A 139390-nucleotide genomic window follows, 5' to 3' on the forward strand; every position below is an offset into this window, starting at 1 on the left:
TTTATGTTGTTTCAGCAACAATACAACATATTAGGCTTGATACAGACTTTTATGACTAAATAAGGAATACTCATGCCCGAGTCCTTCCAGCTACTGTTATTTATTTATTTATTTTCTTTCCTTTTTTAAATAACGTTTGAGCTCCAGGCCTGGGTGGGCACCACCTACACGTTGGACAGAGGCATTTCCGTATTTTTACCAGCAGATGGCGACATTGGTTTGTTAGCTGTTCAACTTGGCAGCATTTGCAGCCAGTTCAGATAATTTAAGGCTACATAAACTCCATCTCGGGAATTATAAAATCTTTGGTCTTATACAGATTTGCTGGGATAAAACGTTTCTTGCCTTCCATCATCAAGACAACAAATGTGTACAAATGTGTACATTTTTCTGCAGCAGGCTCAGTCCATTACACCTCTGTGTGACAACTACAGCTCCATTTTCACATTGTGCTCTCTGTTTGAGTAAAGTCGTCCAACATATTGCTGTCCTCGCAGCCTGTGTGGGGATCTTGAGATAATCTCCAGGAGGAGGGCAGAGAGGGGGGCGCGCAAGGCAAAAGCGCCCCTCTCTATTTAATCAGCCACACATAAATTAGCACCCACCCAATTGATTCTCTGAAGCCATCCTTTGTAAGCCGCGCCATTCTAATGACCTGACCCTCATAAATGTAATTGCCAGGGTTACAATTTGTTATGTCCTTTCACAAGCCTGTCACTGGTTTGCATACATATTCCATGAGTGGAAGTGAAGAAACCTTAATCAAAAAAACCAAAAAACAAAAAAAAACCCCCAACATTCTGTTTGTTTACCACCTTTTTGGTGTATCTCATACTGAAAGAAATCACCCAGTCATGCATTCCAGATGTTAAGACGTGGGAACACCTCTGACTTTCACCAGACACTGGCCTGTCAAAAACAGGCGGTCCTTTGTTGCGTTTACTTGCTCCTCGTAAAGTAGAAATTCTTCAGACGAGTGGCCATATCAAAAACAAGCTTTTTCAAAAACTGTAAATACGACCTTAATATTAATCTCCTTACTTCGAAGTACCTGTTCATGTGTTTTGTTGGGAAGTAACAATCCTGAAAGAGACAACAAAACGCACCCGAAAAGTACAACAATTATTTTTTAACCAATATTATTAATTCACACAGAAGGTCAAGCGATATAGCGGGCAATAAAAATCATATTTTTCTCACCATCTCCAGTCGGCGTTGTCCAAAACCAGTAGAGGTTCACATTCTCCTTGTTGTGTTCACTTGCGCTCACTATCGCTGTGGGAAGTTCCTACATTGCGGACAGATGATGAACGCAGCATTGGTTCTTCGCAGTTCTTCAAAGATGCGGGAGTGTTTGGTGGGGGACGCAGTGCGAGCTGATGAGCTTGGGATGTGTGTGTTTGAGCGGCTTGTACCATGTGAAAAGAAAAAAGGAACGGAGTAACGTACAGGTTTACACCGAGAGACTACGGGGGAAAGTTTTGTTGAGGACAAGAGTCGTTGGAAGGGAAGAAGTTGACGAATTCAGTAAGTGGACTGCTTTTGACAACTTTAGCAAATCTTAGCTAACTTAACGTTAGCTGTGAGTCGAGCTGCATGTCAGAGGGGTCTCTCTTCTGTGCTTATTCTCCGGTTATAGATAGTGTTATTTTCTCTGTTAAGATTGGCCGGGCATTTTATTAGCTTTGTCAGCCGCGTATTGAGCCGCCGATCAAAAAATAACAAACAAGCAACGCATTAAATTTACCTGCGTTCAGTTGCCCCATCACAGTCCAACAAACTAATTCAACCACCTCAGTGTGTGTATTTTGCTCACGATCTCAACCAACAGCCCGCACTGGAGCCCTGTACTTATGTGAAACACTTCATCACATTCCTCATTATGACCCCCATCAACTTACATTATGCGAAGATTTTAGTTGCATTTTTGCTTCATATAATTTCACAACATCCAGGCTGTACGATCTGGAGAGGGCAGGAGTTTCAGTCAGATAAGTAATGTTTGTCTTAGACACGAAACACTCAGTTGAGTGAACTTTGATCAGCTGCTGGAGTCTGTTTTTTTTTTTTTTCTATTCCTTTTCCATTTTAGGGAATGAGATTTTTCCACTTAAGCTTTAATGTCAGAGTTAACTTGTGAGGAAAAAATAACCTCCATGCTGCAGCTGAATCATTTGCCATTTCCTCTTTAACTACATCCAATTCCTCCCCCCTATGGTGCCCATACTTGGCCGTAATTGTTTTTTCTAATGAGCACCCCAGTGAGACACAGTGAGGTTTTAAATGCAGGCTGTTCATAGGTCAATGACTTTCCCCACCAGCTGCTGAAGAAGAATGGGACAAAATCAATCAGTTACCAGTGAAAAGTTCCATCTTTTACTCATTTGACCTCACTTGACCTGTCAGACAATAACCTCTCAACTTCATTTCAGATAAATGTTGCTTCAATGCAATGAACAGCGTTCTCTTCCAGGTGGTCCCGACAGGAAACTGCCCAAGTGTGTCTTGGATCTCAGAGTTGGCACTTGATTCCTTCTTCCCAAGTCTTGGTACGCTGCAGCTGTGATAAAATAACCAGAGCTGCAGAATGCAGGGATGGTTTCAGCTGTGGACACCATGTAACTTTCATAATCTGCATCTGAGCTTTTCATAAGTCACCTACTTTGTTATTTAGTGGTTTAACGCTTATTCGATGGTGCTTAGGATATACCTTTATCTCATGAGACCATGAAGTTCCAGCTTTTGCAAGTTACAGCTAGGATTACACGGTGAGAGTTAGAGGTCGACTTTAAACCTGACGTGACAACACTGTGTGTTTGTTTGAAAGTGGAGAGCGGATGCCAAAAGTGATTGAGCATTCCAGACTCTCTGTTATGTTGTTGTTATGATGTTGACAAGCCCTCACGAAGGCATGGGGGAGCTGTTTGTCTGCAGATGTGGTGTAATGCACCTTTTAAATGGGCACACTGCAATTCTATTTCAAGACTTGGTGTCTAATTTCCCCTCCAAACACTGTAGGACACTATGGAGGACTACTTACCCTGAAAGTCTTTGCATGTCGTTTCCCAAAAAAGATGGCATTTGCCAACTTCACTTGCCAGGTATGCATTCTGTGGTTATAGGTCATTGGTGGGGAGGTGAAAATTGCTATTTCTCCTTTCTCAGCACAGCAGGGAATGATTATTCTCCCATTAAGAGCTATTTTGGCCGCGGTGTACGTGGACCATATGGGCAAAACCCTCACAGTGCCCTGTGGGTGTTCACTTGTCGCCATATTTAAGCAGCAAGCTAAAAAATGCAGTGGACTAAAATAAGAGGCTCATATGTGGTGTGTCTGTGGGAAGTCATGGGTTAGGGCAGCACCTTTGTAGAAGCTGTGGATTTAATTTGACTGTCAGGGTTTATTGTTTTCCCCAGTGAATGAAAAGCTGTTAGTCTTTTAAGGCCTGTGTGTCAGGGGACAAACTGCGGGAGTAATGTGGGAAAGAGGGCGCTCACAGAAAGGCTGTTTGTCAGGGGTATTTTTTGTCAGGGAAGACAGGGTAAGAGGGTAAGAGAGAGGTCATGCAAGATAAACATGGCACCAGTGCTGAAATAATAAAGACTCTGTCTCAGTTAGCCCCTAGGACCCTAGACCTCTGCCTGCCATGCCAGGTTGGATTTTTATTTGTCCTGAACGTAAACATCCGTCGTGACCGATGGTGTCCTAAAGATATCTGCCCCACTGTGTCTGACTAGAGACATCTCAGGGGACTTATGTCCTACTTCCAGATTCCCATGGGTCTTGTTCGGACAGACGGTGACTGCAGCTTGATGCGGGAGGTCTGTGACTGTTACACAGCAGTTTTTCTTTGGATTATTTTTTAGCTTCTCCTCCCACAACATTGTTTTGCACTAGAAAAATCAATTTGTGTTGTTAATTATTGCAAAAGGTCTGATTAAATTCCTTTTTGGATTCAGATGGTGGATCCAATCTGCACGTCATCAGCTGTGTGAATAAATCACTTGGTTGTCGGACAGCTTGTTGATGGCTGTCTCCTTTGGAGACTGTTTGAACAACACATCAGGATTTAGATGTAAATACAGTCCATTAATTGGCAGCAGTCTTGCTATCCAGTAAAGCTGTACTTTGGTTAAATATGATGTCACATCCTAACTGACTTGTCTGTGTCCCTAAAACCCTTCCTGAAGAGACAGAGAAATTGACATGTCTACCTGATAGCAGAAGTCTTGTTTTCCTCTTGCTTCCTCTGTAGACATGTTCAGTGGTTTCACTTCCCTAGTAACCTTGACATGCTGTCAGTGGTGAGAAATACTCCAGATAGTCATCACCCCTGGAGGACCATTTTCATTTAGCATGTCATGCAAGAGGTCTTGGTTCAAGGTATATTTTTGTCTGCGCATATTTTTTCAGAGTGAGTCTTTTAACACATTTGTGGTGATGACTCAGTATAAATTTTCTATTTATTTGCAGCAGCGCTGTATCTTGGCCAGCATCAGTCCCCCTTAATCATCTGTTTGTTGTATTTTAAAGAAAGGAATTCAGGCTTTGACTGCCTGGATCAGTGTAAATCCTGGCGATTAGAGGAACAAGGAAGTTTATCAGCCCATCTGGAGAAGTGATCCATTGCAGGTCTTTCTTTTAATAATCATCAGATTCACTCTTGCAGCATCTGTCTTCAATTAAGGGGCAAGCTGCGGATTCCCATGCGGGAGGGTCATGCTGCGGGTAATGCAGTCATCAGCTGTGGGAACCAAATGCTCTCCATTTGTGTGAAATGGCAGCTAGTTCAAGCACAGGTGGCAAGTTTGGTATGAATGTTAGCCTGTACGTAGTGTTTTCTTTAGGATTTGAAATTTGTCCGTGCCCCCTCCCTAGGAAAACAAAGATTTGGAATTGCCATATGGCAGCAAACAGGACGTGAAAGTTAATGAGTTACGATTGTTGAATTCTGTCCAGATTGTGGGTTACACTGCTTTACCGTGTTCTCTTACACATTTTGAAGCATTTCACTCTCTCCACCTAAACCATTTTCCTACACCTACAGCCTTTGACAACATTTTTAAAACCAAAACATCCACAGTATATTTAGGTTTGAGCCCATTATTCCTAGTCTAGTTTCTCATTGACCAAAGGAAGATTAGCATAGCTTTGGTCTGGTCAGTAAGCGGGGTTAGCTCAGAGGTCGTAATGGGCAGGATTATCAGAGGATTTTATTAGTTCACTGTTCACTGACGCAAGTTCAAAGCCCGCTCCTCAACATGAATACTGCTTCTGCAGGTTACAAAAACTAACCAACTACTTGAAAATCAATTGGCCAAGCTTGGTTAAAAGCTGTTTGAGGAGGCTTCATTCTTAAAAAATGTCATTGTATCAGTGCTGCATTGACTGAGTATTCTGGTTACACACTCTCAACAGTGTGTAGATAATATTTTCCTACTTTGTCGCAGTACATACATCACACAGTAACAGTTGAAAGACACCATGCAATGAGTAGAAAGTATTCTGACTTGTGCAAATTTGTGATGTTTTTTAAATTGCAGTATTTTCTGGACATGTTTTCTAACGTTTTTCATTGCCAAGTAAATAGGTCAAAAATAGATTGTGTATGAGTCCAAAAAAAGAATATATTTTTATTTTGATAGGATGGAAAGATTTTTCCTTCACTAATTTGTTTTGCTTTACCCTAAGATGAAAAAAATAGTTTTGAAAATAAAAATAGTTTTACTTCAGTGCAGACTGGAGCTACGGGGACCCTACAGTGAGGCAGTGATCTTAATGTACAGAACCAGCTCTGTGACTTTTCTCCTTGCATTCCTGCACATCTTAATTGGCAAACCTCCTGGCAGTGGGCTCAGTTTGGCCTCGGCTGGCCTGGCTGTCAGTTCGGCACAGTGGCCAGCAAATGCACTAGGAACAATGCCCATCCTAATCCCTGAAGAATTCCTGCTCCTCTGATCTAGCTGGCCCAAGAATGTGATGTTTAAAAGGCCAGAGGCACACCAGGAATCACAGGGAGACAAGTTCTCATGCACAGTCTTCCATGATAATTAGCTATAAGCGGCCAGAAAGGCAGTGATGTGAGAAAGTGGCAGAAGAGTGGTTCAGAGGGGATACAGCTCATCCCTAACAGTTTCGCAGCCTGGCAAGAGGGATTAGAAAAAAACTTGCCACCAGGGGTGAACCTGTAATCTCACTGGACAGTTACACTGATAATGATAGACTTGTTTTGATGTGGTATGGATTTATTTGTAGCACTTACTGAACAAATTTATACAAACAAGGCAGGTTTATCTAAAATATATTTGTTTGTGTCGAGCTCATCTGTCACGTATATCACCACATATTTATATTAGTGAATTTTTTTTTGTAAAGTACTTGAGCACTATGCCGTTTTTTGAGGTATTTTTCTATTAAAGATTTTAATTAGTATTTATATAGCTCAAATAGCATTCATAGAGGTTCCCAAATCCTTTAACATATATTTTGTAGCTGCTTCATCTCTTGACTGTCCAATCATGGCAAATTGGATTCAATCCTGCCCTCTTTCTACTGATTAGCATGAGCTCATATCACAGTCAACCCTACATAACTCAGCCCTGGTTAGACTATACATTATCAAGTGGCTGGCATGAGCTAATGCAGAGAAACAAGCAGGGGAATGGGAAGAATTCCCCTTCTATATAAGACCTGATTAGACTGGCTAGTTTCGGTGGAGCCAGCCCAGTCAAGAAAACATGAGTGACTTACAGTAAAGAAACCAAAGGTGTTTTTAATACGAACCCACCAAAAATGATAAACATTGCCATGCTCTCTGTACTGTAAGTCTTGACATAAAATGCCTGGGTTCTGATTATACCTTTGTTTTGTTTTTTCAGCTCCAGAGGCCTCAGTGCCATGCCAGAGGGTTCCCATTCTGCTCTCCACCAGGGTGCAATGGGGGAAGGTAAGATCAGTGCAATTACATTCAGTGTAACTCAGGCTTCAGTAATTGCTATCAGTAAACTGGCCAGTCTTATAATATGGAGTTTTAATAAATTGGATTATACCTAACAGTATATCTGGTTACCCAGGACAGGCTACTAACACAACACAGAAGTACAGCAGAGGTGAATGGAAAAGTGCTGGAAATGGAAGAATAGCGGAAATGTAGAGGCTTTGAGAGGCAGAGCTGAGAGAGCAATGAACTCCCCTCCTACAGTCCCAGCTGGCAGAGTGGCTCTTTGTGTGGCTGTGGAGGTCAGCCAACCCCCTTCATACAACTGAAACCCCTGAACACTCGCCCATCAAACCAGAATGTGTCACAATCACCGACAGCCAAGATAGCTAGTCTAGCCAGCAGTGCTGACCTTGTATGCTGGGGGCCACTCAAATTACATATTATTTTAGTGTTTATTATCTTCAGTCGTGGAGCCACTGCATTGACACAGAACGTCTTTGTATCTGTTTGCCTGCTCTGTCCCTCAACCCCCAACCGCCCCCAAGCCTCCTCTCCTCTCTACATAACACATTTGGCACTTGGCTTCGACTTTGGCTGAAGAAAACCAATGTGTCAATGGTTCCCTTTTTCCTCTACGCCTGTCCCTTTGGTTCAGCTTTGGCCAGAAAAGGTTTTTGGCTGAGGGAGACGTGTGCCACCCTCATGAAAATTTGTGTGTCTGTTTCCTCAAAAAGCCACTCTCCAATGACAACAAATTCTCACAGCTCATTTTGCAGCTCAGGTGTCTAGTATAAAATCACCTTGGCATGACAGAACACCCACTTGCAGCTGAAGTATTTTCAGATTCGTTTGTTTGTGAAACAGTTGGAGTTAAAGTGTGACTGACCTGACTCCCCTTCTGTGGATAGATGAATTGTAATTAAGGGGCAGGGCTGCTTGCAATGCCTTATCTGTGTGAGGTGATGATTGGATGTGGTAAACAGGCAGGAGGAATTCACATGGTGAAAGGAAGCCCCCTGTCTGGTCAAGGTAAATAATGGGAAGGTTGTGGTTACCATCCAGCTCCAATTTCTCTAAAGGGTCAAACGAGTTTGAAGTTAAAAGAATCTATGTTGATTATTTTACCACCAGCTTTGAACGGCACCATGCATTATCAGACGAAACCAGCATAAAGGAAGATATTTGGGCTGTGCTCCAAGATCTACCGAGATGTTCTTTTCAGCTGTTGAAAGTATTTTTTCATTGTTCTGCACTGTGAATACTTTTCCAGGACAATCCGGATGACGGGAAAAGCATATAAGACCCCTGATAATTTCCAACAAAATTAAACTTTCATCACCATGGTGGACCGTGAACCAGCATGATTATAATCCTTCTGTCCCACTTGTGATTATATAGAAATATGTTAAAAAAACACGAATGTACGTTTAGGCTGTCAATCCTGTGACAGTGACATAACCAGGCATCAACAGACCTGAGGCAGCATGAAGCAGCTCTCTCAAAGATCAGGGTTCCCTCTGACCTACTTAACCCTGGGCAGGAATGTAGCTGTGTGTGCAGAATGTACAGCTTTAAAGGGGTTCTGGGGGGACGGACGGATCATCTCCATTCACTGCAGCTTTTCCAGGCCAATGGGCATAGGGTTGTGGACATAGAGAGATGACGGCAGGGATGGCTGCGTCTCTGAGTGGGCTTGTTGATGGAGCTTCTGGACTGGAACTCTTTCTCAGCTTAATTGCCCTTAGAGTTAATCATGGGCAGCCTCAGGTGAGCCCGAAGCAACTCCTGTTCAGCCACGTTTTGAAGTCATGCACTGACACTCGCTGAAACTATCGAAAGTCCCATGTCCTTTATGTCTGCAACATCTTGCTAGTGCTGCATAGGTTTATGTAAGTCATTATATAACATAACTGCTATTGTAACAGAATTTATACAGCTCTACATTCACTCTGTTTCATTTCATTGTTTGGCTCAGGCTCACACACACCCCACAAAATAAGTTATTTCAGTGTAAATTGTTTTACAGCTCCTGCAATGGCATTCCTCCTTATAGAGCTCTTCTGGTGGATTACCCACATTAGTTACAGGCTCTTTACTTTGTGTGTCCCTGTTAGATGGCCTCTTAGAAACTCATTTGAATCTATAAATCTCTTCATCAGCTTCCTCCATAACCCTTTACATTCGGTTGATGTTTTGCAAGCAAGCAAGCTGTGCATTAGAATATTTTAGTGTCACTGCAGACATGACACTAAACACAATAATGGCTTAGTAATGTTAATTATATATTTTTGTAAAAGCTGGTTGATGTAATTACTGCTCTTGCTTGTAATTCATTGTTGCATTACAAAATCATATCTGTTCTGTTCTTTGTTTAGTAATGTATATAAAAGACGGACAAAAGTAAGTGCCAAAGAAAGCAAGCAAATTCCTCATTTGACTGCTGTATACACTAAGTGTTAATTAGGCCTAAACTACAGGGAAAAAAGCATCACACCCTTTATAATGCTGCATGTGATAAACAGCTTGATGCGAGGTACATGAAGTGTTCCTCCCTGACCTCCTTTTCTCCACTCTTCACACAGCTGTCCTGCCACCAGCCTGTGAGGACTCCGCAGAGAGGCACTAACAGGACAGCAGTTTGGTTGTAGACTGTCAGGCTGGTGGTAAATTTTACAAAAGACTAACACCTCAGAGCCCAGATGGTGTGTGTTGTCTAGAGGAAATGTGAGTTTTGAATAGATCCAGGGCAGGCTGTGTTGCTAGTGCCTGAAGGGTTCGTAGAGGGTGCCTTTTGACAGAGGAGTTTCCTAAGTGGATCATCACATGCCTATGCACTGAGGTCATTTGGCACGGCTGGATCCTTTAAGAGCCAGGGTCAAGCACAGGGGAGGTTTACAGGATTAAATTTTAGCTTTTTGAGGAGTTTTGTACTTTTGATACATTAAGAATCCTGCCTCTCTAAATAATGTCACTCTTTAATGCTCAAGAAGGGATTTTGTCCTTAGCTGTCACTGTTGGGGTGTATATCAAAAGGTCGAATTTACATACATGTAAACATTGATTGTCTCATTGTGCTTTTCTGAGAAACTGAATTGTGATAAGTGAGTATTTTGCAAGAGTTACTCAACATTTTGCTGTCATGGTTTGTCAGACATCCTTAGGTACATTTGTTTTACACAAGCATTTCAGAAATCAAAAAAAATCTAAACATTTACAAAAGTATCTTGATGTTTAACTACACTCAAATGAGTGAAATTTGTAAACACACAAAGTTAATTTCTCTTTTACACAGCAGAATTCCCCAAAAACTTCCCAGCACAACATTTTGACCTTGATTATCAGCGTGGTATGCAGGTTCAATTCATGTGTGTGCTCAGCCTCTGGTATCCACTGCAGTATATTTACCGACTTTCAGGCTAATTATTAACACCGTATTAAAAGCTCGTTGTGAGGCCAAACGCAAGTGTAAATCAAACCATCTTCTACATATAAAGGATAGTTCAAAGTAGAAAAAACCCTGAAGTGACCTAAATTCTTCCCTTCGTCAGTGGAAAAGAAATCAATCCAGGCCATCGGTCTTAGTGTCTGATCACCAGTATTCTGACTCATGCTGTTTGATAATGGTCTGTGAAGACTTAGGACTTAATCCTCAGAGGCACCGTTTATGCTTGTGCCTCCTGCCCTCCTGAGGGACAGCCATTCACCGTTGCCAGGTGGGGAGGAGTTTTTCCCATGGGGATCAGTATAAGACTACCTCCCTGTCTCCCATCAGCCAGCGCAGGAGGAGATGAGCCAGAGGTTGTGGAGGGGTGCTGAAGAAGGAAGTTCAGAGTGGATGTTGAGGGGTGGAAGGGCTTTATTAAGATGTAGTGCAAAACATGATTCACTCTTTATCCGCCAAGGAAAGCAGGGTCACACACTGTGCCCTTGGCACTGAAAGATAGGTTAGCAGATTAGCAGTCGCCTCAAGAGCCAGTTTGAAGTTGTTTTCTTTTCTTTTTTTTTCTTGCTTTTGAGTGAACATACTAATCAGCCCATTAAGAACTAATATTTTCCACCTTGTTACATGCGTTAATGCGGGGGGTGAAAGTCCTCATAATGTTCAGTGGGAATCTCCACACAAAAGTAACTCTGTTCAAGTACAGTAAAGAAAAACAGGTGGAAAATACAGCAAGAATGTGCTTAGAACTATTAATTCTGTCGAGGGCGATAAGATAATGCAGCAAGAAAAGTTGTGAAATTTACCACGGAGACTTCAGTTGATGTAGTAACATCCTAAATTACTAGCACATGTAAAAAAAAAAAACTAAAAAAAAAAAACCCCTTTTTGGCCCAAGGGGATAGAATTAATGTATGAAGCTGCCAAGACAGTGCCAGGCACCCAGGAAACAATGACTCATCGTGATTGACTGAGCCCTGAAAGTATCAATATTTTACAGTTTTATCATCACTGATTGTGCATGTGTGATCAAGCTAGTGTCTGGAGCAATATCACAAGGTGACTCTAGATGTGATTCATTGTCCGCTTAGCTCAGATTCATCACCATTTGATACATGAATCAGTATGAGTCAAGTAGGAGTGGCTGTGTGATGGTTACTAACTGAGCAGGCAGCGGCTTGTTTTTTCTGTTGGATGTTCTGTCCACAGTGCTGTCACTCATACTCTTGTTGTTTGTTTTCTCATAAAACGCTCAGAAAATTACCAATGATTAATCACTCATTACTACTGATGCTAATGACAAAGAGACTTGCTGGAGACAGCAAATAGTTAGAGGAGCCAAGGTGCTTCAGATTGGCTGCTGAGAAAGTAAGTTTCCAGTACTAAGTGCCTCTGCAGTTTTAGGATAAGTATTTGCATGCTGAACATCAATATTAGGCAGTGTTGTTCCTGTTTCTTTGCCCCTGATTTGGTTAGAATTCAAAAGGCTACAAGCCAGACAGTATAGCACAGCATTAACACAAACATTGGGTTATTTTTGTAGTCTCATAGGCAAATCTAGAGTTCCTAGTAAGTTCAGCTTTAATAGTCATACAGGTGTGTCTTCCTGGGAGAGTCTTTTTAACTGTGTAGGGCACACTCATCATTCATCATATTAAAACTCTGGTCACATTGGAGAGGAGCTAGGAAGAAGGTGATTTAGAAATCATCCTGGACTTTCAGGCCTCTTGCTTTGGTGAATGAATCTCATCAGTGCCATCTTCAAGGTATGCGAGGACCGACACATTAGAATATGTATGAATTCCAATAATCAGTGCATTTTTATGTAGTCTTGTGTTTTAGAAATATTGTAAACATAATTATGTCAACTTGGTAATTGTTATCTGTTTCTTGATGATTGAAACATTTTCCATCACTCTGTCAGGAACTTGCACTTCCACAACTTATACAATCTTTATGACTGGTGTTGTTATTACCCTTGATGTGTCTAGTTCGTTTGCTAATACCTTATGTCAGGTAGACATTGTGCTATGCAATACACTGTATACAAAGAACTATTTGCTTCCATCCTGTTGAGTGTAAAACACAAGTTGGATAAGCCAGGTAAGAGAAAGGAAAACTATAGCTTGTCCTGGGTAGAATTTGCATGGTTATCTGCATAGAGGCCGGTTTGCATGAACTGATGAGAAAATGTGAGTGATCATCACAGGGTTTTGCAACCAACAACTGACGTAACAGCTGCATGCCGTGGCTTATCATGTTCTCAGGGACGGTAGTAATATTTGGCTGGAAAAAGCTGATGTATTGATATATGCCAGATCATATCTGTGGAGCTTATTGCAAGAACAAATTAGAGACTGTTGCTTAGATGTGTTTGTCATCGGCCAAGCATGCAAAAATTGTATTTACGCAAGCAAGAGAATTTTGTATATAAAGGAATGCTCTGTGTGTCATACACCAACAACTTCAGACAGAGAGAGATCCCCTATGTCATACGTGTGACTGTAGCCTTTTAGAAAAGTAAATAACCAGGTGCTGGGGTATTCATTTCAGAGTTTCTGTTCACTTGTTGCTCCACCTTATTAGGCACTGTATGTCATTTATATAACCATGATGTCAGAGGCAGAGTTTAGACCTGTTTAAGTTTATGAACTGTCTGCATTGTTAACTGTCTCATACGTTCACACTGAAATAGAAACAAGAGCAGACTTTACATTATTAGCCCTGGATTGATCAGTCATTGAGCCCCTTAGTGAGTGAATATCCTGGCTGCTTTCAGTAATGACACAGACTGAAGCATTTTCCCAAAATCACCTGTCATACCCCTCACACTCACTTGTTTCTAATCAAATGGGGAGTCCTGCACTCTGACCTGGGTTGACAGTATTTTATTTGGCCATTTTCTTCATTTAAAATCACTTAACATTAACTTTATGTTGCAATTTGGTTACAAGTTGTATTAACGTACAGCGGCACTGCGTTAAAGTGAGCCTCTGTCCAGGGGATTTAAATTCAGGGAGGCAACAAAAGAGAAGGGAAAGTCATGCTTGTAGCATTAAAACACCTTTGTCTGTAAATGTTAACCTCAGCTTAACAGCCAGGAAACTGGAATTCAAAGAATTACAATAAGGGGTTGGGAGGTTTTTTTTTTTTTTTTCTACCATTCCAACCATAAGTATCTGACCTAATGTAACCCATTAAGGATCACACAGTTTCTACACTCTTAGTTAACAGTCTAGCTGATGATTTTGTTGAGACAAAATGGACTTTGAAAAACTGCTGTGAGTTATTGAGGTTCAAAAGCTGTCTGAAATGTAATACTATACTGTCTCTCTAGCCTTGACTTGGTTAATGGTTATGTCTGTGAGTTAACTGTATTGACATAGGTCTGAAACAAAGGAGAGTGTCATTTTTGTTGATGTTGTAGACTTGTGATGTGAAATTGTGGAGAGTGAACGTCAAGATCCGTGACTAGGATGATATGGAAATTTTGTTCTGGGACATATATTTAACTGTACAAAACCATCTCCGCAACTATCATGTGTAAGGTATGATTTAACAGGTCAGTCCACTGAGCTGCTTGGAAGGAAGGGCCACGAGAAGTAGTTCATAAGTTAATGTAGATATGCTCAAAAATCATACTTCAACAAGGTTTTGAAATATATAGATATAAGTGAATGCTTCCCTTACATGTGACAAGTATGAACATTTTATATCCTCCTTCTTTCTGTCAACATGGCAGATGTATTGAATACATGATGGTAGCTGTGCAGAAAACAGATGGTTTAAACTAGTGTGCGCTGTTCACTGGCCTTGTTACAGTGGTTTCATTTTATAGACCTTTCCGTGCAGTTATTGCCAAAACATCACTGGTATTTGGGCTTAAGGGATAAATTCCAAGAACTATTTTTCCTACCAATAAAGTTAATGTTAACAAATTGTTGTTGTTGTTGTTGTTACGTTAAAGCAGCTGTTATCTTTGGTCAGTCTCTTTTGCTGAAATGATATTGCTTGAATGTGATATGACATTTAGTTTAGTATGCGTATTCATTTTCCCATTACTGACCATCAAGGCAATGGCTGTTAACACTGCAAAGGCACCAACAGCAAACCATGATAGCTGAAACACAGAAATGCCCCCTATAGATAAGCCGATCAGCCACAACATTAAAACCAGTTGCCAGTTTTTAAATTTTATACCAGACACTCAATGGTCCTCCACAGCTGACAACTGGGTGGCACAGTATTGGGCATGGCCTTGCCACAGTGGCAACAGATCCCTCAGAGATTAGTGATAAATGTTTGCAGATGGTGAAGAGACTCTGTGGCACCATGCAAGACCAGACACTCTGCTTTTACATGGTCTGTATGATAAGGGTTGCTTATTCAGATCACAAGTCGTTTTTGTCCAAGGCAACTGGAAGAATTGAAAAACTTGGCACAGAATGACACAGGACCATGTACTCAGCTTATCTTAGACCTGTATGTTGAACAGGTCATTTGCATTCCTCTGCAATGGCCTGTTTCAACAAAGTCAGTGAGTGGTCCACCATGGTTGTTTTTCCCCAAAACATGTGGTGTGTGTGTGGTATCAGCCACAGATAATGTCTGCCTGTAGAGCCTGTAACTGAAGTGGTCGATCAAAGCTGTGGTAGGAGTTGAGCTCGTGCTGGAGTCAAGTGCATGCTCAAGTCTTAAGATGTTCACTCCTTAGTGCAGCTTAACTGTACCTGTCTTGTTCCACCACTTTGAATGTGCATAAGGAGATATAAAGTAGATAATAATTCTAAGCAATCGTATATTACCTAGGAGAGTGCTGAAACTGTACGTGCATGGTGTTGACATTGGGCTGTCCTTAGTCCACATTGTGCTGTTCTTCCCACTCCCTTTTACTGGCATTGTCGACAACTGTACACTCTGCAGCACAACAGCTTTACTTTAGAGGGATATTGGGTGGGAGGAAGAGAAGGAAGGAGGAAGGGAGTTTCATATGCCAGACACGGGAAAGCTCAAAACAAAAAGTAAAGACAGAAGCATCAAAGGAAGTGAAACCCTCATTCTAATTCATAGTGGTGTAGAGAGTGTAATAGCCTCCCATTGCGCTCCCTTTACACCATCAACCCTGTGATTTGTCATGGAGCGTAAACAGAGTTTTCTCTAGTGGTCAGCTCTTGCTTGCCAGCTCATCCGTTTCTCCCAGTGAGCTTTTGCATGGGAACTGTGTTGTTGGTGCAGCCCAGTTTGGATTGTGGAGCAAGTAGTGCAGCATGAACAAGACTCTCATGAGCTTAATACTGACTCATGGAAAGTTTGAGGATGCCAAGAGGTGTATGTGTGTGTGGTTCTGAATAAACTAAAAGGCAGTTTGATTCTTCACGTGAAGCCCTGCATCCAGCTGCATGTCACACTTTTCTCAAGACTTTATCAATCTAACTAACTCGCTAACTCTAGGCATTTCCCATGTTCTCCTGTGAAATATTTTGCTTGTTTAATATATGTAATTCCAAGGAGAGCTGTAAAAACTTGTATGTTCTCTATAGAAGTTTATATATTTAGATACTGTACGTCAAGTGGACACGCTTGTTAAAAGTGAATCAATTTGATTATAGTCTCTTGAGTGATAAAATACCCTTTTTCTACAGCATCAGGTTTGTGTTACCAGCTTTGGGCTGCTGACCATCAATGCACATCTAATGATGAACATATTTAGTTTAAAGCTTGTCAAACACTACATCTTTTGGCTATCAACACCAAATAATGCTCTTCATCCCCACTTGGCAATAGCACTTACTTGAACGATTTCACTTAATATTGAGCGTAATGATGGTTTGTGCCTCGTTGCTTTCAATTTATTAGTCTGAAGTTAAATTACATGACAAAGCTCCATTTCTTTAGCTGAGCAAAATGGTTTTGACCCCTTTGCCCTGCAAATATTTAAGGAAATGGAGCTCTCTGCACAGTGGCCACTCAGTGCCCAATTCTCACAACACCATGACTTCATATATTTAGGAAACGTTTGTGAGGAAAATTCCCCATCTGGCCAGGAAGGATGTGAAACTGAATATGGATTCCATTTCTCTTGAATTCAGACGTAGCTCAATAAAGACATATAAACAAAGCTCCCTTTCCCTGATTTTTTTTTTCTTTTTTTTTTCTTCTCATCAATTTTCCCTCTCTCTGTTTTTCCAAGGCTCAGCCTTCAGCAGTCAGGAGAACAAGAGGAAATGGCTGGGTTTTCCATAGAATATGCAGTGTTGCAATTAGGCCATGTCAGTAATGATTTGACCAAAACCTTTTACTGTAAACCACCCCTCAGTGTCTCAGCCTGGGAGTAGAAACACAAAGCTCAGAGCTGTCTTTTATTGATTCTTGGATAGTAGTCTGTTCAATGTAGCTTGAACGTTTACGGAATTCTATTTATCTGAAGTTGTCCCTAGGCAGCATCTTAATTCAGTCATGCAGTATTGCTGTTATGTGCCCACTTGGTAAGAGAAGACAACCATTAAGACATTTCAAAAGCGCGTCTGGTCAGTAACAGCATTGTAGAAAAGGGTGCATAATGTTAACAGTCGATTTTTTTAAAAACAAAGTCCTTGTAAACTTTGATAACTAGGATAAAATACAAAAAGTAAACTGAGGCAGCTTTGTAGGAGAACCCCAATACTCTGAACGTCACACTTTTTGGAGTTTTATGGCTCAGGTAATTTCAAGGTTGAAGAATTAACAAAACAATGAGCTCTGTGAAGGGGTAGTCAAACTGTTTACTATTGGCATTTCCATCTCAGCTATGTCAAGGTAACTTAAACCCCTTTCGTGCAGCTGCATAGTAGACATCAGCAAAAGACAAGTTACAGGCATAAATTACAGGGCAGATATGCAGATGTATAAATAAGATTGATGACATTGCTTGAAAAGAGCAGGCATAGAAAGTTTCCTCCAATAAATAAAGTAAAAAACTAAAATTTAACCAAAGCAATTGCTAGTGTTTCAAAGGGATATTTGATCCAAAACGTATTCTTTGGAGTAAGAAGCACTCACCCTCTTCAGGTAGCCATAAGTTTTATAATTTGGAGTGTCTCAGGATGTCAAGTGTGCTGCCTTTAAATACACCGTTTTACTCTCTGCATTGTCTTTCAAATTCTGACTCTTCTACCTGTGTTCTTCTCACCTGTCCCAGAATCTCCTCAGTTGTCCTTGCCCCTCTTCACCAGTGAACATGACCAGGCAAACATTGACTTGGGCCCAGACTGTTACAGCCGGCTATGTGTGGAGCCACTGGATGGAGAGGGTGAACGTCCAATGAGCCTGGTGTCCACCCTGTCCTCTGGCTCATCCCGTGATAGTCATAGCCTTTTTGGGAGCACCATTGCTCTTCCTTCCTCTACCACCCCGCCCATACCGTGCGGGGAGGACATAGACTTGGAGCTGAGCCCAGCTGAATGTACCGGAGATCAGGCTGGAGACCAGAGTCTCACCCTCACAAGCTCCAGGGGCCACTGGCAGGAACGGCTGGAGCCCAGGGTGACCAGCAACCAGTGGAACAACAACAACGCCACCTCCAACATAAAAGCAAGAGGTGAAATACCTCACATCTCTTCCTCGCCTGTCGTCAAGGACACCATGGCGCCCAACCCGAAGCTGACCTATGTGGACCGTGTTGTCATGGAGATCATTGAGACAGAGCGTATGTATGTCAAGGACCTGCGCAGCATTGTGGAGGTGAGTGGATATCAGGGTTAAGCTGACTGTACTCAGATTGAATTTTCCGTTTACAGTTGGTGTTTTTCACTTTCAGCCAAGTATTCACTGTGAGCCAATCGTTGATATTATAGTGAGTAAATCATCAGTATTCTGTGTATTTAAAGCACATGTTTGACTTGGATTAATGTGCTGCTATGACTTAATGTCTGCAGCACTCTCTGGAGGTGATTTACTGAATTTGGCCAGCCAGGAGCCAAAATAGTGGAAATGGGCTCCACGGCCATTGAGAGCAAATAATGCCTACTGTGCTCCAAGCAACTCTTTGTGGCCACAAATGAGTCTGGTACTTTAAAACATCCAAAGGATTTTTCTTTTCTTTTCATTACCAGGGTCCATTCGGATTTCCTGCTTTCTAAACAAATCAGTCAATTGACAAAAATGCATGCTTGACATCTGGCAATTGTGTTCTTTGTTTATAAATTTCTAGTTCATCGAGATGAAGGCTGTGGAGTTTATGATCTGGTCCTAATGTTTTGTATAAACCATTCTGTGTATTTACAGTGCAGTAAAAGTTTACAGCCTGTAGCCTAGGATTATGGGACCGTGCTCATATCTGGAGTTCAAACAAAACTGGGACACAGTACAGGTCTTTCATGGCAGGAAACTTTGGCTCTATGATCTTAGCCAAAGATAGTAGAAAGTCATCTCAGAGATGTGAAGCATGGAAAATGGGCCAGGGATGATTTTACCACTCAACAGACCACTTATCTCTTATCACCTTTTCTACCTTTGTAGTCTGGAAACAACTTCCAGACTGAGAAACCTCCCTGGCCTTCAGTCTTCCATTGCCTTGCATAGAACAGGAGCACTGCGCTATCAACCAATCTCCACTGCACTGCTGGTAATGTCTTTAACACGTGAGACATTTCTGAGACTGACTGGCAGTAAACCAGCTAGCACCTCTCCTCACCTTGTCTCCGACTGCGCTGGCGTCTAGCCGTTGCTGTGGAAGGGAGTGCTGCTCTCGTTGCAACTTGAATAACGACTTGCTCCAGACAAACACTTCCAGGACTTAAAACTATTTCAGTTGACAGGAGCAGCAGCCCTGCCTTGTCTGGCCTCAGTCACACAGGCCCTGCAGCGGGCTACAGCCTGAGCTCTCAGGCCCTCCCAGCCAACACAAACACCTCCATCTTTGCACCAACTGGAGAATAACATAAATGAAAGGAGAGCAATTGGTTTTTCCTTAGACTACAGTTTGGGAACACAGTCCAGTACAGATGTGTCCTTTTGTGATTACAGTATGGCTTCAATCAATAGATTCCACGCAGCTCATTTTAATTTCATACCAAGCCTTGAATCTGACAGAGATATTTGAAACCCTTCCTTCATTTTGGCATTGTTATTTCAGCAAACTAATTCAGAGCTTCCCCTTGATATTTACACTGAACTCTCGAACAGCTGTTGAAGCTATGTCCACTTTGCCTTTAGATCTAGTTTATCACTCACCCTCAGATCTGTTACGCTTAACTGTCTACGCATGGAATAAAGTTTTGAGAACAGCTGTTTGACCCAGCTGGTCTCACATGTCTAAATACAACCTCAACACCTGGCATGAACACACCTAGAAGAATTGTTAAACAAGAATGTGGATAGTGCTTATGGGATTCAGAAAAAAAGCCGGTCCAACACATCACGCTTCTTATTAAATTCTTGATAAGAGTTTTTGATTTGACCAATCGGTCCCATAAAAGTCCTACAAAGGCAAACCAGCCTTGCTTATTCTTAAATAAAGCTTGTAGCACTGGAAGCTGGGAGACTCCATACATAGCATTTAATCTCTCACGCTATGCTAAAGGTCACGGGTATATGATGTAACAATAGTGGCGAGTTTTTCCATAGGACACTATGAGACGCCCTGCTGACTTCAAATCAGCATTTCTCTCACTGCATTGGAATTCTCCATCCATGACCGACTGCAGTTCATTCAGTTGTGCGATGTGATGACTCTACCCTTAATCTGGGCTGCCAGGCAGGCTTGCTGTGTGTGAGTGTGTGTGAGTGTGTGTGTGTGTATTTGCACCACATCATCTGGGAGGCAGGGTGTGTGTACAAGCTGTTTACTGGTAGACTCATCATACAGTCACTGCGTGTATGCATGTTTGTCTCTTGTCAGCTTACTCCTCTATTTGTTTGGAGTTGTTTGTATGCCGCACGAATGTGCAGTTGACCAAGAGAGAGGGCAGTCATCCAGATGTTGGCATATTTAGCTTCTGTGTTTTTAGATATTTTTATCTCCTTCTGAATACTCCTGAGGTCCAGGGGGAATTGGGTCCTGGGAGGGGAACAGGCTGTTCTGATGTTTATGGTCTGGGTACAATAGAACCTCCTCCAGACAGTCACCCTGGCCCCTGGTCTATGGAACAAATCCTTTTAAGGATCCTTTAAAACTTACTTGTGAATTAATAATCTTGCTTTTTCTAAGACAGAAAAAACCTGAAATCCTGATTGTCTCTTTATGAACATTAAAAGACATGTCATAGCCCTAGAACTGTAACAATCAGTTGGAGAAATCAAATGTCATGAGAAAATAGATCACTCATCACAGTGGATATAAGAAGGATACAAGGAGAAAGTTGTTTCTCTCTGTGCATGCTCCCTCTGCAGGTAGGAATGCAAGTGCCTGAATACTAGTCAACCCTTACGATGTCAACAGATATTGAAATGAGCTGTATTTACTGTTTTTTCCAGGACTATTTGGCTCACATCATCGATATGAACCACCTTCCCATACAGCCAGAGCAAGTGTGTGCCCTGTTTGGTAACATAGAGGACATCTATGAGTTCAACAGGTACGGCATCACCTCCAAATGTACACACACCAATCAGCGTAATTTCTTCTCTAGTTATTTTTATTTTGTAGTTTTGCTTACAGGTCTAAGAGAGTACAGTCAACCTACTGTATAATCATTGAAAAGACAATGTACAGTGGACTCATGGCATAGCAGCAGAGGCTGTGATCAGTCATTGGTGTAATTACTTCCCTGTACAATTCCTTTGAGCAAGGAATATTTTCATGTACTTTGATGTGTATGTATTTATTATTCTGTTGTTCAATAACGGGGAATATGAAGAATGCTAAGAATTCATGACGCCCAACTGCTTTTCTTTTACTTGCTGCTATTATTTCATTCAGTGACTCAAAGCTCATGCAGGGAGGGACAATGAAGCAACACACTCTCCAGTAAACCCACTTGCAAGCCAGGGAAACGGTGGTGCAGCTGGTTTTACATTTAATCATCTTATGTCATCAAGTGCTCATTGCTGACCACGCTTGCTTGAAAAAACACACATTAATGTTCGTCTTTCCTCTTAAAGTGAGGAGCCTCCCTGGTAATGTCAAGGCTATCATACAGCTGTGAACCACAAATGGAGATGATTTTAATCTTATAAGTTTTTAGTAAAATTCTACCCAGCTGTACAAGAGAGTTTGACAGATTTTGGATTCAAAGGGCCATGTATTGCCCTATTCAGAGAGCCGTGCCAATACTGACTTTTATTGCAGTATAGTTTCGGTAGAGAAATGTTTGTGTAGGCTTTTGAATAGGTACCACATGTTTATTTAATATTACAACAGAGTTGTGCCAATTTGGAGGAGGCTGCCCGGACCAGATTTTTGGTTTAAGAGAGATTAGTATTTCTTTAGTGTTTCTTTGGGGACATTTAAACAAATAACAAGCCCAGTCACCTTATTTACTCACTATTTCAGGATCATGTCAACCATCTCATGTACAGTAGATGTCTTGCTAACGGAGACTCTGGGCATGTCCATTAAACTCACGTTTAATATAAACCTTAATTTTTATTTATTTTTTTTTTTTCTTTCAATTGTACCATGAACATGTTGACATATTTACTTACAGTCGGTTTCAGTCAAGCCACATAGTCTTTGATCTAAGTTATGGAATGCAGTGTGATGAATTGTGTTTGATTCTCATATTTTGATTGCTGTGTCAGCTACACAGCTGACGTGCAGAGTATTTGCCATGTTTAGGCTTTTTGTATAGTTGCATTTTTTTTTTCACAGATTGGACTGTTAATGGATCATTTCAAGTCAAACGCATTTTCTCACGCTCTGTACGAACATGAAACAAGGTTCTTGTTTAACAGTGTATGCTGCCCTCTAGTGGCAATGTTTCTTAACAAACGTCAAATCTCACTCAAAGCAAAAATAGATGTTAGTACCACAGAAAAAAATTATAGCATTGATTTATTGACGGCAGCATTGATCATTATTCCTTCCTTCTTTTCTTCCTTCCTTTGTGGTTTACTTCTGCTTTTGTATTCCTTCCTTGACATAGATATTAGGTTAGCATGTCCATTAACACTGAACTTTTTCTCTGTTGCATTTCAGTGAACTGTTGCAGTCTTTGGACATGTGTGAGAATGACCCTGTGGCCATTGCTAGATGCTTTGTAGATAAGGTGAGTATAACTGTCTTCCTCAAAGCAATATCAGCTCCTCAAGGAAACAATCGTTATTGATGTGTTTGTCTGTCTTTGTCTCCTCAGAGTGAATACTTTGAAATCTACACTCAGTATTGCACCAACTATCCCAAGTAAGTTGCTAGAAAATTTTCTTTTTAAATAACCTTATGCTGGTGATGATACATGTAACATGCTTTAATGAGCTAATAAATGTCATTGTCTGCTGTCCTCTAGCTCAGTGGCAGCACTGACCGACTGCATGAGGAGTAAAACTTTAGCCAAGTTCTTCAGGGATCGGCAGGCTGCTCTGAAGCGCTCCCTCCCTTTAGGCTCCTACCTGCTCAAGCCAGTTCAGAGGATCCTGAAATATCACTTGCTGCTGCAGGTACAGAATTTCCTCAGTGGTCCCATTGCCTCAACACAACTTTACTTCAAGGATATTTTGTAACTGCTTGTTACACGTTGTATAAACCCTATGAGTGGTAAATGGTAAAAAATTCAACCAAAGGGTGATTGTCCCTTTTCCAGTCCTTTAATTTGATAAATGATAAAGGAAGGGCCCAGAACCTAAAAGCTATTTAGTATCTTACAAGGTAAAAGCGACAACAGAACAATCACAAAAAGACTGATATGGGTGCACATCTTTAACTAGTTCATCAGAAGTCGGAACTGTCCCTGATTTCTTTTAAAGGAAATTGCTAAGCACTTTGATCCAGACGAGGAGGGCTATGAGGTTGTTCAGGAAGCCATAGACACCATGACAGGAGTGGCCTGGTACATCAACGACATGAAGAGGAAACATGAACATGCTGTCAGAGTGCAGGTCAGATGGAATTACCATGCATACATGTCAACATCCTTTTTAAAAAGGCGCATTTATATCATTGAAATGTAGAGCTTACATACGCTACAGTACACACTCAGTCAAGCTGAATTCAGAGGACTTCAGAGACCTTCTGATTTTCTCATGTACCTCCATTTGTCCAGTGATGCTGTAACCCCGTCTGCTCTTCTGTGGCTCTGAAGGGCCCAAAGTAATTTCTTTCATTGGTTTAACTCCATATATTTGCTTTTCTCAACAGGGCAGTCCTCTGTGACTTTTATCTCTTGCATAAATATGTATTAAAAAGATCAAAATTGTCAATCACAAGTTGTCCAAAGCAAATTCATGAGCCTTCACAATTTGGTATATATCTACTCACCTGTAGCCCTCCCTTTTAGTGTTAGGCCAGGGCTACAGCTTTTTAATGATTTCCTTGGTTTGTGTCATTGAGTGAGTGGCCTGTTCACAGTTCTCTTTGTACAGGTGTTTTATAAGGACTACAAATAAAAGCTGACACTGTGCTGGCATTCATATTCTTTCATGCTGAATAGAACATGGCTGAGAGTATGTGTTTGGGGGTATGTGCTTTAATGTGCATCTGCAGGAGATACAGTCTCTTCTGATCAACTGGAAGGGTCCTGACCTGACCACCTATGGAGAGCTGGTGCTGGAGGGCACCTTTCATGTCCTTAGGGCCAAGAACACCCGAACACTCTTCCTCTTCGAAAAGATGCTCCTCATTACCAAGAAAAGAGGGGAACACTATGTCTACAAGATCCACATCTCGGTATGGTTTTTGACATTTTTTTCATTGATTACTGATTTTAATCGTTTAAAAAATGTGGGTGAGGGAAAACGGCAATATCTGTGTAGAACAGAAAGCCAAATAAGATCATATCTTCTGTTAAATTACACAAGATTTATATCATAAAGACATAGTTTTAATAAGCTAGCAAATTAAATTAGGTGAGGCCTCAGCTACATGTCTACATTCATTGTGGTTGCAGTGCTCTACCCTAATGCTACTCGACAGTGCCAAGGATCCCCTGCTCTTCAGTGTCATCCATTTCAAGCATCCCAAGCAACCGCACACAGTACAGGTAAATGTGAACACCAGTAACTGTCAACATTTTTCTCTCTGCAGCACAGTTACACAACACACACTACTGCATTTCAATCAGCTGTTCTGGAATATCAGAAAACACCTGCTGTTGCCTGATGAAAACATGTTGGAATGAGGTTCTTTTTTTGTACATGTTAGTTTTATGTTCTGTATGCATGCATGTATCTGGTGTAACTTTATTTTTTACTGTGAATGACTTTCTAAATGACAAGTGCTTGTTGTTCCAGGCCAGGTCAGTAGAAGAGAAGCGTCTCTGGGCTCATCACATTAAGAGGCTCATTCTTGAGAACCACAACACCATCGTCCCCCAGAAGGTAAACAACATCGTCCCTCAAGCAGACGTTCTTTCTCCTTAGCTACTAAAGCCCTGCCTTTTTATTAAAACACACGGTCTCTTTTCTTTAAAGGCAAAAGATGCCATCCTGGACAATTCAAACTGTAAGTGCTACAGATAAACTAACTTTTGTTATGCTAAGACTAATTTACCTGTTTCCATGGCAACCGACAATGCTGCTTACAAAAGAGAAGGATGGTTCATTTTCAGTGGAAAATATAGAATGCTGTTTAATTTACCAGGAAGGTGTAGCCCATAACCTATCCATCGACGTGGAGAAAATTGTTTTTTGTAATTGCGGCTCTGAATGTAACGACATGTCCTTTCACTGCCTAGATCCAGGGAAGTACCACTATAGTCCAGAGAGGCTGAAGAAATCAGAGTCCTGCCAGGCTGACGACTTCCATCTTGGAGGACGAAAGGGGAGAAGGAGATCGGGTAAAAGACTCCTCATCTTGTATCCCTTAAGTCGCACACGAACATCGCTCCCTGTATCTGTTTGTTATAGTTATATGGTGTAATGCTAAAAAACGTATTTGTAAAATTAAAAGAATATTTTTGTTAATCATTAATTGTCACTTACACCTCTAAATGAGTTGTCCCATTTTCAATTTCTCCCTTTTTAGAGCCTGCAAAACAAATCGTAAGGAGCACAAAAGGTTGGTACATGATGGGGATTTTGTTACTATCACTGGATGTTCAGTAGGGTTTTGGCAGACAAAAGGGCAGATTTATTAACAATCTATCAGTTTTATCCACATTCTGGGGGCTATCAGTGGCGTCACAGTCCCCTAACCAAGGTTATTTTGTGCCTGTCGAAGAAGAGCTTTCCGCATCTCCATTGCACTTCTGCTTTGTTCTCCCACAAAGACACCTGGAAAATAGATCAAACGACACACACACTCACTCCCGCTCCCACTTCACTGGCCTCGCCCATAATGAAGTTAATTATATGCCACATTGGTCCAAGGCTTTGTCATACACAAGCACTTTTCAATAGTTAGATTCAGCCTTGCCCTCAGATCTGCGCGTCTTCCTGCTCTCATCTATTCTAATTCGCCATTATGAAATAGAAACCTCTGTTTTCTTGTCCCCGGTTCTCTTTTGCTCCCAGTCCAGATCAATTTTTCGAACCAACATAATAAAGAACCAATGTTCATGTCATCCGTCACATCTCGGTGAGGGAGTAGGTCATCACATCCTGGCTAATTGGATCTTGTCCAGTTTGAGCCTCTGAGAGGAAGATGTTTCTAATTGGTATTTATCTAATTAAAAGGCCTCCCTTAAGTCTGGGCCAGACTAACTACTGCCTCACTCAGTCCTTGCTTGTGGAGGCAGAGATTGTGCCCAGACCCTGGGTGTATAAGATGTATGTGGTATTGAGCTTTTTTGTCCTATAACATTTGACTTGGACATGCTTTTTTACCGAGTTATTGACATTCTCATTTGTTTATCTCTCATCCTCTTGTTTATCTTTGTTCTCCTTACAGCTGTTTTGAAGGTAAGCGTCTGAAATCCAAATTTTGTCTTTTCATAAACCTTGATAAGCTTTTTCTTTCTGTTGTAGCAAAGCAGTTTATTTAGGTCAGTTTGCTGTGGTGAGATATGATTTACCCAGTTTTTACTCAGCAGTTCAAACTTTACATTCTAATTGCGAAATAAGTCTAACCAAAAATGAGACCTTTTACAGAACATACAGTACTTTGACTTGCCCTGGATTACATAAAATCATATCTCACTCAAGGCTAAAGCAGCTATATGATAATTCCATCCCATTTACAGCCTTGCAATCACAAACATGGCTCCAGCACTGGCCTTGCAATAACAAACCACATGTCTATGACTTCACGCTACAGCATGCAGACAGTGAGGGTGCACTGCTGGGGGATAGGTGCTCCCTTCAGCCAGCCACTAGTGTCAGTACGCTGGCCTCCAGTCTCGGCGAGCCCCAGGCTGAGAGGCCATGTGCGGACGATGTAATTCCCAGAAGGGACTCTCTGGAGCAGCTAAGTCCTACTGACAGTGACCTGCAACTGGGCCCTTCACCCAGTAAGGGGGGATTGGAGCTGGAAAAGGCAGAGGAGGCAAAGGAGGAGGAGGAGGGGGAGAGTTACAAGGAAGATATACTGATGGGAGACGACCAGGTAGCCGACTTTGCCAGCTCAGTGCTGGCAGCCATCTCCTGCTGGCACTATAGAGCCAGGGCTTTGCTTTCTACTCACTTCACAACGGTGAGGGGTTCTGCCACCCACGGGTTTTCCGATTTCCTCCTCCATTCCACCGGCTTACCAGTACTCTCTGCCACTCTTTTCCTACACTTTTCCTACACTGGCTCTCGTCCCTCCCTTTTTTTTCTTCATAATAAGAACCAACTAACACCTGCTACCATTTGCACTGTGCACATTGAATGCCCCAGGTCAAATAGATGCTGTTGAAGTGCATGCGCTGAAGTTCTCCCAAACTGCTAACAGTGAACTCTACGGACATATGGGTGCAACTTAAAAGTTAAAGTTGGTGCATGTCTTTGCTTGTATTGTTTTTGCTTTGGAGTTGAAGGTCATCCCCCTGTGCATGCACTCTACTCCTGTGATTCCATGTTTTCCTCATCTGTGTACTTCCAGTTATTGTGTGCTGTGTTTCCTAATTGTGTTTTTGGGACATGATTGATGTTGAAGCTCATGCTGTTGAAACAGTGCCTGCATTTGCATTAGAACCAGTGGCTTAATTCGCCCTGTTAAATGTTATTTGACTTGAAAGGTTAATGTAGCCATTTAATCAAATGCTTATTATAATAGCAAGAGCTTTGCTCTTTGGTAATCGTATTTTCTAATCATATTTACCCTCTGAATGTTCAGAATTAGAAAGTCTTTGTTAAGGTTAATTGTTCTACCAGTATTGTTTCTAAGTATGTATTAATACATGTCATTTCAATTGGAAGACTTTTATTGAAACCATTGTAGTGGGTATTTCAAGGGTGACCTGGATACACATTAAGTGTCTGGGAAACGTTTGTCCACCATGAGAGATTCTTCTGCTTCTCGCTGCCTCACAGTGTGATCTCTGTAGGAGGATTTAAAATAAAAACTCTCAGTTTAATGGCGTGTTTCGCGCTTTCAGGATGATCACGACAGAGATACGGCTGAACTGAAAACTACACTGGAAGAGGAGGCAGAAACTCGCAGGCAGGAGGAAGAATATGTGGATGTGGCTACGAAAGAAACTCTCACTACACAGGTAGTTAATAAAGCCTTGTAAAATGTTTATACACACATCCATTCTGCCTCATTTCCACACGTGTCTCTGAGGCCACATGTGATATGTATTCATTGTTTCAAAGTGAAATCCATCCTCATACCCTTAGTATCACTTAGATGGTGCTAAGCCCATTTTCTAACCATTGTACATTTTGAATGACACTCTTTCAGTGTATTTGCAGCTGTTGTTATTTTCTATTTGGCCTATTTGAATCATGCCTGGCGCTATATTTTTACCTGCTGTATATTTGTATTCATGTGAATTAAATTGCCATACACACACACATGCTGCTGCCCTGTGGTCAGCACTCCCACTGAGGAAGGCAACATTTGATTTGCAGGCCAGGTGCCGTTCTTAGCTGATTCTCAACGTAACTTTGCGAAACAGCTCCTGCATCTGAACAGAGTATAGGTTGTTAGTCTTCCTGACCTTATCTCCACCACACAGCTCAGAGCTGCACTTTTTGCAATTGCAGGTACTCCGAAAGAGCAGGCAACACCTCAAAACAAATTTAGATTAATGGCAGATAAGGGTGACATCCGCACTCTGAACGCTGTTAGAGCCGCAGACATCACCGTGTTCAGCATTAGACTCTCCAAGATGAACAAAAATGGTGCAATAATCAGTAATTAGCAATCAGGCTGCAAATGCATGATAGTGTTTTTGCAATTTTTACCACACTTCGTTATTGTACATAGAAATAGGTCACTTTAATAATGCTCAAGTGGGCCTCATAAGATAAAACCCATGCATCGTAAATTGTGGATGCTTCCAATTAGACTGCCTGGTTGACTTTGAAAAGGTCCATTACGTTAATGGTGAATGTAGAGTGCCTGCCGTCATAATGTCTCTTTTACTCATTACATCCCACTTTGCAAACGCTCATATCATGTTTCAGGTCAATGTGGAGGAGCTGTGCCCTCTGGACTGTGTCCCTCAAGCAAAGAAGTGCAATCAGCTGGAGGTGCATTACTCCCAGTGTCCTGAGTCTCCCGTCTCCCCTGCCCAACGAGACGCTGACACCCCAGAACCTCAGGATACTTCTAGAGACACTGTAGAAGAAGAAGAAGGAGGGAGTGATTCCTCTGGCCTCCAAGTGGAGGAGACGAGTATATTGACAAATGGGGAGCTCTCAGAGGAGGAAGAGGATGTGTTAGACAATAAAAGCATCTTACCTTCATCTGTGTTGGACCAGGCGAGTGCGATAGCCGAGTGCTTCATCAGCAGCCTGTCCAGACGGAGCAGTCTTGTTTCAGAGGACCTGGGTTCCCTCGCCTGCCCCTCGCCATCAATAGATTGCGACGTCTTCAAAAGCCCATCGGCCTGCATGGACTTAGATAAACAGACACAAATGTCAGCCAGATCTACCCCTGAGCCTCAGGCGACCTCAGTGGCTGATCTGTCAACACCTGCATATGAACCTGCACTGGGCACCCTCATTGAAGGAGAACGCAGGTCCACTCTGTCCAAACAAGATCGCCTCCTCATCCACAAGATCAGGAGTTACTACGAGCACGCTGAACACCAGGATGCTAACTTCAGCATCAAGCGCAGGGAAAGTCTCTCCTATATCCCAGCCGGTCTGGTCAGACACTTGAGCCGACAGCTGAACGGTGTTCCTCAGGAGCAGGCCGTCCCAGTCCACAGGAAAGGCCTCTCTCAGAACCGGCCCACTTCCTGGTCTGTGTTTGATCTTCCTGGATTAGAAAAGAGTCGAAACACTGAAACTCGACAGAAAACTGAACCACAGAGAGCAGTGAAAGCCAAGACTAGATCTCAGAGCGTCACTGAAGTCTCGACCACAGAAGAAGACTTCGGACCCTCATCAGACATGCTCAAGGTTTGGCAAGACATGGAAATGGAGGAGGAGAGCCAGGAAGTCCAGCAGATTGAAGAAGAGAAGGTTAATGGCTCAGGATTAGAAGCAGCAAAGGATATCAGCTTAGACACTTTACATGTTAAAACCAGCAAACAACCAGCTCAGATTTTAGAAGAGTCGGAAATAAGCACTGCCTCAGATAGCTCCTCCATATCATCGCCTACCACAACCTCTCCAGCAACAGAGGTGGGATCTGGTCAGGACTCTAAGCAAAGTAAGACTCCTGCATCACAAGAAAAGAACCATGTCACCCATGGCCAGCTACCTAAGATCATTAGCTTCCGAACGAGTATGGACGAAGACCAGATCCTACAAGACATGGGAAAGATGAAAAACAAGGTGTTCCAGCTGGCTCGTCAGTACAGCCAGCGCATCAAAAATAACAGACCGATTGTCTGGCAGAGGAACCGAGAAACGGCAAATCAACAGGGCTTCAAGAACATGCCTGCTGTCCATGAGGAGAAGATGCAGCTGAGGAAAAAGGGTAAATAGGAAGCAATTGGTTGTCTTTTGCAGTAACCTACCACTTGAACTCATGTCTGGATCAAACTGAAAAGCATTCTCTGTATGTTTTTCTGGGGTTTTTTTTGTTTTTTTGTGTGTATGTATGCAGGTAAACCCAACCTGAGATTGCCCTTGATCGCTTGTGATCAGACGGTCATCCATGAAGTGCGTTCTCCAAGCCCAGTCCAGACCCCCAGCTCTGGTGCCAGCTCCCAGAGCACAGTCACCAGCCCACAAACCTCACAGTCAGACACCTTCCACTGGCCTGATGTGCAGGAGCTGCGCTCCAAATACACCAAGCCCTCCCCTTCCTCAAAAGTAACCTGTAGCTGCACGATCGGGACGTTGGAGTACTGCAGGGACATGTGTAATGGCTGCTCACACCATTACAATAGCTCCTCAGACCTTCACAAAGCTCTAACAGACTGTGCTAGGACAAAGTCTGAAAGGTGTCCTGTAGTAAAGGACTGGCCCCCGCCCCAGTCACAGTCCCAGCTTCAGCCCCTGCTGTGCAGGTGGAGCTCCTTGGACCACATGCTCGGGTCTCTTCCCCTCCATGAAGTACAGAACCTTCAGGAACCTGTGAGGACGTGCTACACAGCTGGCAAACTCCAAGACAGGGACAACCTCCCCCAGGATGATCTGGACTGTGCAGCAAAGTCTGCTGACCTGAGTTCAGGGAAGATGTCCGAAAGTAATCTTGTGAAAAGCTTACGGGATAGGTTCCAGAGCTTAAGCTCGAGCTCGTGAACATGTGAATGATGTACATTTTCTATTATCAGGAACTATCACATGGTCACATTATCTGCCAGTAATCCAGTGCCTTTCAACGTCCCTTTTTCCGCTTTTCTCCCCCAAAAGAATGCAACTTAATGTCTGCAAGATGTTTTTAGTACAGGGGACATTTGGTGATGATTTGTGTTGTTGCCACAAGTTTAACATGAAAGGGATATTATTGCTCATGGGTTAGGGTAATGAGGGGGAAGCATATTGTCTTTAAAAAGGTGTATTGCATTATTTGTACATTGGGTATTTGTCTGCACTGTAGTTTATGTAAAAAATGTGTATATAGTCCCCTGTATCAATTGAAGATTAGGTCCTACTGTATTATTATATGCATCTATTTGGGTCCGACCCAGTGTTGGTGATCCTTGCTATAATCACTATAGCACTATTATCATTTAACCATGTAAACTGTCAGCTGGAGTTTCGGGAAGAAACGAGGAGCTAAACGCACACAGGCTGATCTTTTATCCACACGAATGCTGCCGTCTCACCGACGAGAGAGCTCTGTTGTCAGCAGAGTCTCCGACCGTACACCAAAGAGAGTTTCCTTTTAACATGTGGCCACAGCAGTAACTTGCTTCCACGTTCACTGTAGCTGCTTTTAAAACTGTTTTCACATACTGTATCACAGGAGCTTTATTTTTCTCAACATGTTGTATATTTTCTTGAATATTATTTATGAAACTGTATATTTGGGAGATATAAGCCTCATGTAAATACCGACCAGTAGCAGCCGTTTTTACTTTTCAGTTCCAGAAAATATATTGTTTCATACTTGAAGTTTCCCATATTTTCAATAAAAACAGAAATGCTAAGTGTCCACGGCTGCCCTCTTAATACTAATACTAATCTACATTTGGCCTGTGGTTGGAGTGAGTCAGTCTAGTTAGATATACAACTTCCGTAATCAACTGTTTACATGCTTCCATATTTTTATACATCAAGTAAAACAGGGTGGAAGGAGAGTCGGGCGTATTGCATTGCTGTGCCCCGACATAACGTGGAAGGAATGTGTCTTGTTGACCTGACTGTTTATTCTCAAATGACAACAGAAGAGATGAGAAGAGCTGGAAGCCCCGCTTCAACCAAAGGCAGCACATAACCAAATGGCAGGCAATGAAACCTGAAGTCTCTGAGCATGAAGTCATTGAAACAGTTTTTATTTTTAGGAATAGATGCATTTCATCGATGGGACAAAAATTTAAGAGGCTCAAAAAAAGGGATGTGCAAAGCCAGTTTGTTGCAAATGAAAGAGATACCACCTCGATTCCTATGTACATATTGGGCTTGAATAAGGCAAGATGTACTGCATATTTGATCGGAATAAACAGGTTGGTTTTTGCGGTTACTGTTTTTACAGAAACAGCAGTGTGGGACCCCCCAACGACGAGGAAGCAAAGCCGATGTCAACAAAATACAGGTGTTAAGATATTTAATCAATCGTCTCAGAATTGACTCATCTGAGTGATTTAATCAGCGCGGTTTGTTGTGAGTTTGCAATCAGAGAGAGGCCGTAAACAGCAAGTGGCAGCGTTGTAAAGTGTGTGTGTGTGTGTGTGTGTGTGTGTGTGTGTGTCCTCAGCCATCTGTGTTAGCTATGCTCCCTTCACAATGACCGCACAGCCCAGCCTTTGTGCCTCAGGTTATCAGGCGCCCGTACGGAGCCAGCGCGCCGTTTTGCCTCCGAACGGAATCGTCTTTGCCTTCGAAAGCTGCGTCAAGTCGCAGCCAGAAACGCCGACACCCGCCGGAAGTCAGGTGGGACGCCCTTCAACATAAAAGCCCGATACTGCTCGGTGCACGTCGCAAAACGTGCTCATCGCAGAGGGGTTTTTTTTATTTTTATTTTGAACCAGTGACCAGAACATGCATGCTGTCTGCGTGTTTACGGACTTGACGCTGATCCGTAATACCCACTGGAGGAGTGTGATACGAGACGCAATAGGAGTCGCGCACTTAAACCAGATGCCAGCAGCCTCCGATTTCCTCTGGCACAAAATCAATTTACCCTCGTTTTTTTTTTTTTTTCTTCTACCTCCCTGGATTGAGGCAAAAAAAAAAAAAAAACCCAAAACATTCTCGTCCCATTTTCTTTTTTTAATGAAGGATGGGCTGCGCAATATCAGGTCTGGCAGAGAAAGCGGAGTTTGGAGAAGGGAATACAGGGGACACCGCTCCTGCGCATCCCAGCGAGGATCAGATTCAGATGATCAAGGAGTCATGGAAAGTTATCCGGGACGACATAGCCAAAGTTGGGATTATTATGTTCGTCAGGTGAGATGCTGCGATCTTTTCTATGCCTTTTCCAGTGTTGGTCCCATAACTAGAAATCCCCCCCCTCAAAAAAAAAACAAAAAAACAACAACATTCTTCTAGTTGCCTGATGCTAGAGGACCAAGAATGTTGTAATGACACTGAATTTCCATTAAGTATTATCAGGTCAAACAGAGTTTCCTTTATCAACTCTGTGATTGCCTGCAGAAAATTGGATATGGATTTCTGTACGGTTTAAGACAAGATTCTGTGGCTGTAAAACAAGTAATGTGGGGGAAATTTCATCAATGTAGCCTAAGTATTGTGGATTTTGCCACCATGAGAAGCCCAGGACACCTAAAAGGTCTTTGTCCCCCCCCAACAGCAGACAGAACGTGACTTTTTCTATATCATCTGTGTTTAAATGGCTCCCACCCTTGGTCACTACGCACAGCAAAAAGGGCAAAACGTTGGCTTTTCAGTTTAACCTCATCAGACAGCTCAGTGAAACCTCCGCAGCGTGTTCTGACCTGCTGGCCCAAGACAAAGAGGTCTGCTGAAGGTCTCGCAGATCCACAGCGATGATGACATGGGGCCTGGCCTTATCACACAAGCCAGAAACGGATCATCCAGCGTAGTTTCCACCTTCACCGCGTCCCTCTGCTCTGCCTTCTGACCCTCAGCTTTTCAGGGAAACCTTGGGGCAGAATACCCCTCCTCCTCCCTTATCACTTCATATCACATCTTAACAACATTACATAATAACGCACAGCTCCAGGTCTGCCATCCCACGATACATTTAAAGACATTAGCCATCTGGAAAATGCGTTCATCAATTATGATGATGGCCGGTGTCCGGGTAAACATCTTCTGCCCTTTGGCAGGGAAGTAAAAACAAATGAAAGAATGGGGTGATAACAACTGAGGAACGTTCATGCTGCCGGATCTAGAGTAAAGAGACTGCCAGGCACATAGCTTTAAGCCCAATTAATGCCATGTGTCACTGGGGCGACCCAAACAGTGGAAGGCATTGACCTTAGCGCGTTAGCCTGGAAATACATGGGCCTCTTGTGGGTCAGGGCCACTCCAGGGCCCCCAGGCTGTCAGGGCTCGTAGGCCGTGACTGAACAGTCACTTTCACCTGTTTTGTCATAGTGTCCCCAGTCTGAATTCAACAGAGCTTACTGTCTGGCAAGGGGCATGTTCTTGTTTCAAATTTATATCAAATAAGATACTCCAAAGACTCTATTCATGGGTGCCAAATACAACCTCTGAGCAGCGCCAATTAAAATTCCCCTTGAGCTATATAAGGTGCTACATTGTTTGCTTATGTTATGCATGCTTGCATTTGACAAGAGGTACACACAATGGAACAAAAACTCTACACGCTGCCGCCGTGTTGACGGTGGCGGAGACGAGGGTTAAAAAAAAAAAAAAAGAGCAGCCAATTTCCCCTTTTCTCTCATCAATGAAGCCGGTGAGCAGGGGAGATGAATAGTCAGAGAGCACATTTCACAGCCATTTCGCCCCGGATAAATCCTGTTCTGGCTTCTCTGCAAATAGTAAGACACAGCCATCCAAAAAAAAAAAGGGGCCATTTCCAGCATTGCCCATTCAGTTTATGTCGCTCAATCAAGCAGAAATTCAGAATTCTCTAAAAAAAAAAATAAACAGAGCCTGAATATTTGTCAACTGTGAGACTCGGGTTTTACGAAACCATAAGCACAGAACACGAGAAGCTGCCAGTTGTAACATAGTAAACTTATATTTTTAAAAGCAATGAGCCAAACTGTGGGGTAACCCGAAAAATAAAACAGGATGTCAGGGGAATAACATACTTATGTAACAGACGTATGAAAGCATATGTGTCTTAGTCAGGGCACTCAAAAAACGAATAAGGGCCTGGATGTCAGCCACGCTCTCACATTTTGTCTTTAGCCAAAGGTCGGTGGCCATGTTAGTATATTTATTTCAATAGACCTCTCTGCATTATCATCCTCTTGTCAAAGGGCACAGAGCTACTGACGTTTTTCACTGCAGCTATATGTATCTATCCATCTATCTATCTGTCTATCAAGGCGGGGGGGCCACATGGTATAGACGTTTAATGCATTCACTCATAAAGACTTTGAGCTGGAGTTCAGGCTTTAAAACATATGGCCTTTTCCTCGCACTAGCAGCACTGCAGGCAATGGGGGGGACAATAATGGAAAATAGAATAAGTTTCTGTTTGACCTGCCACACCCACAAGTTTAAATTAGGATTTCATATTAATGCAGAGCGTCAGCATCACAGATGTTCAGGCCAGGTTGTCTGTGTTAGATTATAAGATCATGCCGAAAATGCCCAATTACCACCAGCCCAGTGTGAGCACGATACAACTCGTGTATTCTGGTAGCATGACCAATCGCAGGTACCTCAGCTGGAAACTCTCTGGTTAAGGAAGTGGACTGAGGTTAAATCAGAAAGGGAAAAACTCTAGCGGGACGCAGTGGCTCCGTGTAGCTGAGACGGGGCAGGGCAGCTCATCACAGCTCTGGGGGGTGAGGGTACGGATTGCCTGGCTAACTCACAGATCCACCGTGGCCCCTTACTGATTGCAGCTGTCGGGTGTAAAGAACGGGAGGGGAGGCCAGTGATGATAAGAAGAATCGTAATAAGATCAGAAAGGCACAATCAGATCTCCATTCAAAGTGATGGGTGGAGAGAGCGGCTGCGGGATGAGAGAGAAGCCTCTAAGAGCAGTGTTAGCGAGTTGAAAGTTGAACATTCGCACTCAGCACTGTGAATACTGGACTACAAAGGTGTGAGTAGCCACGCTGAAACTCGAGGGTCGTTTCGGTGTGGGAATGAATATGACAGGCTGCACTTTTTGTCTCGGTAACAGGTTGTTCGAGACCCATCCCGAGTGCAAGGATGTCTTCTTCCTGTTCCGAGACGTGGAGGACCTGGAGAGGTTGCGGACCAGCCGCGAACTCAGGGCACACGGCTTACGGTCGGTCACCAACTCTGCATTTCACAGGATCATGAACATCCCCGCAAATCAGTCAATGACAGCACAGCGCACTACACAGTATCGATTTCTACCACCCTCTAGCCTAACTTACACTAAAAGGTCAAAGCACAACAGTCGTTCATTGGCTTCTGTCACAGTGGTGACCGTCCCAGCTGCTATGCAGGTTTTGAAGGACAAGGCTGGTATTATGAGATGTTTTCTTACTCTCGACAAAACCTCGTGAAAAGACCGAAACCAACAAAGTTTTAGCCAGTCTCGTAATAGTTTCTGACCTTGCTACCATGTCTGAGGCACCCAGTTTCAGGAAATCTTTAAAACAAAAACAAAAAAAGCGGCTCACACATATATAGTTTCATTTTTAAATAAGGTAAGTAATTTCCTATAACAGCTGGGAACCGTAGTTTTTAAACAGACGTTAGTCAAAAAAGGTTCAAACGGTGTATGTGTTGGGGGACTATTTTCAGCTGCGGAGTAATACACGACCGCTCTTCTTGTGCAGTGATTCCCAAGCTTGTCTTGTGAAACACACGCCCACAGCCCTATCAGGTGAGCCTGAGACCTCCCTCATCGACACCACCTGTCCTACTCCAGATGTGTTCGTTTGGCTTTAGGCTGTTAGTTAACACTATTAATTATATAAAAGTGGATCTTGTTACAATGGAAGTCTTTCGCAGCTGATAGATTGTCATAATAAGTGTACTAAAGTTTAGCCTCACACCAATTTGTTATCCTAATTGTATTTTCCTCCTAAATACAAACACTGAATACGGATCCTTTTTTTTTTTTAAATACCAAAACATAGTTTCTGTTTTTTTCAAATTAGCAGAGCCACTCCACAGACAAGTACTGCCGGATGGGAATCGCTGCTCTAGTGAGTCTTTATGGCAGCGGCACAATGCAGACGGGATTGACTCAGAATAAATTACAGCGTCCGTGTCTCTGGTAATGAAGGAACATAGGACCCAGTGATACGTTTTCAGTTGGTTTTGGACAGTGATGGAGCTCTATGGCACAAAAGAATAAGCGGACTCTGGCTACGGGCAGCATTTGTTAATAGGATCGATTCATTGCTGGTTTTGGTCCTTCCATGGAATTTTATTGACCGGTTTAGTTTATAGTTTTCTTCAGGCACCACCTTTTATCTTAGTGGAACAACAATATATGATAAAACCATTTTCCACGCTGCAGTTCAAGATAAGTTGTGGACAAAACACTTTAGGTAGTCGTATCATTTGAGCTTTACTTGCCACTCTGCTGCAGACAGAGCTTGTAGCATCAATCACAGGCACTTGTCTGTTGTTTCCCAGGGTGTGTCGGGCCGCTCTGTGTTCCTCTAAACATGAGGCCACAGCAGCCAATTACTGCCTGAGGGCCTGAAGGTGCAGAGGCCAGGGCGGCAGTGCAGCGGCAGCACGCTGACAAAACGTGTTACATGTTCCAGCATGAACCGGCTGCTCTCACATTCACTGATAGGGCCAAATGGCCCTTCAGCCACACTCAGGGACATTAGTGCAAATGTCCGCCGAGGCAGAGACAGAGAGAAGAGAGAGCCAGACCAACTCTAACCCTTTGTTCCATATTCATCTTCAAAACTGTCACGCACGCACGCACTCTGCAGTGGAGGCAGCCCCACCTGGAAAGCAACAAAGGAAAGTGATCCTGTGGTGTTTTGTGCAGGGGTAAAAAAAAAAAAGTGTTTTTTTTTGGGGGGGGGGGGGTATTGTGCAATCTGTGGGTTCTGCATCAAGTGTGAGCTATATTGATAGATTATGCAATTAGTTTTCCCCATCTCTTTCAGGGTGATGTCTTTCATCGAGAAAAGTGTGGCTAGACTGGAGCAGCTGGACAGACTGGAGGCCCTGGCTCGGGAGCTGGGGAAAAGCCATTATCATTACAACGCCCCGCCGAAGTACTTCAGTGTAAGACAACCGATGATCCCGGCAACGCTGAACACAGTCTGTCTTTGAGATGCTGCTTTGTTTATAGAGTGCACATTTTCTAATTTCGACTGATACTGTAGCTCTTTATTAGACTCGCCATTGTACTGAGACACCTAAAAGCACGGCAGCTGCACAAATTGATACGCTCCCAGAACCGTAAAATGGAAACACGGCCACTCTCGCAAATAACAATAACAGCAATGGAGTGACACACCAACTGGATACTAGCCCAGTTACCAAGGCACAAGCATGTCATCAAGTGTCTCCCCTAATTATTTTTTCCAGTATGTCGGAGCAGAATTCATCTGCGCCGTGCAGCCCATCCTGAAGGAGCGGTGGACAGCCGAGCTGGAGGAGGCGTGGAAGGTAAGGAGTGTCACAGTGTGACCTGTGCGTTTCCTTGTGTGGGTGTTGATCAGAGACCTTTGCCACAACGCATTCTGGGTAAATGCCTTGTGAAATAGGCTTGATGTGTGCAACCGGCACGTCAGCAGCGAATGGTTTGCTTCCGACTCGCATCAGCGTCAGAGTCGTGCACATCTCTTTAATGCGCCGTGTAACATGTCAAGATGGAAACCAGTGCTACACAAGCTTGACTGATGGGAAAATGTGCGTCTCACTGAACCATACATGAGCATGCTGAGAAAATGGAACATGGCTCTGTCACATCATGTTATGTCACTCCAAGATCCCTGGTGTTATTAATACAGAGGCGCTCGAATAATGCTGTTGCTCCTCAGTAGTTACACACCGTTATTAGATACATGCCTTTTATTCAGTGAACTTCCTTTAGCGGAAAGCTTTCTGACGACACTGGCGTCACAAAATGCATGGGGGTTCGGGACATTATTTACTTGTGGTAAAACACACGTGAGATCAGCTATATTTTGTTGGGCAGTTATGTGAACTTTTTTAGACAGCATGTTGAATTTCAATGATTCGAAATACAAAGGTTTAAAATATTACAGCATTTAAAATTTAAGGTTACATTTCTGTACATCTTTGTTCGCCTGCTTCAGTGAATGGCCTCTACTGCCTTCTAGTGGTTGAAGTTAGTTAGTTTTTATCATTGGGCCCATCCCACTTGGAATGACAAGACACCACTATTTATAACATCAAAAAAAAACAAAACACATCTACAAAAACAAAAGAAAAACAAACACCAGTTTCAGTAGGCTATTAATCTTATTTATGTGAAAATCTTCCAATAGATTGTATACTGAAAAGAACTGCTACAAGCTTAAGGTTTATCATCTCCGAGGCTTTGTTCAAGTAACTAATTTAAATGTATATATATATATATATATATATACATGAACATCTTTGTGTATCATCCATATATTTTTTTAATCTTAGTAAACAAAGTAGTATGCTGTAAAAAGAATGAAAGAAGACAAAGTGGAAGTCATCTTCCATATCATTCAGAAAGCACATTGAACGAATCCAACGGTCTTCATGTGTCCAGTTTCAACAGTAAGTGGTAAAAAACCAGATCTCAACTGGGCAGATAAAGAAGTTGGCTTTGTAGATAAATTACAAGCATCATCATTATATTCATCATAAATGTACATCATTTTGGTTTCACCCACTGCTCTCAACTTTCAGCTAACAGATTCTGTTAACAGACTACCGTTCATTTTTCATTCATAAAATATTAACCTCAGCAAACTCATAGACGACTTCGACCAAGAGCCAATTATTTGCTATTCCTAAATAAATATCTTTTTTGTCAGCCCAACTTTTTCCACATCAAGTAGCCAATTCCATAGCTGAGCAACAGATACTATCTTCAAACGAATCTCAATACTTCCCACCCCACACCCCCCATTATAGCCAACTTTGGTGCATATTTGTGGAGACCCAAGAAATATCTCCACACATATTCACATTTCTAATGCCCTGAATAATCAAGCACACACACAGGCATGAACAAGTTTACAGCTTTTATAAAATCCATGTGTTCAGAAAGGAAAGAATGAATCTCCTTCTCCAGATGGGAGCCCTGAACCAGTTCAATGTGTATTTTTTCTGATCCAGACCATGTTCCAGTACGTGACCGGCCTAATGAAGCAGGGGTACCAGGAGGAGCGCACCCAACAGCGCCACCTCACGCTCTCCCCGAAGGACAGACCAGAAAAGAGGAACACAGCGCTATGAGACGCTTCTTCCCTAAACCACAACTCAGACTGTTTCTACCAGTACAGCACAGAAATGTGTCTATGTATATAGTGTATTTACTGTCTCGTTTTCTACATCGCTCCCGTTTACCACAGTCAATCTTTGCAATTTTATCAAAAGTGGACCCAAAAAAAAAAAAAAAAAAAAAAAAAAAAATCACATTCTGACTTTTAACAAAGCACTTTATTTCTTAACTTAAATTCTGCTGTTGTCCTCTTCTATGAGATCAGGAATCAGGAGCGTGACGAGACAACGCAAATGGTCAACAAAGTACACTGGCTGTGACTAAATCTGCCTTGTAATTGTGATAAGTAGAAATGATTATTATTAGAATTACAGCCACACTTTGTCTCTTTAATTGTAACTCAAAAATAACTTTAAATCTACAACTGTTCGTGTTTTTTGTGCTATTTTACTCAATCATAACATCATTCAGAAAAAGTATCTCTGAATTAACCACATTAACTGAGGCTATTTTTTTTTATTGGTGTTTTACAATTTAAGACTCCCAGTTTGACAGCTTGGCATGGGAATGTGGTTCAAAAACGAGGGGGCACTAGAATATTCATTGTACTTCAAAAAGTAAAATAAAACATAAAATACAATTTCAGGTCAAATCAAGTGAAATTTGACAAAAAATAAAACAAAGCTGATCATATTTAGTTCTGCACCCATGCTGAAATTTCAACACATATTTAAGGAAAAAAAAAAATCATAACTGGAAAATTAACCATCCTTCTAAAGAAACGAATCGTCGAATTGAAACATGTCAACACAGTTCACAGGTTAGCCGTTAATATAACATAAATAGGGACTCTAACAATTAAATAGTATGAAAGGCAGTTAAATCATTGGGCTCCGCGGATTTTGCCCCAGAGGCAATACAGCTGTTAATGTCCTGGTTTCTGAAGCAGAAGCTGTGGAGATTCAATAAAGGTGACCTGATTCATCTTGTATGAGTTTTGAGAAATCCTCAGGTATTCTGTTCCAGATCACCGATGGCACTGAACAGCCAGGGATGAGACGTAACCATGCAAACAATGGCATAATATCGAAGCAGTCACTGGGTGGATGAACAGTGATTCAGAGGCCTTGGGTGAATGGGTAGAAAGCCGGTTGGGGTGACAGACCAAGCGGAGGTCTTTCCCATTTCCCCCACTTATCAGACAGGCCAGTTAAGGTAACCATGGTTATGTTAAAGAGTCTGTTGCTCATTGGGTGGCTTTGGTTTTCTTGCTTTTACTTTTCTTATCTTTCTTCTTAAGTCCATCCATGTGAGCTCTGAGAAGGTTGGAATACGCCTGTAAAGAGGAGTTTATGATTAATCACAAATGGCTCATTCATCAGAGACAGGTAATTATGAAACAAAAATGATCAACAGGTTTTTAATAACATCACGGAGATTTAATCAAGAGACACTGCATACAATGACCCAGGTTAATAGCTCCTAAACAATTAAAACATGTAACTAGCTCAACCCACCATTTGAAACTTGATTACTTCTTTGGTGCTAACCTGAAATTGCAGGAAAAGAAAATTTAGCATTAACAGCTTGTGAAAAGCATTAAAAGCAAAAGATCGGAGGTCTTCCAATTCAAACATTAGGAAACCCTGTTGGCTCACCACTGTGCTAATTTTCTTCTTGCCATCAGATGCTCTGAGGAGACATTTGTTGTCTGCTGGTTCAAATGTCTCCGAGTGGCCCTTTCTGGGCACTGGCTTGGTCCTCCCGTCATCTGAAAATAGACACGCATCCCACAACAGCAGCTCATGAAACTTCCTTCCTGATTAAACTTGAACGATCACTGACAACACTAAGGAGGAGCCTACTTACATTTCTTTAGTGTGATGACAACACTGCCAGATGTTCTGCACTTCTGGAAGAGCCGTGTGAGCTCTGTGAGGAACTGACGAACAGAGAGAAATGGCTGATTTTAATGTTTCAATTATTATATTTCAGCCATCTTATCCAAATTACTATAACGGTTGGGCAATTATAGATAATTGCTATGTGCGGTTTATCTCAGAATAAAGACAGGACATACTTGTTCGTCATTCGCAAGAGACGAATATGACATTTACCAGTTTATTAGGTACACCTATCTAAAATTAATGCTGTCCAATACAACAGGTCTCCGATAAATTCTACCTTCATGAAGCCTATAATGTTCAGTTTTGTTGAAAAATGTTTTAAAGAGGTGGTGCCTTGTGAATTATAGGCTATTGTATTGGGCTGCCTTAGTTTTAACAATGTGTAACGCTAAGCTATCTAATAAACTGGCAACTAAGTATAGGTAGTAAAGGACCTGATGGGTAGCAGATACATTATGGGTAAATAGAATTTAAGAAACCAAATTAGAAAGTCACAAACTGTCAATTATTCGGCCTTAGTTTTTTGTCTTTAAAGTAGCTAATATTTACGTTACTAGGTACTTACAAAGTTTGACTAACGCTAGCTACATTTGTGTCTTTGTACTAAATTTTGGCTTTAGCGTTAAGCACGACACCACCCACTTCTACGGGGCTTTACATTACAAACGCTAGCTTATGGCTGTTAATATGCTGTAAAGTCTAATAAATGGACTACATTACATTTGCCAACCAACTTCTAAACCAGTGTTAGCTTCAACCTAACGTTAGCAGACTGGCTAATTAGTCCGCTTGACGACTCAATTGTTTAACGTTGAGGGTATTAGCTAGCTAGCTGTTAGACAGCTAAAGCAGACAGGGTCATTTTCTAGGATATAATCAGTCACGACAGCAAACCAAGTTATTCACTATGTATTCTTTGGTTCTTACCGAGTCATTTTCAAGCAGCACCATGTTTACGAGTTCGGTTCAGCTGTAGCGTTGGCTCACTCGCCGCAAGCTAACCGCTGTGAAGCACACGTACTACACAACCCGACGCCCCGCCCCGCGCCCTCCCCGTGAAGGCAGCTGTTTGAACACAGCGCCGCCTGCTGTCGCGGAGGGAGGACTAAACACACCGATTTCATTGAACAAGACGCGTTTAACCAAAAAAAACTGAATTTCTTTTCATTTTTTTTACAGCATCAAAAAGCAGCTCGATCATTTCTACAACTTTCTCTGATGTTTGAGAAGGAAATCGTGTCAAGGTCATTTCTTTTAGCCAATCTTAAAGTTGCAGACTCTATTTCCTGTTAGGAATTTGGCCGTTTCTTTCCCTAGGAATTCTGCACAAGGACAGTGCCAAAGTGTAACGGAGTCTCTTGGTGTCACTTGCAAAAAGCGCAGTCTACACAGACGTCATTCTTTTAGCTGCAGCTACAGGGTGCTGACCGTTTCCGGGTACCACCGCTCTGACACAGGGATTGTACAGTTGAAGTGAATGGACGTGGTGGGATTTGCTAAGGGTTGTGGTGTACCCACTTCTAAACTGCTGCGGTGACTCTGCACTCGTATATTATTTTGTCTGTTTGCAAAAATCTCATAGTTGTTTCCACAAGTTTAATAATTGTACAGTATATACATCATATATATTTTAATAATCATACAGTAGATTCATTAATCATACATTCAACCTCAGTCAACACTAGACGACCACTAAATCTAACAAAATAGTGCTAAATCAACAAAACCTTATCTGCAGTTACATGTGTTTTAACTTATCAAGTCCAACAACTAAGGGTGACACAGCTGGTATAATGTTGTATGTCCTCTGATGTGACAGCTTTATGCACACGGACTTTATCCCTACCCCGAGCACTGATAAATGAACAAAAATCTATGCATAAACTGATGATTTTGGCATGGATAATATATTCCAATACATAGATAATATAATAAAGACAATATAAAAACAACAAAAATCACAACTATGCCACAATTACAACCTTAGGCAAGAATGTATCATTTTTGCGGAACCTCAACCTTCTGTCATGTTGATAGTGCACAGTCTGGGTTCCGCCCCAGGTCAGCGAGGTGCACAGCAAACTCGGAGTGCCAGTCTCTGCCAAAAACCGCCCTGAGCTGGCTATGCAGGGTCTTGTTCTTCCATACAGGGTGAGGAGCATGCTGGGAAATCACCAGGCCCACTCCAGCTGTGGTCAGAAAGTAGTCCCCTGACCAATTGGAGGTACCTGGGTAAAAACACGACGTTATCTGGTGAGTTATTAACTCAACTCACATGCAGCAATTGACCCCCAGAAACACCTGAATGCACAAGATCTTAGCTGCGTTTAAACTCAACAACAGATGTGTAGAAATAGAAATCCCGAGGGTAATCTGTTACTCACCAATGTAGGCCACTTTATCTGTCACCATGTATTTATTGTGGTTGACTCTGGAGTATGGAATATGAGACTGGTTTCCTACAGGCACAATGTACAATTTCTGGAGAGAGAATGATATTTGAGAAGTGAGAACAATTCAGCGGTGAGGATCCTGTGTTTACCTCAAACGAACACGACATTTATATCATGCTGTGTCTTACTACTTGAATGTTGATATCCTGGTGAGGTCTGTCCAGTGAGGCTAGAGACTGAAGGAAGGGCAGCATTGCTGGATCAGAGTCCCGCCCGCAGCTGATCAGCATGCGGATCTTAACCCTCCTCTCGAATGCGGCCATCCTGATGGCATCATCAATGAACGGCCAGTATCTGTTCAATTAAAGAATCCGAAGTGACGGAATCAAGCAAAAGAGCCACACTGTTGATGGAAACTCGTGGTTTCCTTTGTGCGCCAGGTTTACCTCAGAGGCTTTTCAAAGCGTGTTGTGGGGAAGTACTCCATGACAGCTACATCGACATAGTGTTCGGCCTCTGAGATGATGGAGAGAATAGCCTCCAGGTCCTGAGTCCTCGATAGAGGACAGAATGATGGTGGAGAACCCTGAGGTGAAAAGAGAATATGGATTAATGCGACCGAAAACAAAAATGTTTTATTCATAAAGGTGATTTCCATGTGGTAACAGTTTGAGGCTTGGCAGTTGCCCTGATGGAAACTTTAATACACACACTGTGTGGTCACTTCTCTGTAAACGGTCCTCTATCCACCAGAATAACAGTATCCTGTAAAAAGGAACCGAAACTCAAGGAACTCACGGAGAGGTAGATCCTGCTGGAGACATTATCAGCTTCCACCAGCAGGGGCTGATATTTGTTGATGTCAGTGTCGTACTTTGAAGGCCAGGGCTGCGGCAGGGAGCTGTTGGATTGTCCCATCACCCAGTAAGACTGGAAGATCTTATAGAGGTCCTTTGCTAGACTGGAGCAGTTGTAGATGACCACTCCTAGTTCCTTCACCTATAGGGTCGAAAGTAAATCGTTAGGCTGATGTTTTAAGGTTGAAAATATGCACCTATTACTGCAGGAGTTTTGATTTTACCTGTGTCAGAGCTCTCCAATCCATGTTGGCACTTCCAATAAACACATGTTTTCTGTCAACGATCCAGAACTTGCTGTGGAGGACGCCTTTTGTCAGGCGGCCAAAGTTCACCTTCCTCACCTGAACTCCTGCAGACAGGAGGAGACTGGATTAAGCAAGTTGACGCAGACGGTGCACTGCAAATCAAGGCCTAATCCAATGAATGTATAGCATACAAATAAGCGGGGTCAGTTCCAAACCTTTCTGTTTTAAGATCTTTAAATCTGTGGAGTTTGTTCTAACTGTGGGAACACTGGTCACCACTCGGACAGACACGTTCCTGGAGGGCAACTCCTCAAGTTCTCTCAGGATGTCCTTTCCCTGCCAAGGACGGACTCAGAGCATTAAAAATAATATTCAACCAAGATTTAAGGAAATGTTTAATGTTCATGAGCAGTATTTTCATGTTTCTTTCTCTCTGTTTGACAACTCACAGGTATGTCAGAGGAAGAGTTAACGCTGATGTCTTCCCCAGTCAAAGTCCAGTAAAAAGAGGCCACGTCCACTTGGTCAGTCGCCATGGAGATGAGATCCTTCCAGACTTGTCCCAGAGGGATCCCGAACGTTGCATTGGCTTTATATTTCACATGTTGGGGAATGCTCTCCACGAGGACCATGCTGAGGGATAAAACAAAGACGTGTGTCATTTCCCTCAAAACTGAGCTGCAATTTGGAGAAACTAATCTTTTATCATAAAGTCAATAGATGTGGATACGGTATGTTTAGTGCATTCACTTCCAAATACCCATCTTCATGTAGCTCAAAATGAGTAGAATCTTGACCACAGGAGAAATCCTTAAAATGATCTTGTATAGCTGAAGGGGAAAAACCTGTGGCTCACTGTCATACTTCATGTTATACACTGCAACAGTTGTACGATAGAGACCCAGTGTGTATCACCATCTACAACACAATAGCTCCATATAAAAATGAAAATAATCATCAATCATAAGTAAAATCAATGTTGAGCCAAGTCTCAGTAGACAGTATAGTATAATGTTAAACCATAAATCTTGCACATGTGAAATTGTAATGCGCAGTTTTCTTTTACGTATCTGGATAAAGTGTTGTTTTTGTTTTTGCCTTTTTTTCAGAGCCTATTGGCCACTTAAATAATAAATTGTTAAGGTTTGTTGGTTAAGTGTATTTTCGCTGATGGGGAGCTTAGGAGTAATGGGAATTAGATCCTCTACGTTTTTATTTATTTACATTAAAAGCCGCTTTTTCCAGAGTGTCCCGGGCAAGATATTTTTACTAAAAAGACTTATAAACTCATCTCAACCTGTCAATGAGTTCAGCCAGTACACTTAAATCAGAATGATCTTTTATTGACTGAACTTTTTATTGACTGTTGCAGTATCTGTCACTTCTCCTGTACTGTACCATAACAACTAGTTAACTTCAGCAGCCTACATCAGTCCCTGGTGGCTGTTCAGGTGCACAGCCATGTTTACAGACACTGTACAGCTTTAGTAGGATTATTACCTGCACTGGTCCGTAGAGAAACTGCCCACACCGGTGTCCGTAGGTAGCGTCTTGTGATCTTTCGGCGGTGGGGGTCTCTCCAGAACAGCGATGGCGAGCACAATCCCCAGGACAGTCAGACAGCCCAGAACCACGACTAATGTCACACAGCTGGTCGACCTCTAACAACATGGAGTTTGAAAGAAAAGCAATTCCAAGAGTAAGAAGAGTAAGAAGAGCATCACACAAAACAGTAAACAGTTTGGTGAACGTTTGATATAGTCCTACCCCTTTGTTTGAAACATAACTGTCATCAAGGCTTCTATACATAGAAGCCATGTTTTCCTTCAAGCACTGCTCGCCTGTTAAAGATCAAAAGCAGGAAATTATTGTCTCGGACAGAAAATAAACACTTTGAGATTTGACAATTCGGACCACAACAACGACAGAACTCATCATCCTGGCTGTTTAAGTGGTTTAAATCTCAGCACAAGTTTGGTTTTCAAAGCACTGGAAGCAAAAGCAACTTACACAAAGCAGATGCAGATTCTTTTCAACAAAAAAAGAGCTCAATACAAACTGCTTATTCCCCCTCCAGCTTTCACATGCAACTGAGCTGAAGTGATGTCTGCTTTTGAATATATCACAGCACAGTTCCTGTTTTTACTTTCATTTCTGATTCTGAGACATGTATTTGCTCAGGATATCTAAAAGGGTAGTGAGTGAATAAAAATAGATGACAGAAAGTCAAATGAAACAGTTTTGCTTATCACATTTATTTGAAAAAAAAAAAAAAAAGACAAAACCAAACAAACCTGGAATAACTATCTAACAAATTACAGAAATAACCAAACATAAATACAAACTAACAGGACAGCAAGATTACAACCAAATCATTCTGGAGGGTACAGAGGAGAAACAGAATCTGAATAGCAAAAAAACGGGACACATGATTTAAACTTTAGCTCTCTGACTTTCTGTGGGCTTAGATGAAGTAAAGCAAATGGGAAACACCATCCCACAGATGATGAATAGCAGCAATACTTTGAGCTAAAAAGGACAAACATTCAGTTTTCGCATGAGTTTGTAAACAACCACTGTACTTGGCTGCATGAAACATTGTCCACACACAGCTCTGTGGCACTTACAGGTACTTCCCAATTACAATCACGTGTACAGTGTGGACTGGGAAGAGGGAAACAAAAACTTGCTGGTGTACTGGGTTGCCTTTTTCCCTGCTTCAACTCCAACAGCATCAAATGCTTACAATCTGTCACAGGAGAAGAAAGGCTTTCAGTTTCGCAGCATATCAAGGGGATAATGCTGTACTACATTAGTGCAAAAGACAAGATTGAGAGGTAATTTGTAGGACATATAGGTATCTTTTAGATATTTACATACGAAACAACAAAATGTCACAAACTAATTATCAGATTTGCAGTTTCACACAGTTTGTCAGCTTACATGCTGAAACTACATTACTTCTCCTGTCATGTGAAGACCCATCAGAAGAGACCTTGTGACTCGACACACTGAGGAAATATCACTTCTTATCACAGCGCTCTGATAGCTCTTAGTTAATGACACCAACATGTGGAGGTTTAGGTGTAGCGTGATGAGCTCAGTACAAACACAGATAAAGGAGACTCATCCCTGTCAGTCGTTTTATGATTGTCAAACCCTCAGAGGTAACTTCAGGCATGGAAGACAACAGAAAAAAAACAAAAACAAGTTTCAAACCCCCAACTGTGTTTAACTCAAATAAAAATGCACTTTTCAGAAGGTAAAAGCACAGGAACGCTGGAAAACTGGTTGCTAGTGTTTTATATACACTTGAGTTTGTGGTTGCCAGGTGACTAAACCATGGACTCAGCCACAACTTCCATTTGGACACACATTCCTGAGGGACTTTCACCTCTGGCTGGGCAAAACAGACAATGTCAATGTAATGAAGAGGTTGCTCCACTGGGAAATAACAGAATAAATACACAAGAAACTGGCTGGTAGCAACTGTGTAATGCAAGATGAATTGGTCTGGCAATAGAGTCTACCAGCTCTCTCCCGAAGTCATGTTGTCTCGGTTACAAAATACCAGTGTCTCATAAAAGACCCCTAATAAATACTTTTTACATTCTTCCATAAATCTGCTCCACAAAGAGAATCGGCAAACAAAGACACAACCAGGGAAAAAAATATATCGAAGGAAATGCAGTGGGTTTACTGAGGAAAGAAACACACAGTACACTAACATCTGTAAGGTGTTACTGCTTTTGTTTCTACTTAAAACTAATATCAATGAACTAATATTTCCTCAAAATGTTATATGTCACTAAACACAAATATCTGATTTGTTAATAAATTTCCCTGAGTTGATTAAGTTCAGGCTGGTTCAAAATTAAACCAAGTAATTACAATGAGCTTTTAAAATCAGCAATGTTGGTTGTATCATTGGTAAATAATGAGGACCATCTCTAACACACAGAATCAAGTATAGTTTTGAGGCTTTTAAGAGGTGAAGAGAAGTATTATGGTAGTTTTTCAATTCATCAGCGCGTTTAGCAAAGGCTTCACTGTGTACTACACCGTTGTGTAGGTGTGTAGTGCTCATAGTGCAGTAGTGTGTATGTTTGGATGTGCAGGAGGGTTCAGTTCTGTGTATCCAGTCTCACTTCCCCCCGCTTGGTTTCATTCTGCGCACAATGGTCCAACACCTGTGTGTGTGGGGTTACAGCAGAAGTTCAGCACTGTGTATTTGTGTCAGATCTCAGACCAAATATCCCTCTCTGAGATCGTCTGGTGTCACAGCTGGTCTCCTGACACCCTCACCGGGCCTCGGACCGCCACCTCGTTTCGAGACAGAGTGGACTGTTCTCCAGTCTCGTGAGGAAGGAGGTCTGGAGGAGCGAACTCCAGACGAGGAGGATCTGGCAGAAGCTGAGCCCTTGGATGCTTCAGGCGGCCCACTGGGCTCCATCACTGTGTTAATGACTGGATAGAGAAAATAACAGACAAGAAACTGGGTTCCCTTTACAGAAGTATTGCAAAGATAAAGATTATTTACATTTATATTGTCTATAAACGGTGCGACTAACCTTCAAGTTGTCGTTGAACTCTCCTAAGTTCTTTCAAGATAGAGGTGATTTCCTGAAAGACAGATGTCTGACTTAGCTCAAATGCAAAGTATTTTTTTAAGAGTGAATTTAGTTTAAAAATGTACAAAAAGAAGTCACCAACCTTGTTGGAGGTTTTGAAAATGGGGGCATCACTGTCAGAATTAACCTTTGCCTCAATTTCTTCCCAGATATCCTCCCTGTCCTGGAACAGTACCCTGTGTGTATAATGCCAAGTGCAGTTGTTAGTAAGTTGTCGTCTTGCAGTGTTCCTTAAAAATTAACAATCCACATTTTTGCGTCCAAAATGTTGATTTAGATTTAGGGATACTAAAAGTACAAGACCCCATAGGAGCTTTTTAATTGTGGCTAAAAAGCTACAACTAAATCTAATCATAGTATCTTATAACATATATTTTTCTTCTTTGATATCTAGTTATTTTTTGATTAATAAAGAGTAGAAGAATAAAAACTGTGGCTACAACACACAATGGATGTTTTCAACGTACACACAATGTTTATTCTGCATCTAATCTACTTAGAAGATTACATCTCTGTTGTCTCAGTCCCATATTGTCAGTGGGACTATTGGTCTGTATGCTGACTCCCTCAGTTATACTAATTTAATAAGATTATTGGCTCAGTGCAGTCTGGTTGTCAGACAGGATCAATAACGTTTTTCATCAAACCTGGATTAAGCATGAGAATGAAGGATGTTTATGTATGTGTGTGTTATGCCTGTTTTCTCAACATCTTACTTAATTTTGTCAGCAAGTTGCTCAGTGTTTTCTCTGATGGCCATGATGATCTGAGACACTGGATTCAGCATCAGATTGTCCAAAATGATCTGGAGAAATAACAAAAATACTTTAGAACGATCCCCCAGCGGCAGCATCGCAGAGGTCGTAAAATTGAGGCGAAGCAGCATATTGTGTCAGACCTCGTCTGCGCTCCGGGCTCGCTGGCTGGAGTTCTGTTCGTGGTCACTTGAACTCTGGTCAGGTTCCCTTGTAGATACAGAATTTAGTGGGCCTCTCTGGTAGCTTAATCCAGCCTCTGGAATACACTGAGCCAGCAACACAATCAGGAATTATTATTATTATAATATAAGACAGACAGAGAGACAGACAATCTCTATGGTGGATGTGTAAACAAAACAATGAAACAGATGAAACCAAAATGTACTGTTCTATACTAACCACAAGTGACTGATTTTCTCATTTTGGGAACAGTGTTATGATTTAGTGATCGAAATTTTAAAAAAACTGCACCTGATCAGGACAGCCAAAGCAGAAACAGCAACTGCACCAGGTATGTGATATACTCATTGATCTACCTGTTCATGGGCGGTTGCTGCAGAGATAGATGAGCTGCTTTCCACTCCAGGGTTCTGAGGATCACCATCACCTGCCACGTCATGGATCTCTCTGGCCAAGATAGCTAGGTCTTTAGCCAGGTCTTGACTCAACCTAGCAGGGAGGGAACATGTGTTAGCAAGATGGCTGACAGAAATAAGATTCACATTTTCCACTGAATGTAAAATCCTTGCTTTTTGTTCTTTACACAGATCTTCCATAACAGTAACAGAATAAACTGACCGAAATGTTCCAGCTAAAATCCTCTTTTGCAGAAAATTAAAAGCACTGTACATCAGAGGCATCTGATGATTTATTTATAGTTTCTTTTGTTTTCTTTGATTTTACATTTTTGATCTTTGCATGTCCAGGTCCTACGTTGAATTGATTGTGTCTTTTATTTTGGTTTCTTCTTTTTTGGTTGTGAGTATTTGTGGTGTGTGTAGTTTGTTTTTGAAAGAATAAAACCAAACCCAACTTTTATGGTAGCCTTAATGTAAAAAGCTCTATTTGTAATAGTCAGCCAATCATATCTTCTGTCTTACCGTGCAATCTCAGCACTGTGAGTGGACCAGTTTTGGAAGGCGTCTCCCTCGGGGTTCTCCTCCTCAGAATCTCTGCCGCGGGGCTTTGGACGCAGGGCGACCACCGGCTGGGGCCGAGGCTGATTGCGTGGGCTGTGGGAGGCTGAGGAAGGTTGGGAGCGTTTGTGTTTAGGAGTGCTCTGGTTTGAGTCGTAATCCTCATCTGAGGTAGAGGTATAGTCTGAGCCTTTCTGTCGCCTCCTGGAGCCTTGGTGTCATGAATTGGTTTGGGTTATGGAGGATGAAGGATAGAGAAGAAAGAATAAGGAAGAAGAAAACAGGAGAGAAAAAAAGATGCCATCAAAGAATACAGGCAAGAAAAACACCACCAAGTATTTCAGACGTAATCACCAAACCCCCCCCCCAGAAGAAGAGACAGGTAAGTTACTGTGGAAGTCCTCATTTCCACATTTGTAACCCATTCATTTTACTTATTTTGTTTCAAAATCATTTACAAACTGAAATGAGTACTTGAGTTCCACAGTATAGCAGCTGAGTACGAGACCATAGTACCATATATAGTGAAAACAGTGTTGTGTAGCATAAAGCATTTTGTACTAGGCTCATATTGTAGAGTTCATCATATCCACAATATCCTCATGGTGTGACTGTAAATAAAGGTGAGATCATATATTACATTAAACTGCATGAGGACACTGTGGAGATAAAGGAATATCTAAATTCATCTAAAAGGTATTGTAGTCTGAATGTTAGTATTATTGATGTTAGTGAAAGTCCAGAATCAATTCCCTTCCCAAATGACACTTTTCCAAAAAAAAAAAAAAAAGCTGCTTACGTATAGAATCTAGGCATTATTTCCTGAAACATACAGTATATATACTGAGGAAAGATCTTGTATTGCTTCCAATCCCGGCACAAAGTGATCTCTTTTCTGCAATACTGGTTTGACTAAGACATGAGTAAGTGGTCATAGCAGTCAAAATATTTTACATTCAATGAAACAGGTATTTGCGAGGGTCTGTATTATACTCACTTGCTGTGCTGCTGGCATATTTGGCACTACTTGAACGTCCGCGGGTGACTGGGGTCTTGTTCAGTGCTGCTTTCTGCTGCCTTTCTACAGGTTTTGGCCCTGGAGCAGAGGCCCTTTGAACGGAGCTGCCACTGGACTCTGTGCTGCGGTTGGAGAATCCTGTGCTCCTGCCCATCCACTGTGGGGTGGAAGAAGCTTCAGTGTCGCTGGGTGTGTTGAACGAGCTCGTCCGCTTACGGGGCATCGCCAGCATATCCAGCCTGGAGAGTTTCTTGCTTTCTTGGGGCTGCTTAGCTGGGATGTTGCACGCCTCCTGTGACAGCCTGTCCGTCTCCGTGCCCTCGTTGTCTGAGGCCTCTCCCAAGCGAGCACGACGTAGCATGGATGCCCTGGTGGGTCTTGGAGCTGACAAGCTGTTGGCACGACTCAAGGCCTGGGACACTCTGGAAGTCTTGGTGTCCTCCCTCTGAAGGGGCACGGTGTATTTCTTGCGGGTTTGGTAGGTGTTAGACTCCTGATCAGAGTAAGGTAAGCTGTGAGGGTCATCACTTAGGTCTGTGGAACCACATTTCCCAACACTACGTCTCAGTCCAACTGGCCTCCTGACAGACTCAGTCTTATTCTTGCTGTCTGCTCCCTGAGAACGGCGCTTTTCTGACGACATGGACTGGTGATTTAAATCCTGACTAGCTATACTAGCTGAAGACCTTTCCCTGTGGAGGCCTCTAACAGAAGGTTTTTTCGTCAATGTGTTTGGCTTGGTCTTGCTGCTATGCTGGCTGACTGTGCTCGAGGTATCCACATCAGACTCCCCAGAAAGAGAGTCCATTATTGGAGACGGAATGGTTTCTGAATGTCCTGCTTGGAGTTTGGCCTCAAGAACAGCAAGAACATCCTCTGTCTCTTTGAGGTAAGAATGAGTGTCCTGATTGCAGGCTCCCTTGAATAATACAGGGTCTGGGTCGATCTGAGCAGGCTGGCTAGAGATGTTGGGCAATCTGGCATTGCTAGGCCGCTCCTTGGTGAAGCTCTCTTGTCTGATTAATGGGGATACTGCGCCCTCTTTGTGCTCTGGACTCTCTGTCCTCTGGTCCAGGATAGGAGCAGACAGACTTGGCTTGACTCTTCCAGAGTCCTGGCTACCTCTCTGTTTGGTCAGGGTGGCTGTTGAGAAAGTTTTGGTCACATGTTTTCTCTCAGTCTTAGGAGTGGTGGGTTTTGAGCCTCCGCATTCTGGTTTGGACGCAACCTCTTCTGACTCGATGTAGAATGATGTAGACTTGGCTGGGAGTCTGGGCTTCTCCTCATTTTTCTTCAGTTCTGTGTCTGACAGCGGTCTCCTCCTCTGCTCTATTATGGAACCATCATCGGACCTGCTGGCGTCACTCAAGCTGTCAGGCTCTACGTCGTCCTGCACTGACAACCTGTGAATGCCATCCTGAGACCTGGGGTCCACTAAACTATTCTGTTCTTCATCAAATGTTGAACTCGGGTCATAATGAACATGGATGCTGGGAGTTGGAATGTCACTCTTCTCCCCCACTGGTACCTGGGGCAGGATGCGTCGAGCTCTCAAGTCTGTACTGTCATGGTTTAGGCTGAGTGTGGCCTTGTGTGTGATTGCACCTCGTGCTGAAATGAAACAATTTTAATGCATATTAACCACACATATTGAACTGAATATCATTCATATTCACCAGGGTTTCTCATTATCATTTCAAATAGACTCATGTCTTGTCAAGTGGCTTACCCCCTCCTGACAGCTCCATCTGGGAAGGGATGTCAAAGAAGCCAGACGAAGGGCCAGATTCTGCATAGCTGTCTGCCAAGCTGGCCCAGCAAGACATCCACTTAGGAGCCCCCTGTAATACTGCACCTGCTGGCTGAACCTGCGTAAGAAACATGCAACTTATTCAATATTCAATATATAGATAAAAAAGACAGAAAATGAATCATTATGAAGAAAGCCCAGTTGATAATTATATGATTTCCTGAGTAGGAAACAATGGTGATATGACGTAACACAGAAGACACCACACATCAATCTGTTTCATGAGTTAGTATAGAGCCAAAAACCAAAAAGAACCCAGAACCTACAAGGAAAGATGAGGCAAATCAAGAAATCCAAAGGAGGACACCATCAAAGAGTGGAAACACCAAGAAGGCCAATCAAGACAGCAATGCATGCTGATTTGTGCATTTAAACATTTATGGTTTACTGACCCAACACATTAACTCTTTGTCTTTAGAACTGATGTTAATATTATTAATCACTACATCCAATCATTGATCACACCCTGATCAGGAAGGTTTACCTTCACCAGACTCTGTCCCTGCTCTGGAGCTGGCCTCACCTGCCCACTGTTACTCTGCCTATGCTGCTCCCTGCCCTGAACAATAACAGGCCTAAATGCTGATGATGTTTCTGCTTCACTCTGGTTGGTTCGCTCTGGGCTCTCAACAACACCAAACACCTGTCAGGAACAAAGCATTGCAAGTGGATAAGTGTACGATGGAAAAAGTGGGACTGCCAATGTCCATGGTCAACTCTGAGTGGGACTGTCTCCATAAGACATTGTTGAATTGTAATGCCACCTTATTACCTTGAAACAACATGTCGTGATTTGTAGCCATAGCAACTATTAGAATTAACATAAAATAGATCAAACAACTTGCCTTGTCAATCTTGCTACGTGCCTCTTCTAGCTCTTTATCTTGGACATCTGCTTCAATGGTGTAGGTCCCTGCATCACTAAGACTGTCCTCCTCTTCATTTCTGGAGCTGACAATAGGGCTCTTGACTTCCACACTGTGAGATGCCAGGGGCATCACAGGGGCCTTGAGGGGAATAGGCTTGTGGATAGGAGAGGAAGTCTGGGGTTGGTAAGGAGCATTAGATGGAGGGGGACTGGACACTGATCTTACCACTGCCTCTGTTTTAGCTGCTATGGAGGAACGAGGTGTATTTTTCTCCAAGCTGGCAGAACAGGCCTGCTTTGTTTGTTTGAACAATTCAGCAGTAAAATCCTGGGCGAGTTTTGATTTCCGGCCCACACTGCAAAAGGCCCTTACAGAGACAGAAGACGAAGAACGGGAGGAAAAGCTGGTGCTGATTCGGTCTTCTGTCTTTTCCCTTCGTAGAGAGCCAGCTCTTTGGGGACCAGTGGAAGCAGGGCCCTTCAGGGGGACGGTGTATCGTTGGGATGGAGGAGTGGTGGAGGCTGAAAATGGGACTTGTCTCTCCCCAGTTGGGCTTGAGCTCTTCCTTGCCTTCTCCAGCTGGACCCTGAGTCCTGAGGGCTCAGGTGGGGTAGTGTTATTGATGAAGGACTGGGAGCACTTCTTTCTTGGGTTTTCATCAAAGAATTCAATGACAAAGGCCTGGTGAGGCTCAGCCTTGCCGAGACTGGAAAGGGACTGCGACTCTGGAGAAGAGTAGGACAAGGGCTCCTCAGAGTCAGGGGAGGTGAGGCGTTCTGGGGGGGTGTTTCTCAGGGATTGTGGAGACACCTGGGACCCAGTCTGAGGTTCTGACTGAACAAAGCTATTTCCAGGGACTGCAGGATCCCCTGAATCACTTTGAATGCCATCTTCACGGTGGTTTGCTGATGATGGTAAGACAACAATTTAGCGTACCAGTTAGCACACTATTCAAATTACAGCGAGTGTTGGTTAACATAAACAGAAACTGTATGAGTGACTCACCGTTGGTGTTCTTCAGAAGTGACGGGTCACTGTTTGTGCTGTATGTGTCTTCAGCCTGTGACCTCCTCCTCATCATGCTAGCATTGCTTTGGACTAGCCAGTCAGCAACTTTGCTTTCTACTGACATCACCTCGGTGGGTGTGGTAACAACCTCTGTGGAGGGTAGCTTTCGCTGCTGGCGGAAAGAAAACTTGGTCACATGGTCCTTGATCTTCATTTTACCTGGTGTGCATTCATCAAACTCGATGGTGAAGGAGGCGTGGCTTTGGACCACAGGAGGTGTGGGGGTGGAGGGGACACATTGAGTGGGATCGGGGGTATCTTTTGTGGGAACCTCATGAACTTCCGATTCAGGCTTTTTGGCAGGTCGCTGCTGGAACTCCTTTGTTGGGATCTCAAAGTAGCTGGGCTCCCGACGGTAGGAGAAGATGGACTTGGCCTGACTGTCGGACAGAGAACCGTTGACCTCACATTTGGACACATCTTTGCCAGGCTCTGTTAGCAATAAAAAGTAATGAGGTGATGGTAAACACATTCATACATAGGAAACACTGATGATGGTTCTACATAATCCACTAAGTGCAATTAAGAAAAAGAAAATACCATTTCCGTATAAATTAATAACAGCAGATGTACAATAGGTGAATGCTATTTGTTTTAGAGTCCCTCTCCGAGCCCACAGTTATAGCTACACATAATATGTAAAGGAAATTCCAACATCATCATGAATAAAATTCTTAAAGCTCGACTGGGATGCCACTGTCACACAATCCCTGAAACTGGGAGTCACACATAACACAAAGATTCCAGCGGTTAGACTGAGAAAACAAAGCAGGCAGTTGGTTTTTGGGTGCCAGCTGGATGTGGCCAAGTATCACTTTATGAGCTCAGAGTCCAGTGGAGGGTAGCTGAGTAGGAATCATCTTTTTACAGTCCTGTTCAGGGCCAACAATCCCCCACCCCAGCAGCTCTGAGGGTCATAATCCATCACAAGGCAGACAGGCACTACCCTCTGGCATGGTATGGTATGGCCTGGCAAACAGTCCACAATTGGCAGCCAGAAACCTGCCTTGGGCTTAACACCATCCATCTCTCAGTGACCCCCAAAGGGCATCAGATAGCAGTGCCACAGAAAAACACGTCATTACAAATTAGGATCTAATTCATAGATGTGGGAGTATCCAGTACAATTGTAGTACAAATAATTCTGCAGCACATGTTTTGATTTAAAGATATAAACATGTCAGTATAAATACCATTATTAAAATAGGAGCTTGTGCACATAGTAGTAATATATATAGTAATATAAGATACATTCTCTGACCTGGAGACTCCTGTTCTGGCGATTTTCCACCTCTGCTCTGCTTTTTGTTGGCTGGGTCCTCATCCTCCCCCCACCACGACGGTTGGCCATACAGAGGAGTAGGCTTCGATATCGGAGAATCTGTGGCAGCTAACAGACAAACGCACAGTCACACACAAACACACAACATTAGGCACATGGGCACACTCAGATCCAGGGAGGAAAGGCGGGAAAGAAAAAAGAGGCAAAGTGAAACAAACTTACTGTATGTAAGTATAAGTCACATTATAAAAACAGCGTTGTGTCTGGGTTTGGTCGTGCAACAACAATATGTTGCACAACAATGGAACTGAGTGTTGAACTACGCCTAGCCTTTGGGCTTTTTACAATTCCCATACACTCCCATGACAGAGGGAGAGCAGTCAGGGTCAAACTATGATACCAACTGTATCACGCAAACCACCAAAACATAATCCTGTGTGAGTCGGGACAATACTAATCCTAATCTTCAAAGAAAAAAATTAAATGCAAAATTCAGTATATAGGACAACCAGTGCAACTAATGTGAGGCTTGTTGTAGACAGTGACACTCATAGTTCGGACACTGACCTCCGTATACACTCCCTGTATAGGTGCAACCTGGGGAAAGAGGTCTTATTTCCCTGATGCCGTTTCTGAACTGGTGTTTAGCAGCTGGTGTGCCAGTCCACACATGGCGGACAGCCTATATGGCACTTATCAGATAATCTAAATGCTGCTTGTCAGCTTGATAGCTAGGCTAAACAAGCTTTGTGGAGTTTAATGTGGAGACTTTACAATCCTAAGCCTCAACAGCACTTCATCACTGTTGCCTTGGCCACACACAATAAGACATCAACACAGTGACGGGGCAAGCAGAGGGGCACATTACCAATTCCTTTCCTCTTACTCAATCCTCTGCTTTTAGCTAAAGAAAACATGAGTGAGTGTTACAACTAAAGTGGACTGAGCACAGCCCTGAGTTATGTTGAATTTATGTATTTATTATTTATTAATTAATGAGCAAAGAAAACCAAAAGGACCCAAGAGAGAGCAAGGTAAAATTACCTGTTGGCAACTGCAGCACTTTTTAAAATGGGATAGTATTAGGGATATAAAGATCCAGATTTTGACAGTTTGTCAAAAACCAGTTTTACCAATTCAGTTCTACTTTCTTATTTGTCTTGAATATGTGGCCTAACAAAAAATTCCATTCCTAAAAATTGGTTTAAAGTTTTTTTGTACTAGTTTTCTTTTTGGGTTAGCTTTGTATGGGAAATTGGAAAACGTAGATATTCACTACGTGAGCAATCAGTTAAAAAAAAAAAAAAAGGATAAGAATTTAGGACATTTTAAATCATGTAATGCTCATGTGTACTGTATTATTGACAGTTGTGAACTATCCATTTTGCGACCCTCTAGTAAGTACTGAATAGCCCTCCGTCCTGGAAGAGTAAAATAGGACTGACTGAGTCAGACACTGTACATGTGAAGTGTCCTGCTCTGCAGACAACCGGACGATTGGACACAGTCCATATCCTGTAAAGCTGCAGGGGAAAAACAAGCAAGAGCACACAGAATAAGATATACACAGCTCTCTCAGCATGCAAGTGACAGAATTGCAAAAAGTAAAATGAAAGAAAACCCAAGGCAATATAAAGCATCAATCAAGAGTAGAGCAAAAAAAAAAAAAAAAAAAAAACATTATACCAAAGCTGCCTGACAAGCAAATTCAGCCAAAGATAATCCATTTGCATGAAGTGAACAGAGATATGTAGACATAAACAAAATGAAAGAAAACAAAGACTTCTGTTGTGAGGTACAGCGTCTATATTTAGTTATCTGCAACAACAAAAAAAACCAAAAAAAAAAATTATATATATGAACACACCACTCCACTTGTTTTAAGTATACAACAGAAGTCAAGCTTTATTTTCTCTGTCATACCATGAAATACTATCCTTATCTCCTTGACACTGTTCCTTTATCAGGCGGGTAGTTTCATTATCTCATTGGTGGACTGGATCGTAACAACACAGCGCATGGCTGCTGTGACTGCAGTCGGTAACTGAGTGGCCCCTAGTAAACATGGCTTCAGTGAGCATGTTCAGCAAAGAGTTTGCAGTCAAAGGTTTATTGGATCAGTGCAGTTTGCTTACAGCTGCAGGAGATACAACTACATATTACTAAAATAAGGCTTACTAAATGTTTTTCAAAGTTCTGCAGTTCAATGACACATTTGTAAGGCACTCTAAGGGATATGAGCCTAGTGCTAGAAAAGTCCTATTTTAAGCGCCAGTAGTAGTTTTCCCTCCAAGCTGACAAGGGCGATTATAGAGAAGAAATCACGAGAATTGCTAAATCAACAACAGCTAGAATAGGTCAGTGTGAATGAGCTTAATTCACAAAGTGCGTCTCTCAAACTAACAATTCTCTGACTGTTCCACTGTTGCCTAAACTGTAAAACATGATTTACTCAGTACAGCTCAGGGCAGAGAAGGTGTGAGAGCAACTGTAAATATAAGCAGGAACAAATCCACCACCGGCTATGTGGACAGAAGTGCCACCTTGGCACCAAAAACCCACACACCTGTCTAATTCTTATACGACACGTGTTCAACGAGGATCGGCATGCTTGGCAAGACCCCACCTCTTGTTAGCAGTCAGGCATGGCTGAGAGAGATAAGACTGCTTGTCCTTAACCCATTACCCGTCAGCTTGTCTAGCAAGCCCTTAGTCATGTATACTCATTCTGCCAACTCCGGGATGTCAAGATCTCTTTCTTTACTTACTCCATAAGCTTGTAGCTTCAGCCTCTCGGCTCACATGGCATCCTAATCTCATACTAGGAAAGCTTTTAATAAAAGAATCCACAGCCGCCTTATCAAGGGATCTACTGTCAAAGTCATGTAGCACATGGAAACACAAAGACTTCCTCTTCCCTGAGAGTGTGAACAGGGTATTCAAATCCACTTCAGTTAAAGCAGTTCCTCTCAGGCTACAACAATTAACCTACTTCTGTTATCATAAACCTGCGGCCTTCCTGCTAATATCTACTATGATATTAGCAAAGTGTGTGGTTGGAGTTGTTCACCTGGCAGAGAGTGGGCTCTTCGCTCAGCCCTGTCCTGCAGTTTATTATTGGAAAGAGAGTCTTTGCTCTTCTCTGAACTCTGGAGCTGCTGTTTTTCTTTCGCCTTGGCCTCCAGGGCTTTTATACTGAGCTGCAACTGGCTGGTGTACTTCTCGTGCTGCAGACAGAAACAGGAGGGAAGCAGGAAGTGAGAGACCTTCTGACAACAATCAGTACAGATGTAACTGTCCTCAGACATATACGGTATAAGGAAGAATATTCACTAGGGACTTCTCAGTGAGCTGCATTTGAAAATAAGCCGGCTGGCTAACACTGCCAGATTTGCAGAAATGTTGGTTACTGTGTGTTATCCTTAAGAAAATGAGAAAGAAATGTTCTCTTTTTTGATCAATGGAAACTATTGCATTGACTTTTTTTTTTTTTTAATTCATTTGCAAAAATGAGCATGGTCTCAACTGGCAGGAATGAGAAAGTTACAATTTTTTTTACATTCAAATAACAGATCACTATGTAATTACACAATATAACTGAGTGTACAAGAATAACCCCATTTTTGTAAGACATTTGGGGTCTGTATAATTTGTTTTAGCTGTAGCCGACAGTGAGCTAGGTTGTGGTTATCAAGGAGAGGCTAGCATCCACACATGGAAGAATTATGAAGTGCAGAGAGGACACAACAAATAAGCAAAAAGACTTTAATGGACAGTAAATAAGACCTGTTTCAATACTCCAATTTCTTTCAAAGCACAGAGCTCACCAAAATTGAGTGACGACTACTGTTGGTAAAATAACAACATTTTTTTTGGTGAAACCCTCTAACGTGCTTGCTTTTCTGATCGCTCACTGTAAATTTAAAGCCCTTGTGTTTTTTGACTTTTTGTCTGACAAAGAAGGAAAGATTTTAAAGAAAGTTAGCAATTATCATACGCATTAGTACTTTATCGATTAAGAGAACTGGAAAAAATAATCAACAGATAAAGCAATAATGAAAATAATAGAAGAGCACTGCACTTCATCATTATCAACAGGATCCATGGAAAGCATTTCTCCTGAAAGGCATTTCGGCACTGCCAGCCTAAAAAAAAAAAAAAAGAAGAAGAACAGACTGTCGATATGACTTACTTTAAGAGCTTCCTCTGGGACCTTGTGTTGACTCCTCTCCAGGATATATACATGAGCATGTGCAGGAGAAGTTAAAGAACACAATCACGTCTAAATTTTTGTAAAACAATGCAATAATATTCCTATTTATATATTCACAGTTCAGGGTGTCTGGCTCAGGGAAGATGTTTGTTGGCACGAGGACAAGAAGGACAACAGACAAACTCACAATACAAATCTGATACCTAAAGTATGGTAAATGTGCAGTGAGGAGTCTTTCACTGAATCTGTGTTAATGTCAATTTTCCACCTTGTTTACTAAGAAGGGCAAAAGTAACTTTTTCTACTCCTGACAAGAAAGAGGAAAACAGATAAGCACTCAAAACCTGTTGCAGTTCAAACAAACTCATATCTTAGGCAACCCTCTCCCCGAAACATGAAGCATCACATGCCACAACACACAGTATACAGTGAGATTAGTTCTGGTCAGAAACAATCCTGAAAACAATCTAAACGGCTTTCCCAATTTTCTAAATTGCACTTCACCTTCATGAGTTTTCTGCTCTGGGGTCAGATGGTGCAGGAGATTTTTTTGTGTCCACAGTTGACCATAATCTCAAACCCCTGACTGAAAACCCACAGGGGATTAACATGCCGATGGAGCCAAAGACCACAGAGAGGAAGGAAAATGCAACAAATTTGTGACTGAATCAACTGCTGACTACTGGCTCATTTCAGCGTGGGCTGCTAATGGCCAACTTTTACTGTTCCAACCAAAGAGAGCAGAAAGTCCGTATTACAATAATAACACAGATCCAATCAAAATGAAGACAAATATGTGAATTAAATTTAAATGAGCAATAAAAAAAAAAAGGATATCATAACCGAATCGGACGACATCTGAGAGCTTCAGAGTGATGTACGTCTGGTCTGGGATTCTTAGGTCATTCACGAATGTCTGCAAAATAAAGGCAAATAACATCAAGCTCAAATCATTTCCACCGTTCATTAATGAAGTAAATGTGTTGACTCACAGGTGACAGGCTCTCTAATTCCTTGTGGCACGCACCCAGATACAGTAAGGTGCTTTGTAATTTGCCCTTTTCCCACCGAAAGTTAATCCATCAGCACATTAAAACTCTGATGAGATTATGTTGTTATGTAATGGCTTTCGTAAAATGCTTAAGGGCCAGTTGGAAATAAACATGCAACAGTGTTTGTTGATCAATTTAGCTCTCTTCTGCCTAAACTAATAATTTGTAAGACAGAGGTTCTAGAGTTTATTTTCAGATCACTAAATGTAAAGAAAGATAATGCTAGATGTTTGCAGAACAGAGAATGGAGGAGCAGACCTTATTCTACTGAGAGTAAATGAAGATAACTGGGGAGGAAAAACAGCCATTCTGGATTTCAGTTACAGGTCCTTGCACTGTTCTGCTCTGATTAGTTTGGCTGCACTAACCAAGGCCAAAAGAAACACTCTGAGAACAATGAATGGTTTCTCCCACTGCTCAACTCTGGATTTCATTGGGGTAATGGTGCAATGAGGTGGCAAAAGAGCGGGCAAGCGGGCGGGCGGGCGGGGGGGGCTACAGAGTGAGATAGGAAGAATGGGAAGGAAAAAAGCAGATCCAGGCTTGCAGGAAAATCCAGTCTCCTGATTACCACTGTTCAACCAACTGTAAGACAGGAGCCTTCAGGGAGCCCAGTGGCCTTTATCAATCCGGGCTTGGGCAGGTTATGTGACACCAGAGATGGACTCACTCACCCCGTTCAAACTGCCCAGGTCCTTCACCATGTGCTCATCTGTGTTTGGGTCATAGTTGATCACAGCGTGCTGTTTGTCCACACTGCGAGACTGCCACAAAAGTAAAGCAAATCTATTGGTCAATGGACAGAAAATCAATTGGCTACTATTTTGATTGACTATTTTTCAAGCCAGAACACCAAGCACTGTCTGTTTCTCAAGTGTACTAAATCACTACTTTTCTGTGTTCTATATCATTGTAAACTGAATATATTTGGGTTTTGGACAAAGCAAGAGATTTGAAGACGTCCTCTCAGGTTCTAGGAAACTGTAATGAGCTTCTTTTCTTGACATTCCGTGCACTAAATGTTTAATCAGTGAAATTAGCAAATAATCAATGGATTGATCTAAGGAAAAAATAATCATTAGTTGCAGCCCTAAAAGTCATAATTTATACACTATGATTCTAAATTAGTACCTGTGAGTGGATAAAAACTTAACATTTGCACAGAGCCACAGAGACCTTCCCCCTGCATACACAGTGCACAAGCCTGAAATACTGCAGTAGATTAAACTAAAAGATGTTAGTTATCCACCAAACTCTACTTGCCATTAACCAGAGGAAAAATTCACCCACTTCTGAATATGATTTCATCAATTAAGTGCAAACTGAGCAAGTAATTCAGAGTGACTCACTCTCTTCTCTGCTCTTTAGGCACTCTACGTCTCCTTGTCACAAAAATCACAAAGATTGAAGTTGACTGCCAAACTCATTTAGAAAATGACTACCATCTTTCTGTGCGTACTGTCTATGTTGACCTATCCACTCAGCTGACTTTCAAATAACTACTTGTAAATCCACTACTGCCTAAAATGGTGGGTTTATCAATCAGTGTAGCCACTTGATTAGCTTAACTATGTAGCAATTTTAAGAATTCCACAGTCCTAACTCAACAGCCTTTAGCTTCTCTCTGCCCCCCTTAACCGAGAGAAAATATTAGGTCTGGCACTAGGAAACAATAAATACACAACTTAACTACACTGGTCATGGAGATAGAGATATTGATCAGAAACCAGTTGTCATGGAAAGTCCAAACATTCAATTCGAGGCCCTCAGCTATGCTATTTGATATGACTTCACTTACACTCAATCTTTGCTTTTCAAAGCGAACAGGATTCTCATGTTACAGACATTCAACTGTGATTTGAGTAGGAAAAAAATGCACTGAGCTATAAACACAAAAAACACCTAAAGATTAAAGGGTTAAAGAAAATTTGGAACAGAAAATGATTGTGTGCCAAGTCAGGAAGCAGTCCTGAGCTATTAAGCAGAGCAATAGAAAAGTCTGCATCATTTCAGACTGGGAGAAGCTGAGGTTTTTTCTGGATCCAGCGACGCCTAAATGTGGACATGAACAACTTTTCAATCTAACCAAGCTCTGTGGTTGGCAGGGCTTTTCTGAGCATAACGCACTAACTAAGGAAAGCATAAACAACTGCGTATTTCACTGGTCTAAATACAGAGTGATGAGAAAATGAGAGACAGAGTATTATACAAAGAACACCAAGAAATTGTGTTTATAACAGACACAGCATGGAAAAACAACTGAGTGGAATATTTTAGCTGCAACTTAAGTCACTGCTTGAAAGGCAGTCAGGGGCGACTTTGTGTGAAGGCACTGTCACCAGGTTACACACTCAGAAATGCACACACACATGAAGCATGCAAGGAGCCTCCCACTGGTGTTTCACATATCCATGCGACTGGCTGTCTTGTCAGACATCAGTGAGGAGTAATGCGACGTATCCTGGGCATCTTTTCACTGATTGCAGCAATGACCAGTTAGGGTTCATATGACACTCTGCCTTTGTTTGCTGTGTAAACGCAAACTTCACGAAAGCGAGCACACACACTTTCCCTTACGGTCTCCCTTAAACATACAAAGGCGCACACACCTGCAGCATTAGCTCGCAGTCATCCCGGCCAACAAAGATCATCTCCCGTGGCAACCGGTGGCGTGTGCCAGAGCTGCTGACCAGGAACCATGATGTCACGCTCATGTTGGGTCCACGAGTCAGGATCTTCTTAGCATTCTGGGAAAAGACAATAATAAAAATATTCAGAGACAAATCTAAAAAAAACTGAGAATTTTGAATGACTGAACTATCCTGAGGTGAAACTCAAAGGGCAAATCCAGAATTCAATACCTGTGCCCCTGAACAATGCTAGGTGTCGTACAAAAGCTGCTCTTCTGAGAACAGGCTTCACTCTAGCGATTATTGAGGGGAAGTCATCGTGCCACCGCAGTTAGATCTGTTTATCCAATTCAGGTCTGGCTGTGTTACTACTAATGCCAATGCCATTAAATAACCACTCTGAACATACTTTGCATACATACATACATACTTCTTGGTGAGTCAGCTAGGGTTAGGCACAGACAGGTTTTCATAGAGAATATACGCTATGTTCACACAACACACAAATCATTAGTCTTCATTAGTTAACTACAGGACACAACAGAGCCTGTTATTAAGCCCTTTTCATAAACAGTGTCTGTTATGCTCAGCTTGCTGAGAAACCTGTTGCGAAGTGGCGCATTTCAGTAACGTTAGCTAACAACTTAAACTTCCAGTGCTCAGGTTTTTACTTCCTGTAACCTCGGCTAACTAAACATTATTGCCAAAAAAAAATACCGGCCAAAAATAGCCGTTGTGACTGAAATTAAACGTTTCGTAAAGGCAGCACTAGTATTGTTTTAAATGACAACGTAGTCTGACGCTGACAGTAACGTTGTTTAGCTAACGTTACTGAGCCTCCGGTTAGACAAACACGCCTTTTCAAAATGATTTGCTCTCAACTGGGACGTACCTTTAATCCCTTCTCCGCTTTACTCCGGAGTGAAGCCAGGGTTTAGCGTCCTACAGCGGATGAAATTCGACGACCGACATTCAGTGACAACGAGAGCACCAGGTAACAGCGGCCAGGTAAACGTGGATCACACCCTCTGCTTCTCGTCCTCCGGGAATGACAACCGGGCGAGACTCCGCTCCACAACGCCTCCCCTCCAGACACGGTGACGTAACTTGACAAGTCCAGTCAAACGCATTACGAGTGAGTGGTGGTGGTGGGGGGGGCAAGAGCTCTCACTCCGTCTGTTTTCCGGGTGCACGCCTTGCATTCGCCTAGTTAAAACGTCAATATTTCGCATATATAATATAACTATTATTTGGTATGGGTGTTTTTTTTTTTTTAATATTTTGTTTAGCGTATTTAAAACTGAAAAAGTAATATTTTTGTATGCAAAGAATCGTTGTTAAGTGAATACACACTGAAAGTAAAATGGTCGGGTAGCGTGTGTGTAAGTTCTCTGTCTGCTGTCAGTGGTGGAATTAGCATTTATATCCTTGATCTTTACTTAGAAGCAGTACCCAAGGCTGAATTACTAACCAGGCCAACCGTCGACTGCCCAGGGGGCCCCAGAGCCTTGAGGCCCCAAAAGCGCAGGATTCACTTCAGCTTTTGGGTGTGTTTTTGGTCATCTAATTAGCTGCACATTTCTTCATGACTTTGAGCACCAAAGTACCATATCCACGGTATTAGCAAATTTTGTGGCCCTGTCTCGTAGAGAGGCCCTGTGCTTACATGACACACGTTTCAAAACGGTGGTGTGGTGTTTGGCCAAATGACCACAATCAGGGTCCAACATCAAATTTTTGCCCAGGGGCCCCCTAACAGGTTAATCTGGACATGGCGATACCACACTCTAAAAATACTCTGTTTCAAGTAAAAGTACTGTATTGACAATACTTTTTTTTTAATTTTTTTAACTCAAATAAAAAAAAGAAGCAAAATGAAAAAATTATCAACAAAATGTACCTAAAGTTTCAAATGTGAAAGTACTCACTATGCTAAATGTCCCTTTTCAGAGTGTTATATTATAACTCTTTATTACGGATGCATTAACATGTAAGCAAAGAAACTGGTTGAGGTGGAGATAAATTGTAACCGCTTTATATACTGTTGGGTAGTTATAACAATTTTGTTTTTAAAGGAAAGTTTGATCTGTAAAGTAAATAGTAACTATATCTGTTTGGTAAATGTAGTGGAGTAAAGGTACAATGTGCCCGTCAGAAAAATATTGCGCTTAAAGTACGAAGCAGCAAACTGTAAAATGTAATTACTGGAGCAGAACACGAGTACATCCAAACTGCGCTGCAACGCAGGACGTGATCGGTTGTCAGTGTAGTTACTCAGCACCATATTCTCCCAGACAGCCAGCCCTCAATCTACATCTTATTTTATCCAGTGTCAAAAGATAATCCGGGTGGACTCCGGCCCTAACGCCTTAATGCTACAAGGCAAATAAAAACGCCTTAAATGGCAGGTGCTGCAGAGAAATTCCTTAAGGATGGTGCTTCACGTGTGACAGCACGCTCACCAGGGAGACAGGAGCTACGCTGCGGGCAGGATGTAAGCGGGAGGCTGTCGTGGCCGGGCTCCGGTAGGAACCGAGGCCATTTCCAGATCCAGATCGCTCATTCATTCAGTCATTCGTGCGCAGAGCGCATGCGTACGGGTTAGAGCCTGTCTTTGCAGACTTGGCTGGAGTTTTAACCGTCTGATGACTCGCCGCCTTGATAGACGATCTTCGTCTCTAATCGCGTCCCGACTGAACTTTGTTTTTTTTTTTCTTTAACGTAACCGAAGGACTAAACGACCTTGTTTTAAGTGTGGATGCTTTTTTCTGTGGCAGTCAGCTAAAAAATAGTAGTCGCGACCGCTGCGTCAGGGCATGTGGCGGGTCCGAGATTCAGATCACGCTGACTTACTGCTGTCGACACCAGTGGTTTCATTCCACTCAAATATCACACCCCGATTTAAATTCGACTTGCCGATCGAGTCCTCCGCTCTCACGTACAATCAAACAAAACCCTCTGCTCACGATCTGTGGAGATGGCGTATTGATCCGACGGCAACACTTCTCGCACGAGACCAGTACCCGCTAGATGGCGCTCTAGTTCAAATTTACCCTATTGGTTACACTTAAAAAGTAACGGCCATTTCAATTAAGCCACAGTGTCTGTTCATTTAGCTATAAATCTTCACCCTTCATTCGTCCCACTCAACGCGCACTACTGTTTTGCGCTCAGTCCATTGGAAATAAACAGATCAATAAATGGGGAGGGAGGGGGGTTGATTTCCTGCAGCCAGTCTCCATGTGAGGCGAAGCATTTTGTACAATGTGCTAAAAATCATCTTTGCACATATTACATGCATTTTATGTTGCCTTCCGGCCATACAAGCATGTGAATAGTGAATTTAGAACAATGTTGCTCAAAAAAAAAAAGGAGTACACTTTATTTTACAGGTAAAAAGGTCCTTAAACTACGTTTCGGTGGGTCGCCCTCTCCTACAAGCCCTGCTCTGTAGGTGGGATCTAATGTTATGAAGCACTCGGAGTCGACAGGCTGAACCTGTTTCCAAGTGCTTTGACCTCCGTCACACGAAAACTCCCCACCCCCGTGGGAGGAAACCTGCTCGTTCACCAAGTCATGACGCCACTTTCTTCCCCCAGGCCCCACGAACCGGCAAAGTACTGGAAACTGTTGAAAAAGACTCGTACTTTTAAAGGCAGCACCTGCTCGAGCACCTGTGTTGTTTTGAAGTTGGGAGGGGAGATGAAGAAATGCAGGACGCTGCGACTTTTTGTGACCAAGGTTCATGTTTTATCCCGTCCTCTCTGCTTCGGTTGCTGTTAATGGCTCCCCTACTTTATGATGCGTTTTGTCACATTTGCATGCTTCTTTTTTCCTTTGCAGTTGCAGCGAGGCAGCGCAGTCGGTAAGGAGAACGCAAGTCCAAGCGCTGCGTCAGGCAGCATCCATCCCAGCACAACACTTTGAGCCCTGGGCCCCCTGCTCAGTTTAACTCGGGCTCTTTACATCTGTGACTGTAGAGGACAAAAATAAAGATTTCTGTATAGTAGTAAGCAAGTAACAACGTTATAATGTGACCTTTGTTTAGTAAAAATATACTAGCTAACAAGAGTATCACATAGCACTGAGAGAAGGAAAATAGAGGGGTACAAGCTACTTGTTTTGAGTTGCAGCCATTTCTACATAAGTCATATTTCATGTGCCTAAAAGTCCAAAAATCCTCTTATTGGTCATCACTCTGCAAATCCTCCTTTGCTTTGTAATTTCTATAGATTCGAAAAGCAAACTGAATTTTGGGGACAAGAGCAAACATGGTTAATAATGCCTAAGTTTCCATACACTAAGTGTATATGTAAATAACTATATGTTGAAATAAGGAAATATTTTTGCATCTATTACAAAGAAGAGACACGCTCTGGCTTGCAGACTGCGTGTGAGTGACACTGTCTCCCCACAGCACAGCGCTGCATCGCCCACGGGAGACCAGTGGCAGAGCAGCAGCCCCAGCTCTGCGGTGTGTTTTGGCCACTGCAGCTGGAGTCAGGTGAGGGATGGTTGTCAGGTGAGCGCCACACTGGGCCAAGCCTCATGTCTCGCTGTGTGGCGCTGTGCATTGCGGGCTCGCCCAACGACAGACTGTGAGCCCTGGCTGTCAACATCTGCTCCAGAGACTGTACCATCTGCCCGAGGGCCCGGGGGAAGCAGCTCTTCCCGTCTCAGACCAGCTGCGGAGCCCCAGACGTGGACCTGAGCAGTCCTGGAGAGGCGGAGAACATGGCCAAGACACAGTCAGAGCCGCTTAGCGCTGAAACACGTCTCACATTTTTATTGTGTTTTGTCTGTAGGGTGTGATCACAGTGAGGTTTAGGTTTAAGGTTTAGGTTTTTTAAGTTTAAAATTCGTGCACCTATTGACTCATGTTTTACTGTTTAGTCGCAGAGAGTTATGGTACAGTCTACAGATGTAGCTATTGCAACTTACAAGAACTCAAAAGTCTCAAATATCCAGGATTTTGCATGCTTTAATTCAGTTACAATTACCAGTAAGGACCATAGCAATTAAATAGATGTGGCAGGTTTTCGTGAATCTGAACCTACCTTGCATTAAAAGTGCACCTCCAAGATATCAAGGAGAAAAAAAAAGGAAAGAAAGAAGAGGGAGAACATGAGGTGCAAATAGAAAGACTAGGAAGAACATTTGTATAAAAAAACAATACATGACTGCACTAGAAAAGGATGGAAAAAGATATCTTCATGAAAACTCCACCCAACATTGCAACTCCAGACAGTATTCGATATCTTACACTGCTGATTATTTAGCCAAATACAATAAAAGCATATTATAGTTCTAGGCTCCTCACAACACATCAAAGTTTACATTCCTGCTATCTTCAAGGGAAGGACTTCACAATAAAAGATGAGTCTAAACAGTTTGTTAAGACCTTTTATTTCATCAATTTGAAAGAGACAAGTAAAAACAGTGTACAAAGTTTATATTATTTGTTTACTAAAGCTGGTGTCCTCAGTCTCAGGAATATGGGAGGGCAGGTACAAAAAAAGTTGAAATAAAAAGTATAAAATGAATTTCCCTATTTTCAGAAGGTGACAGCAAAGGGTGAGTGTGCATAGGAATAAGTAACAATCAGATTGAAAAACTGAACAAAAGGTCTGCAAACGACTGAAGTGAAAACAAAAATCGTAAAAACCATTACATTCAATAACGTGATGCACTTTTGAAAAATGATTATCTGTTATCTTAAAAATACTGAAGCACTTTTGGAAACCTCCTAGTACACCTTGAAAAAAAAAAAGTCTCAGTTCCCATGAGTCTCGGTTTAGCCTCAGCCATCTGTAAAAGGGGAGAAATCATTCAAACAAGCAGGTCTCGTTTTATTTGTATCCATATTTGAAATTACATTATAAAAGAAGCTAATTTAGTCTTTACCAACCGTAAGGTACAAATAAGAGTCCAAATACAATCATTTTGGGGCAGCAAAGTGCATATCATTGGCACAGTAAAACTCATTTTAGTCAACGCTGGTCTTATATAAATAACTCAGAAACTCGTGAAGGGATAGTAGTTCCCTGAAGAGGCAAATCAAAGATGATTCTTTGTGTGTTTTCCCCTGAAGCCCAGTTTGTTTGCAAAGTATTCCTAAAGAAGTGTATTATGTTAAAGTGACCTCATTGAGGCTGCAGTGAATGCACTGGGTGGAAAACACCCAATACCGTACTGTACATGGAGGAAAAACCCAGAGGAGAGGAGAGTTTCTGACCGGTCTGCGCCGCCTGACCCTGATCAGAGGGAAACCAGAGGTGTCTGCAGCAGAACATGGAGATATAAAGGCATCGGGAACTATAAGCACTTACTTCAGGGGGGCTGGAGGAGCTATTTATTATCCCGAACAGAAAACTGGGGGTCTCTCAGTGACTCTGATGTGCAAACAGTTACAACAGGAATCCACTGCAGGCCAGCTTTTACCTTAATGATTAATCCCTCTGCATTCTTTGCACGTCTGCCATTCCTCACGTCAGACTGTATTGCACAATTGATCTATCAGACCCATCATAGTTAGGCGTGATAATACAACAGACCGACTGGTGGAAGTTTTGCATCAGGGTAGTAGATAAATGATAAAAATCCTCTCCAGAAGATGGTAAGGGAGAATCAGCCATGTGTTACAACATGTAAGTATGCAGAAAGATTGACTTTATTTGATACGGTACATTCACTTTTGAAGCCAAAAATGTCTTGGTCTGAATGGTTTTTGAATTGTTCAAAGTCTTATAGAGGAAAACATGGTTTTATCACCCACTCAACAACACACACACTCTCTGCCCACGTGATGTTTTTGGTCCACAGTATGCCTATTTCTATTCGCAATGGTTGGTTCATATATAATTGTGTATGTTCAATACAAAATGGCCCTTTTCAAAATTCATAGCAGTGGCCGAATTTGTGCATAACATAACTACATTTCCCCATTCATTATGGTGTATGGATGCCTGCTCAGTATACAACATAACAACCAGGAAATGCAGGGTAGTGTTAACGCTCTCTCTGTGGTCAGTCTTCAAAGGCCACACAGAGCAACCACAGTTATCTTTGTTTTGTTTTGTATTTCCTCCTTCCTGTAAAAAAAAAAAAAAAAAAAAAAAAATCACAACTTTCAGATTGTAAATGTTACATCCAACGACGGCATCTGCAGACAATGCTGGGAGGATGGGGCTGTGGCCCCGGTCTTTTTGAGAGAGCAGTTGGGTGGGGTGAGGGGAGATGGTGGGACCAGAGGAATGTTTGAGAGTCGTTTATGCTGTCCCACTGGCAGAGTAGGAGAACTGGGGGAAGTGGGGTCTCCGCTCACTGTCGAAGGACTCCATACTGTCATCTGGGGACAGAAGACAAAAAAAAAAAACAGTTCATTTTTGTAGAACTTAGGGGTGGGTTGACATGACGATATGTACCATGATGCAATATAAATGTGTCTACTCTTCTGAACCAATAATACCTTGGTATCGCTCTCTCTAACATCTCTGGGTGTATTAGACCATTTTGAGCAATGCCACACATCAATGTTTTTCAGCAGAAATTTTTTTTTTTTTTTTTTTCAGGATGAAGAGTGTTGATTTGTCAGCTAGTTAATTTACTACAAAAACATTGTGACATTCTTTCCCAGTTATTTTCAGAAAATTCCAGTATAAATTGATATATACTGGGATACTGGATATAAAATTACATACAATGTGACAGAAGATTTTAACTATATCGCCTACTCCTCTTAAAAGTACATATTACTTAAATTATTCCTAGAGCCAGGAGATAAAATGCTCTGTGGTGATATGAGACTAAATATTGTCTTAGATGTTTGTTATAATATTGAGTAGCCTTGTCCTGGTTTTACCAGCTGTACTACAGTAACAGCAAGTGATAGTTTTTTTTTTGTGGTTTGTTTTGTTAGACCGTCTTTGCTGAGTGAAACAAACAGTGAGTGCTTCATCTGCCTGGCCATGACATCCACATCGCTCATCATCATTTCTAAAAAACTTTTTCTAAACCTTTCTTTAGAAAGCACCAAATTTTTCACCTCAGCATTTGAAAAATATTCATCCAAGAATATAATCTTATTTGATTTTATCAATTTTACCCAGTCCCACTATTCCAGTATATGGTCAGTCTTTTTACTATCTTAGTGTTTTTTTTATACTGTGTAATCTCTGTAATCACACCAGCTGTCATTCACATGCATTTGATTGCATTTGTGGGGCAATGATTTCATGGCGCTGGCTCTCCAGAAGAGGGCAGACTGCTCTCAAGGGAGCTACGAGTGCCAGCTTTCTTTACTCACATTTATGAAACTTCTGCACAGAGGGAAACCAAAAGTTTCTGATCAAATGAATTTGTACTGTTTCTCTCATGAACCTGACACCTATTTTCATATAATATTGAAATTAATGGAAACAGGGACATTATATGAAAATCCTAAAATGACCACAAACTAATTCATTGGCAATGAGTTAGTAAACATTTTTTCAGGGATTAGTAATTGAGTAACCCTTGGAAAAAATAAAGTCTGCCTTCATCTTGAGTGAGCTGAAGTGTAATTTATAATTTTTAATAAAGTCTCACAGGAGGTGGTGGCAAATTTATCATACAAGTTAGGTGGCAATTCATCTTCACAGTCCACTGCCCTCATCAGCCTAGTGTCATATTCAAAGACACTGCTGTGAAGCACCATATCATCATATAGTGTTACGGTTTGACATTTTTTTTTATATACCATGCAAGAAGGGCTATATTACTTGTACTGTATGTACGAGTGTGTCTGGTTTGGTGTTACCTTGTCCGGGAGGGGTAATAGTGATGGTCTGCCCTGTGAACTCCTCGTCAAAATATCGTGTGTCTGTCTCCGAGGTAACTTGGGGCTTAAACGGTGGGACCAGCTGTTGGAGAGGAGAGGAGACACAAACATATCAGCACATCAGTGCTGTCACTCAGTTTGGTAACAGTTGCCGGTCTGATGACAATCTGTATCGTTTTTGGATGGTGATGCTTCGAGCAACGTAACTTTATTGATCTCTTGAGGGATGACGGCTATCTGAATTGAGTGTCCTTTCAGTGACAACAATCACAAGAGAAGGAATGAGAAACATAGCCACATGAAAATTTTAAAAACAGACCTTCTTCTCATAAACATCCTGCCATTCAATTCCTGCAAAGAACTTGTGCTGCATGATTTCCTTGGCATCGTCAGGCCCTCCACCTAACCTGGAATATGAGTACAAAAGGAGAAATCATTTAAATCATTACACTGACTCTCGGGTTGTGGTTTGCTACAGTGGAGCATGCAGCAAAGGTTCCTCACCTCTGCATTGGGTCTTTCTTGAGAAGGCCAGAGAGCAGCGAGCGTGCTTCGGGACCAAGTGTGCGAGGGAAGCGGATGTCTTCCATGAGGATGAGCTCAAACAGCTTCTCATGGTCCTGGTTGTAGAACGGCAGTCTGCCGCACATCATCTCGTACATCACCACTCCAAGACCCCACCAATCCACAGCACGGCCATAGTCGTTGTCTTCTAGCACCTAGGGGATTTTGGGGGGGGGGGGGGATTATTCAAGGCATTAGTTGGGTTGCTCTTGAGCTATTCTAACTTCTTGGTGGGGGGTACAGAATGTAGGTGTTCTATTCTTCATACCACACTGTTGTCTTGACCAATAAATAAATAAATAAATAAATAAATAATCTGAATACCATTTGATGGCATATTCATACAACAAACTGAAGAAAAGGCTCAATGCTTACAGTTTGGTAGTTACACTATATGGTTCAACCAGTAAGGTTGTGTTTGGATATCAGAAGGTTGTGACAACAGCAGCTCTTTAGGCTGAATACACAAACCATAAAGCAGCTGGGTTGCCCCCCCATCGCCCCACCCCCCAACAAAAATCACCTGCTCTCCCCCTGGGTCTGGGCTTTTGAGACAGGCACAGCCAGCACTGACTCACATCTCACATTAGGAGCAAGGATAGAGTTTCCCCTGGAGCCCTGCATATTTAATCACCACAGGCCCTTCCACACATACACAAACACACACAGATCAACAAGCAACAGAGGTGTGGGTCACTTAAATAAGCAAATATGTGGCAACAAACACAGACTAGGGTCTTACAAACAAACCCGCTCAATGAACAAAACCAGACTCACAGAGGGAGAAATATTTAGTCTTATTATTTCCATAGGATGACTTTTCTAGGCGGGTCTTAATGAGAAAAACTTATCCAGTGTTGTGCTTACTGAACAACGCAACCTGTTGCATGAATAATGTGCTGCTGAGCGGAGTTGTTCCAAGGTCTCTGGGGACATGTACTGGATTCTGCCTCGCCAGGCGGATGTTGAAGGTGAAATCAAGACAAGGAGAACAGTCTGTTCTCTCAAACCTCCAGCAGCGTGATGCTAGGCAATTGAGACCTAAGAATAGAAGCTTAGGTAAAAAGACATGGGCGGATTGATAGAATTAGATATGGACACAACAGTGCACAGGGTGAGAGAGAGGGTCCTGGAAAACAGATGGACGGATGTGTCCGTAAAAGGTACAAAAGTACCATGTGTGTGAGTGCACGCGCACGCAGCAGCGCATGTGTCTGTGGGCACTCGGCCTGGTGCTGCGGTGAGTGGCGAGCATCAAGGAAGAGGACTGGGAGGGCAGGGGGAGTAACGTGAAGCCGGTGTGGGGCTAGGATTACTGGGCCGTCTCTATTTCCAGCGCTGCTGTCGTGTGATTCACACCGTGCGACAGCTGGGCCCGCAGCTGCCCCATATATGTAGAAGAGCGCCACAGCTGTGAAGCTGCCAGGAGCACAGGAGCCAAGCTCATCCCTCATATACGTAACCAGGACTGCTTGCCTGCTTGGGCCCCAGCCCCAGACTAATACTGTTACACTGCCCCAAAGGAGCACAGATAGGGGGAGGAGAGAGAGGATAAAAACACTTGCTGCTGCTCTGGAGCCTTACTCTGTATACTACACTTTTTTTGCTAACAACGTTCTGCACTGACAGCCATTAATCATCCAAGCTTTTGAATCCGGATCAGTTTCAGTGGCTAGATTAAACCCGTCTGCATTTTCTTTGTACATATTCCCTAAAAGCCAATTCCCTCCATACTACAATAATGATTTTCTTCTTGTACTACTTATTAAAAGTGACAAAGTGAATCTGTCTCACTCCTTACTCCAGAGACAAACTGGTCCGACTTTTGCAGATTTGCCCCCCCCCCCCGCTCTGGGTGGAATATTCCCAGACGTTACAGCATTCCTGTGCAGCACACACAACAAGGTCATTGTTTACTGCAGAACAACCTGTAACACTGCCTGGCCCGCACTCCATAGAGAAGCTCGCCAGCGACCCTGTTGCCATGGTAACGCCCCCTGATGTCTCTCTGCTGCCGAGGCTGGAGGTGTCACAGACTGTGCTTCTCTGTGGAGGAGCGAACAGGGCTCGGAAGAGCTCAGGATGAACAGGTGGAGCAGCTTAAAAAAAAGCTTAACAGAAGTATAGAAAATAAACACCTTTTTTATGTTTGTCCAGGTGTGAGAAGGTAAATATTAAGATGCTAGGCCAGTCCAGGCCTTTGCCTTGATGGCCTGGTGCTGATGGCTGACTCATGAAAAGTACAGGTATGTGTTCCCATGAGCCATGAAACACTGTGGCATAGCGTGCTCCCACCGGCTTTGGCTCTGCCCAGGTCAGGTGAGGCATCCCAGGTAGCAATGGGAGCTATGGCTCTCTTAATGCCACACAACAGCTGTAACCAATGTGATCCTTTTTTTTTTTTTTCCTTCGTTTTTTTTTTTTTTTTCCCAGGGACGGAAGCTCACGTTTCCTGAGGCACTACCAGCCAATCACCCCACCTCCTCCCCCAACCAGAAAATTCCAAATGGAGGTTAAAAACAACGGTACGGCAACTGTGTCAACATGGACACCCTTCTCCCGGAAAACATTTTTATGGCAACAGGCAAGGGGGCAGCGCAAACACGAATGTACTTACTCTCTCACACACACACACACACACACACACACACACACACACACACACACACAATGAAATATCAGGTTACACAGCCCACTCCAACACTTGTCATACCTGCACGCAACAGGGAGTAGCCACACCCCTCCTTGTATAGCAAATATGAGAGCAGGCTGCCCTGCCCAGGGCACACGGCACACTCATTAACTCAACTTCAACTGGAGATTAGAAAGGCATTCTGGGACAGCTGCCCTTACTTCCACATGCTTCTCATCCACGGAGAGTCAAAAAACACTTGCTGCATTTTTGTTTGGAATCTACTCATGTGATGCATGATAGGTCTTATATTCATTACTGGGCTCCACATCATTCTTATTCTATATCTACTCCAAAGTAAAAATGATCTCACTGGGTTTTTTGTTTTCTTTTAGTAAGCACCATTATAGCCAACAAAGCTCTGGGTTGTCAATACATACACCTTATCAAAAAACCTGAAAAAAATGAGTGGAGAAGTGTAATGATTCCAAGAAGACACTGGATGGTTTGAGGAGCATGAAATGCTCCTCAAACCATCTATGACCTTCACAGTCTTCATCCCTCCAGTAGAGTTCCAGTGACTCTTAAGCTGCTCTAGTGGCTCAAGGTGCCCAAGACACTTTGGTCGTTGGGTCTTCTTTTAATTTGTCATTGATCTGTACATGCCTAAACAAAACTGATTTCGATGCAAGAAAGGAATACGTCATTATTCAGGTAGAGAAAGAAGCACTTTTGTGGTTACCTCGGGTGCGAGGTACTCTGGTGTCCCACAGAAAGTTTTCATCGTGGCACCATCTTTGATCCCCTCCTTACACAGGCCAAAATCTGTGATCTTTATGTGTCCATCCTTGTCCAGCATGAGGTTTTCCAGCTGAAGAAAACAGGAAGGAAAAGGTTTAGGGGAATTAACAAGAAAATAATTCTGGGAGGTGAAGGGAGTATTAATTGTTAAATGTACAATGATACAGGCTTCAGTGTTGACATTAGTTATGTTTCCAGCAAATATGTGTCAGCAAATTTCAGAAATTTTGGCAAAATAAAATATGAATAATTGCCTATAACCTAATTAATTAAGCCCAATTGGACTGGATGGCATTTCATTGTTGCTTCCCATCTAAGGTGGCATTTGTATTTTCTTTCATTTTTTTATGAGTAAATTTTATCTCCATGCACACAAAGCCCCCCGCGGGAATTAAACCAGCTACACTGTAGGTATGTAAACCCTTAACATGTCCAACCATTTTTCTTTATTATATGGGGTTTCTGGTGGAGTGTAAGCAGGTAACAATGAGTGGAACAGTAATGCAAATGTTTTTTTTCAAAAGTAGAATAAGTATATCCATGAACAATTAGATCTATTAGAAAAGTCCTTCTCTATCAGCCTTTACCCCATCTTTTCTTTTTTTTCCCCCACATGCCAACTTTTCAACGTCTGCCAAGCACAAAAACTTGTTTGCTCTATGTTGGAATGTTTTTGAATTTCTGGCATTTACACCCAGTTTTATAGTCACATAAAAAATGTGCGTAAACACAGGTGGATGGAAACGTACCTAGTGAACAAAAGTACTGGCAAAGTGAGCTAACGGCCTAAAGGATGTGCATCATGCAGTGTCATGACTTGAGGCTGCATGTCCTTTTAATATCAGCTTGACCTCTCTCTCTCTCTCTCTCTCTCTCTCAGTTAAAGTCACCTGGCAGCTGTAGCTCACACGTGGCCAGCAGCACCCGGCCAGAGTCAGCACATCCTCCAATCCTGCTACCCTGGCATTTTCAGGAGAACCCTAGCAAGCTGGGAGCCTGCTTCAGAAACCCGAGGGACAGAGGGAGGAAAGGAGGGAGGGAGGGAGAGAGTGCTGTGCTGACCTGGCTGGTATAGTTTTATCAGCTGGAAGTAGTAGGCCCACAGATGCCACTGCAACACTGATAACCCCCTACAGCTCTCCTAAACCCAAACATAACCTATCAGTCCGCAGCATCCATCTCTGATCTCATCTTTAGGATACTGTAGATTGTTATTGAAAAAGAAGCAGCTGAAACCTTGCAACTTCTCTATTCTAGGATGATGGACATTTTCTCTCTGTTAACTAAAATTATTGCACTGCCAGCCTATAACATGATGTCATTCATGAACAAATATCACCCACTGAGAACACTGTATGCGTGCTATAATGGAAGGCTGTGGCGATCTGTTCAAAGAGGACTGGTGGTTATTTCTGTCTAACTGCAGTAAGCATATGTACTGAGTCTCCCTCCCACTGCAGTGAGGTCTGGAGACTGATCTGGGGGAGGTAGATCAATAAGACCTGGCCAATGCCACTGCTCTAGATGGAGGCAAATCCTATTTGTATCCTGCCAGGGGAGAAATGGAAGGAAGAGTGTGTGTGTGTGTGTGTGGTGGTGGGGGCTGACAGCAAGGATGAGAAAAAGTGAGGACGTTTCCCCTCCTACCTTTAGATCTCGATAGACCACGTTTCTTTCAGCATGAAGGTAGTCCAGCGCTGACACTATCTCTGCACCGTAGAACCGTGCCCGCTCCTCTGAGAATACCCGGTCCCTTGACAGATGGAAGAAAAGCTGAAGAGAAACAGGGGAAATTGATAATAAGGAAGCAGAGGACAAATGAAGAGAGTTTGTTAGTCCAGCAAAAATACAAACGAAAATTCTGTCACTTGATCCACTGAGACCTACAGGTGCAGATTTAGTAATGGTTAAGATTGTTTACCTCACCACCGTTTGCATACTCCATGACAAAGCATAGGCGGTCATGTGTCTGGAAGGAGTATTTCAGTCCCTGCACACAGAAAAAACAATGCTCAAAGTAGAACTTGGTTCCAGCTAAGTCAAGAAGAAGCTGACATTTGAACAGCTGATCCTAACATGAAACATCACAGTACACATTGTAGTTTTTGCATCTTTAGCTACAGTTCCAACACAACTATCTATCACAGTGTATCCAGTGTGCTGAGGTTTTTTTTTTCTAACAACTTCTGTGTGGCAAACATTGGTCCAATTCACTGCACTGAGCACATCACATTATGTGTTGCCTCCACCCACCACTTAGACCTAACATTTTGGAGGAGCTTTTCAATACAACACTCCTCAGACTCACAGAGAAAGGGTTAACAGATAAAAAAAGAACGTCCAGTGTTGCTATAAAAAGGCCCAGCTCAACTGCAGCCTTTGTAAGAACTGCTCTTCACAACATTCCTGGTGAAAATGCCCCTTTTTTCTAAATGGATGCTCCTGGGTTGGATTGAAGAGGCTCCTGAGGATTTCTGTGAGTTAAAATTAAGTTTGGTTTAGGTATATGGATGGGCTTCTTACTGTCAAGAACGGATGCTTTGAATTCTGGAGGACTCTGTTCTCTGTGAGTGTGTGCGCCACTTCATCCTGGAAAAAAAAAAAAAAAAAAGGAGGACATGAAGAGTGTTTGTACAACTCACACAGTGGCTAACCATTTAGCTATGAGCCCCCCCCCCAAATCCCTTCCAGGGTGTGTTTTCTCCCCTTTACATGCTCACTGGCATCCACTCACTTTTGCTACGATCACCTCCTTCTTTAGGATCTTCATGGCATAGTAGCGTCCTGTGGCCTTCTCCTTTACCAGGATAACTTTGCCAAAAGTGCCTTTTCCCAGGAGTTTGAGGTATTCAAAGTCGTGCATAGTCTGCAAGGCCAGAGGAAAGAAAGTGGCGTCTGATTACAAACAGAAGCATTAACAAACTCATGCTCTAACTAGCCAGGACACACAATCTCACTGACAACAACACAGAAGCATTTAAGGCCCTATTTCACCCACTGTGCAATTTCCACTCCTCTAATGGTTTGGCCTATATGTGGCTGTGTCTCAGTTAACCTCTGACCCCAGGGCTGAGGAGAATGTTGAAAATGGTTGTGTGAGGGACATCCAATCCAGTGGCCTTGGATCCTTTATGTCATGACACATGTGAGGGTTGTGAAACCTGGTGGACATGCTATCTGGTGCTAAGCCACCCCAGGCCGATGTTGGGAAAGTAGAAAGTAGTTGGGGAGAGGAGATGGAAGGTGGGCTGAAGTGGTGTAAGTACAAGTAAGGAAGGGTAGGGTGGAGGAGAAGAGTAATGGTAACCTTGGAAGACAAGGATATACTCATGTAGAGGAGGAAGTGGGTTGAGTTTAAGATTCATGGTAATGAACACTGAGATTTGTCAATGTGGGGACAGCAGAGAGGATACACAGCAAAGTATGAATGGTCCATACCACTTTTTGTCTGGGTTTGGTAAGGTAGACCTCCATGTCCATGGGGTCCGGAGAGGAGTCCATCATCTCCTCCTCTTGTTTCTGCAGGCCTTCAGCCACTGCCTGGATGGCTTTAGTCCATTCTTCCCTGAGGGAGGTGCAGGCAGCAGAAAGATTACATCAGCCCATTTACCATCATGCAAGCCCAGCAGCCCAATCACGTAATTGTCTTCTTATCAACAGGAAGGCAATTTCAAGTGTGAGTTCTGCCAAAAGCCAGTGGACCATGTGTGAGTGCATAACAATGATTAAATGTGTATGTTTGTGTGTGTGTGTGTGTATCTCCACATGTTAGAAAAACAGAGAAGCTCTTAAACCACTAAAGTGTTTCTAGCAACAGCGGCAAATTATCTGCATGTAAATGATTTGTGTTTTACAGCTCTGGAAGCTGAGATGCGTTTGCTCCTTGCTTGCCTCTCCTCGGGGGTCTCCACGTGGAAGGTACGCTCGATGACAGTGGTCCACTGCAAGCAGCGGATGATAAATGTGTTGGGCTTGGGCCGTTCTGTCTTCATCAGCTGGCACTCTGACCACAGCCAAGGAGGGAGGGCGGAGAAAGAGATGGAGAGAAAGGCCAGTGTGTATGGGAGCAGAGGGGAGAGACAGGCCCACAGTTATAGCCATTTATCTTTATCGCCACCTTAACAGACACTGTCGGCCAATTTGGAAAAAACAGGTGCACTTTGGTGGAGGAAAACAACTCTGATCCTTAACTTGTTATCCCCTTTAAAACATAACATCTGCTAATATGGGTTTTGTCAATGACTCAAAATCTCTGCTATGTTATATAAAAATCAGAATCCCTTAGAAAGAATATGTAAATAAATAAATCCAATTTACATGTTTTTATCTCACTAAAATTTTTATTTTATCTAGATCTAATGTGAAAACTTGTAATGCCCACAAATGACTGAAATCAGACTTTTCACTTATTGACTGAAATTTAAGTTTTTACTTATTCTTATTAAAGAATATTTAAAAAAAAATCATTGCATTCCTCTTCACTCCATTTCCTTTCATCCTCGCACTTTTCTCAGCAAATAATTGCTCTGTAAGCAGTTTGCAAAACAATTATTCACAACAGTCTAATAACGGAATTTATAAAGCAGAGATTTCCATCTGCACCTCCTTCTCATTAACATCTGTTCCCAAATGAAACATGTCAGCAAATATGTCAGAACGTGACATAAAATGGCCTCCGTCTGATAGATGGAGGACAGGGAAAAGGACCACCACTGAGATCCAACATGGCTCCATCAGGGTGAATATGTAGTCCAGCTGCAGCAGCTCTGTCAGCAGGACGCACCATGTGCCCTCTGCGGTGGGGTTGCAGTGGTGACAAAAAGCCAAAGCCAACCGCTGATGGAGACAGAGCCTCAGAGTGGAGCCCAGATAAATACTTGAAATCAGGCGTCTAATAACCATGATAACTCAAGTGTTGAAGAGGAAACATTTTGTTAAACAAACAGTATGCCGTCTAAGTGCTGTGTTCAGTCATCTGCACAGCTTATCACAGCAACTTTCTCTGATGTGAAGATTGAGTGGGCTTGGGCTGCTCTGGGCATTTTGTTGTTGTTATTTTCTTTCACAGTATAAAAACAGAGTTTGGGGAAGACACACAGAGAAGAGGAATGACATTCGATGTATTAAGGTCAGGAGCCAGACATCTTGCATCCACGTTCATTGGCATAGCTTGCTTTGCCTTGGGGTGGTGCTCCTACTTAAAGAAACTCAAACTGATTCTGCTGAGGTGATACTACAGCCAGTTTGCTGATATTTCTATTCATAACCATTTAAAGTGACATACAATGATAAAGGATACTTGGTCATTATATTCCAGACGATTCACCTTCATGCTTTCACCTCATAGGCACTTGGCATGACTGTTTTTTCCTGTTAATAATTACTTTTCAGGGTTGATAAAGAGGCAAGATACATAGAAAATCCAAACAAGTATGTGAATGTATTTGTTACACCAATGCAAGTAAAAAAAAGAAAGCAGCAAACAAAATAAGGGTAAAACAAGCTGCCAAGAAACAGAGGGGAAAAAATGTGGTGTTTTCTCTGAAGCAGATACTCACGTGCTACAGAGAAGTTATTTAAGGGGGTTTCCAGCTGGTCAACATCTTGTGGTCGCTCTTTGTAGCCAATGAATGTACCATCACTCTTCAGGAGAAAATACCTTGGCCTCCAGGTCTTGATATATTCTCCTGATATGAGAAAGAGATTGAAAAGGACTGCTAAATTAGTGGAGACAAACTTAGACAACTTGTGACACAGAGAGTTTCAGGGGGTTTCTGCTCACAAACCAACCTTAATTGAGAAACTTCACAGGCTTTCACATTGTCAAAATGCTGAGCAATGTGCAACTACTTTGTTTACATTGTGGTATCTTGATTAATGATAGAGCAGTGTTGTCCTTTCTTTTGCTGTTTTAATTCCCAGAGGTGCATCCTATTTCCTGCAATCTAATTACTATGCTGTTCACTAGTGCTTCCTAAAATGACCATCATGTCACCGTCTTTCTTTTAGTGTAGGTCAGCTGCAGGACAAATGGTGGTTTTAGTAGGAGTCAGGACCCTTTCCCCCGCCCCGTCTGTCCCCTTTCCAGCAGTCACTTGCAAAGTAGACTCTCAGGGAACATTCAAACTGTCTAAAAAAACCTTCTCCTACCATTTCCTTGAACCACTGAGTTAAAATTTAGGATCAACGTTAATGGATGTTACAGGGGGGAAAAAAAAAAGTACACTTTTTTTCTAAAGTATACTTTAGAAAAAAAACTAACTTACAATTAATATACATATGTATATTTTTAATTTTCAATTTTTTTCCTGATTAAGAGTACTATGCCAATTTAGTATTTGTATTTCGAGAACACTGTTTAACTCAAGCTGGACAGTATTTAAAAAATTTTAAAAAATTCAAAAAAATTGCTGCAGCAGAACCAGAGATATGGGCTTTTTTATTCCACATATTCTACTTCTTTGTCAAAACCTGGTACCTACATTACCCACAATGCAACGCACTCGCAGACAATTCAGTCTGAGATTTGGGTGTGTGTTATGCTAGGAAAAGCTTATGTAGCCTTGAGTTGCTAGCCTCAAGCAGAGCAGAGGAGCAGGCTACAGAGGTCTGGTAAACTCACTTCTGTCTGGCCTCACACCCCCAGATTTTTTTCATTTTCAAACTTGTAGTCGTCAGCTCAAACCAACGCTGACTCAAGTGACACCCCTTGAGGCAATTTATCGGATTTCACGCAGCTCCCTCTGGTGCTACAAAGGCTTTATACAGCTTTTTTCACATATGATGTAGTGCTCCCTCAGACCTGTACAGACGTTGATGAGTAAAATCGGTGAAGTTTTCCTTTAAAATACTGATACTGTAACTGTAAATGTAGTGTATGGTTTTATTAACTACAACCATTTGTTTCTGTCTCTTTCCTGTCAATCCTTTTGTAACACCACCATCATGTTTGCCAAAGCTGCAATTCGATTCCAATAAACCTTTCCACAATTCCCATTTTCTAGACAACACCCATGACCTCAAGCCGTGCATGTCCATCCCATTCACTTAGACACACTAGCATCACATAAATGAATCTCTCATAGGCAGACAAAACTCAATTTATTCCGGTGATGCTTCAGGAAATGTCGCGCCAGATGTTGTGCAGATGGAGGAAAAATAGCTTACATACCATAACAAGGCAGTGGCACACAGTGGAGAGGGACTTGAATATTTATACAGGAAAAGTGTAATTTATTTTTAATCACGGAGCTGCATATTAACCCCATGCAGAGCCGTAGCAAGCTGTCCTTAATTGCCCTATTCCTCTGACAAAGAAGTGTGGCGTGTGTGTGTCTATAGGGGAGAGGTAGGAGATCTGTCAATATGAGCTTCTGTTACCCTCCTTCAAACACTCACTTCTGATTGATGAAACTGATGACAGATCAGTCTGAGACAGTACGGACCAAAAAGCAGCTACTAATGTCTTCTTTGTTAAGTGTATGTTCTTAGAAAATATTTAAAACGGCATGGCAAGATTTTATATTGGCCGAATGTCACTTTTCAAGATTTGTCAGTTCTGACACCTGAAAATTATGAATTCTCTCTTCCCGCTTCTTCTCTACATTTTTTGAGAAAGTGATATGAGCAGCAAACTCTAATAGGACATCCTCCATATGGCTTTCTTAGTCAAGATAAAAGGCGAGAAGGAAAGGAAAAGGACAATTCAGAAAAGCAAAGTCATTCTGGCAAAGTTGACCACATAAAGCAGGATGAAGCCTTGTAAAACAGGCTGTCTGTACATCACGTTCCAGCCTAGCATCAAGCAATTAAACCCAAAGCAAACACCAAAGTGTAAAAACACCTGATTTACTATGACTGGCAAGGTGCTGGCACCAATCACCCCACTAGAGGAAACATCTGCCCCAGAGCACAGTATACTTTGGTCTTCAATCCACAGCAGATGTCCAAAATGTTATTACATTTTTCTTGATGGCACGGGAGGAGGTTTTTCATCTCTTTTTCTGCAGAGTAAGTGTTTTCACACCAAACATAGCTCATTTAGAAAGTAGCTCAATTTTGTGAGCATCAGATTGCCATTCTTGCCGCTTTCCAACAAAGCTGCCTGTACTGGATGTGCTGTCCTAATTGAAATACACACCGGCAGGAATCTGTTTGGTAAATTTCCCTCATGCATGTTTCAATGTAACACAATTATCATGATGAGTCGTTTGTCTGTTTTAAACCACAAGCCTCACCAATCAACTTGCACATCAGTCACCCAGACGTGCACGCTGGTCACCCGAGAATCCACATGCGTAGTGTTATTTATCACAAGCTTTCCAGAGAACCAGACTTCCTTACTTTAGCAAAGTGGTTCTTGCAGATAGTTAGCATAAAATTGAAAGAATCAAAGCACAAACGAGGTTCCATTTAAGAGCATGTGTAGTCGTACAAGTATCAGGTGTTAATTAAACCAAAAGCCTGTTCAACACGAACATAAGTTGCCTAAATCTTTCACAGAGCAGCCAGAAAGTCTCCTGAGCCCTTCACACCGAGCCTTGTTTTCCTCAGCTGGGCCCCAGCTGGTGCCTCGCTTTGTGGTCAGATTTTGGCTGACCCATATCCCCCAGCTATAGTCCATGCCAGCCCACACTGAGGACAGTATGTGCACAATGCAGAGACAGCATAATGAGCCCCCTACCTGACACCATGACACCAGACGAAGGGCTCAATGTAAATGCTTGTCTCGCCGGTGGAGACTGAACTTTCGGTTTAGAAGTTTTGGTTTGGCAGCAGGAATGCAGCAAATCACTTCCAGACTGATTAAAGACCTTATATACATCATAGCAGATCCTGATGTCCAGAAACAGTTTATGTGTATGCATGTATGTGCTCGTGTGTAAATACATTTGTGTGTGTACACAGCCTGGTAGGCACTGAAAGGTAAAAGATTACAAAAACATCTAGTTTAGAAGGCTCTGAGCTTCTCAGGTCTACTGACGCACAGCACCCACCAGAAGTAGCAGGGCTGATCATTTGTGATGCAGCAGGGCATGGAATGACGTGTACTGTATTGGCAGACATTCTCCCACACTGAGGTGGCCTCTGTCAGATGGATGTCAGGGAGATGACAATGCTAGCTCACCATTCACAGTCACTGGACACTGACTCAACTGTCACTCTACTTAAATAATGCAATGTGATATAGAAGGTATGATGATGAGCCTGTATTGTCAATGGGGATAGGTCATATGATTTGAGGCTAACAGGCTCAGGAAGGAATGTGACACACAAGGTTTAAACCTATCCTGATACTCCTGAAACAGCTACTGTGATATTGAAAATGCAAAAAAATTGAAAGAGCACATTTTCCACAGATGGTTGTAAAAAAGGAAAATTGTTCGTGTGTGGCTTTTGTCGTGTTTTTCGACACCAACACACATCTCTGACATTAAAAAGGCTGCCGCAGAGATGTAAAAACAAACATCCTCAACTAGTGCATGCTCTTTCTAGACAGGAGGACACTGCAACTTCCTCATCTGTGACCACAAACCTATGTCACATGACAACAGTGGAAGCAGCTACATCCGGTTGTCTTTGTGTGCGTCTCCACAACTCTGCAGCGCAACACCCCGCAAAAAGTCTGCGCTCGGAGAGTAAACAACAATGATGACCCTTGTCAGCTTCCCATTTACACCAATTTCCCCTTTTCTACTTTTATACTGTTCTACTTTCCACACGGTGGAGTTTCATAATCACTGACAAGATGAGAAAGTGAAACTGACAGCTGTGCTTTCTGTATTCTTTTTTTATTGTTTACTCAAATACAGTTACAGATTAAATGTGGGCAAGGATTTATATTACTATCGTAATTATGCACAAGGTGTGTTACGCGTCTGGAACATAGACGCAAAAATTAAATCCAGACCAAATCTACTCACTAAATATTATTCAAAATTTCTGTCTTTACAGTAGCTTTAAATATTTTATACGACTTGACTTGACCATTGCTTTGCAGAATAGACCCCAAATGCATCCTGTGTACAGTGAGACACACAGTGCGGACTGCTGACAAAGGACAATGGGCTTCATAACAACACAGGAGAGCCTTCTGCTTTTAAGTCAGTTCATCATCACAGTGTTCCAGTCAACTGAACCCTTTTGATGTAAATGTGTTCTTCAAAACAGGAAACTAGCCAACAGACAGCCTGACCACAACCTAGATAAGATAAAACCTGCTTCAAGTGTCAGATCTGACTGTAATGGAGACATATTCCGCTCTTAGGAAATCCACTATGATTTGTGTCCCTGATTCAAAGCCTTTCTAAAAAATGTAAAGTGTGACAGCAGACATGTGAGTCAACTCAACCAAATTAGGGGAAGGACAACAGAATAGGAAGACTGATTTGACACCAGATGAGAGATGAGAGAACTAGAGGCGATGCGAAAGCTCCACAGCGTGCAAAGAGTTGTGCTGAGTGGAGTGGTAGTGAGACAGATCACTACATATGTTCCCCACATATGTAGGACTGCAAGAGGGGGGTGTGAGCTCAAGTGAAGTGTGTATGAGCCATGCGTACTGTGTGTGTGTGCATGTGTGTGTATGGGAGGAGCTGTCAGGGCCTGATAGAGTGTCTTTACATGACAAGCAGCTGCTGAGGTCTGGGATGCGCGCTGGGCAAAGTGGAAAATAATGAACGGAGAATCGCTGCCAAACACAACAGAATTCATCTTTATTTGCCAAATGCAGCATGGCCCTGTGTGTGGACAGCTCTAGCATACCACCAACACGCCCTCTATACCCGTAACACACACACACACACACACACACACACACACACGGCACAAAGGGAGAAAACAGGTAAAGCAACACACTGTACACAGGGGATCACTCCTGTTTGCTTTTGCACGTGTGACAAATCATGAGCACTTTTTATGTTAGCATAATGGTATTTGATCTGAAATGGTTATCCCCACAGAGATAACCTTTTATTGAGAGACTCAGAAACATCTTTCTAAAAGTTAATTAAAGGGAATCATTCTATTTCAGATGCTGGTCTCCGTGTGTGCAACCTAACATATCTAAAAGTTTTACCTGATTCAAATCTATTCACTAAATATTATTCAAAATTTCTGTCTTTACATTAGCTTTAAATATTTTATATTTAAAAAGCAAGAAAAACAGGACCCACATGGATTACAATTTATATTAGTGCTTCCTTTTGACTCTGAAGCCATTTGCAAGTCAACTTGGTTTAAGAGACTTTGACAGTAAGGGCTGGCGAGGCAGGCTCATTGAGGGCACAGTGAATAAAAGGAAAATATGTGGAAGGCTTTAGACAGAAGAGGGAGAGAGAGAAAGAAGACAGAGAGTGACAGAGGTTAGTGGCTGTTTCCGAGGAGCGTCCTGTTCTGTCCGTCTCTACTTGACAACGGCAGGAATGTTGAGGTCCCAGCTGCTGTGGCTTGTTGGCTTTTAATAAGACGCATCATGCAGCATTCATCATACGGCCCCCAAAAGAGAGGCCACGGTGTACTAACAATGTGTCCAAACTAACAGCTCTGTTGCATGTCATCCCTCTCTCCCCCGTTCTATCCTTTGTACTTCTACCTTTAAAAATGTTAATAACAGTTTGAAAACTATAATCTTTAAACAGAGTTCCACCTTAGTCATCTGGCATCATATAAACCACACACACACACACACACACACACACACACACACACACACACACACACACACACACACACACACACACACACACACACACACACACACACACAGTGAGAGGAACCAAGACAGGGTCAGACAAAATGCGCCTCTCAGTGCCCAAACCCAGTGGTTGGACTTCCTGCGGGGGCTGCTGTTGGGTTTTGTCCCCCGTCTGGCCATTCATAGCTTGGGGATGAGAGGAAGGGAGCCAGTGCTAACTGCATGAACTGTGCATGTGTGTGTGTTTGAGTGGTGAGAATCGGATGAGAGGGGGGGGTAGGCGGAGGTTGAGGATTAGGGAATTAGAACTCCAAAGCGAGGGAGGAGGGGGGAGGGGGCTGCGCCTTTTGTTGGTTTTTCCTCAGCCACCCCCGCCATCCCTTCGGCACTTTTCTGCCGGGTTCTGCCTGTAGGCTGCAGCTGTGGCCTGCCACCCTGTGCCCTGCATCTCAATGAGCCACAGGCCATCCGCTACATAGGAGAGGGGGCTCCCTGATGCAGGGGTCACCACTGAGCCCCAGCAACCACAAACTCCGCCCCAAACCATCCATTACTCTGAGCCGCAGAACTCTGAGCGGGTCCTCCCGTGCTGCCCAGACACCCATCAACCCATTTGCCCCTCTTGCTGTGACCATATAAGGCATCATCAGGCTCCCATGCCATCCTAAACTGTCCAGGGGTTTGGGCTCCTTCATTTTTTCCTTTTCTCCTTATGTCTTCCTGACATCCCCCCTCCTCTCCAAACCTCTTTTGTTGGCCCCGCTCTCTGCCATGCAGCTGGATGGAGGACTCCATTGCCAGGGCTTTGGCAGCAACATGAACAGGTTGCGGGGAAGGGCCACCCTGGCCTCCAATGTAGCCCTCTCTGTCTCTTGCCCTTATCCCTCTCTCTTTCTCTCTGTCACTGCGGTTGCTGCTGCTACCCCAACAGGAGAAAAAAAAAAAAAAAAAAGCTAGGGGGATGGGGGGGCACGATGGAGGCTGCCCCTCTTTCTCACGCTCATAAGAAAGCCCTCACTTCTTCTCCGTGGTGAGTGACACCTGCTGATTACCATAGAGACACTGTGGGAAGTTCCCCCCTGCCACACTGGGGCTGAGATTTGCCCCCTCTCCTTGGGTAAACAAGCAGTCCATGGATTAGTTAACTGGGTTACTGCACAGCAAACAAATAAACACACATTATTTAGAGCAAATTAGTGCCAATGAACTCTCAATGACCAGTGTAAGATCTAACACCCCCAAACAAGCAAGGAATAAACTCCAGAGGATCTTTTTTTTTTCTAAAGGGAGATACTCTCCAGCTGTTAAAAAGTGTAGTTACCAAGTTCCTCCTAAAAGTATGATAAAACTTTCTATATGGCCACTGAATAACTTGTAAAATATGTTTTGAGTACCAGAATAGAAAAGGACGTGGAGGATGTAACACATATCGGAGCATACAGTCAACCCTTATTCTGCAGACAGCTGAGCATCCTCTTCATCTCTCTGTCTCCCCTGCCCTCCCTAAACTAGCGAGAGGTGCCAGTGATGTGATTGATGTCGGAGACTGGGAGCTTTTCGCTGGTCCATAGCCGCTTCCGCCATGGGTCTGAGTTGTCAGCAGGGTCATTATCCTAGCAACAGGATGGTGGGTGGGGAGCGTGCGCTGGACGTGGGGGAGGATTGAGAGGGGGTGAGCTGGTGGGGGTAGGCAGCGGCAGAGAGGAAAGAGGAGAGTTAATAGAGACAAGGAGAAGAGGAAGAATGCGGGAGTAAGAATGAAAGAGAACAAGAGAAAGGACAGAGATGAAGACAGCGAGGAAACAACAGACACAAAAAAAGGGAAGAGAGTAACAGAGATGGAGAGTGCTGCCGAGCACCACAGTTGTGACAAACAGGCGGATTCTGCACAGCAAAGTAAGCACACAGCGGGCTCTCCATGAGAGGAGGCGAGCAGTGAAGGTGCCACCTCCCTCAGCCTCCTGGTCCCCCCACCCTGCTATCCAGCGTGTCTGCCGACAGCTGCACCCCAGTAATTTACTTCTCTCTACCACATTTAGCAGGAAGACGGCTTCCCATCAGCCAGAGCAGGGGGTCTGCGCTGACGGCCAGACACCCAGCCAGAGCGCTGAATTCCCGGTGTGACACCCTCTGCTGCTGGACCCTGCCTACAGGGGCTCCTCTCCGAGATCTGTATGGCACTTCAACTTCCACTGCTGTGTACCAATTTGGTTTTTACTGAGTATTTGACCATCAAAAGTTGGGTTATCTGTTGTAAAGTTATTTGTAAAAAGTTAGTAAAAAGTATTATATGTTACATCTATTCCAGTCAAACTACTAAATATCCTGTCATCACAGAATTATATCACACAGTTTACTCGCAGTTGTCCCCCGTACAAAAATCCCTATTTTATCTCTCACTTAGTTTATCTGATTTGTTTTCCACTCACATTGCCCTTATTTGATTGTTCGCTGATTATTATAATGAACATTGTAGGGAAACTCAGGCTTTTAGCTTTCCACTCTTAATTTTGTTGAAAAATTTACTAAATCCTGACATACCTTTGGCTGATCTCTTGTAAATTCTTTTTTTATAAGCTCTGATGTTAATGCACCTTGTTCAGTGTTCACTGTATAACTAGATAAAAAGAACACTAAAATATCCTTCTTTTTCTTTAATTGTTTGATTCTGTATGTTTCATTGACAGCTTGTAAAGTGTTTTTAAACGGAGAATTGCTGAATAAATAATCAAAATCATTCCACTAATGTAATCAGCAAATTGCTAATGAGTTTCATAAATTGTATTATTTAATACTTGGACATGAGTTTTTTAATGTTTAGTGGCTCTTTATCAGTTGTAAAATGTATAGTGGATAGAAATCTTTTTTTAACTTTGACAACAAAAGTAGAATTCTAAAAATATATAACTAAGCAATTATTGCATTATTATTATTATTATTAGAAAACTTTGTTTCTAATTACTGTAACACATTATCCACAGATTTAACAATAAAAAAAACAAACATTTTGGGTTTCATGTAAAAGAATTTAGTCATTTTATGTGCACTTGAGACTTGTTTGTGAAATGCCTGACCATGTAGCTGAAAACATCAGGAAATGGGATGAGCTATTGCTCCAGTTCTGCAGTATGTGATACTGTATGTGTATGTGTGTGTGTGTGTATGTGAGAGTGTGTGTTTGTGCACTGCAGCAGTGCGTGGCCCATGATAGCCATAATGAGGGGATGTGTAGGAGTCTGGGCAAGCCCAGCAGCAGGGCTGGCAGCAAGTCTAAGTCCCGAAGTCTGCAGCATCATGAGACATTCTTAATCAGGTGGGTCTGCTCCTTTGAAGAGCAGGAAACACCACATTCCCTTACTGAGCTCTTACAGAGAAAAATAATAGAAACATGGAAAATCCTGACTGAGTTGTTGGAGGCCTGTTCACCAGATGCACAAGGCAAACATATTCAAAAACAACAACAAAAAAAAAAAAACCACCAAAAAAATGTCATCTACACTGACTACTGTGTTTGGTGTTTCGCAAAACCCATGCTCCCCCCCGCCCTCGTTCCCACTGTGTATCATGCACTTTCCTGGACCACCAACAAGGTCTTGGTTGGAGGAGCAGCTCATGGGTGTCCTTCAGCCGCATGACCAGCGAAGGAACAAATCAGCTCATGCACTCCAAACCAAACCACGAGAGGGTCTGTGTGGCACGTCGCACACAACATCCATCCACTCTGCTGAGGCCGACTGGGTCACTAAGCAATGTTCTGGGAACATCACATAGACGCTGCTCAACTTCTGTCTCTCTCTGTCTGCCCCTTTATCTTTCCCTCGCTATCTCTACTGGTGTGGCCTCTGCTTTCCCTCCCTTTCTCACCTCACCCCTCCTCTCATGAGTCGGAGCCAGCTGAGCGTGCTACCCAAATCCAACAGTTGTTGCGGCCTTCGTTAGCCTAACGAGGGGGCCGGCTCTTTATACTTGTCAGGGAGCAAATGAGTCAAACAAACAAGGGCCAGGGAAGAGGGGAGGACAAGCGAGCGCTGTTCTGTTGAGCTTCACTGGGTTCTTGGCCGCAGCGCTTCCCTGGAAACTAGGGAACCCACAATCTGCCTCTTTGATGTCTGATGATGCTCTGGCTTTGATGGAAACTTTGGAAAAACACACTTGCAAAAGAAATAACATGCTATTCGGTCTCTGTGGCCACTAGAGGCCGTAGGCACATTCAAAGTGTGTGGGTGCACTCTGATGGATCTAAAAGGGAAGTATCATTTGGGGACATATAACAACTGGTTACGATAGTAACAACAAAGTTACAGTGTTTTTGCAAGGCTGTACTTGCGATGCGGTCTGTGCATAAGGGCACTGGGTAATGTCCTGCTGGCAGTGTAACTTCTGAATAAATATGCTTCACACTGTCCATAGACTCACACATTTGCATATGCATGTCCAGACGTACACACACCATCCTGTCCTACTCAGCTGCTTTGTCTTGCATTCCAAAACTGTCCTTCCAAAACAGATAACCAAGATAACAGTCACAACAACACATCCCAGGCAGTGTCCACAAGCCAGACACATTACTGCAGCACAAGGCTTAAGGAGAAAGTATCAAGGTGTGTCCTTCAGAATGAGATCATTTCACTGAGTGCAGTCTGTCTGGAACAAATATACAGAGCACTGCGAGGCCAAGAATCTGCAGCTCTAATGACAGATTAGCTCTACCGGGGGGTTTACAGGGTACTAAGACACAATGCTTGCTACAGTTTCTTGCAGGACTCTAAACAGAGTTTATATATGCATGCTGAACATGATTAATCAGACAGGAATTAAAGAAAGAAAGTGTGAGTGGCATGGATGTGTTCAGCTGACACGCGAGAGCTGTAGCGCTCTGTGCCTGTGACTTGCTCACCATGAAATCCATTCAACGTGTATAGCCATTAAATTGGGCATTACTAGAAAACAAGGCAACACTTTAACTGTACCTGCTTTTGTTAAGTCATGGTTTGGTGCTAGACCATGTCCATGGAACACACACAAAATGTTGATGGAAAATGGAGGGCTATCCTTTGTAAAACATTAAATTAGTGTTTTGAGTACACACACTGGAGTAATGAGCATGCTGAACACACTTGGAACTTGTATAAGCCATTTATTATCACGCCCACATGGTGATGTGAGTCACTTGGGTGGCGCCACCACACACAAAAAAAAAAAACTCCACTAAAAAGGTGCAACATGGGATGATAGTGGTTGAGTGGAAGCTGCCTGGCTGAGGTGATGGACACCGAGACAGGGCCACTGCAGGTTCACCTTCTGTGCAGTGACTCTGGGGCAAAGACTGCATGACAGTGACGTGACACTAAAAGCCTTCCTGTCAAGGAGGCAGGCGGACGCCCTCCAATCAAAACACCGAGGCTCTGGGTGACATTTCACAGGGCACAGCTGCTGGGCTGCGACAGCATGCCAACTCACTATTCCTGAAGGGTTGTTTGTTTAGTGTGTGTAAGTGTGTGTGTCACAACTAGACGGGTGTCACTGCTAGCACTCTGTGTGTTTATGTGCACATGTACTGCCACACAACCTGACTGTTTTTCTAACAGTCACTATTTGACTACTCTTACAGTTATATTTTACACAGGGTTTATCTCAAAATCTTCTGCTCTTATCAGCACCGCTGAAGGCGTGGAAAAATGGACATATGCCAGTTTTGTGGCACAGATAATAAAAAGCACCAGAATAGCTGAGTATATAAATTTACAGACCCAGAATAAATGACGCATCAGCCTAAACCTTTTACTGTTGTGCCAAACAAATGTAATTTTACAAAAGTTTCCTTCCAAAGAAAGGATGATCCTATTCTTGTTTTTTCCCTAAATTGACACAATAACACAGTTTAGCTCTAAAGTCTCTGGTACATAACACAAATCTAATTCTTCACATGAATTTTGCTTTTTGGTGTAAAATGTAGATGCTCTGTCAGAAATCCAGGATTGTGGATTAGATGAAGCTTCAAATAGCTATATATAATTTTTTTGTTAGCTATTTTCTAACTTTGCATCTTTGGTCTATACTAAATAGAACTTTTGCTGGTAAGACACAAATGGCAACCAACATTTTATCCTTACACTCACTGGAATGACCAGGGTGGGTCTGCCTTGGACCGACTGAGCCGAACCAGGCTGACCCTTTCCTAAAACAGCAGCCTGTTATGCTCTTAGCCCAGGCCTTGAGGAGGGGGAGTGAGGGCTAACAGACCACAGCAGCACTCTGTTCCCCCTAGAGTCCCAGGAACTCTCCTAGTGACCTGGTCCCATCACCTTATCCCCTGAGTCAGAGTCTTGCTTTCCCCTCTTCCAGTAAAAGCCTGGTTCTCTGGCACTAGGCCTGGGAGCCTTCAGTGGTTTTGGAGAAGTTCCTTATCCTATTTTGCCCCTGGTGGTGGTGGAGGTAGTGGTGGAGTGGACTCCGTGAGGCAGCCACAGTTTGAAGGCAGAGTTAGTATGCACACATAAAGCTGCTCAAAGCCAGCAGGTATGTGAGGAATGCCTCTTCATCCAAACAACAGGACTCACGCCCGACACAGAGCCACACCACACCACACAGCACTGTCAGAGCAACTGAATGGGGCCCACTGGGGACTCTGCAACTGGATGGCTCTTTACATTACATCTTGCATACTGCCTGTTTAAATAGGTTTACTGGGTGATCAATCACCTTGGATATATGCGATTGGGCTCAGGCATTTCTGCAGCTTTTAGAAAGCAAATATGTCACTATCGTACTACAGTAAACTCTTGCTAGTCCAAGTACCTTGGGAATGAAGGTAATGTGGATTTGTGAAATATTTGAACAACTCGTCTAAAAATAGGAATCATTATACTGTACTCCAATTAACACCCAAATGTAGTATATGAAGATGCCATGTATGCGCTGGATGAATGAACCAAGTACAATTTGTATGCAGTTTAAATACATTTCTCGTAAAGGTGTCGATGAGGGATTCTTCAAAAGGAACTTACTCAATGAATATTTTTTAGGGTCCTTGCATATTTTGTGTTCTTTGCCAGCTTGGTTAGCCTGTAAGTTTGCACAGTTGGGGTTTCTAGTACATGAGGTGAGGATGACTGTGCTACATCTTGATTGACTTGTCAACAGTACATAAAAGAAACCACAGCAAATACTGTAAATAATGTGATGCATACAGTAACTATCTTAATCAACTTGGTTTCAAGCACAGCAAAGATTCAAGTGCTGTTGTGATCAAACCAAAATAAAGCCTCTTTACAACAGATATAAAATCAAATTATATAGCAAAAGCTTTATCTATCTATTTACCCCTTTTATGCAGCCATCCCTCCTTGACGATCACCACATTGGTCATGTTGGTGGGCAGGGTGGAGGATCCAGGTTTCCCACAGGAAGAGACACAGCTTTGTTTCCCAAGTTTCCTTCACGCAGCCCTGTACAGGAGCCTGGAGACGGGGTCCTGGGGTTTACGGCCGGCTTCTCAATGGTGGTTACCTATTAGTTGAAGAAGAGTAAAAATTAGCCCCGTATTGAGGTGAAAGATTTTTTCCACTTGTCTGAATATTAACCCTCGGGTCAACATAGTAGAGGAGAGGCAGTGGAATCGAGAAGATCCTTGAGCTTTATGGCCCGGTTAGTGGAGTATATGCTAAAACCACAGTGCAGTCCCTTTCACATGTGGAACCTGCACCACTGCAAGGTTCAAATATCTGTGTAAGTCCGCGGTTTTTGGCATTTACAATGAAGTCTCCCGTATTGGAAAATTCCATGCTGTTCGCACACAACGCAACCATTCCTGACAGACTGAGAGTTTTCTACTCTAGAACAGCAGTGAGTTAAAAAATAATGTCAAATTGAATAATTCTCACACAGGATGCCTGAATGATGGATTTAAAAACATATTTTATAGTTGCACAGCTTATTGTTCAGCCAAAGCTAGGCTTTGGAGCCTACTCATAATCATAATTAAGAAATACTCCCATTTTGATTTTGTAACTATACCCTTTTTGATGGATTGTTATCCTGTTTATCCTGTAAGTAGGTGGCAAGAAAGTTCAAAATTTAAGGGATTTGGAAAGGTTTGATGAGCGTGATGCTTCTGTTTGTGCTGTGCTAGGTATATGAGTTTCTCAGGGGGATGTCAGGGTTCATCATCTCACAGATTTTTGTTTTGATTAAAACTTGAACGAGACTGGATGTCAGACTTAAAGGGCCTGAAAAAAAAAAAAAAAAATTCCAATCACTCTGCGCTATACAGAGTATCACTCGAGTCTTCCGCTGCCAAACCAAATTAATCCTTTTTTTAAAACCATCTTGACACTGATTATTAACTTCCCTCTATTCCATTTTTATGACAATTTTGAATCTTTATCACAGATTTCCAGAAGCCTCCAAACATATCAAACCTCATCAACAAGTGCTGCTGCATATTGCTGAGGGAAAAATAAATAAATAAATAAATAAAAATGTTTTACAAAGACCTGGATGTCCGTTCTATAAATTATTTTCACATCATTGTCTCCTACTTCAAATGAACTTAATTATATTATTTTGTCACTACAGTAATCTATTTAATGAATTTAATTTCCCTGTACATAAAACTAATTTATAATGGAATTTATTTTAGATTGTTACAATGCTTTACTGCAGTAAAAAAAAAAAAAGTGTTCTACAGCAGGTCTGAGTGAAAAATCAAATTTTCCTCAAACATAAGAAATCCCCTTTACCTGGGCATTTTTTTTGTGTGTTTAAAAACAAAATAAATATAGTAAATAAATACACTTGATATTCAAATATATCACAATAAAGATCATGATGAAAATCATGTGATATGATCAAGAGCTCTAGGAGAGCTACTAAATCAACTCTGAGATGACATTGTTCTGTTAACTGTAAAATGATCATGTTGATTTTACATCACCTGATAAAAATATTCACTGGCTACTGAAAAAAATGTGTTTTATTTTTTACAATTCCATGACAACTAGGCAAACTCCATCTGCTGATGAAGATCATGTGATAGGATCAAAAGCTCCAGAACAGCAACTAAATGGGCCTCAAGGTGTGATTGTTCGGTCACAATATAAAAATGTTGTGAAGAGAAGGCACATTGTTTACTGTTCCTTTGCACGCTGCATCTGTGAGTGTTGCTGTTTAAAAACACACCGGACCTGTGATGGAAGCAGTACAGAAATGTTTCTACAATTTGGACTCCTTTTCACACATAAAACAGACATGAAAAAAAACTGCTGTCACATTTAGATAGGAAACAGTAAAACGTCTTCAGAGAGATGCATGAGTAAAGTGCAGCAGAAAAACTAAATGTGGGTAAAAGATCAAAATACAGCAATAGTCTTACCTGTTCAAACTCAAAATGTATGATACAAGAAAGGATAAAACTGCACTGACAGTCACCTGATAAACCAAATGGGGTTGAATTCCATCATCAACGGCACATACTAAAAACCTGCAGGCTATCATAACCAAAACACTTGACCTTTTGATTCATTCAGTACTTCTTTATGATATAAATACAGCTTTGAGTTCAGGGTGGAAGCCAAAGAATGATCAATTGCCATGCTTGTTCACACAAATGTCACACACTGCACCAGGCAATCTCTGACCATCAACTGAAATCAATTTGCCTGCTGCTGCTCCGTCAGAGTAAAGCCATCAAAAGAGAGCTCTGTTTGAGTGGCCCCATCCAGCTTACTGTTGGGGACAACAACAGGAAGTGGATGTGACTATTGACAGACTACGAGTGATATCAGTACAGCCCCAGGCTCGAGTGCATCTGTCATTGAATGTGCGATCAAAACGCCTTTTACTGCCATTCTGCTCACTTCCATCAATGAGCAAAAGTGAGTTTATGAAAGCAGGGTTTATTTTTGCTCAGTGTTTTTGTTTATTGCACTGGGGTTGTGGTGCTTGTGTCACACAGTCGATGCTGGAAGGATCTTGGAGAGGAATTTGAAAAAGCACACTGAGTGCAATTCAAACTAGGGATCACACAAACTGTTGGATCCTTTCGGCATCTTACTGTGTACTCTGTGACACAGGCACGCACACATTATATACACATTGGGATACATCACACAAACAAACTTGAGCGCATACACCACAGCCAAAAAAGCAACACATGCACAGGACCGGCTCTGGAGCCACAACAGAGCGCTGCTGTTTTAATGGGAGCGACCTGTTGCTACTGTGGCCTGTGTGGAAAAGCTGGGCTGCTGCCAGTGCTGCAGCCAGCAGCCACTGAATGAACCCAGTACCCTGACAGCGGGTCACATGGTCCTCAGGCCTCGGGCCACCGCCTGCCTGCCTGCCCGTCTGCCTGCCTGCCCGCCTGCCCGCCTGCCCGCCTGCCTGCCCGCCTGCCCGCCTGCCCGCCTGCCCGCCTGCCCGCCTGCCTGCCCGCCCGCGCAGCTTTCAATCATTCATCTTTTTGGCTCCAGCTCTGGGGGCCACCCAATTCAATGCAAATCAGGGTAATGCAGCAAAGATACCACACACTGAGCCTGTCACCGGGCCAGAGAGGACAGCCCCATGTGTTTATGGCAGGAAGCAGAAAATCAGGCCGACATCACCACACTACTTCCTTCATCACAAATCAATAGATACAAGACTGTTGTTGCTCTATTTTCTGCTGGCGCTTGGGTAAACCACTGTGTCAGCAGCTGGGTTATGGTTACAAAGGTAGAACATTACACTCAAATATTTAAAACGAAATTAAAAAAAAGAGAACATCAAACATGCTCACCTGTTGCTGGAAAACAGTCCCTGAAGCGACATTTGGTTTGTGTTCTAATGAGGCAATGGAACCAGTACTAGTGTGATCTACTACACAGTGCCAAGTTCCTCTTTCAAGTTCCCTGAAAACACATCACCAATGATAAGAATATTGTGGGTAGGTGTAGCTGAATACCAAACCACAGCTACTATAACCTTGAAAGACAAGTAGGCTCACTACTTTAATCCTCTGATGACATGAACAGCAACCCCTATCGGACTCACGTTAATGTACTCGTTTTCACGCTGCTCAGACAAGCAGAGAACTACATTAAAGATGCATCACAGAGCTGGACTTACTTAAATATATAACAGTCGTAACAAACTCATTCTGTCCTTTAAAAAGGATCTGTATAGCACACAGAATAAGACTTTTAAAGTCATGGTCTCTTTAGTTTGTCGCAAATGAACTCACTTGGCCATTAATGTGAGCAACTAGCAAACCAGATGAATGAAACAGAAAATGTTTTTGTCTTCTCAGTTTGTTGACACAGACCAAGAACAGAACCGTAGTGTGATGCTGACAGTGGGATACCATCATCAGACGCATATTCTTCTCAGTGACGATACATCTAAACTCCTGTGGCACAGCCAGGGGGGGGGACGGTCACCATAAGTCTGCCTGTGTACAGGAACAAAATTTCAAACATTCCTCAGATACTGCATGCAATTGGTGGCACATCTGCGTCAGCAGGGCTGCGAGGGGATTGGGTGGGAAGGGACTGGTATTTTCTAAATAGAACAGGGACAGCAAAGCAGTCACTGGCTGCATCATTACACCAGCTTGTTGCGTCTTCCCTAGGTCACATGCCAAGTCCCCCTGCATACACACACTGGACAGACATAGTCTCATGACTGATAAAAACATTTTGACACTAAAGGCGTAACGGGTACAACATGCCCAGGGACAATGTCCTCTTTCCATACTGTACGTGCACACAATATGCAACCTCTGGGAGATGGAGACAAACGGATAAGGACATAAGCAATATGAGGTTTATCTCAAGTTGGACATTAAATGCTTACATCTTGCATGTCCATTAAACCTGTGCCACTGAGACGTGCGCTAAACAAACTCTTTAATTTGGACTCTCACCACATGAGTCTACTTGACATCACAGACACCCATTTGATAAGAATCCTACAAAAATAAAAAATAAACACTTGACAAGTAGCCCTGTAGTTAACATGATTTAGTATACACATGCATAACTGTCACCATGGTAGGTGGGATGATAACAGTGGGGAGAGTGAAAAACTATCACAGAGACATTAACCCACAAACCATTATCTCATTGTACTGACTACTCGAGAGGAAAATAAGAAAATAACACTACTAGGGCTTTTTCTTATGACCTTCCTACTGCTCAAATTGTGGAAGAAAAGGGTCTCGGGACCCCATTTTGAGAGCCAATACAGTGGGGACAACACGTCAAAACAAAGATGTACTACTTTGTGATCAGTGCATGGGGATGCATCGGTGTTACAACAGCACAGCAACAGGCTAGCAAAGCTAGCGACTGAACGTAAAATGATCGTCTGGTAATTCATTTCTCACTCAAACAAGTAAACAAACGCAGGGCTAGTTCATAACAATGAATGAACTGCTCTCTGTTGTTGAGCTCATTTGTTTCCATTTACATCCTGGGCCATAAAGTACTAGCAAAAACAACTTTCTCGTAGAGGTGAACCGTTTAAAGTAACATGACTGCAGATGATTTGGCCTGAGGGCTGTGTCTCAAAAGTGGTCATTGTCAAAAATGAATGGTTAACATCCACGGAGAGACGCGCTGCTGTTTGTGGAAAGACAACAACGCGTTATAATTCATTACAGGACGTTCATAAGCCCTTAGCTTTACTGCTAGAAAAACTTCTACAGCGAAGTGGAGTCAGGAAAGTACCTAATTTCAGGTTTGCATTTAGCGATAGAAAGGATATGGGGCCTAGCAGGGCAGCTTGGGTGAGAATAACCGCATCCCATGTAAGTACAATGGGGACCTACCCTGTCTAGCTGTCGACCTCTTGTAGTTAACCATGCGAAGGAAACGCGGACATTTACCTGGACAGGAATTCAACAATGTGTCCGTCTCATTATAGGGAGCTGTTTCGGCGGTATATTAAGTTGATAAGTCCTTCAACAATCTGGACAAAAGTGCTCTCATTTACTCCGTTTCTCTTGCCTTTCTTCCACTACACCTCCCAAACGCGCAGTCTGCAATGCCTCTGTGGCAGTCTGCTCTCCCGGGTCCTAGCGCCGGCCGCTTTATGAGTCACACTCATAGGAGGAGTGGTAGGCTGTCAGCCGTCCCATTGAAAAAAAAAATCCTGCAGGGTTTCTATACGTGCTTATTCCGCATGGCCTTGTTGAACTCTGCGCTGTTTTATCTGTGCCGGTGGTATCCAAAATGGGGACCAGGGACCCACAGAGGCCTCCTAGAAGGTTTCCAAGGGATTCTCAGGGCATATCACTGTTTTTTACTTCCTGAAACAATCACATGAGGAAATGTACGAGACTGACTTTTTCTTTTGTTAGAGCTGGTTGATTGTGATTGCATTTTGGTTCTTTGCCACCTGTGAGTTGTAGTAGGGCTGCAATTAGTGATTATTTTCATTATGGATTAATCTGCAGATTATTTTTCTGATTAATTGTTTGGTCTATAAAATGTCATAAAACGCTGAAAAATGTTTGTCCCAATTTCCCACAGGATGTACTTACAAGCCGTTTCATAGTTCAGCCTATAGCCATGTGTAATATTTTAGAACCGTGTCATGTTTTGCTCTTCAACTTTTTAATCGGCCAAGAATCTAGTCATAAATGCACATACATGTTATAGAGAAAAAGTGCAATATTTCCCTCAGGAAAGCAGTAGAGTAAAAGTACAAATTAAATAAAGTTCATGTACTCATTAATTGTCCACTTCTGTCAGTTACTTAACCAGTCAATCAACTGATCAAACTTCACGCAACTTCATTCAGTGCAAAGAGCGTCCAAGTAAATGGAAAGTGACTGACATGAAATGATTTCACATAAGAACATTGAAAAATTAAAACTATACGGAGCTCATTCTGAAATGCTAAAATAAAATACACTGCATTTTAATTAACAGACAAATAATAATATCCACCACAAAGCAATGTAGAAAGGGGGGTTCCCAAAAGGTAAAAAGTATATCAGCTAAGGTTTGAATGTGGTGGTTATAGTTTGCTGAATGCTACAGTGCAGACTGCATAATGTTACTTTTGTGTTCTCTGCCTTCAAAGCCTCATTTGTGTGAACAATTATAAATGTTTACCTTTACGCTCAAGTGGCATACTACATTTTATTTAAGAGAAAAATCCATGAAAAATGATAGCACTAAAAGCTTAAAACTCAAAGTAAATGTTTAAACATTGGAAACAACAAAAAAGAACAACAGTAAAACATTCCAGCCAATCTCCAGGCTGTAGTCTGGTCTCTCAACTCAGATTTAAAGAAGGAGAATCTTGAGCTGGCAAGGAGCAAAGGTTTTTGTCTTGCACTTTGAAAACACTTAAACTGATGTCCCCACAGGACCTGGCGTCGGTGCTCAAAAACACTTCAGACATGTAGCCCTGGATACTCTGGTAAAAATAATATTAAAATCAAACTAACAAGTAACTATTGTAAGTGTTTGGAAGCATGGATTTGATGCTGCTGTCCCTCTGTTGCTCATCAGCACTCACGCAGCAGGTTTCTGGTGCTTGATTTGTGGTGAAGTTTTGGAGAGACGTTACTATTGAACATTACAGTAGTCGGGTCTGCTGATGCTTTCTCTCTGAGAATTTCCAATAACAGCCAAGTAAGCTACGAAGCTAAGTTCAGACACAAACGTAACCTTTAGATTTCTTAATTTGCGGCCAAGAGTAAATCTTTCTAAATTTACATTTACAACCATGTTCTCTTTTTTTTTGGCACTTCAGCGCATCTGTTTTATCCTGGTTGAGATTGAAACAAGTTTTTTTTTTTCTGGAGCTTTCGACCACACCACACTGCCGTCATCAGTGGATGGACTGAAATCACTACAACTACTGTCAACCCATCTCTGTGATATGGCAAAAAAGCCCAAAAAGCTTGTTAGTTGACTTTATGTAGGCAATGTTTTGTCAAACTATTATTTCCAGGGTCGTGACCGAACTCTCCTGCTCAATTTTAACTAGTATCAGTTGACTAAACAAGATGTGCAGTAACCTAAAGTTACATACTACCAGGACAGATACTAAAAAACATAGCATGGGGCCTGATTAAATTGCTAAAAGGGAAATATGAAGGCATTAAGATTTTTATCAGTTTATATCAGATCGTGACCGAGCATCGGTATACCACATTACTTCAGATAAACAGTCATCTACGGCCACGAAGACTCCCTGCCAGACAGGTGAGAGTTAAACCAGTTTAGGACAGGTATAGACAGGCCAGTTCAGTTAAACTTAAAAGGAGACAGAGATCCTCTGTGTCATATGAAGGCCTCAGGTGACCTGGTCAATGTGTAAAAAAATGTTTTTAAGTGGCCGGTCCTTGACCGCGATCCCTGTTTTTCGAAACATCTCACCCTAATATTTCCATATTATTGCTATCAGCTTGCTAGATATACTGTGATTTGTGGTATTTTAATTGTTGTTACTTTTGAAGATCAAATCTCATTATAAAAGTTTATCTGTAACCATGACAGAGTCTGGTTCATCAGCTTAAAGTTTAATCAGTGTTGTGCCGTAAACTGCAAATATGTATGACACAAAAAAGCAAGACGGTGCGTGTGAAAAGTTGCACAATAACTGGTAAATAGTGTAACAAGAACAGGATAGCAGGGACAGCTGCCAGCGTTCCCTCCGTGATGATAAACTTATTGGCCTCTGCCCTCTGTCTCTCAGCCTCCTCTGTTGTCATTTCCCCTCTTTGTCACTTACACTGTAATGTGTTCCTCACTGCTACTATGCATCAGCCTTGCCAAGCTGTTCCTGTCACACAAACAGAGCAGAGCGAGGGTATCCCTCCTCCTCCTCTTCCTCCTCCTCGGCTGTCTCTGGTGTGGTGATGGGAATGCCTACCCTGTTGTTTTGCAGGTTCAAAGCAAAAAGTAAAAAGACCAAGGAGTCAAAGTGAAGTGATAATGTCTTTCCTGTCACAGACTCATCTGATCCCTTCTCTTGTCTACTAGCAGTATCTGTCCAGAATATAAGAAACAGAGGACAGCAGTGGCTGTTGAAGGAGAACATATAACATAGAGTAGCAACAATTAGACACAGAAGGGCAGGAGGACCATAATAGAGAGTAGGCAGTGGTGCATCTGATCAATACCGCATCCCCCAGCAACTGCTGTGCAATGTTGCTTGTATTGTAACATTATTTTCCAGGATGTATTATCCATCTGTTATGTAGCTAAGGCACTAAAGATTCAAGACACGGATGCACAGAGAATGAATATCTTTGTGCAATGAAATTCTTAGGTAACCGTTCTTTCTGACTGCCATATGTAGAAAAAAGAAAATACTTAGAAGTCAGTTAATGATACTTTTTATTTATGTAGCCAAAATGAAAAATGTTGCCTTGAAGAGCTTTACAAATCTGCTCAACATTCAACATCCTCTATCTTTAGACCCACAATTCGGACAAGGAAATACTCTAAGAGTTAGACATTTTGGGAAATACGCTTATTCACTTCTTTGTAGGGAAGATCTGTAGATGGCGCCAGCTGCCAGTTAGCTTAGCTTAGCATAGAGACGGGAAACAGCCAGCTCGGCTCTGTTCAAGTCTGTCCACCAGCATCTCTTAAGCTCATTAATTAACACGTTATTTCTCATTTGTTTGATCTGTGCAAAAGCCAAACTGTAATAATGATAAATCGTGCTTTTACGTGGGACTCCGGATTATTTCTTGTCCGGGAGCAGCGGGGACACCAGGAAATTACTGATCCCGACCAAGAAATAATCCTGCACATAACCCTGCATAAAAACGGAAAATTTATATTTTACACTACGGTTTTTGTATGTATTAAATAAAGGATAAACAATGTGTTAATTAGTGAGCTTTAGAGTTGCTGGTAGGTGGCTTTTGTTACCTTCGGACAGAACCAGGCTAGCTGTTTCCCATTCCCAGAGTGTTATAGATCTCCTCATCTAACTCGTAGCAGGTAAGCATATGAGTGTATTTCCCCAGTTGCTGAACTATTATTAAAAAAAAAAAAAAAAAAACTGCAGAATTCAATTGGCAAAAGTCAAATGTGTAAATATTGTGAAAATCGGAACCATAACTGAGGGATGTGACCGTAACACTGCACCTTTAGATGCGTAAAAGACAAAATACATCACAAAAATACATCAAAACACAATGGTTATTATTTTGTTTATCAGGTACCTCTGTTTGATAAAGCAATCCACGTTTATTAAGATTATTTAGATGATTTTTACTGCATCAGGATGCATTGCAAGTGTCCTCAGACAAAAATCTACAACGCAGCTCAAACCCACCCCCATGATGAGACTGTGGTCCAGTTGGGGAGAATGATGTGGTTCAACTGTGGTGGGATGGCTGGCTGGTTGGCCGGTCAGGCTACACTGGAATGCGGGGTCTTTTGTTTGTCTGAGAGAGGAGTGGGTCAGGGGGAGAATGCCATTGATGATTGCAGAGAGGAAGAATGAACCTCCAGGAAGTGCTCTCTCTCTCTTCCCGCACCCCCACTCTCCCACTCTCATTCTCTCTCCCTCTGTCTCTCTTTCTCTATCTTTTTCTGTGTGTGAGAACCTTCACCGTGCCGAGCCTCTCTCTCTGAGGCCACGGTCCCCAGGCACAACCACTGCTTTGTCTTGCCCTGTGAACACACACCCCTCCTCTACTGGGCGCCTATGCTTGCCAGGGCCAGTGAAACACAGGGCCACTGCTCCTATTCTTATCCACATCGCTGCTCCTGCATGGATGGTGTGTGTGTGTGTGTGTGTGTCAGTGCTGAATGGTAATTTGTTTTTCATGTGACACACACATTGGACACCTCAATATGAACACATATTTATTTTCTTTACTTTAGTTTACTGTTGTTTTGTCAGGAGTAAAAGTCACTCATCATTTTGTTTTGGCTTTAATACTTTATTATCGACTAGCATCCAATTAAACTCTTAGACCAAATAAAGAGAGTTTTTATTTAGAGAGCATGACACTGTCTTGCTCATGATCATCTGGACATGACCAGAGTGCAGATATCCACCCTCTGTGAGACTAACAGCCAGACTAAAAATGGAATAAAGCAGTAAGTGGATAAGAATCTAGCCGGTGGCCCCTTCCGACCAGTGGCTGCCGCCTCCCGTCACATTGCTCGTTCCCCTCTGTGTCAGACGGCTGTGAGGAGCTGCAAATGGCCCTTTCAAAACACACGACAGCTGGAACACAGGGCAAAGGTGACCGAGGCAGTTGGGGGAGCACAGGGAGGGACAGGGGGAGGGAGGACAGGGAGGGGGGGGCATGAGACGAGCAGCTGCAACCTCGAGCCCCTGTTTCTCCACTGTGCCACCATCTCTAGCTTTAACAATTACAGAAAAGACTCTGAGGAGTGTTTGTTTTTGAATATATATTTTTTGAAAAGCATAAACAAATGTGTGCTTTTTTTTTTTTTTTTTAAACTTCTGTGCTCAAAAAAAAAAAAAAAAAAAAATCACCCTGCCCGCGTTAAGACAATCTGAGCTAAATCAAACACAGTGACGACCTGGTGTGGTCTGGAAAAACAAAGGCACTTGGTGATTTGGTGCCAGGGAATTCCACAACCCAAAGCAGGATTAGAAAGAACAGCCCTCAAAAGTTCCCAAAAGACCACTGGCCTGCTAAATTACAAAGCATGATTCATAATTCTTTTATCAGCTCGGATACTTCTACAAATACCAATTCTTAGTGACAAAAAAAAAAAATGTGTTTCTTTCATCCACGGCAGATGTAAAACCCACAGGCTACATTTTTGGGAGGCTTGTTAAATGAATCAAATTCCAAGTCTGTGTTTGAGCTTTATAAATCCCATTATCTTCAAACGGGTCTGGATACTCCTGAGAAAAAGCAAAGGGTTAGGGTGCGTTTCCCCAGTCAAATAACACATTTGACTTGCAGTTTAACTGTCCCTCCCGTTCACGGGACAGGTGTTTTAATAAGACAGCCGGTTGATGTTCCCAGTGTACCCTGCTACTTGCTGCCGCTGTGTGAATCCACGGAGTAGTACCGAATTTATCGTGGCCGCGCGATATCGCGAGACTTGTGCCATTATCAACCTGCTTGACACAGCAGCGCTGAGTGCAGCCTGCCTTGCCGGGGTCGGACTGAAGCTCAAGAAACGACAAGGAGAAGCGAACATCTGGCCGCACATCATGAAAGGCTACCGGGGCTTTTAGGAAAAAGAGACGACGAAGTGGGCGGAAGTAAATGTAAGTGCAGCGTTTTTTGTGCTTTGAGAGGAAGAAAGCGAAAGTTAAAGAGTGTCCCCTCGCCGCTTCTTTCAGCGCAGTTGGCTTTGCCGTGAGTTCCTCTGCTGTTTAAAAGGATCCGAGCAATGCGTTTCCCAACACCGACATGGAGCTCGGTTTACTGCGCCCTTGGCCCTGTCTCCTACTCAGCCTACACTTTTCCTTTTCCTTTAAAAATAATCCAACTTCTGCGCGCATAATTACACACATGCACCGCGTTCTCTGCGGCATCAAACTTTAATATTCAATTCACTCGAGTTTTTTTTTTCCTTCTCTTCTTTTTTGTTTTTTGTTTTTTTTCCTTTTCTTACCATCTGCCTCTTTTCTCTTCTGAATTGACCCCTTTTAAAGAAATGCCCCACAGCTGTGTGCGGGTGTCCGATGAGTGCGTAAAAGGGCCACAAAGCGTTTTATTCTCATCCGCGGGTGACGGGGTGCAGTTTTCCTCGGTGATAAATTACCCGCTTGAAAAAGTTAGAAATGCGCTGTAGGCTAACCACGTATCACTTGAGAGATCTACTGGGTTTTGGAAGTTGTGTGTCTTTTTTTTTTTTTAATTTTAATTTTTTAATTTTTTAAATTTTAATTTTTTTTTTTTTTGGACTGCGTAGCCCAGAGTTAACATATGGCATAAAGGGGAGCACAGCTGGAGGTAGCGTTTCCATTGCGGTGATGTCAGAGCAGCTGACTCCACAGCTTGCAGTGTAATTAGCAAACAGAGCAGCAGTTTACTCACTCTGCACTGCTCTTATTTTTTCACGCCAGCCTCCCTCCCCGATGGGCGAGTGGTATCACTCCCAGTCCCACTTTGCTTGTTCTGTAAACACCGCTGTTTTGTGTGCGTTTGGAAACGCACCGGCGCGTCGCTATCCGCTTATTTTTTCCCTTCCTTTCTTTATTTGGCTCTCTGTAGGAGCGCAAGGAGTAGGCAGACCATCGACGGAACCCGAATATTTTGGATCCTTTGGACAGTGGATCCGTTTACACCGTGATACATGGGTGGGTGAGCGCAGCGTAGCGTGTCCTGCATCACTGGAAAGAATGTAGGATTTATGCTCTCAAGTTGGATAAAGTTGTTGATGTAGACCAGTAGGTAGGCTACATCTCAAGCCTTTGTGAATTAAGTTTTCAAATTGGGGATGGTGTTTGTGAACTTGTTTGTCAAAACGCGACAGGTTTCAGGTCTCGTACGTTGGCCGACACTTTTAATTCATGCGCGTTATTTTGGCTGAAGTTATTTCTGACGTTTTCTCTGTTCTCGGTTCCCTGGGGTTTCACCCCTCATATGCGAGGGCAGCTCGGCTGTGCCCTCCAGCCGGCTGCGTGTCGTTCATCCAGTATCCTGTTTTTCCTGTTTTTCATCAGGTTATGAAGGAAGAATGGAGTTCCCAGACCATAGCCGCCAGTTGCTGCAGTGTCTGAGTCAGCAGCGTCACCAAGGTTTCCTCTGTGATTGCACTGTTCTCGTCGGGGAGGCTCGATTCAAAGCGCACAGAGCCGTGCTGGCCTCCTGCAGCATGTACTTCCATCTCTTCTACAGGGACCAGCTAGACAAAAGGGACGTTGTGCATCTCAACAGTGACATTGTGACAGCCCCTGCTTTCAGTCTGCTCCTTGAATTTATGTATGAGGGGAAGTTGGAATTCAGCACTCTGCCGGTGGAGGATGTCCTGGCAGCAGCCAGTTACCTCCACATGTACGATATCGTGAAAGTGTGTAAAGGCAGGCTTAAGGACAAGGAACTCTCCTCCCTGGACGAAAAGATGGGTGAGGGTTTGGGACTCGGCTGTCTGGACAGGGAAAATTCCTCAGATGGCGAGCTGCACAGTAAGCAGCTCATCCAGCGACAGCCCCAGACACAGTCTCAGGGGCTTCACAGGGCCCCCCCGGCGGAAGAGTTTGACATGGACAACAGCGAAGTCAGGCTGGCTGTCACAGATTGTGATAGGTCTACACAGAGCAGGCAGAAGGCAAACGGTCACTCTGGCAGGTCCCCGGACCTTGTAAGTGTCAATTATGTGTCAGCAGAGGCCGAGCCCTGCGTCCAAACAGCTGGAAAAACAAAAGCTGATGTCAGTAGTTCCACCGTATCGCTGTCCCAGAGGTCCCGGGCTTCAGATGACATGGACTGTGCACTGGATTTGTCTTTCAAGCCTCTGTCTAGCAGAGATCCCTTACACCCCTCCTACGTCTCGGGACAGCTGGCCCTCGACAGCCAGCAGCAGGGCATTGAGCCACTTGTTAAAGACGAACACGACTTGCTGTCAGAGCAGGAGGACAGTGAGCCGACGAGCCCTAAGAGCCAGCGCTTTGGGAATAGTGCCAGGAGCTCAGTGGTGACAGGGTTCGCTGCCCTCTTCCCAGGCAACAACGGCTCCACAGCCGCCCTGCTCTCCCAGGAGGAGGACCTGATGGACGAGGAGGGGGAGGCCTGCAGAGGGAGGGAGGGCGCCCCAGGCAGGGAGTTAGAGGAGAGGAGGGGTAGGCTGCTGGGGGACAGCGAGGAGGAGGAGGAGGACGACTTGGCCTCTTCAGACATCTCCACCTCCAGCGGCGTGCTCCTGCCCCCGGGGCAACAGGTGTGTGTGTGCCCCCTCTGCAGTAAAGTCTTCCCCAGCCCCCATGTGCTGCAACTGCACCTCAGCTCACACTTCCGTGAGAAGGAAGGCGCTCGCTCCAAGTTGTCCCCTGATGGCTCGGTCCCCACCTGCTTGCAGTGCAACAAGACCTTCTCCTGCATGTATACCCTTAAGCGGCATGAGCGCACACACTCTGGCGAGAAGCCATACACCTGTGGCCAGTGTGGCAAGAGCTTCCAGTACTCCCATAACTTGAGTCGGCACGCTGTAGTTCACACACGTGAGAAGCCTCACGCTTGTAAGTGGTGTGAACGACGCTTCACCCAGTCCGGGGACCTCTACCGCCACATCAGGAAGTTTCACTGTGGCCTTGTCAAGACTCTCGCCATTGGATAAAACACCTCTCACCAGTGCCATGACACAAGACAGAATGTCTTTTCATACACTGACTACCATCACTGAACAATTTTCACGTTAGTATACACTTGTCGGCAGTTTGTCTGAGACATATCTTTTGGATTCTACCCCATGTGGCATTTCTCAAGTTAAAGATGTAGCAACTTTAAGACTGGATCTTTTTTTTTCTGTGCTGGACTGTGTCAGAGGCAGACAGTTGAAGGTGCACAGGCTGTTAAGATTAACATGGGTGCTGTGAAACTCGAGCTGGATCTGTGTGGACAAAGGTGAACAAATCAGATGATGCACTTGTTTGTTTCTGTCCCGTTTGTCTCAATCTGTTGAGTATATTTGCTGAAAGAAAAAGCATCCTATGTTCATACCCTCTGGGTAAATGGGTGATGGCTAATGCTAACATATGTTAATACAATCGTCAGAGTAGGTGAGACTTTGTGCACATGGGAAATCAGAACCGTCCGTGAGTAGCAATATATGATTTTTATTTTAACTCCTACATTATTATTATTATTATTTATTAATTGGGATTTGTTTAGTCCTTAACAAGTAAACTATCACAAGGCAGCAAAACTAATGAAGTCTGACTACTGGAAGTATGATTTTTTTTTTTTTTTTTCACTGATGTAGAATTTTTGTTTGGTTGAAATGAAGATGGTTACAGTTTTCTGTTGTTTATAACCAGAGGCAAGCAGAACCTTATATCATCGTATTTCTTTTTTGCCTCGGGGAGAGTTACCAGCTCTCTAGTTGCTAATGTGAGGGAGCACATATCGATGAAACGGCCTTCTAATTGCTACGTAAAAAGAAGTTGTCTAATCAAAGGAGGGATGGAAAGTAGTTCAAATCTAATGCTTCTAACACTGGAGCCTACTGCAGTTCTCAACGCTTCACCTAGTGTACTTATAAAAACAGGAATGAGATATAGTGCCATGCCGCCTTCTCAAATTCAGTGACTTTTCAGGCCTTTTGAAAATCTGGATTACACTCGACATACCAGGTGGTAACAAAGGTAATTGTCTACTCTGGAATGCAAACCGATCCACGAGTGTCCTTAATGAAATCATTTACGAGAATGTAATAAAAGTATGTAAATCAAGCTCTTGTCAGTTAAATGTTTATTGACTCGTTTGGGTTAAAAGCAAATAGTTGCTAGTCAATTACCTTGTTATTTCCTGGTATGGCACAAAGAGCACACTGACACGGTGTTTAAGGCAAACCCTCAGCAGGCAGGGAGGGGGAAGAGGGAGACCGGTGGATGCTCAGTGCTATGACGGTGACTGCTGTTAGCGCTGTGTGTTCATCCAAAGCTGTGCCATTCAGCTGAATCTACTGACTTTTCTTTCTTTGAATTAACCTTTTCAGATTTTATTATATCTTCTTACTGTATATGTGTAAGTTACTACTGATGAAGCTGGAGCCTTTAGTGGTGCTGTCCTTGAAAGAATCTATGGGCAGGAAATGGATTTCTTCTGTCTGTTCACATAGATGCTATATGAATTCTTAGCAGGGGGCGTAGCACTAAAAGTTCATGATATTTGTCTAATCTGTCCTGAGAAGACTTGATCAGAATTTATTTATTAGTTTGACTTGGTTCAGGGTTTACTGTAGGTGTAGTTCTTATTTCTATAAGCTTGAGAGACATTGCGTCTTGCCTAGCGATTTTTGGTACTCATTAACTGGTATTGGGGCTGTCTGTTCATTTTCTCTGTGCAAATCAAGTTACTGTAATTGTATTTTAATATACCGTGTAGAAACCTCCTACGGAGTATTCAAGATTTGTCACATGGAACATAGAGAAGCACTTGTTTTTAGCATGCATATAGTTTCAACACTATTGTCTAGGCTGCTATTTCTTACTATTTGTATATTTAATGTAAATATATATTCTATTTATCAAACTGTTTTTTTTTTTGTTTTTTTTTTCCGTGTTACAACACATGTAAGGTCGAGAGAGTCAGGTGTCTTATTAAGGCTGCAGTCTCCTTAAAGTGTCACATCTTCCCCAGGGAGTTTGGTTCCCTTTCCATATTCAAGGTTTGATGGGACTCCGCCACACTACAAATCAGAGCAGTTAATACGGCTCCGACTGCTGTTCCGCCACAGCAAACAGTTGTTCACAAGCACAGCCACACTGATACGGCATTGGCTACCTATAGAAATGAGACAATACAAGCATTGTTCCCCCCCACCAGGTCCCAGGTAGTTCTCAAGGGATCATTGTGTATCTCTCTCCTAGCAGTGGGGAGAAAAGCCAGCGCTAGTCTCTCTTTGCACTTTTTCTGTATTGAATGGAGCCCTTGGAATGTGAGAAATGTATTTAGCAAAGGGAGACCTAGGAGACTGTAAACAGGTGTATTGTTTGGAGGCATCAAAGATCAGCCCCCTTAGCCCAGCATGCAGTAGATAAATGCTTCATTGTTTCTTGAGTACCACGGTGATTTGATTGCACATCTATCAAGAGAATATCAGAATTCAGAGAGTTGTTTTCAAAGTGCTAGATTTAGAAAAAACTCTTCATATTGACGTAAAATATGTGGCACCTGTGACGATTGAGGACAGGATGTAGGTGCTGACTAGCTGTCCATTTCAGCATAGACAACCTAAGGTATTTTGCCTTTTATAAGTTTAATCACCAAGACTCCTTTTGGGACACAAAAATGAATGCACGTGATTTCTCAGCATTTGCGATGGCTTGTCAGCATTCTAAGTGGAGAAGAGCAAGTCAAGAAGGAATCAAACCATTTCTTTCAGAATTATGCGCAATCTGTTTTCATTCTACCCCCCGACCTGCAGTCAGCAGCGTTGAATGAACGGGGGCTTGCTTGCAGTTTTACAAGAAATGTGCTTTGGCTCCCTCTTTACTTGCACCAACACTCCTGTTGTTCACATGACAGGTTAATCACTTTGGTTAGTCATCAGAACAATAGTCATATTTCAGATACAGAGATGTTGCGTAGTGGAAATAATGTATATTTCAATCCAAACCCACAGGAATGTAGATTTTGTCACTGTTTCAGTTTGGTTTTTTTTTTGTTTTTTTTAAGGAACATTTCTTATGTGGTGCAAGTTAAAATCGCTTGATTCTCTAATGTACATGTGTACAGAGGTAGACAAACTAATGATATGTAAAGAAGTTTTTCCTTTCTATTGTTTGCAGTCTTTATTTATACCTCCAGGATGATCACCAAATGTGCCTTGTAGACACACAAATAGGTGTTGCATCTGGAGAAGGCCTTTTTCTATATTGTAAATTTTTGCCCTTGACCGCGCTGTTCACATCACAGCAACGGTGGCCCACTGATGTGAAACAATTCACAGCCGCTGGTCCTGTTTTTTCTACCATATCAAAATGTTAAACCAGACAAACTAAAAGTTTGAAGTCCATTTATTTTTGCTGCTTTGCAAGAGATTACATTGGCGTTTTGAGATTTATCTTTTTTTTTTTTTTTTTTTTGTGACTAAATCTGTTTCGGATGTGTTAAACTGAGGACAAGCATTTTTTGTGTTTTGGCTTTTAGTCGCCAGTGCTACTGGGAACTAACAGTCTATTCCTCAGTTAATGTCACTGTTGAATGTGAAACACTGAGATTTTGATTGTTGATTTCTATGGAAACAGTGCTACTCTTGATGGAGGGCTATGTTTGCCTGACTCATGCTGTATGATCTTTTAAGTCTAAAAATGACTTTACTGATACTGGAATTTTGTCCTCTGCAGGTTACGACTGTGAAATTGTGTATAATCATGAGAAATATTTATTATTGCATTTGCTTCTTGTGCAACATTTGACTGTCTCTGTTTTAATTTGGTTAAAAAAAAAAAGAAAAAAGCTTCTAAATGTCAAACGAAGATCTTTTTAATAGAATTTGTAGAAGTGCCATTAGAATTTAATATAATTTTTTAATAAGAAAGGTATATTTTATAGTAATCAATTGCTTCAGTGTTAGTGGTGTAGAGATTAGAGGACAATCTTTATGCAGAATTGACATTGCTTAGATATTGAGGCAATTTACTTTGATCTATAACTGTATGTGCATTTTCTTTGTTTGCGCTTTTGGAGTGTGCTTGTGTGTGTGTGCTGTGGAAATGTGACAATCTTGATTTAGGTCTTTATTAAGATTATGCATAGAATTAAATGGAACAACTTTCTTTGTTTGTTTGTGTGGATTTCATTCATTTACAACCTCTTGTTTTCCACCCTCACACTAGTTTCACACCTCAGTGGTTTATTTTGAGTCATATGTCATTATCAGACACACATAATCATCAGTATCAGAGAAGCAGATTCTGACACTCTTACCAACCGAAGAATATTATAGAAGAGCCCTTGTCTGACACACAGCAGCCACAATCAGGCAGACTGTGTGTGTGGGCAGCACTGCAATGTGTATAGAGACAACAGAATGTGATAATACTGCTGGCCTGACAGGCCCTATCCCTCTGAAACCATAAACTGAGCCCAAGGACGGAGCAATTTCAAGATGGGCTCCCATTGTTCCTGACCTGTTGCCAATACTCTCCAATGGAGATAAACCTGAAATAACAAAGCCAGTTGACTCTGCCATGTATTTATTACTTAACCTCGACTTCATTATATTGGCTTCAACAAACTAGACTACAGGCACACAATCATTTGTACGTAAACAAACGTATACTGAAAGCGGGGAGTCCAATTGAAGAACTTCATGCCAATTCACTGGACATTTTCGATGGCGAGAACTTTTAATTATTTCCCCGCTGCAGCATGAAAGAAATCCAGCTGCTCTGCGACGTGATCCCAATGGGGATGTGCTCGGGTTCCCACCGCCCTCCCCCCAATCCCAGCTCACCCATTCTGGGAACGCCATATAGACATGGGCCGCATCCAACTGCCCCTGCCCCCATCTATCCTACATCCCACCCCGCAGCCCCCAAAACCACGGCCCCAAACCTCGGCCTCATCCCATCACCCTATTGTGTGCGTGGGTAGTAGTTCAGCCAGGCTATTGTCTGGCCCAGCTCCCAAACACGTACTTTATGCACAAACAGACGACACAGCGGCGCTAGCCAGGCAGCTCCAACATAAAGAAAACAATGTCCTCCCAAGATCATTCATAAACACCCTGAACAGCCCCAGCCAGCTCACAGTAAATAAGGGCCCTCTGCAATGCTGTGGCCACCTCACACTGTAAATATCCACAGCAGCAGGCCTCAGAGTGCTCACTGGCACCAACATCTCACATCTGCCTAACAGGATCCAGGGCTTAAACTGCCTGGTGTTTGTGTGTGTGTTTCCTATGGACCAAAACCTTCACATGGAAAGTAGGGGCCATGTGATAGGGCTTAGCTGCAGGGTGACGAGCTGGGATATGTGCAGTGTAACTCGATGGTGTAATAAAACATTCCTCTCTGAGGCTCAAAGCCTGGCTCATTTGGCTGTGAGTGATTTTGGGTGCATGTGTGTGTTTTGTGTGTGTCTGTGTGTGTGTGTGTGTGTGTGTGCGCGCTTAAAGGTACTTGAGGGAAGTTGAGAGGAAAGTTGTAAGTGTCCACCACCTCAACAAGGCCAGCGGTGGGAGCCCTTGACCTCTGAAGGGACGGACTGCCAGGGACAGCTGGTGTGGCCTGTGTTTATTTATTTATTTCTTAACAAAAGACAGGTGGTCACACTTGAAAAGGGCACACAAACACAGTCACACATCCGCTTGTGTAAAGACAATGCGCACACACACACACACACACACAAACACACACACACACACACATATGCATGGGTAGTTCTCTTTTTCTCTCCACACATGCATATGGTTATCATCCACTTAATTTTGGAGGAGCCATTCTTTTGACTTTCAGAAAATTACATTGCTCCCAAGTATAAACAATAATAATTTAATTCCCAATGAATAATATAATAGTCTGGTGTAAGACAAAAAAAATCTCAACAAATGACCATTATTCCCAGCTTGTAAACCATACATCTGAAGCAGCCTTTAAGTTCTTAATCAGCAACCTGCAACCCAAATCTGAACCGTGTATACCAAATATCAATTGCTACAAGTGCATAAATACATATCAACCATTGCCCTTATACTGGGTTTGCCTTTTTTGGAGTGGTTCACCCTGACACTGCCAAGACAGCGTGTCCTTGGTCCACTGTACAGCTGTCACTTACTCACACTCGTTGACGCATATTTATAGCAGCAGCATCATTGGGCTTGACGCTCGCCACACTCAGACCACAGCTGGTCCCCCAAAAGAATGGGTGAAAGACAAAGCCACGTGCTCCCGCTGGCCGACTGCAGTTGGTCCTGTCTGGAGCGCTGTGGGTGATTATGTGGCTCCCCTCTCCTTCCAGACACCCAGCCATACATGTACCAGGGAAAAGACGGTGAGAGAAAGCACACTGTGACCTTTTTTTTTTTTTTTTCCTTTGGGTGTCATGGATGGGGGTGTACTGAAAACCTTGGCAGCTTCATTCTCCTGTTTTGAAGGTACATAAACACATCACATCATTATTAAGTGAGCAAAGGGGGGCAAGAGGCTAAGCATCAGCATCCTTCCCTCTACTAAGTCCCCAATCAATATAGTTAACATTTTGGATGACAGACAGGAATGTCCTGTATCTGGAGTCTAATTGACAATGTTTTTTACTCATAATTTTTCAAGCTTAGGAGAGGGTCAAGACAGTGGAGACATTTTTCCTACATTATCTGCTCTAAGTATTGAGGCAGTAGCCTTGGATTGATTGACCAAACTGAAGGAATACTGGATGAAAGGGGATATGATTCATGAGAATGTCTTCTTTGCCGACAACACTCTTCTCTCCACTGTCATGCATTATATTAGTCCCTATTTACCAAAGAGTACTAAAGAATGATGGACCACGGGGAACTGGCTGAAACTACTGGATAATTAAGTGATTTTTTTTGTGGGTCACGTTGACCCATAATTCCTCACAATGTTACTCAGAAAATTGCAACAAGCTCCTTTCCCGAGGCCAAAAAGCACTTGGAGGATGCTCCATCTGGCATTGGTGCAGATAACAGCGATGACCATGATCAAGTTTCTTTCTCGTGCACATACAAAGCGTTTGCCCAACTCACAGTATGATACATTATGTTGGAAGTGTTGTAGGTGACATATTCTTCACATATTTTAAAGAGGACAATTAAAAACTAAGGGCCAAGGAAACAAAGACAATTTTGTTTGAATCATTTAATTTTATGGAGATTTTGTATCCCAGGGAGCTCTTGTTCTAACAATCAATGGGGGCTGCACATTATCAATTAATCTGTTGATTTTCTTTACAACTAATAGATTTGTCTAAAAAATATGATGCTGGATACTGGATTTCATGAGTTAATGAATAATAACAGCAAAAATAGTATGCAACTTTAAAAGTAAATGTTTTCCTTACAAGTGTGTTATGTCCACCTCTGAGTTCCTTACAGCCATATCAACAAACCTGCAGACAACTTGACGCCGTGTTTGCCAGCAGCTGTCTCTTCACTCAGCCAGAAATCAAGTGGTGCCCTCGGACACCAACTGCAGAGCTCCCCAAGGACCGGAGCCACAACTGGCCCGCTGAGCAGGGGATGTGACTCAACAGCTCATTGGCACATTTGCAGTAAGCTCCAGGAAGTGCACTCATCCAAGCTAATATCTATAACACCATGTCATGCGACTGATTTCTATAAAGCAGTGCTGAGGACTTCTGCCACCAAGAACAATCACTCACAGTTTACAAATACCTGACCCTGAAACCAGTCAGCATCAGTGACGAGCTGCAGCCAAGAGAAAGTGATGACTACACCTCAAGGTCATGTCCAGTCGGGATAATTGTAGCCAAATTGTCTGCCGCAAAAGCCCTGGTTCTCTTCAACCTCTGGGCCATCTTGTTTTAATAAATAAATTTGATAGCAGATTCTCAAGGGCAGCGCAGAGAGGCGGAATTTCATTATCATTGCCAAGCTGAGACAAAACTTCCATACTTCAACTAAAAGATTGAAAAAGCACCTTATTAGCATATGGAGAAAAATTAGTTCATCCACTGAGAAAGCAGGGCTTGTGGATTACCCTGAATGTGCTGCAGTCAGATAGGAACTCAGAACCTCAGCTGAGTCCTTGAAGTGTGCTGCCATCTGCTGATGCATCAACAACAAATGAAAACGCCTCGGTAACTTTTCATGGAATTGTTAGATTCCTTACTGTGCCCCTTTAATTCTTCAAAATATATAAAGTGGACACATTAAAGAGGCACCTAAAAACACGTCTCAACATTTAACTGTGTACAAAAACGTTTATTTCAGTTACTTTTGAAATGCAACACATATATACAAAAGAGCATTTGGATCACATTAAAAAAAAAAAAAAAAAAAAAAAATCACAGGTATAAAATGCAGTCTTAGTAATATCTCATGTCAGGCAACCACATATACAGTATATTCAAGCATAAACTCCTGTTCCCCTCTTTCATCCCTGTTCATCCTTTACGTCGAGCAACCGCAGCACAGTACTTCATCATATCGCCCACTGTAACTGAGGAAAAAAGAAAAATATTTATTACTTTAACTATACAGAAAATATCTTTATGTACTTTTAGACCATTTAACTGCCCAAAATGACCTCATTTTGGGTTTCAGTGTCTTGCTCAAGGGTACTTTGACAATATGATGTGCAAAAGGAAACCAACTTCCAAACACGCAGCAACAATGCAAAACTGGCAATGATGGCAATGAAAGACTGGCAATGAAAAATATCCTCGGCAGTCTGACATTGGTGAATATATAGAAATTAGCTTTTAATGCAACTGTTGTCCTGGAGTCCCCTCGAACAGTTCTTTCAAGTTAGCCTCAGCCCAAACTTATCTTTTAAGCATCGATCACTCAACCCCTGCAAGATTGAAAATTGCGTGTAGTTTGTAGTTTCAAAGATCAACGAGCAGCTATATTGCTTCCTGCTTCTATTGCTTTTTGCTGACTTAACCTCCAGAAAATTCACTTTCACTCTGTTTGCAACATACTGATACTCCAGCCAAAGCTGATAAGGAACCATCAAGGTTCAGGCTTGAGTGGGGTCATGGCTTTGGCCTTTCTATTGGTTACTTCAGTATCCAATTTACTTTTTGTCAAATAAAATAAAACTACATGACTTTTTTGGTCCAGGGGCAGTGATGCATGCATGCGGTGCTACAGTTCGAAGTGTACCCTCAGTACATGTTACATGCACAAGCGAAATGCCTTTCACACAACAGATGAAAAAACGCTTGTGTCGTATAAACATATCTGAAATGCCCAAAAAAGGGGCTTTTCCAACTGACACCTTATTAACCTCACCAATATTTTTGTGCCTGCATTAGCTGATGCAGATAATTAATTTTAAGCGATTTGTAACACAAATGTATGTGCAGAACAGAAAAGGGAAATCAAAATGTGATTTACTCTATGATGGTGCAGACAGAGCAGCAGAGGCTGGAGCAGCTTGAGCACTGTCGGGTACAGGAGGAACACGCTGGACGGTCACATTGGGAGCATGGCGTCCTGGCCCCTTGGCTTTTCTGACACACACAGCAGCCTGCAGCAGCCACTGGTGCACCTAGACACAAAGCGCACATCCATAGACAGCACAGTGGATGAGCATTTAGCAAAGCACTTCCGTTAAAATGTAACCAAACTGACCATCCAAATTTGTGACAACCCTGACATCTGCTGGTGAAAAGCATAAACTGAAGAAACCATCTGCTTCTGGCCTTGGAGCACAGAATTCCAGCCTGTTCTATTTTTTTTTTTAAAAAGTGCTCCTAATTTAAGCCTAGAATTTCTTTTTCCTTTATCAGTTTTGAAAGAAAAAACCCCATGTGTGCTTTGCAGCCCTCAGTATCAAATTATCCATTTGTGCTAATTGTTTAAATTGGAGTTTTTAAGAGACCCTTGTCACTCGGCAAAGACACAAAATGCCCATTGACCACCTAACATTTAGCATGCATTTGTGTTTCATAAGAAATTACTTTAGGGAAGGGAATCATCACAGCGACCAGTAACTCTTCCCATGTGCATCTGGCCTGTGAGTACTCTACTAATAGACTTAAAAAAAAAAAAAAGAGAACCAACCTTTAATCACTGGTAAATATATGACATGGACTTGATCCAAAAAAAGTTTGTCATTGTTAGCATCCTGGATATGTTGTTAGTCACAGCAACATAAAATGTGGAAGTTGTGAGGGTGTAATTATGATTATCTTGGTCCAGTTTTCTATAATGTATTATGGGACAACTTGTACTCTAAACTCAGGTTTAACAAAATTTGTCCTTGTTTTATTTATCCACTTTTGTCAGCTGTTTGAGGGCAAGTACAACCTTTACCATAAAGTATTTGCACAAGGTTGTATGTCCATGAGGACTGCTGAATGCACTCCCACTTTTACTTTGTGAGGACTTGCTGAGGAGTGTGGCTCAGGTTCTCCAAAGGATCCACTTTCATCGGTTGTGTCAGCAATGCTTTGGAAGACCCCACTACTTCATTGCAACGCAGCTCATATCACCCAACTTCCAAGATCAGTCACTTCACTACTGTGCTTTCACGGGTAGATGTCGCTGTTCTCACATATTTGGACTGTGTTAACTCTTTTGGTGTCAATCCCACTGAGGTTTTCTGTTTCAGTGACTGTATTCTGCCCTATCATAGATTGTGGATCTTGCCCCGTTGTTTCTGGGATGTTTGTGTGTGTGTGTGTGTGTGTGTTTGTTTGTTTTAGGAAAAACTCCTGCACCACCAGATCTTACAGAAGACAAGTAGTTATAGGAACTAGATGGATGAACGGTTGGCAGGCTACTGTTGGTTGCTGAAGGGGTCACATGCATGGTGACTAATGGATTACATGTATGATGAAGTTCCTGTTGTTTGACACATCAGGACTGTGAGCCCTTCTTTCACCTGCCTCTCAGTTCAGGCTCACCTTGAGCGGCGTTCACCCTTGTCAGTCTCCCATCATGTCCAATCAGTGTCTGTCCTCGCAACAGTGCCTGGCTGCATGCAGGTGTCTCAGCTTGTCCAGTTGGCTGCGGCTCTGTGCACTTCTCCTCTCCAGTCCATATTTTGCCCATCACAGCCTTGGCTCCGTTAAAGAGCAAGTTCTTTGTCTTTTCTGTGAGGAAAAAAAAATAAAAGAGCCACTTGTGAGTGAAATGACACGTGACTAATTCAGCTGCAGATGACCGCCCAGGGCTACTAATGAAGCTGGTGTTTATGGCACATTAAAGCCATTCTGATTGTACTAATTTGACTGCATTGTGGTAGTGCAGAGGCCGCCTGGCAGTAATGGCAAATAGACCGTGAATATCTTGTTCAACAGTCGATATACTTAAGGTTTCTAAGGTCAAAAAGCCAAACTGATGAGAGGACATCAATTGTATAAGATTAGTCGTTTGATGAACATGAACAAACGCACCAAAAACAGAGCACTACGGCTATTTTAAGGATGTGTTTAGATTTGTTTGTATCCAACGCCAACTACGCAGCGTCAACGCCAACAAGCATTTCCGCGCACTGACGCAGCTAACATTGCAATGCAGCTAACATGTACTCACCGTAGATTTCTTGTCTGTTCTTGTTCCCAAACACGCCGTAATTATTCAGTTCCTGTTGTCCGATGTGTATTTTGTATTGGGACGAGAAGGTTTCGGGAAAAGGACACGCTCGTTTCGGCATTTTGGCAGCTTAAAAAAGTCCTGCCTCTCCTACCAACTTCCACACTTGTTTGTTGCGGGAAAAACCGCGAGTGAGGCGGCAAGGAGCCAATCACACGCATTGCTTATTGTCACATGAAAGCTCTGAGCCAATCCGACAACTGTTTTGCTGTCACATGACGTTTGGATTGACATTAAGCCCCCCACATTATGCTGCCTTCACGGGCTGCAGTGAGATTTTTTTTTTTAGTTTTTCTGATTTTTAATTTCAGAAATCAATAGCTGGAGATTAATCTGGAGATTGAATTAGACAGCTGGAGGAAAAGTGCACATTCTCTCTCTCATATTGATTTTGACAAAATGAGTGGGTATTCACGAGATTTTCTTCGAAAGTTTAAATGACTTACAGTAATAATCAACACAGTCCCAATACACACAATTCTAACAGTGTATGGTTTATGAATTATTGCTTCAAAATGATCATGTTTGGTTTGCAGACAAGATTGGCCCCAGAAATCAAAACACTATGATGAATGATCTACAGAGTGTCAGCCATGGATCTATTAACTTTTCTTTGAAAACATTTGCTCTGGTTTAAATGGTAACATGGCTATAGTTTGACAAATATGGTTTAATGAACTCTAATAATTGTAATAATATAAAAAACAAGTGTTTCATTGCTGCAAAAAAAAACAAACATACCCAACACTTCTCAATGGCTCTATAGATGTTTTGTTTATTAACTAACGAGGAGAAGATAATTTTAGATGATGAGAAGATGCCTCTCATGCCACATTGTCTGTGCTTCCATCAAGGGGGGGTAAAGGTTTCCTTTTAGAACATCTGGATCATGCACTCTCTGGACTTTCCAACACCGACCCACTTGACTAAAGAGACAGAAAGAAATAGAGAGAAAGATTAGAAAAGTGGACAAAATTGTACAAGTCATAACCGAGGCTATTTCTGATAAGTGAAACAGTACCACATAATAGATATTGTGCAGTTTCTAAATATTACTGTTTATTTTGGTTTGGAGGCCTTCATGCCAAGTGCTGACAATAGTTTTCAGCTTTTTTTTTACATTCATTGGTGTCTGGTGGTTATTTTGCGTGAAACATACTGGGAACTCCAATGTGGTTCTCAATGAAGCGGATGTAGTTTTGTGCCTTGGCTGGGAGGTCGGTCCACTTCCTGGCCGCAGATGTGTCTGTCTTCCAGCCAGGGAACTTCTCATACTCAACTTCCACTTTGTGCAAAACATCCATGTTGGCTGTGATTAAAAGAAATCAGTTATTGCCGATCTTTAAATCAGTGTTGGGTCTTGACAGCCACTCCCACACAAACGTCACCAAATAAGGCATATACGGTTTCTTCTGTTAAATTACCTGGGAAATGGGGAATTCTTCTTCCATTGAGTTTGTAGGCGACTCCAACTTTAATTTCATCCAGCACATCCAGAATGTCAAGTTTTGTCAAAGCAATACTGCAGGGAGAGTAACACGTCATTGGTGAACTGTTTACCATGTGTTGTTTCTCATTGTGAGATGGTGCAGAACAAAAAAATGCATGCTTGTAGGGTGAATGTGCTTCAATATTAAAAAAAACGTAACAACCACAAAACACCTTATGATTTCCTTAAAGTGCTCTAGCCACTCACGCTGTGAAGCCATTGATCATGTGAGCATATCTGACGATGACAAGATCCAACCAGCCGCAACGTCGTTTTCTTCCCGTGGTTACGCCCACCTCATGACCCCTCGTCTGCAGCAGCTCTCCTACTGCCTACAGTAAACCGGAAAAAGCATCCTTATCTGTTACTTTATTTATGAACTTAAACGATGTCAGGCATTCAGGAATCCCACCGCAACCTAAAAATACACAATCACTAGTTATATAAACAGTTCAGTACAATGAAACATCACGTGGGCTGGGAGATAATGTTTTAAAATCTTGACCTATGTCCCTATGGTCAGTTCCTGTGACAAGTAATATAACCCCAGCACACACAGTAAATATATCCTGAAGCCTGGACTCTGGCCCTAAGTTTATCCCTGTGAACATGTGACCTGCATAAGAGGAAAAGAGTGTTTGAGCCTGTCTGCAACAAAATTTGACAGCTGCACTCTGCCAGCAAGCATGTAAACCCCCGCCCCCCTCCACCAGCCCTGCTTCCTCTAAGTCATCCCCCTTAACGGAAACAAACTGTACATGTTGAACTCAGTATCAGTAAGTTACATAACTTGTCATGTGTCTGTCCTTTATACAATAAGAAGCAAAGAAGACATGTTACAACGTGTGACTTGCATGTCTTAATACTCCCAGTACTTTACTCAAGTAAAATCAAGCCCTTACATTGAGTTGCTCTGTGGGGAAAGCTCCGATTCCCACCCTGGTGGTGTAGGCCTTTGCCACGCCAAACACATCACCAATATTCAGAGGAGGGATTCCAAGACCAGTGCATGCTCCGCCCACTGTGCAGTTTGACGATGTCACAAAAGGATACGTGCCTAAAGAGAAAAATAATGTTAATATGTTAGCGCGGCACACACTCCTTCCCAGATCCACAAAAGCGCATGTACATTTCAAAAAGTTACAAATAAAAGAAAACCAAATCCGTTTATTCGCTGCTGACCCTACCAAAGTCAATGTCAAGCAGAGCCGCATTGGCCCCTTCAACCAGAATTTTCTTTGGAGGTCCATGAAGAGCTTCGTACATATAATAGACCCCGTCTCTCACCATCGGCCGCAATCTCTCAGCGTATTCCTGCGCGAGACACGAAAACGGAAATAGGTTTTGCTGTATTGTTGGAGGCAATGACAATAAGGCCTCACGTCAGTATCAGTTTCATTGATGTCTACCTTGAGTTTTTTCAGTTGGTCCTCAACGTCAACCGTCAAGGACGAATACATGGACTGATACTGGTGGACAAGGTTCTTGAATCTGGGAGGAAAGGAAATCGTGAATCATGTCACAACTGTGCGTGACGGTATTGTGAGCTTATTTGCCATTTTCCTGTCATCTCTACCTGGTAGAGAAGTCCTTAAAGTCACCCAGGAGGTCACATACACGCAGGCCAGTGCGAGATGCTTTGCTAGAATATGCAGGTCCAATGCCCTTCTTGGTTGTTCCAATGCTGTCATTATAAAACAGGGGAATTACTGTGGATGCGTAATTTTTGTAAAGACACACTCATGTATTTCTGATCTTTTGGCAGAATTGTGGGCGATCTCTGGCTCTTTCTGAACCCTCTCCTACCCTCGTCGCCTTCCCTACCCTTACTTCTTTCCTTCTTGTGCTTGTCTTTCAGTTTCCTGCAAGCCATCGACAACCTGGTGGAAATCAAAAACTGCGGAGGGACGGCAAACAAATCCATGAAATGCAACCTTCACACACATTTAAAAAATATCCTATTTATACTGGCTGAATATAATTGAATAAAGTAAACCTCTGTAAACAGTTTCATAAACTGTACACACCGAGGTGAGCTCTGTCCGAGACAATCAGTCTCTTCTCCCAGCCTCGCAGACCTGTTCAGAGAATGGAAATCAAATCTATGTGAGTAAACACTAATTTGAATTTACACTAGTGCATTATATGTAAAGCGTATTTTTTCCTTAAAATACCTTTCTTTTCATTTTTATCCCCTTCCTCAAACAGGCCAGGTAGATGTATGACCACTCCATTACCTACAACAGCAAAGCAAGAGTTGACAGTAGACTCAGTTAGAGTAATACTTTTAATGATGTTCTCAGTATAAAGACTAAAGATTGAAGGCTTTACCAATGAGCGACGTGCTTTTGGGGTTGATGATTCCACTTGGGAGGAGGTGGAAGTCGTACTCTTTGCCATCCACTACCACCGTGTGTCCGGCATTGTTGCCCCCCTGTAAATCAAAGCAGGATACATCCTATGACCATGCGATAGTGTCAGTGTTCTGATGACAATATGAACAAATACAGCACGACGTTAACACCCCGGACCACCGGAGACGATTTAGCTGCATGCACATGTCTTGTCTTCTTTTCCCGAGACGGTGATAAGCCACCCTCTCCGAGCTTTTCCAGTATCTATTTTAACAGACTCGACTGGTGCTGGTGGATCCTCCACTCTGCTCCCCCTGGCTGAGACCTGGCCTTCTCACATGTCAGTCCACCCTGAGAATGTGACCTCAGCCTAATGGGTGGGTCTCTCGAGCCTCCAGAGCACAGGGGGCCAGTCCCGTCAGTGGAGCAAGTACAACACAGCAACTGTTGGCAGGTTTCACTGTGTGCCCAGGTGCTGGAGTGACCTCTGAGTTCTGCCCAGCGTTATGTTTCTCCTGCAAGAATCTGACCTGTCTGGGGCCGTTCTTACTGTGAACTTAATGCATCTCAAACTCAAGTCTTCCCTTCCGCGATGTCTTTGTGATCAGCTTTGTGATCAGGCAGAGCAACAACAGGTTCAGGGGTGGCCACAAAAGTTAACAGAGGATTGAGCCTTGTATGCTGTACTTATACTTACTTAAATAATAATGAGACTTGAGTTCTGTATCTGCAAAAAGGTTTTAAAGTTTGGGTTGAATGAAAGTTGAGAATTTCCATGAGTGCGCAGTACATAGGTACTCAATGTGGCTTACTGTAACAGTCTAAAGGTTCCCCAGCTAACACATAGTAGTCCCGAAATCCTAGAGGTATGAGTGTTCCCCCTCTGAGCACCTGTTGCGCTTTACCAGGCCGCCGGTAAGTGACAGGTTCCATTGAGAGCTCATGAATCCACGCAGAAATGGCACTCGGCAATAGTACGAGGACGCGAGCCTGTGCACGCTCGGCTGAAATCTCGGATCCAGACATTTACCTGACATCTGCAGACAACGTCGGCCTCAGTCGCCAGTAAGTCGACGACCTTTCCTTTGCCCTCATCTCCCCACTGCGCACCGAGCACGACCGTCACTTTGTTCCCCGCGTCGCTGCGCGGTCGCTTCTGTCCGACCGCGGGGGGCTGACTCGTGCCCTTGTGGTCTTTGGCCGAGCAGGTGAGCGACATGACCGGCGGTGGCTCTGCTCCGTCCGTCTCGGGAGGACTGAGCTGCCGCCGACCGTGGCATTGCCATATCTGTAACTTCGCAGCGGATGATGTCAGAGGCAGACGCACGGAAGTGCGTGTGGCTGCGCTCGGGCGGGTCTGTCTCCGGGGCCGACGGCCCGAGCCCAGCCGCCGCCGGGCGCGCATGAGTGCGGGGTCGCCCGCCGCAACCCTGCGGTAACATTTGCCGCGGGTAGCCTGTATAAGAGCGACTTTCCAACTGAATTTGTCGCCGCACTACCACCACCCGTGTCGAACAAGCTGATGAAAAAAACAAACAAACAACTGAACAGTTAATTCAATTTATTAAAAATATACTGAACATTAAAAGGTACAACCCATTATATGCTGCCCTTATATTCCCTGTTAGAGATCATTTGAATAATATGCAGAGAAATTAAGACATTATTTCCAAGCAATTTCGTTTTGATGTGTTACATGAAATATCCTGCATCAAACACTGCATCTTTCTCTCTGCACGTGCTGAAAGGTAAATAGAGGTTATGATAGCAAAACACATCCAGTGCTTATTACAACAATTATACAAAACATACAAAGCATATTCAACTTTTTTTGAATAGTTCCGACCAACCACTCATATACACCAAAAAAAAAAAAAAAACTGCAATTCATTTACATAAAGTGACATGTTTACACAGCCTTAGATGCATTTACCCTTCTTGGTCGGGAAAAACAAATCATTGCAAAAGGAAGACTCCCGTGTCGTCTTGAAGGAGCCAATATTCCTGTAGTCTCCCAAAATAAAATAGACCGTACTCCTTCCAGTTCAGAGCTCCTCTGTGAAATTAACATTTTCTTTTTCCTCTCGTTTTCCTTTTTCTGGAGTCACCTAGGGAAACAAAGGCTAAAATGAATAAATAGAATCAAAATATTTCTAAAGATATTAAAGTATTTATTTAAAGTTATTATATTAAGAACTAAAAAGTGTTGGCTCAAGGCACTTGGCAGAGAAATTCTTTGGCGTGCGAACACGACTACATCTGCTTTAAAATGTTCCGTTTTTTTTTTTTTTTTAAGTTTTAAAAACATTTTAAAAACATTTTTAATGCATTTACAGCACATATAGTATCCTTCATCAGAGTCAGATCAACAGAGCACACTGTACAGGAAGCACACATGTTTTGTTAAAAGATTAAAAAACAGGCCCAGTTGCAGATTTAGGGAATGGACAAGAAAATATGGAAAGAGAAGACACAAAAGTGACAGCTTTCATGAAATAACTCAGTCCACGATGACTTCAAGATGACGTCACAAACTGCAATGCTGTTTGAGATCAAAGCACTGATGTTAGACTTGACCACTGAACAAGGAAAATTTACATCGTAGTATTTTTAGGATTATTTTCCCGCAGGTTTGATGGACATTGGAATCACCTCAAGACACATGCATTGGGTCAAAGACTGTTAAGATTTTTGGTTTGATAACCACTCAATTGGAAAAGTGTTAAAGACAGCACGTGTTAAGAGCTGGACAACACAGACACATGAAATCTAGATTCCAGTTAGATCAACAAATGACATGTTATTTGTGACAGAGCTTCGACGGTGATTGAGTTCATTAGGATGATGGTCCTGCTTACAGTTTGCCATCCCATCGATTTGACCTACCTCACTGCAACACACAGCCTTTTTTATGTTTAGTGTGTCCTTTCCCACTGTTACCTTGTGTTTCAGGGAGTCAGAACGGAAAACAGAGCATTCAAACAAACTGACATGAGTTTTAAATCCATTCAATATTAAATCTGCAAATCAAGTCCTACACACTGCCATCCATACTCTTTAATACATACCAAACACTCATGAACATATACTAAAATAGCCCATACATAAAATATAAAATGCAAAATGCAATAAAAACAGAACAAATAAGGATTTCCCTTTAAAACACATCAAGAGACTAGCATTCCAAACATAATGTTTATTTAAGTTAATGGATAGATTACCTTGATTACTCTTCTTTTTATTTCGTTTAAAGAGGGTCTGCTTTTTCTTTGGTTCGGGCAGATCTTCTGGTTCCAGTCCATCTGGGACGTCAGATGGACCCTCACTGATAGTCGTCACATTGCTTTTAGGCTCCAAATGCTTGTGACTCACAAGCTCATCTTGGCCGTACGTTCTTGCTGTAATGGATTCCTGCTCCTCTTCACCCTTCTCTTGTCCTACTGTCTCGGTTAAATGGCTTATTTTATTATTAGTTTCGCCTCTCCCATCTCCCTCTGTATTGCTTTCACTACTCTGTGTCACATTAATATCTGTGTTAGGTAAAGGAAATTCCTTGATCTGAACATTCGCTGGTTGCTCAGCCATCGGCTTCTCCGGTACCAGGCCGGAAGTGCCATCTAACAGAGCCACGAGCAGGTCAGAATCTGAGAGAGAGGATGGGCTGAGGACACTGGTCTCAGCTGAATCTAATGAAATGCCATTTGTGGCTTGACTTGGTTGACGTTCCCCTTCAACTTCAGGCACAGCTTGTGTCATATCTAGGGACGGTACTGCAGGTTCCTGCGGGCGTTGGCCCTTCAGCGGCGACGCAGGTCTTTCCAGGTGTGGCTGCGTTGTCAGGGCGGGCTCTCCTGGGAGTGTGTTGAGAGGTACAGCTGGTCCGTCTGACACGCCACTGTGCGGTGCTGATGGAGTCCCTTCTGGTGGGCTGATGAAATCGTTCACTTCGCCTGTGTTGGCCTGGTGACCCTCTGCCTGAGACTTGGTGGGAGCGGCTTCTTCGTCTGCAGGCTTCACACTTGATCCTGAGGAGGAGAAGTAGGTAGCACTGATATGGAAGCCATACAATAGGACATTTATTATTTCTGAAATGGGATGATATTTTTAGAGTGAGCAGGAATGCATGACAGTAAAAGGCTCTGCATGTAAACAAAGGCTAAAGTAGCTCAACAACGCAATGGCGCTAGCTTAGTGAGACGTGAGCGGTGTTAAATTACAAACAAAAGAGCCTAGCTAAAAGCAGCAAGGCGGCATTGTTGCTTGAAGTTAATTGGCTCAGGAGCGGAGCTGGGAACTGCGGATGGGAGCCACAGTCTCTTGTCCTTACCAGGTGGGCAGGTATCGCTACGCATTTCACTAGAAGGGGGGCTTTCCGAATCGCACCTTGGCCTGGTCTTTCTTAGGCTGAAACCTTTCCTGATATCAGCCAGGAGGTGGTCGATGATGCAGCCGTCGTTCTGCTGCACAATGCCTTTCTTGACTGGTAAAAAAAGAGGTGGAAGAAGAGGGCTTAAACACGTGCTATTCAAATTACAACTTTGTGAAAGAAAAGAATGCTCTTCACAGCTTACTTATTTTTCCATTCTCTCCCTTCTGTCTCTTGGATTCTTCCTCTGCCAGCTGCCTCTTTCTCTTCTCAGCCTTGGCTGCCTGCTCTTTCCTGGTTCTGTTTTCCTGTTATCATGAAAGAAAGGATGTTACTCACTGTTACGTACAAAATGTATACAGCAGTTTGTCTTTGTATCATTTGGGCAGGGAAATAGGAACATTTTTCAGCTTTTCGCAGTATAAGGATCCAAAGACATCAGCACTCCCATACAAAAAAGAGGAAGACTTGACAATGAAGTAAATAAAAAGGCATAATCAAAATGACTAACACCAACAAAGTATCTTCCTTGACCTTCAGTGCCTTGATGAAAAGTTCTCGAAAAGTCCTCATGGTTCCAAAGAGTTCCTCAAGTGACAGCTGATTAGCATCCTCACATAAGTAGACAGCCAGCTCACTCCTCTGCTCGTTGATCTCAGCAAACTTTTCACTTAAAGCTTGACATGCCTCCAGACTTCCCTGTAACAGAGAAAAGGAAAGGCATCTGGGATGTGGATCCAGCCGCCAAAAACAGTATCAAGTAGTCTGTTTTGGCTCTTTTTGTAAGCAAAGCAGAGACTATCATCTTACATCAAGAACCTTTGAGTATTGCTCCTTAACTTCTTCCACAGAGTTGGAGACCTTCTTGGCCGTCTCGTTCAGTCGTTTTATTAAAGCACTGGCTTCCGACTGAACAGAGTCCAGATTAACTCTGGGGACAAAGTGTGAAACCTTTTGTTATGTCTGGTACAGATCACGAACAACATGAGCTTGAGTAGGTGTGAAAGGTTTCTGTACCCTGCCGCTTTTTCACAGAGCGCTATATCGTCTGGCAGTGCCAACAGCTCCGGGTGGTTTGCCTCTGCTTCCTTTGGAAAACAGGCCACACAGTGGGGTAATTAAACAGATTCGTGACCAAGGGGAAAAAAAAAAACCAAAAAAAAAAAAAAACCAAACAAAAAAAAAAAAAAAAAGTTATGGCAGCTGTGAACCAGTTTGTGTACCTCCAGGATGTGATGAAGCAGCGTAATGCGGCTCTTGTTGGCCTTGGTCTCTGTGAGCTTGAGCAAAGAGCTGATCTTGAACCCCTCTGCGTTCCCTGTGTGACTTCCCTGGAAGCAGATCAATGATTAAAAATGCAAGATCTGTCTAAATGTCAGCTTAAGTCAAATATAAATGAGGGGAAGAGGTTCTTACATAGTTGAGAAAATTTCCCACGTCAAGGATGAGCCTGCAGAAACTGGGCATGAGCGTGCTTGCTCTGAGAGCTGAGAAAATAGTTAGATCTGGTTAGTTTTATTGTAAAGAGTGGCGATTTATAAATAAACGTAGTCATTTCAGCAAAAAAACTCGGCGGAAGACCTTCGGTTTACTTACACTGGCAGGCTTCCTCCACCAGCTTGACTTTAGGTTTGAGCATGTCCAGCACTGATGAAGTCTCCTCGCACAACAACATGCACTCAATCCTCAACTGATAACTGCAGAGACGCGCGAGAGAGCAAGCTGAGTACGGAGCCAAATATGGCTGCTTAAATTGGATTGAGAATATCCAGGATGCAGCACGCACAGAATTAATAAAGACGAATTGGAGATGAAAGTTACCATGGCACAGTGAGGAGGGAGTTGTAGAAGCGGTCAACCTTCGCCAACTTATCTTTATCTCCTTGAAAGGACTTCAAATTTTCAATCTACATTTAAAAAAAAAAAAAAAAAAAAAAAAGAAAGGCACAAGACAGTGACTCAGGACATGCAAGTGTGCCCTTGCTTGGCAGATAAGCATGCATCAGCTTTTATAGCTAAGAATGCAGAAGTGTTACTAGGATGCACCTCGTGCTTCTCTGGTAGAAGCTTGAGAAGCTGTTTCAGCACCTCTACATCAAACCTAGTTCGGTCCCCGTTCTGGATCATGGCTACAAACTCCTCATTGGTGCTGGAGAGAGAAAATTAAAAATATTGAGCTGTAAAATAGCCTAAAATGTATTATAAAAAAAACAAATCAAAAATAATGTGTTATATCTCACCATTTGAACTGCTTCAGAAATATGTTCACATTCAAGTTTTTCTTTGGGTCAATGAATGTAATCTAATGAAAAAAGGGAGGAGGCAGAGAGGCATATTGATTATTCAGCTTTGATAATCAGGTGTGTTTGTCCTGAGTGCTACATCTCTGAGGAGCGATGTCGAGTGTTGACCAAGCATACCTCTTTAGGCTCCTTCTTGACAGGAGCAGCTGCCCCCTTGTCTTTGTGTTCGGTCACCGGGAGACAGAACAGCTGCTCGATACTGCTGTAGTCCGGCTCCCGAGGAGGCGGCTCTTTCTGAACCGAGGCCCACATGGAGTGACCATCTGGGTGTGTGGAGGAAGAAAGCGACCTGTCATGAGCTCATGTGACTGTTTTGTATCAACACCCCACCATGGCTGAAACTCATTTCAAAAGCGACGTTCCCTCTATTCCTCAAAACTCAGCGTAATCCTGCGCAACCCCCACATTAAATGACACCCAAATTATGAAATATTGGTCTGTTGAGATTTCAGATGGAGCGCTGTTCACATCAATGTTGCATCCCCATCCCCACTATTTTGATGGATTGGTATTATAGATGGAGGCAAACCTGTCTTTACCTTTAAGTCTTAGCATATATCAAAGTCGGTCTGACACACTTGAAATTAGATTCGGCTGGGGCAGATGTGTATGTTACATGTATAAAATGATTCCAGCCTTCACAAGAAGGTTTTATCCACTCACCAGTAACAGTGCGGAGTTTCTGCCAGTTGAGTTTTTTCATCCTCAGGGTGGGAAATCGGTTCGTCTTTGTGGGTGCACCGCACCCCAGAGACTGGCTACTCTGAGCCATTATCATGCCTAGGGGAGGAGGAGGTGGCATGCCAGGTAATGGAGGTGGTGGTGGTGGTCCGCCGCCCATCCCTGGTAGGGCTTGTGGGGGTGGTGGTGGTGGTGGTATGCCTGGACCGTAGGGCAGTGGTGGTGGTGGTGGTGGAGGCGGCATGCCCGGTAAAGGAGGAGGTGGCGGAGGACCACTAAGCCCTCCAGGTAGCGGTGGTGGAGGAGGAGGTGGTGGGGGCGGACAATGGTGAGAAGGTTGGAGCATGGGCCCAGTCACGCTCGGGGGCAGAGGAGGCGGTGGGGGTGGAGGTGGAGGAGAGGCACAGAGTGGCTTCTGAGAAGACGCTGGGCTTTTGTCTGGCTCCTCTTTGTCCAGAACGGTCTGCACAGCTTTATCCACTCTGACGAGCTGCCCGTCCACTTCATGATGACCTTCACAGCTCTTGCCTTTGGAGAACATCAGCCGCTGCATGATCTTCTCACAGGACTCCATCTGAGCTGGAGCACAAATCCAAAACAAACACACACACGAACCCCGTTTGAAACTACTTCTCTCACTAAATCAAATGCTTTTAGCCATCCTGACACCAGGTATGCACAGCAACCTCTACTGAATCGCTGTGTTCCATTTTCCTAGATAATACCTCCCCCTTCACACAATCACTCACAGGAGGCCATTAGCTAGCAACTAGCCTCTTCAGTGTGTTGACCTATAGTGACTGTGTTGTTGCTTCAGTGCTGACTCACAGTCCTGGGCCAGTAGTATGGCTCTGTTGGTGACGGCCTCCAGAGCCAGCCAGATGTCAGAGCGGCTCGGCCCCAGCACCAACAATGTCTGCAGGATGGACAGCAGCTGGAGAGAGGCTGGAGAGCTGCTCACCTGCGCACACACACACGAACACATGCATGTGGACAATTAGGAACGCTTGTCATGTTTACATACCTAAGTCTAATGTGCGCCAGTGCCACAAAAAGTTAATCCAAGAAACTGTATTATTTAGAAAGATAATAAAAGTTATCTGTTGTGGGATATTGGTGACAAAATGTCAGTTCATTTAGTCAATCAGTTCTTCTTAGCAGGAGATGATAAAGCCAGACAGATAGCCAGTTCTCACCTTGTTGAAGAGTGTAGTGAAGACCTCCAGGTGATTACTCATGTCAATGCCCCCATACACCCGCAGCAGCTCCTCCTCATCTTCAGCCATTGCCTCTTCGAAAGCTTCACATTGAATAATCAAGTCTTCATCCTCCTGCTCCCTGCGCACCACACACATACAGATGATCACTGATGGGGGCAAATCATCATATTTAAAAAAGCAATGACAAGGAGCTTTGCTCAAATAACTGTCATGAATGGACACAAATTGCATACATCTTTTCCTAAAAGCACTATTCTACTTGCAGTGATTATGGACTTTAACCTCTAACACTCAACATTTAATTTATTGTATAAAAATCTGCTTTAAAACTTATGACAAAATCAAATGTGAACAACAGAGAAAAGGCTTACCTTAACTTTGGCAGAATATCAAGTAACTGAAGCCCTTCAAGACAATAAAACAGAGCTCTGAGTATCACAAGACTAAATTATCAGTTTTTGAGAAAGTTTGTATTAAAAAGGGGTCACACATCTCTTCACTGTGGCAAATGTTAGTTTTTCACAGGTGAGCAATCACAAAAGAGGAGTGGCCAATCAGATGAGTGATTGGTCCAAGGTGGTGGATGGCGTTTAAATGAATGTAGGAGGGGTTTATATAGCTGCGACTGTGAGGTACAGTATTTGTCAACCTATCTCAAGTATAGTAGTGTGCATTTACTGTTCACGCTGCATGGAAAGCTTGCTTGTACAAATCTGCTGTATTTCATGTCATCAGGAATGGTGACTCTCAGCCAGCTTGGTAGCTCAGTGGTTACCACTTGTGCCTCATAGAAGGCAAAGGTCCAGGGTTCAAGTCTGGGTGTTACCATCAGGCCAGAGTTTATCCTGATTTTTTTTTTTTTTGTGTCTGGTTACATGCTGGGACTCATCTGGCCGTAAAGTGGGTTAAATCTGCTACAGAAAACAGATGGATGCATGGATGGCTGGTGAGTTTCATTCAGATGGCATATCACCCAAAGTGTGATAGTGTGATTTAATCAGTGTAAGAGTGATGACATTTTCTTTAAACTGGAACTTTCAATAGTCACTAGTCATTTTGTAAATTGCATGAATATGTTTTACAATTGAGGTTTGCTTAGCTTTGTCAAAGCGAGAAGGAGGCTAATTAGACCTATTCTTAGTCAGACCCAGTGACAGAGATATTTGTAATGGAACTCCTGCTGATGGCCTGCTTTCCCCTCTGCTTTCCCTTTCCAGCACAGAGGGGAAACACTGCTGCGCTAACAATTTACCACGGTGTGACCTGGCTCATGATGTGACTCTAGACTCCGGATTCATTGTGAAATAGCAGCCGAATAGAGAACCCACCGATAAACTCCTTTCTCATCTTATCCCTCTGCCTGAGGTCATCTGTCCCGAAGATGAGGGCATTGATGACACTGAGGAGTGTGACCATGTAAGGGACGTTATCTGTTGCCTGCAGCTCGTTCATGATCACACTGAAGCGATACTGCTGTGTCTTCACGCCCTGAAGGGGAAATCAAGGTCAGTGTATATAATCAACTCAGTGTCATTGAGGAAGACTGTGATTCGGCAATAATTATAATGTTTGTACACACAACCCGCCACTAGAGGGCATTGTTCAGGGATTTATTATTCAAACTGATGCTCTAAGATCATGTGAGGTAAATCCCACAGAGACTAAACTTTTCAAAAAGAAAAACGAGTCTTTAACATCGTCTCCCACTTGCCTTGTAATGGTCCAGGGAATCCAGAGCCAGGCAATGTCCGTCTGTCGAGAACATGCTGAGGGCTGCCAGTAGCTCAAACACCTGCTTCTTCACCATGGTGTTGGAAGTGTCCAAGGCTGTGGAGCATCATGATCACACGCATTAATACCGGTAGAATGCTCATATTTCCCATCTGTTCCTCTTAAAGCAAGCCCCTCTCTCTGCTCTTCCCCCGTTGTGTCTAGACCTAAGCGGGATGCTTTGTTTTCGCTGCCTTTACTGCGACTCATCTTGAACTTTGCCCTCTGTGTTCGAAGGTGGGGAAGTCCAATATGCACAACACACCGTGACACTACGTTTTTAGGGATGTCCTGAAGCAGCCCTTAATGATTTGTATCTGTACAAAAAG

At 42.8% G+C, this 139390-nt stretch overlaps 11 protein-coding genes and 1 long non-coding RNA gene across 19 annotated transcripts in view; 4 read left to right on the forward strand and 8 right to left on the reverse strand.

The window, feature by feature from the left end:
- Nucleotides 1–1345: 1345 nt before the first annotated feature.
- Nucleotides 1346–32090, forward strand: LOC120795274 (pleckstrin homology domain-containing family G member 3). Of its 3 annotated transcripts, none has more exons than XM_040137050.1 (19): nt 1346–1527; nt 6880–6947; nt 17558–18099; nt 20833–20933; nt 22496–22565; nt 22653–22699; nt 22803–22953; nt 23260–23391; nt 23996–24178; nt 24399–24491; nt 24742–24828; nt 24922–24952; nt 25185–25286; nt 25475–25507; nt 26339–26349; nt 26705–27079; nt 27966–28082; nt 29002–30466; nt 30596–32090. In XM_040137050.1, exons 2-19 carry the CDS (start codon nt 6899–6901, stop codon nt 31234–31236), a joined length of 4230 nt encoding a protein of 1409 aa, XP_039992984.1. In that variant the 5' UTR covers nt 1346–1527; nt 6880–6898; the 3' UTR covers nt 31237–32090. The 3 variants fall into 3 exon arrangements, with proteins under 3 accessions (XP_039992984.1, XP_039992985.1, XP_039992986.1); XM_040137051.1 differs by having other exon boundaries at nt 26705–26992; XM_040137052.1 differs by lacking the exon at nt 26705–27079.
- Nucleotides 32091–33329: 1239 nt separating this feature from the next.
- Nucleotides 33330–40800, forward strand: xgb (x globin). Its single transcript, XM_040138202.1, has 5 exons — nt 33330–33546; nt 36413–36520; nt 38340–38460; nt 38767–38847; nt 40519–40800. The coding sequence occupies exons 1-5, from the start codon at nt 33380–33382 to the stop codon at nt 40636–40638; spliced, it is 597 nt and encodes a 198-aa protein (XP_039994136.1). The 5' UTR covers nt 33330–33379; the 3' UTR covers nt 40639–40800.
- Nucleotides 40801–41105: 305 nt separating this feature from the next.
- srp14 (signal recognition particle 14) lies at nt 41106–43589 on the reverse strand. Its single transcript, XM_040138203.1, has 5 exons — nt 43459–43589; nt 42494–42566; nt 42283–42395; nt 42142–42174; nt 41106–41960 (listed from the first exon to the last, which is right to left on the reverse strand). The coding sequence occupies exons 1-5, from the start codon at nt 43480–43482 to the stop codon at nt 41871–41873; spliced, it is 333 nt and encodes a 110-aa protein (XP_039994137.1). The 5' UTR covers nt 43483–43589; the 3' UTR covers nt 41106–41870.
- A 567-nt stretch (nt 43590–44156) lies between these two features.
- Nucleotides 44157–48130, reverse strand: LOC120795017 (5'-3' exonuclease PLD4). The gene is made up of 11 exons (XM_040136456.1): nt 48040–48130; nt 47797–47870; nt 47530–47690; nt 46479–46662; nt 46245–46365; nt 46006–46133; nt 45723–45923; nt 45371–45510; nt 45113–45278; nt 44916–45012; nt 44157–44759 (listed from the first exon to the last, which is right to left on the reverse strand). Exons 2-11 carry the CDS (start codon nt 47845–47847, stop codon nt 44557–44559), a joined length of 1452 nt encoding a protein of 483 aa, XP_039992390.1. The 5' UTR covers nt 47848–47870; nt 48040–48130; the 3' UTR covers nt 44157–44556.
- Nucleotides 48131–48298: 168 nt separating this feature from the next.
- Nucleotides 48299–67562, reverse strand: cep170b (centrosomal protein 170B). 2 transcript variants are annotated; one of them, XM_040137263.1, is made up of 19 exons: nt 67389–67562; nt 66476–66613; nt 64541–64630; nt 63652–63730; nt 62794–62852; nt 61672–61828; nt 58581–58709; nt 57257–57751; nt 56228–57156; nt 55906–56025; nt 55302–55440; nt 53552–55183; nt 52519–52765; nt 51955–52087; nt 51559–51684; nt 51377–51465; nt 50743–50836; nt 50601–50652; nt 48299–50496 (listed from the first exon to the last, which is right to left on the reverse strand). In XM_040137263.1, the coding sequence occupies exons 2-19, from the start codon at nt 66578–66580 to the stop codon at nt 50273–50275; spliced, it is 4899 nt and encodes a 1632-aa protein (XP_039993197.1). In that variant the 5' UTR covers nt 66581–66613; nt 67389–67562; the 3' UTR covers nt 48299–50272. The 2 variants fall into 2 exon arrangements, with proteins under 2 accessions (XP_039993197.1, XP_039993199.1); XM_040137265.1 differs by lacking the exon at nt 55906–56025.
- A 4323-nt stretch (nt 67563–71885) lies between these two features.
- On the reverse strand, nt 71886–104205 carry akt1 (v-akt murine thymoma viral oncogene homolog 1). 2 transcript variants are annotated; one of them, XM_040137147.1, is made up of 14 exons: nt 103872–104205; nt 98330–98515; nt 84870–84998; nt 83203–83314; nt 82750–82876; nt 82046–82177; nt 81835–81900; nt 81233–81301; nt 80959–81084; nt 79253–79381; nt 75819–76033; nt 75634–75721; nt 75294–75396; nt 71886–73844 (listed from the first exon to the last, which is right to left on the reverse strand). In XM_040137147.1, the coding sequence occupies exons 2-14, from the start codon at nt 98373–98375 to the stop codon at nt 73765–73767; spliced, it is 1422 nt and encodes a 473-aa protein (XP_039993081.1). In that variant the 5' UTR covers nt 98376–98515; nt 103872–104205; the 3' UTR covers nt 71886–73764. The 2 variants fall into 2 exon arrangements, with proteins under 2 accessions (XP_039993081.1, XP_039993082.1); XM_040137148.1 differs by having other exon boundaries at nt 103815–104205.
- A 5878-nt stretch (nt 104206–110083) lies between these two features.
- zbtb42 (zinc finger and BTB domain containing 42) lies at nt 110084–115098 on the forward strand. Of its 2 annotated transcripts, XM_040136407.1 has the most exons (3): nt 110117–110224; nt 111177–111262; nt 111629–115098. In XM_040136407.1, exons 2-3 carry the CDS (start codon nt 111259–111261, stop codon nt 113236–113238), a joined length of 1614 nt encoding a protein of 537 aa, XP_039992341.1. In that variant the 5' UTR covers nt 110117–110224; nt 111177–111258; the 3' UTR covers nt 113239–115098. The 2 variants fall into 2 exon arrangements, with proteins under 2 accessions (XP_039992342.1, XP_039992341.1); XM_040136408.1 differs by lacking the exon at nt 111177–111262 and having other exon boundaries at nt 110084–110224.
- A 6524-nt stretch (nt 115099–121622) lies between these two features.
- On the reverse strand, nt 121623–125032 carry siva1 (SIVA1, apoptosis-inducing factor). The gene is made up of 4 exons (XM_040136431.1): nt 124819–125032; nt 124188–124376; nt 122674–122827; nt 121623–121771 (listed from the first exon to the last, which is right to left on the reverse strand). The coding sequence occupies exons 1-4, from the start codon at nt 124937–124939 to the stop codon at nt 121723–121725; spliced, it is 513 nt and encodes a 170-aa protein (XP_039992365.1). The 5' UTR covers nt 124940–125032; the 3' UTR covers nt 121623–121722.
- A 594-nt stretch (nt 125033–125626) lies between these two features.
- adss1 (adenylosuccinate synthase 1) lies at nt 125627–130136 on the reverse strand. The gene is made up of 13 exons (XM_040136308.1): nt 129752–130136; nt 128699–128801; nt 128542–128604; nt 128395–128445; nt 128198–128264; nt 127944–128051; nt 127777–127858; nt 127555–127681; nt 127270–127424; nt 126575–126699; nt 126303–126400; nt 126038–126187; nt 125627–125804 (listed from the first exon to the last, which is right to left on the reverse strand). The coding sequence occupies exons 1-13, from the start codon at nt 130124–130126 to the stop codon at nt 125752–125754; spliced, it is 1557 nt and encodes a 518-aa protein (XP_039992242.1). The 5' UTR covers nt 130127–130136; the 3' UTR covers nt 125627–125751.
- Nucleotides 130137–131763: 1627 nt separating this feature from the next.
- LOC120795332 (inverted formin-2-like) lies at nt 131764–137779 on the reverse strand. 2 transcript variants are annotated; one of them, XM_040137180.1, is made up of 17 exons: nt 137663–137779; nt 137268–137409; nt 136900–137032; nt 136054–136650; nt 135508–135653; nt 135328–135389; nt 135134–135236; nt 134909–134994; nt 134684–134784; nt 134504–134574; nt 134311–134418; nt 134105–134175; nt 133898–134018; nt 133622–133786; nt 133293–133395; nt 133049–133201; nt 131764–132746 (listed from the first exon to the last, which is right to left on the reverse strand). In XM_040137180.1, exons 2-17 carry the CDS (start codon nt 137355–137357, stop codon nt 131797–131799), a joined length of 3060 nt encoding a protein of 1019 aa, XP_039993114.1. In that variant the 5' UTR covers nt 137358–137409; nt 137663–137779; the 3' UTR covers nt 131764–131796. The 2 variants fall into 2 exon arrangements, with proteins under 2 accessions (XP_039993114.1, XP_039993113.1); XM_040137179.1 differs by having other exon boundaries at nt 137268–137437; nt 137663–137775.
- inf2 (inverted formin 2) overlaps nt 137659–139390 on the reverse strand; it is a 5693-nt gene continuing 3961 nt past the window's right edge. Inside the window, exons 3-5 of the mRNA XM_040137191.1 lie at nt 139003–139118; nt 138620–138779; nt 137659–137696 (exon numbers count right to left, since the gene is read on the reverse strand). Coding sequence (XP_039993125.1) covers nt 137659–137696; nt 138620–138779; nt 139003–139118 — 314 coding nt within the window. The remainder of the gene's footprint in view (nt 137697–138619; nt 138780–139002; nt 139119–139390) is intronic.
- Nucleotides 138141–139390, forward strand: part of LOC120795344 — a 4105-nt gene continuing 2855 nt past the window's right edge. Inside the window, exons 1-3 of one of the 2 annotated variants that reach the window (XR_005708231.1) lie at nt 138141–138237; nt 138509–138796; nt 139018–139152. This is a non-coding gene — a long non-coding RNA (uncharacterized LOC120795344). Of the gene's footprint in view, nt 138238–138508; nt 138797–139017 lie in introns of both variants that reach the window. The other variant, XR_005708230.1, reaches the window with a different exon arrangement.

Source organism: Xiphias gladius, chromosome 10 (assembly GCF_016859285.1).
Source record: "Xiphias gladius isolate SHS-SW01 ecotype Sanya breed wild chromosome 10, ASM1685928v1, whole genome shotgun sequence".
In the NCBI taxonomy this organism is placed as follows: Eukaryota; Metazoa; Chordata; class Actinopteri; order Istiophoriformes; family Xiphiidae; genus Xiphias; species Xiphias gladius.

What these genes read in the sequence shown, in the direction of transcription:
- LOC120795274 (XM_040137050.1), top strand. Translation starts at nt 6,899, where the DNA reads ATGCCAGAGGGTTCCCATTCTGCTCTCCACCAGGGTGCAATGGGGGAA. An exon ending in AAAGGGGAGAAGGAGATCGG is followed by an intron (nt 25,287 to 25,474) that starts GTAAAAGACTCC and finishes CTCCCTTTTTAG; the next exon opens with AGCCTGCAAAACAAATCGTA. An exon ending in GATGCAGCTGAGGAAAAAGG is followed by an intron (nt 30,467 to 30,595) that starts GTAAATAGGAAG and finishes GTATGTATGCAG; the next exon opens with GTAAACCCAACCTGAGATTG.
- xgb (XM_040138202.1), top strand. Translation starts at nt 33,380, where the DNA reads ATGGGCTGCGCAATATCAGGTCTGGCAGAGAAAGCGGAGTTTGGAGAA. An exon ending in CTCAGGGCACACGGCTTACG is followed by an intron (nt 36,521 to 38,339) that starts GTCGGTCACCAA and finishes CATCTCTTTCAG; the next exon opens with GGTGATGTCTTTCATCGAGA. An exon ending in CCCCGCCGAAGTACTTCAGT is followed by an intron (nt 38,461 to 38,766) that starts GTAAGACAACCG and finishes TATTTTTTCCAG; the next exon opens with TATGTCGGAGCAGAATTCAT.
- srp14 (XM_040138203.1), bottom strand. Translation starts at nt 43,482, where the DNA reads ATGGTGCTGCTTGAAAATGACTCG. An exon ending in TGCTGCTTGAAAATGACTCG is followed by an intron (nt 42,567 to 43,458) that starts GTAAGAACCAAA and finishes TCTGTTCGTCAG; the next exon opens with TTCCTCACAGAGCTCACACG. An exon ending in TGTCATCACACTAAAGAAAT is followed by an intron (nt 42,396 to 42,493) that starts GTAAGTAGGCTC and finishes GTCTATTTTCAG; the next exon opens with ATGACGGGAGGACCAAGCCA.
- LOC120795017 (XM_040136456.1), bottom strand. Translation starts at nt 47,847, where the DNA reads ATGGCTTCTATGTATAGAAGCCTTGATGACAGTTATGTTTCAAACAAA. An exon ending in ACTCTTCCTCTGACATACCT is followed by an intron (nt 46,366 to 46,478) that starts GTGAGTTGTCAA and finishes CGTCCTTGGCAG; the next exon opens with GGAAAGGACATCCTGAGAGA. An exon ending in CGCTTTGAAAAGCCTCTGAG is followed by an intron (nt 45,279 to 45,370) that starts GTAAACCTGGCG and finishes TTAATTGAACAG; the next exon opens with ATACTGGCCGTTCATTGATG.
- cep170b (XM_040137263.1), bottom strand. Translation starts at nt 66,580, where the DNA reads ATGAGCGTGACATCATGGTTCCTGGTCAGCAGCTCTGGCACACGCCAC. An exon ending in GGCAGAGTAACAGTGGGCAG is followed by an intron (nt 55,441 to 55,905) that starts GTGAGGCCAGCT and finishes TTTCTTACGCAG; the next exon opens with GTTCAGCCAGCAGGTGCAGT. An exon ending in GAGCCCGGAGCGCAGACGAG is followed by an intron (nt 51,466 to 51,558) that starts GTCTGACACAAT and finishes TTATTTCTCCAG; the next exon opens with ATCATTTTGGACAATCTGAT.
- akt1 (XM_040137147.1), bottom strand. Translation starts at nt 98,375, where the DNA reads ATGACCAATGTGGTGATCGTCAAGGAGGGATGGCTGCATAAAAGGG. An exon ending in GGGATGGCTGCATAAAAGGG is followed by an intron (nt 84,999 to 98,329) that starts GTAAATAGATAG and finishes TTCTCATATCAG; the next exon opens with GAGAATATATCAAGACCTGG. An exon ending in CAAAGCATCCGTTCTTGACA is followed by an intron (nt 81,302 to 81,834) that starts GTAAGAAGCCCA and finishes TTCTGTGTGCAG; the next exon opens with GGACTGAAATACTCCTTCCA.
- siva1 (XM_040136431.1), bottom strand. Translation starts at nt 124,939, where the DNA reads ATGCCGAAACGAGCGTGTCCTTTTCCCGAAACCTTCTCGTCCCAATAC. An exon ending in GAACAGACAAGAAATCTACG is followed by an intron (nt 124,377 to 124,818) that starts GTGAGTACATGT and finishes TTTTCCTCACAG; the next exon opens with AAAAGACAAAGAACTTGCTC. An exon ending in TCTGTCTGCACCATCATAGA is followed by an intron (nt 121,772 to 122,673) that starts GTAAATCACATT and finishes TTTTTTCCTCAG; the next exon opens with TTACAGTGGGCGATATGATG.
- adss1 (XM_040136308.1), bottom strand. Translation starts at nt 130,126, where the DNA reads ATGCGCGCCCGGCGGCGGCTGGGCTCGGGCCGTCGGCCCCGGAGACAG. An exon ending in CAAAAGCACGTCGCTCATTG is followed by an intron (nt 128,605 to 128,698) that starts GTAAAGCCTTCA and finishes TTGCTGTTGTAG; the next exon opens with GTAATGGAGTGGTCATACAT. An exon ending in TCTGCTTGACATTGACTTTG is followed by an intron (nt 127,425 to 127,554) that starts GTAGGGTCAGCA and finishes TTTTCTCTTTAG; the next exon opens with GCACGTATCCTTTTGTGACA.
- LOC120795332 (XM_040137179.1), bottom strand. Translation starts at nt 137,426, where the DNA reads ATGTGTGTGGTGCGCAGGGAGCAGGAGGATGAAGACTTGATTATTCAA. An exon ending in TTCTACCAGAGAAGCACGAG is followed by an intron (nt 134,995 to 135,133) that starts GTGCATCCTAGT and finishes TTTTAAATGTAG; the next exon opens with ATTGAAAATTTGAAGTCCTT. An exon ending in GGGAGAGAATGGAAAAATAA is followed by an intron (nt 133,202 to 133,292) that starts GTAAGCTGTGAA and finishes TTTTTTTACCAG; the next exon opens with TCAAGAAAGGCATTGTGCAG.